We start from the raw sequence: 144,179 nt of genomic DNA, 5'->3' as shown, positions 1-144,179 counted from the left end.
TTCAAAATATTCATGTTCATTATTTGATACATAAAGGTAAAATTACATCTTGGATAGAGTGAGTCGTTATGGTACACCTTTCTCCTTACAGGAAAGACCTTCAAATTTTTGTGCAAGCCTTTTAGTTAAATATCTTTTCTTTTTGTTTTTGCACATTATTATGCATTGGCACTAATTTCTCATATCTTTCTTCCTACAAGTCAGGAAAAACTTGAATGTTTACGTTGGAAATTTCACTTCACTTAGACCAGACCTTCTAGCTAGGTAGAGTAGGATTAGGATTAGTTTCATTTTTATTTCCCTTTACATCTCCTTATCCTTGCATTTGCCTTTTCAGTTTAGTCTTTATATTTTCCTTGTTTCCTTTCTTCCTATCTTGCTTGTTGTGTCATGTCTCTTTTTTTTTTCGCTCTTGTTGAATAATATTTTGTGTGAAATTTTTCTCATTTGGCTCAAATGTAATGTAGAAAAAAACAAAAAGGGCATTGTGAGGACTGAAAATGCTTGGTTAACTTTTGGTCTCCTTCCTTATTTAGGCCTAAAATATCTTTAAGGTCAATGATGTCCAAATGTAAAATATGATTCATTCAAACATAAAATCTTTCAATAGAACTATGATGCCAATGTCTATTCTAGGATTTTGATTCAAAGACTCGGAATTTAAATTAAGTGGTGTTTTTCCTGCTGATCCAATCAATTAGAGGAAGGAAAGGAGAAAAATAAGAGCGAGCATATAAATTTCAAGGGTATATAAGAGTCTCTAAAGGAACAACCCCTTTGCTCTCAAATAAGTCAGGATCCCTCTACCACCTTAGTGATATAAATTTTGATAAAATGCAAATGAGCATATTGAAAATAAATAAAGGGTGAAAGAAGAGAAATGATTCCTGCACAGAGAGGTGAAGCAAGCAACTTTGTCAAGTACTGAACATGCTCACTGGAAGCAAAGCAATGCTTTTGTTTCTTGAAGTGACTCCATCGGGGCACTAAAAAGGCCTACTGCTAGCAGAGAAACACCAGAGATGAAACCAAAAAATATCTTATCAATCTAAACTCTTGAATACGTATTATCCTTCTCCCCAATCTAAACAATTGAGATATGGAAAGTTGTGTAAATGAGTTTGAATCAAGAAAGGGATAGGAGAGACTATAACTCTAATTATGATAACTAGGGAATCCAGAGTGATCTACATAATGAATCAATACTTTCGGAAGTCAAGACCTCATGCTTAATGTAAGACCTATATAGAGAACCTTGGGTTCTTTCAGTATGTCGCCAAGTGTTGTTGTTGTAACAAACACCCTCCAAATTTTGGAACCTCCTCATAATCATTCCATACCTCATCTTAAGCCATCAAGTTCATGCTTTGTCATGTTTCCTAATTATTTAAGTCTTCCTTTAGGAATATTGAGTGTTGAATTACTTGCCTTCACATGCCCAGCTTTGATGTCTTCACAAGCAAACTTCTTCCAAGCAGGTAAGCTAGCGCATCTCTTGTTGAGAGATACTAATTACATAGTCCCTAAAGACAGTGACTGCACAATCCTTTTCAATAATGATTGTGTAGTTTATAGTGATAGTCACTACGCAACCCTTGCTCATAGTGGTTGTGCAATCATTGTTCATAGTGGCTGCACAATCTGTTAGAGCCTAGATTTGCCTCAGGCTGAAAAGGCAAGGTTCTAGGTCCACAACAAACCACGCTCAACCTCGTAGCTAGCCCTACAAGGACAGGAGAGGGCTATCTCCAGGTCAATCTCAGCAAAAGATAATTGATGGGGCTTGAGATGACTGAAATACAAACTAATTTTAGGCTAGGTATGAAGTGCAAGGATTTAATTTGAGTTTTTGAGGGCTTTTTTGGAAAAAAGGGAAAGGAAAATTTGGGTCCAGGGATGAGGCCAAATTTTTGCAGAGTTCTGGTTGGGGCGAGGTAGGCAGTAGTTTTGATGCTTTGGATTAAATGAATGGATGGAAAAGACCGCTAAGGAGCTAAAGAGGGCAAGAGGGTACTAAGAATCCTCTTCAAACTGAAGAAAACATTGAAAATTAAACAAACTAACAGGTAGAGCACAACAAGCTAATGAATTCTACCTTTTGTCACTCATTTGTTTAATTTCAGAAGCAAAGAGAAGGGAAATGGCATACATGAAACATCAATGAACTTAAAATTGCATGAAGAAAAACACCATCAAAACACAGAGCCACAAGGATCCCAACAAGTGCTGCAAAACCCTGGTCTTTCCTTAGCCAAAAATGCAGAAATCAAATGTACAATGGAGTGCCAAGAAATCCCTAGTGTCCAACCCTGAAAATGACTCAGAAAATACATGATATAGACTAGCTCAACCCATTCCCATGCCTCTAGGGGTCGAGCTCATCATTCTAGGAGCTGTTTCAACCAATTCTAAACAAAGCACTGAAATCTAGGCAATAAAACAACTTGCCTCCATATGGTAGGAAACTAATTCATTCATTTAATTTTGACTTTTTAGTGAATGAATCCTTTAGAAAAAGTAAATATGTACCAAAATTACATCATTGTTATGAAATTACATCATGGTGGATCAAGAGTTACATGAAAAAGTGAAACTAGTCAAAATTGGGCGAATTTATGAGCTGTACAGTGAAAAATAAGCAAAAATCCTCTACGCGTCGTGCCTGATTCTCTATGCATCGCGCCACTTTGGAACTGAATTTGAGGCACTTCCTAGAGTCCAAATTGAGCCCAAGATAGCTTGTTGGAAAGCCCTGCCTGTCTACATTCCAACCCAAGTGAAATTTTTTAATTTGGTGTCCATTTGCCCCTCCAAAAATCAAATCTCCCAAGACTGCTTCCTGTGTGTCAAAATAGGGGCAGTGAGGTAATTTTTTGAGTGTTTTTGACCTCTTGAGGGCTCAAAACCTACCCAAATTTCTTGTCCATGCACAAGAAGCCATAATGTTTCATGCCAAATCCAAAAATGTAAAGTTTTTGAGATTTGGAGCCCTCTAGAAAAAGCGAGCACCACGTGGTGCAGCGCATAGGGAGGCAAAACCTGTTTTTTAGTGCAAAAAATTTCAAAATGCCAAAAATTGCTCCAAATTTCTTGAAATTTGGGCTGGACCTTCTCTATCAAGTGTCATGCTGGGGTAAAGAGGCTTCAGCCAATATCTAAAGACGATCATGCTCCTTTTTCCTCTTTTGCTTCCTTATTGCCTTCTTTAATTTTTCCTTTAGATTCCTTATTCGTGCCTTGCAAACCTTGTTCCATGCCATGTAGTGGAAAGCCATGTGTCTCAGCAATTCTTTGTCCCTATCAGCCTTGTCCAATAGCCTCTCTAAGTGGATGTTGACTCTTTTGAGCCAAGACTCCCGATCATCATTAATCTCTTGCTCCAATGAAGCGAATTCAATCCTCCTCCTTTGGGCAGCTTGACGATTCTCCCTGATGTTTTGTAATTCCATAATCACCTACTGATATTCAAGCTACTTATTCCTTTGCTCCAAGTATTTTATATTCCACTTAGCCCTCTCCAAGTTGAGGGACAAGGCTTTGATCTCTGTTTGCTACTCCTGGATGATATCTCTAAGGTTGGCACTTTGTGGGCCCATGTTTGTATCGTCATCCTGAATGAGAATGAAGTCAATCTCTCATTCACCTTAAGGCCCCTCATCCTACATTGGTAGCTTGCCTTTGTCCCGTACCTGTGGTGCTGATGTCGGAAGCGAGGCCCCTTCCACACCAGGTGGAGATAACACTCGCTTTGTTGCCGCAAACAACTGCCTGGTACCCTTCTGATAAGTAATGAAAACCAGTATAGTAGCAGTGTGTGGATCATGGCCTTCATGTTGATGAGAAGGTCCACCTATCTCATGCCCAGCTTCTGTAGGTCCTTGTGAAGCTTTGAAGAAATCACGAGAGATGAAATCATCCCAAGTGATGCCCTGTAATCCAAGCTGATGAACCACCAAAATCTTGATGAGAGCAAAATGGCAAATACTGTTGAACTGCTGCTGAGGGGTCTTGTGCTGCACAAGGGTGGTCATCCTCTCTATGTTTCGGCATATGAAATAAGGAATGTTCATCATCCGTACCCGGGTGAAATGCATGAGCAACCTGATGTGATAAGCATATAAACGAGAGAACCGGCCTTCACAACTGAAATACTTCATGATTAATTTCATTAGTGGAGCATATTCATCTTTAAGATATCGGAATGGAAACACTCTCTTGAGCTGCCTCAAGAAACCGGGTTTAATATATGGCTCATAATGCTGTCGGTCAATCTTCTGCCTCTTGTTCCATGGTTCTCCAATGTTTGGTATGCCGGTTTCTAATGAAATGGAATCTGGTGTTAGTGTGAAAGTGACACCAACTAAAGTGGCCTAATCACCATGTAAATGCAATACAAACAGACGAGCCAACTCATGATGAAATTGAACATTAGCAACCTTCTCACAAAACTCATAACATGACTGATGCTGAAAACAGGAGATGGCAAGAGGGCAGGCCTGTAATTCAGTAAGGGTGGTTGGTTCTTCTCTGATATGTCTGCCACCTCTATGAGGCCTCCTGGGTGCATGTCCCTCCATGGGTGAGTCACTTTGGGTCTCCACTCCATAATCAGATGAATGACCGGATGACATAACTGCTGCTATACAAATTGCCTTAGAGAAATAGATGCTGGTGTATGAAACTGTGTTGGACTGCTCTTTAGTGATGTGCTTAACCTCTGCCACCAAGGGGAAAACAGTGAAACAAGGGACTATTAGGAGAGAGGAAAATAGTGAGGGATTAGGGGCTATTGGGATAGATTTTGTTAGGGAAATATGGGAGGGTTTGGGGGTTTTATGTATGGGATTAGGGTTTAGGGTTTTACATTAGGAAATTTGGGAAAGGGAACTTGAGATAGGGGTTTAATGATTTTAGGGGGTAGGGAACAATGAAATCAGGGAAAAAATGGGATAAGGGAAATAAGGGAATGATGGAAAGAGGATAAACTTGGTGGCAAATAGTTGTTAAAACCCTCCGCAGTAACCTTTATGTGAGGACTTTGAGATGGTAGGGTTTGATCATTTGTTTAACCATTTCCACTCATCAATCATCTTACCATAGCACAAACTTGGATAAATCACAAAGATGAAGGCTCTACCTGTCAAATCCGTGCAAGTTCTTGGTGATTTGGAGCAAAGGTTAGCAATTTCAGGACTTTTAACTGTATGCACCGCACAGCATACCCAATGCGCCGCGCCTCCCCAGTGTGCCACGCCCGTGTAAAATAACACTGCGTGTTCGCTCCCAATGCGCCATGCCTCACCAATGCGCCGCGCCTCACCAGTGCGCTGCGCCTCCTGCTCAGTGCGCCGTGCCGGCAGTTTACAGTGATTTTTGCCCAATATCCTCACTTGTTCACAAAAATCGATTGGTGTTGCTTCCTCTTTGCTCTTGGCATGAAAATGAGCTTTCAAAACATGGAGGCACATTTTATACACTGGCTTTTCAAATTAATTTTGCCAAAGACCCACTTTCATAATGTTTTGGATTTGCTTTATCTTTCAACTCTGTTTTTGGACCTTTTCACTGCTTTTTCACTTTGCAATGAGCGAAATGACCTAAGCTTGGCTTATCTTTACAGGTGATGGAGCTTCTAGGCTAAGGAAAAAAACCAGGGTGCAGATGAAGAAATTTGCAGTGAAGAAATTTTTTTTTACATGATTTTAGTACAATAAAAGCTGAAACTCTGTTTTTTCCTCAAAACAGAGTTTTGAGGAAAAACACATTTTCGAACACTTGTCGATGAAATTTATTGATTTTGAAACATCCTCATGGCCTATTGGCAATTTTTGAACACTCAGACACATGTTTTTGACAAAACCCTAATACAACCCTAGACCTAAGTGACCATGAAACCCTAAAGACAACTTATGCAGCTTTCAAGATAAAAAGGTTGTATATGTTTTTTTTAAATGATGAGCCAGTAGGTAAATAACATGAGGGGAATGAGTGACAAGGCCCCTCTGTCAGAATATCGATGCTCCTAATGGAATGTAGATGATCGAGCTGAATGAGACACCTAAAAATGAAATGTAACAAAAGAGGTTTTGATCTCTGACAGAGGGCTGAACAGACCGACTCTAACGTTGGCTCCAATGGGGATGGTAGCTCCTTGGAGGTGCCAAGAATGGTAGATCTCTGGAAAAGATAGACAGTGCCTTCATCCATTGGGCTATGGAGTCCATTATTTTGACAAATTAACACAAGACTCTTGACTTATTTATTGACTGAAACTTGACTCAAACCGACTAAATTATGAAACCAAAATGACTAAAAAATTGACTCGACAAACTGAACTCAAAACCGAAATCTTTCTTCAGAATTATAGCCTTCACTTCGGGCCCCAGACTGAAGAAAAGATCACAGCACACACTTGCAATGAAACTGAAATAAAATGGTGTTTACAGTGACAATGTAAACAACAAAAACAACTCAGAAATGATACCGCTTGATCAGTTGACCATTGACCGGCCCTCCTAGACAATCTTCCCCATTCATCTCCTTCAGAAGAAAGGCATTCTAACCCCAATATGCTGCAATCTTAAAGGGACCTTTCTAGAGATTTTCAAACTTACCGTGCTTGCCCTTTTCCTCATTCCTTGCATCCCACTTTAGCACTACATCATCCAACTGAAATTTTTCCGCCTTTGCTTTTCTGTCATAAATTTTCTTAATTCTCTCCTGTAGCTTGAACGTGTTTTGAAAAACTTCTTCTCTGGTCTACTGTAAATGGATCATTTGATTTAGTCTTCTCTACATAGGATCGTCTTCACTACCAACCTCCTGAAGAAGTTTGACTACCGGAGCTGCGAGAGAGGTAGGAAACACTGTATCAACTCCATAAACTAGCTCAAAGGGGGACATACCAATGGATTTCTTCTGACTCATTCAATCTGCCCAAAGTGCATGGACCAACTTCTTATGCCAACTTTTCTTGTTTATTTCTAGCAACTTTTTAATGATATTAACCAAAGAATTGTTGGAAGACTCCGCCAATCCATTGCCTTGTGGATGATAGTGCCCCAAAGTAATGTGATATTTATGACAAAACTCAACCATCATTTTTTATTTGAACGCTGTTGCGTTATCAGTGATTAACTTATTCAGGCAACCAAAACAAGACAAAATGTTATTCTCAAGGAATGAAATTATTACCGCGTCCGTAGCTTATCTGGTGGGAATTGCTTCGATCCATTTCGTGTAATAATCTATCACCGTGAGGATCTATCTATGCTGACCTGAAGAAGCAGGATGAATTTCACCAATGAAATCCAACCCCCACTGCTGAAAAGGGGCACTCACCTCAATGGGCTTAAGCGGCAAAGGCTGTAATTTCTGCCTTCCTTCAAAAATCTGACATTTATGATATCTCTTGACAGTCTTAAATACATCAGCAAACAATGTCGGCCAATAGTATCCAGCTCTCAGAATTTTATTTGCTGTTGTTTTCCAAAAAAGGTGACCGCCACAATCTCCTTTATGGAAATCCTCCATGACCTGCTTCGCTTCTTCTTCCACCAAACAATTCAACAAAACACCACCGGGATCTTTCCAATAAAGTGCAGAATTCAAAATACAAAACTTAGCAGCCTTTAACTTGAGAGTTCTAGCTTTGTTTCTAGCCATACCAGGTGGTGGGGACAAATTCTGAAGCACATATATGATATCTAAATACCACGAAGAAAGAAAAAATATTTCAGATACCTGAAGTGACGAACCTTCCTCATTTTCATCGGACATAGCAGCAATCAGATTTATGTCTAAGACATGCAAATTCGATTCAGCCATTAACCTTGCCAATCCCTATCCTTTAACAAGCTTTGTGGGCTTTATCTCCACATCATACTCCAGCAAAGCTGCAATCCACTTGCCTCGTCTTCCTTCTGGATCTATTTGTACCAAAATATCTTTGACAGCAGTGTTAGGAACATAAGCCAAAATATGAGAATGCAGAATATATACCCAAAAATCTTTCAATGCTTTTACAAGTGCAAGGGCTTGCTTTTCAATGATGTTGTACTTCAAGGCAGCATCTCTTATAGTTCGGCTGAAGAAAGCAATTGGTCTTTCGTGCTCATCTTTTTTCTGCATTAACACAATTGCCATAGTATGTTCCGAAGCAAATGAAAACAGTATAAAATCCTGAGTATAATCTGGGCTGATTAGAACCAGAGCTAAAGAAAGAGCCAATTTTACTAGATTGAAAGATTTTACAGCCTCTTCAGTCCACTTCACTTGGTTGTCCTTCTTAAGAATGTTTGTAATCTCTCTTAGGTGTTCAGTAAGATTAGGCACAAAGCAACGTAAAAAATTCATCTTACCATTAAAAGATTGAATCTCCTTCTTGTTCCGGGGAAGGTCAATTTGCTGAATCGCTTCTACATGTGCTGGATCAATACGAATGCCATCTTTTGAGATAATGTGTCCAAGTAGTTTGCCCTCATCCATGGCAAACAAGCTCTTCTTCGGATTTAGTGACACACCATATTTTCTGCACTTTTGAAAGACAATTTTCAAATGATACATGTGTTCTTCATCTGAATTAGAAAACACTGTCAAATCATCAAGGTACACAACCAAGAAGACATCCTTCTCATTTGAAAAAGCCATATCCATTGCCCACTAAAATGTGTCACCTGTGTTCTTCAAACCGAAAGGAATTTTAGCGTAATGAAAAGTCCCCCACGGAGTGGTGAATGTTGTTTTGTCTCGGTTGTCTTCATGGACCAAAATTTGGTTATATCCAAAATAACCATCGAGTAGTGACATACGAGATGCTCCAACTACTCGCTGAAGTATGTGATCCATTTTTGGCAACGGATAATTGTCCTTCAATGAAAATTTATTGAGATTCCTAAAATCAATGCACAAACGAATCTCACCTGTCTTCTTTCGTATGGGCACCAAATTAGATATCCAATCGGAAAATCTAATGGGAACGATGATTCCTAATTTGTACAACCTGTTTACCTCCTTCTCAATTGATGGCAGCAGTTTTGGATTTAGCCTTCTCAACTTCTGTCTGAAAGGTTTCTGATTAGGCTTAATAGGAATAGTGTGTTGAATTATATTGGTATCATATGTCTTCAAGTCGGAATAGTCCCAAGAAAACACATCAGCAAAGGATGACAACAAACTGATATATTTGGCCTTTACCTTTTGTGGCAATGCTTTGGATAGCTTTACCATCTTCGGATGTTCAGCTGTTCCAATATTCACCTCTTCAACTCCCTTCTCTGTTGGCTATAATGTTGGTTTGCGGGCTACATCATCGTGATCAAAGAGTTCTTCTAAAGGTATCAAGCCTTTAGGAATAATATTATCCTTAAGCTGCAACACTTCCATTTGATTGATCTGTACATCATCTTTTCCATCATCATGTTCTACATCAATTGAGGTATCTTTAAACTTACTTTTGTTTTGCGAAAAATCATAAATCTCCTCGTCATCATGGAAACTATATGAATACAAAACAAAAGACTCTAAATCTGTATATACATAATTAATCGGATGATTAATTGGTTGCTCCTTGCTTGTAATCATGTATTTCATTTTTTGTTCCCGATACAGTTTTCTCATTTGGCCAAACACAAGAATTGTTGCATAGGAGAAATCTAGTTGTAATGTCCCTTGCAATTTTGCTCCCCAAGACCTGGAAAGAAGCATACCACACCTGGGAGGAATGTCTGCCACAACAACATCCATCAAGACATTCTTCGTGGGAATTTGATCCAAACTTACAACCAAGTCTTTAATAAGCCCAATACATCTCACCCTGCTATAATCAAATGAATAAAGATCATGGTATTTCCTAGTGATTTCCAAACCCAACTTCTGCATGATAGCCTTCGGCATAAGATTGTGGGAAGCGCCGGAATCAAACATAGCATTATGCAACACAAACTCATGCAATCTCACATTGATATAAAAAGGAGGCACATCACTGTCTAGAGACTCACCATTTAATGTTGGTCCAAAAATCAGTTCAGGTTGATCATCTTCCACACTCACCATATCAGACATTGGGTCAAAATTCAAAATTTTAGAGACTTGACCTCTATAACTGTTGTTCCTGATTGGTTCAATCAAGGGAATGGATACCTTCAATTTAGAAATTTCATTTTCTAAACTAAAAGCAGAAGTCTTTTCTACCCCTTTGGCTGGAACATCTTTCCTTTCCGCTTTATCTTTTGATACAATTGGCTGATTTACTCTTTCATTTGCTGGTGGAGACTTGCTAGTAGTAGGATCAGCAATTTCCTTTGCTTTATTTGGTACAACAAGTGGCTCATTCTTCGATTCTAGAACTTCCTTTCTCTTCTGGATTGGATTGATGGGGACATTTCTGTTTCTAAGTGAATACTGACATTGTTGGGTGGTCAAAGCATTCATATAACCTCTATGATACGCATCCGACTCCTCTTCAAGAGCTGTGTCATTTGCCAAGATAAAATATGCATCCTTCTGTACAGATGAATTTTCTGCATACTCATCATCTTCAGTGATAAAGGTGGGCATATCATCAGGAGTAAAGAAGTGATTTTCTTCTCCTATTACATTGTCTTCATCATCAGATTCGGGACCAACAAAATTCTACTGAAGAGGTGTCTTTACTTGCTGTTGTTATGTTGCTGGTTCTTGTGCTCACTGCACGTTGTTTGATCCTGAATTGAGGTTGCTGCTGGCCACGGAAATTAGGATTCCAAATCTATGGTTCAGGCTTATCAAGTGTTAACCTTTCAATCATCTTTTCTACCTTGCGGAGCACTTGGTCTGAGGTAGAAGCTTCTTCCTTTATTGAGACTCTCTTCTCGGCTTTCAATCTAGCTCTCTTGTCATTCAAATTTTCCTCAACACTAACGGCAATTTTCTGCATTTCTTCTAAGGTATTCGGATTTCTCTCTCTCAATTGATAAGCCATGTCCAGATCAAAACCATCCGGGAACTTAAGCAAAGCTGACTTTCTAGATGGCCTTAAATCATCAGGAATTGCATTATAAACTGCATTGAATCTAATACAATAGTCTTGCACGGACTCACCAACATTCCGCTTGATCTTGGTATATTCAGAAGTGATTTGAAGAGGATCTTTCTTTACTTCCCAGCGATCCAAGAACTGTCTTTGAAGCTCTTCTAATGTGGGAATACTTCTAGCTGCCAAAGCTCTGAACCATTTTCTTACCTCACCGCCAAAAGTTTGCACGAATAATCTCATGGTCACGTTTTCTGCATCAATCTCATGGAGATCGAAGAAATATGTCATTCTGTCCACATGTTGCTGAGCTGTGGTACCATGAGGAGTGCCATCAAACAAAGGAATTTTACTCTGATAATCTATGGGCATGTCATCCAAAACTTGAGGCAGCGCGAGAGGTGCAAAACGAGCAGCCATTGCTCTTGGTGGATTTGCAATCGGTCTTGGTGAAGTTGGGGGAGTGGGTGCAGCTGATGTGTGAGGTGTATGAGGAGGTGTATGCGGAGGTGAAACAATCTTGGGTATTTTAGGAGTAGAAGGAGTAGATGGAGGTGATACGACTGTAGATTTTTTATCAGAAATAGTAGGCTGCGGGGGAAGGGTAGGAATGAAAGGAGGTTCAGTGGGAATTCTTGAACTAGAATCAATTGCGGATGACCCAAGGGTTGCAGAAGCAGTCTCTAAGAAATCAACAATATTAGAATCCATAATTGAATTCTGGAGCTGGTTCAAAATGTAATCATCAATAGATTTATTAACCCTTTTAGTTTCAAGATTTCGAACAAACTTAGGATTTAAGACAGTGGAAGCGATAGCGCTTTCAGATTTGGTTTCAAACAAAGACAACTCAAACTGCTCATCAAATTCTTGATCCTCAAGATACTCAAAATCAACAGGACATGACTGAGCTTTGAACATAGGAATGATAGAACTTCCTTGGTGAACAATTCTTGGAATAAGGTTAGGATTTTCATAGACAGGAGGGGGATCAGGATCAAGATTTGCTCTGGCATGTCTTCTGGAAGCCAGTGTGTTTTTATTTCAAGAGATCAAAGGGACATAAACAACTTGTTTAGCCTATCAAATTCTAAACTTATCATCCAAAAGCTTAGAATTCTCAGATTTACTGGGGGTGATCTGTAAGTTAGATACTTCGTTTATAGACTAGACCGAAGATTGACTGAAGTAGTGTTTATCTACTTGCCCTAATGTAAAGCAAAAGCGTTTCGAAGGCTACCTGGCTAATCTTCAGGCTCCGTCTGTAGTTTATAAAATGAATAATACCAACAAACAAATAATTCCCCAGTATGGTCGCCACTATTTTAGAGCCTAGATTTGCCTCAGGCTGAAAATGCAAGGTTCTAGGTCCACATCAAACCACACTCAGCCTCGTAGCTAGCCCTACGAGAACATGAGAGGGCTATCTCCAGGTCAATCTCGGCAAAAGATAATCGATGGGGCTTGAGATGAATGAAATACAAACTAATTTTAGGCTAGGTATGAAGTGCAAGGATTTAATTTGAGTTTTTGAGGGTTTTGTTGGAAAAAAGGGAAAGGCAAATTTGGGTCCGGGGATGAGGCCAAATTTTTGCAGAGTTCTGGTTGGGGCGAGGTAGGTAGTAGTTTTGATGCTTTAGATTAAATGAATGGATGGAAAAGACCGCTGAGGAGCTGAAGAGGGCAAGAGGGTACTAAGAATCCTCTTCAAACAGAAGAAAACATCGAAAATTAAACAAACTAATAGGTAGAGCACAACAAGCTAATGAATTCTACCTTTTGTCACTCATTTGTTTAATTTCAGAAGCAAAGAGAAGGGAAATGGCATACATGAAACATTAATGAACTTACAATTGCATGAAGAAAAACACCATCAAAACACAGAGCCACAAGGATCCCAACAAGTGTTGCAAAACCCTGGTCTTTCCTTAGCCAAAAATGCGGAAATCAAATGTACAATGGAGTGCCAAGCAATCCCTAGTGTCCAACCCTGAAAATGACTCAGAAGATACATGATATAGACTAGCTAAACCCATTCCCATGCCTCTATGGGTTGAGCTCATCATTCTAGGAGCTGTTTCAACCAATTCTAAACAAAGCACTGAAATCTAGGCAATCAAACAACTTGCCACCATATGGTAGGAAACTGATTCATTCATTTAATTTTGACTTTTTAGTGAATGAATCCTCTAGAACAAGTAAATATGTACCAAAATTACATCATGGTTATGAAATTACATCAAGTTGGATCAAGAGTTACATGAAAAAGTGAAACTAGTCAAAACTAGGCGAATTTCTGAGCTGTACAGTGAAAAATAAGCAAAAATCCTCTATGCGTCGCGCCTGATTTGCTATGCATCGCGCCACTTTGGAGCTGAATTTGAGGCCCTTCCCAGAGTCCAAATTGAGCCTGAGATAGCTTGTTGGAAAGCCCTGCCTGTCTACGTTCCAACCCAAGTGAAATTTTTCAATTTGGTGTCCATTTTACCCTCCAAAAGTCAAATCTCCAAAGACTGCTTCCTGTGTGTCAAAATAGGGGCAGTGAGGTCATTTTTTGAGTGTTTTTGACCTCTTGAGGGCTCAAAACCTGCCAAAATTTCTTGGCCATGCACAAGCAACCATAATTTTTCATTCCAAATCCAAAAATGTAAAGTTTTTGAGATTTCAAGCCCTCTAGCAAAATCGAGCGCCACGTGGCGCGGCGCATAGGGAGGCAAAACCTGTTTTTTAGTGCAAAAATTTCAAAATGCCAAAAATTGCTGGACCTTCTCTATCAACTGTCATGCTGGGGTGAAGAGGCTTCAGCCAATATCTAAAGACGATCATGCTCCTTTTGCCTCTTTTGCTTCCTTATTGCCTTCTTTAACTTTTCCTTTAGATTCCTTATTTGTGCCTTGCAAACCTTGTTCCATGCCATGTAGTGGAAAGCCATGTGTCTCAGCAATGCTTTGTACCTATCGGCCTTGTCCAACAGCCTCTCTAAGTGGATGTTGACTCTTTCGAGCCAAGACTCCTGATCATCATTAATCTCTTGCTCCAACAAAGCGAATTCAATCCTCCTCCTTTGGGCAGCTTGACGATTCTCCCTGATGTTTTGTAATTCCATAATCACCTGCTGATCTTCAAGCTGTTTATTCCTTTGCTCCATGTATTTTATAGTCCACTTAGCCCTCTCCAAGTTGAGGGACAAGGCTTTGATCTTTGTCTGCTGCTCCTGGATGATATCTCTAAGGTTGGCACTTTGCGGGCCCATGTCTATATCGTCATCCTGAATGAGAATGAAGTCGGTCTCTCATTCACTTGAAGGCCCCTCATCCTGCATTGGACTCTTGCCTTTGTCCTGTACCTATGGTGCTGATGTCGGAAGCGAGGCCCCTTCCACACCAGGTGGAGATAACACTCGCTTTACTACCGCAAACAACTGCCTGGTACCCTTCTGATAAGTAATGAAAACTGGTATAGTAGCAGTGTGTGGATCATGGCCTTCATGCTAATGAGAAGGTCCACCTGTCTCATGCCCAGCCTCTGAAGGTCCCTGTGAAGCTCTGAAGAAGTCACGAGAGATGAAATCATCCCAAGTGATGCCCTGTAATCCAAGCTGATGAACCACCAAAATTTTGATGAGAGCAAAATGGCAAATACTGTTGAACTGCTGCTGAGGGGTCTTGTGCTACACAAGGGTGGTCATCCTCTCTATGTTTCGGCATATGAAATAAGGAATGTTCATCATCCGTACCCGAGTGAAATGCATGAGCAACCTGATGTGATAAGCATATAAATGAGAGAACTGGCCTTCACAACTGAAATACTTCATGATTAATTTCATTAGTGGAGCATATTCACCTTTAAGATATCGGAATGGAAACACTCTCTTGAGCTACCTCAAGAAACTGGGTTTAATATATGGCTCATAATGCTGCCGGTCAATCTTCTGCCTCTTGGCTCCTAGTTTCTCGACATGTGCAAAGAACACTCACAAACTCTAACTCTAATTGAATTTTTGTGCCCCCTATGTAAAGAGTCCATTCCATAGCTCATTTTCACATTCATCTTTCACTTTTGAGCATTGTGCACTTTTGGAGTACAAGGAGCATTCATGGTTACAAATGCACCATCTCCTAAGTGAGTTTCTGAATTGTGGCTTTTGCTTTTGTATGTGTCACTTTTGCTATCTTTTTCTCTTGCAAGTGTTTTTTCTTGCCCTGTCTTTTTAAGTGTCACCTTTTCTTTTGTTGCTTGTATTTTCTTTTTCTTTCATATGTGTCAATTCCACTCTTGCATGATTTGCATTCGCTTGTTTTCACACATATTAAGAGGACCTTGGAAGCACCTTCTAGAGGCATCCCTAGCATACTATCTTACACTAGTTAATCCTATCCGTCATTAAAATATGTGTTGGACACTTTCCCATGGCATTGCACACTTTCTCTTTACAGTGGACACTTGTGTCGTAAAAGGTTATATCTTAAGTGTCGCACTTGGAGACAAGTGTCGCTTTGCTTTTGTTTCACTATATACATGTTGATTTTGGGTATTGAACATATTTTAGTCGTGTTGGATTGTATAAGTGTGTATGACCATGTTTACAACTTGAAGTATTCTCTAACTCTCACTCTTTTGTCTCATTGATCCCACACTTAGTCAATTTTGGATTTTCCTTGGTCCTCTCAACTTGTGCAATTCATGATTGGTCCTTCAGCCTTTTCAGGTGTGAACTACACATTCCAAATCCACATATGTGATCTTCCTTCCTTTTAGAACTACACACTACAAATTCAAATGACAAACTTCTTCAATTGCGCATTGCATAATCCTAGACCTCAGTCACTCCATTATCATGACTACACTTGCTCAATGCACAGTCCTTGACCAACCTTTCCTAGTGTTGCACACTACGCACTTCTAGTGGATATTCGAGTCATTTTTGTACCCTTACCATGCTCAAATATGTAATCCTTAGGTATTCTCTTGCATGAATTATGCAATGTGCAATCACAATGCCTAAGCATGACACTCTTGTCTCCTCAACTTGCCCAATGTGCAATGCCTTGACTAGTCTTACCTTCACTGTGCACTGTGCAGTTTCAGTAAATATTCAAGCCATCCTTTAGCTCTTGTAGTGCTAAATTTACCAATTCTTTGACCATTCTCTTCAAGCACTTTGCATTGAAAAGTCAAAGTAATCAAGTCTCCCTTCCCTACCCGCTAGACCTCCATAATGCACAAAAGCATGCCTCCTCTTTCCTGACATTGCACACTACACACTCACAATGCCTAGACCATAACTCCCTACCTCCTGTCACTGCACACTATGCTCAATAATCCCTCTCTCCTCAACCCTTGCATACAGTCCCATCATAATCATTCTCACATGAGAAAATAAGGATATAATAGGTCAGTTTGGGAATGATGTTGTATTTTCATGAGTAAACATCGTTTGTAGGTGTTATCATCCTATCATGTGAAGATGATGATCAAATATGTCAGCAAGGATAGTCTCAATAAGGAAACTTGTGGATATGAGACACAAAGCTTCTATCATGTAGGAGTAGAGGAATCTTGGAACAAGACAAAGAGATGGCAACTCATGTTGACTTAGCAGGTTTCAACAATTATCTAGACCCTTTGGAGGGTAAAAATGAAGTACATGGAAATATCTATCATGAAGAAATCGAAGTCATAGTAGTAAGGAGAATAACTTGGCATTTATAAAATGAATTATTATGTCACTGTTGCCAAGTCATGGCTTCTCAAAGTGATACCGCAAGATTCATATGTTTTTAATGTATTTTTCCACAATTTGTGGAATGTAGTGATTGTATTTTTCAAAAATGAGAACATCAAAAATGTGCGGAAGCCCAAGAGTGCCACATGGAATGTGGAAAGTCCCTAGGAAATTCTAAAGTCATGTAGAAACTCATAGGTCGCATAGGAATTCAAAAAGTTAGATGGGAGCTCAAGAGTCACAAGGGAGGTGGAGAGTCACCTCATTTGTTATAAATACACCCTCATAGATCAAGAAAATGGAATTTTCACCTTGGATTCTCTAGCTTGGCATAGGGGAGAAGATCATTCTTTGGAGGAGAAAGTAGTGACTTAATGTTCCACTATTAGGGCTAGTGTTGCATCGATGTAATTGTGTATCTTAGAACTTCCACTTAATACTTGAAGCTCTCAGAGTTGGCACACTTTCATGCATGTATCATGCATGTTGTAAGACTATTCTTTTAATGTTTGTGGTATATGTTTTTTCTCATACATACAAGAGAAAATGAACTATTTCATTGACTTTAGTATATACCTTGTTGAATGTGTGTTGTTACTTGCTTTTATGATCGTTGTTTCCTTGTGAACTATTTTATAGGTTAACTAATGATTATTTCTATGCTCTTGTGTGTCTGCACTAGAATAGTACTATTAATCTTCTCTTAAAGGCTCACTCTTTCTACCTTATTCGCGGAATAATCTTATATACAATACAATTGTATGCTTCAAACTATCAACTTGCTTGTTTCAATGGTTGTGTGCACAATATCTTATGTTGATAATGGCAGCCAAGGTGAATCTCTAAGAATAATGGTGGTTGAGGCTATCGTCCGGATGTGGATCCTAGTCCAAATGGTGTGACGTATAATTAAGACTTCATACCGGGGAGACCCCCTATTGTTTGCGGCATCCAACACCGTCAACACACTGACACCTATCACACTTTCTAGAATCAAGGGATAAGTACCAAGGTGAGGAACAAGGAATCAACCTCTATAATTTTGTAATGGTCATGTTAAAGTGGATTAATGAGGGATTTAGAAACCATATTTTCTTCTTGGGAAGAATCCTATCCATGAAGTATAGTATCCCAAGGCATCTTTCTCCAAAGCCACTTTCAAGCATGTTTATTGAGAAAACAACTCCATTGATGAGTCAACTAAAACACCTATAGAATCACAGGAAGTCTTTCTATCCTAACAAGGCATCAAGGGAGGGGTCTTTCTCCTCCCATATAGGAATATAAAAATCTCAAAATACAGAGTTTGCTAGCATCATTTAAAATATATGGAGAGACTTGTATAAACATCATATGCTTGCAAAATGTTTTCTTTATTTGAAGATAGATTTCAAAAATATTGGAAAGGGTTGAAAATAAGGTAGGAGATTCATTGATAGAGAAATATTCACATATTTAAGTATTTTCATTGACATTTTGAAACCTCCAACCAAGTCCATCTTCAAGATTTGATGAAGCGTGAAGAGCATGAAGAGTAATAGATATAGGGAAGTAAAACCCTAAATGGTCGACCAACAAAAAATAAATAATTTAATATATATATTAGATGTATAGCAAAAAATTGCTTTACATCTAAAATATATATTAAATTAATTATTTTGTCCTTGTCGGCCATTTAGGGTTTTAATTCCATATATTTATTACTCTTCATTCTCTTTACACTTCATCAAGTCTTGAATATGCACCTGGCTAGAGGTTTCGAAATGTCGACTGCAATACTTAAATATATCGATATTCCTTTATCAATCAACAATTCCAACCACAAAATTCTAAAAACAATAAAGGTAGGATATTATTTGTTTAAATAATTTAAAAAACTCAATGTGAAATTGATTATTTATTTATATAATTGAAATAACTTTTCTTTTGTTGAAATATGTAGTATGGGGGACATAACTACGGTGATCCGGATTGGTTTGATGAGGATGACTTATTCATTTCTCCCAACCCAATCATAACAATCAACAAGCTTGTGGTTAGAATGAAAAAATAGATTGTTCGTTTAATTCACATTAGATATTAAAAACTTGATATTAAATATATGATCAACATATAAAAGGAATATCTTTAGAGATATCAAGTAATAGCCATTTTTTAAAGTGATTCTTTTGTTTCATAAGTTCAATTATGAAAGTTTGTTTTTTAACTTTTAAATTATCTAATAAAAAAACATTTTCTTTCTTATATATTATTTTTTGGTAGAGATACCATAGCATCCGGCCACCACGAGTCGGCTTTCAATGGTAGAGCATGTCATACATGAGGATCCTCTACCAAAAGAGGACCAAATGGAAACCATTCCAATAGTGTCGACTAGTGCATGACGTAAATAATTACATTGCAAAGGTATTTTTTAGTATTAATGAACTACTTCAACGATATTTCCTTTGAATAAGTTCTTTGAATCGTTGGGTAGCCTCACCTTTTCTTCATGTAGAGAGAGGATTACAATTAAAAATATTTAATTGTGCAAATGGTGTATTAGTTATAAGCTTTCTTTCTTCAACTCCATAGCATGTATAGGATGAGGCTACACAAGAAGAGGAACATATTGCCACATCTAAAAATACTCCTCTTACCTATGCTACTGAAGCAGGCAAAGAACACTTTAATGCTCTTTTTATTAATGAAATGGTTTCAATATCTATGAAGAACATGAAAATGGGGATCCTCTTCATCTTTGTTATAACTTGGTTTCAAAATCTATGAAGAACATGAAAATAAGGACCCTGGAAGAGGAGGAACGAACACAGGGTGCATTGATATGGGCATCGTAGAAGCAACAAATGAAATGGATGGCCTTCACATGGAAGGGTCGGTGGCCATTATGTGGACCATAGAAAATTTCTCTATACTGGCAGGAATGCCTCCAATGGATTTATCAGGAAACATTTGCAACTCACTGAGTGTTTATGTAAAGTGAAGGAAGCCATCATTGCCTTCTTAGATTATGGAGAATACAACTGTATGTCCAAAAATATCAGTTGTATGACCTTCTGCTCTGATTCTTTTGATTTCTGGCAATATGGACTTTGCTCCCGCTTTGCATAAGTTTTGACAACGGGGTTACACTATCGTGGTTGCGCTACCTATTCTACACTATCAAATGATAGGAGATTTATGTGGGATTGGAAACCCCCTTTCTCTCTCAATATCCCTGGTTCATTTAAACCCTAATAGATTAGAGAAGCGACTCTGCAACTCTGTACTTTGCTGGCAGTTTTTGAACTTGTTCGAGTTTTTTTTTTCCTCCTTCCAGTGATTTTCTAAACGAATATGGCTACCTATAATTTCTTCTCAAGGTTTTTTAAGCATTCGCCCAGTCTTGTTTACTACTTGATAGCACCATGCGAGCTACGACGAGGATTGTGGGTGATGTTCCATGCTTTTTCATCACGTATGCTTGCAACTAAATTCTTATTCACTTTGTATCACCATATTAATTTCCTATAATTATTTTTATTTCTTGTTCTCCTTGCAAAGGGTTCTAGAGACTTCAACCCTTATTTACCTCAAAATACGGGTAATCTTTCGGGTGCTTTTTTGTTGGAGAAATTACTGATTTTTCTTTTCTTCCTTCCATGATTTTTATTAACCCTAACCCTTGGACACTTTTAGGTTTGATTCCAAATCAAATTTTGTTTTAGATAATGGGCATTCTATGTTATCAGGCGCCTTAATAAATCCCCTCAATTGTTTCATTGCCACATGTTGCCTTTTTTGGCGACTGTACCCTGGCATGTTTCTCGACATTCTCCTAAATTGATTAATTGTGTTAGAGTTGGCGTAGATTTCTATACACGCCCTGTGGTTATTAAACATTATATAAAAATGCCTTTTATTATAAAAAAAATTATGAAGTCTCGAGACATAGTCCACTTTCCTTAAACTTAAGCTCAATTGGATACTCTTCGTTAAGATTGGATTTTTATGTTAGGGTTTCCTTTGAAAACCCTTGTTCGAAAAACTCCAATTTAGAATGTGATGATAGCAAATGTGAACCAAATATGCCAACTGTGAGCTTGAAATCTAGTAATAAACTCTTCGAAGGAATTGAATCTCAGTCAATGTAAAATGGTCTAGAAAAGTTGAATGTTGATGAAGCACCTGCCCTTGAAAAGGCCTCAGAAAAGTTAGATGTGGACCCTGTGCAGTTTGACAAGATTTAGCAAACTAAAAGGTGAAAGATGCACATGAAGCTGAAAAGCGTATGTCAAAGATAAATTATGCACATTCAAGGCCTTTCGAATAGCTTCAGCACCAGCCTTAAGAGGATCTTTTCCTAGCGCAACAAGGGCAATTCAAAAATGAGATAGGAGATGCCCATAAAGATAAAGAACATGGATCTAAAGACACTAAAGGGAAGTAGAAAAGCAGTTAGAAGGTTGATTTAGTATAAAATATTACCAAGAGGAGTATAATTGAATCTGAAAATGATGAAATCATGTCTTTGAGCAATAAAAATGAATAAATGATGGCTCAACTTGACACACTGACTCATGAATTGATAAATAAATCGTGATTAATATCTGTATCTTTTAATTAATTATCTCTAATGGATAGATTCTAGTGTTACGTGCTTTCATGGTAGATAGCCATGTGGTGTGTATGGTGTTGTAGCATCTTTGTAGAGACTTAGTAGGGTTCATGTTATTAGATAGTATACACCTGGTTGATTCAGACTAGAGGCTTGTTCTAGAGGAAGGTGTATGGGACTTTACTCATCCCTATGAGTGGATTAGACAGTATCTTGGTCTCGGATTTAGAAGCAAATTTCAGACAAAGAAGTTGGTATGGGTGTAATGCACAAAGAATGCAAGAATTTATCATTCTAAGCCAATAAGGGTAGTAGTATAGAGGTACATTGAAGGTCTCAAGACTGTATCTTTGTTCAAGATGGATTGTTAGAGACTACATTCATGTAAAACTCTACTGGTTGTTGTCTATATTTTGGTTCTTTTGATTTCAACAGGTAAGAACTCGATCTAAGAACTTCATTATCCATTACATATATATAAAGACTCTATCTTTTGAAGCATCAATGGTTGCATGTTGTGTTAATGTGGGCTATTGAAATTTTAAGGATTCCTGCATCCATTAAGGCAGAAAATTGGAGTAATGTGGGTTATGGTTGTATGTTGTTTGGTGTTGCACATTGCAGTGGCAAATGAACCGGAGGCATCACCACAGCTAAACCCTGGAATCAGTGTAAACTATGGAATAGAAGGGAACAATCTTTCATCACCGAATCAGGTAGCCAAGATGCTTGAAAGCACCATTGTCAATAGATTCAATATCTACAACTCAAGTCCCTCTATACTGCAATTGTTTTCCAACATAGGCATTATGGTTGTTGTGGGTCTTGAGAATGAGAAAGCGTAGAGGATAAGTGAAATCCCAACTACATGCCAAGCTTGGGTGGATAAGTAGATTGCTCCCTACCATCCTTCAACCTTAATAATTATGATCACCATAGGGAATAAGGTCCTTACAAATAGTGATGGGTCATTAGACTTTGCTCTAGTTCCTGCAATACAAAACATTCATTTTGGTTTGGTTGCTTTAGGCTTGGATGACAAGATTAAGGTATGTACTCCACATAGTATGGCTATCCTTTCAAGTTCACTTCCTCCTTCAGAATCCACATTTTCTACTGGTTTGCTACCAATTATGAAGCCTCTCCTCAAATTCTTGGATGATACAAGTGCTCCATTTATGGTGAATGCTTATCCTTATTTTGCATACAGAGATAATCCCAAAGAAGTTTCATTGGACTATGTGTTGTTTGGTAGTGTCCAAGGGTTTCAGATTCAAAAGGATTCACCTATAACAATGTGATAGATACTCAAATTGATTCCATTTACTCTACTATGACTACTTTGGTTCACAATAACACTATCCTTGTAATTGTCTCTGAGACCAATTGGCCTTCCAAAAGACACGCAGATGATATGGGAGTGAATCTTGAGAATTCTAGAAGGTATAACACCATATTCATCAAACATATTACTTCCAATCTAGGAAATCGAATGAGGCATAATAGAGTCATAGATACATTTATTTTTACACATTTTAATGAGAACAATAAGCCAGGGCCAACCAATAAGAGGAACTTTGGCTACTAAACCCGAGTGGTTCAAAAGTATATGATGTATATTTGATTTATGGTTGGTGTGCATCTCCTCCTCCACCATATTTTCCTCTTTCAAGCCCACTACCAAGCCCGATTTCTTTATTCTGAGGACCACCAAAAGGTTCAAGGGCAGGCCTTGGCAGTGTTGTTTATTGCATTTCCAAACCAAGTTATGATCCATATGTTCTTCAAGAGCCTTTGTATTTTTATTGTGGGTTGGGTGGTGCATATTGTGCTTCAATTTGTGAGGGTGGACCTTGCTATAATTCAAATACCATTCATGCCCATGCTTCATATGCAATGAATACTTACTATCAGAATCATGGAAAAACTACTAGAATTGTGAAAATTGAAGGGTTCATGCATCCATTAAGGCTAAAAATTGGGTTAATGTGGGATATGGTTATATGTTGTTTGGTGTTGCACATTGTAGGGAAAAATGAGCCAAAGGAATCACCATAGCCAAACCTTGGAATTGGTGTAAACTATGGAATGGAAGGGAACACTTTTCCATCACCGAAGCAGGTAGACAAGATGCTTCGAAACACCATTATCAATAGAGTCAAGATATACAACTCAGATCCCTCTATATTTCAAGCATTTTCCAACATCAGCATTGCAGTTGTTGTGGGTCTTGATAATGAGAAAGTGCAAAGGATAAGTGAAAGCCGAATTGTAGGCTAAGCTTGGGTGGCTCAGAGGATTTCTCCTTACCACCCTTCAACCTTAATAATTCTGATCACCGTAGGGAATGAGGTCCTTACAAATAGTGATGGGTCATTAGACTCTGCTCTATTTATAGGCTATTGTATAAAGACCTTTACTTCTAAGTAAATCCACAATGTAGGATAATGATTGGAAGTAGTTGGTGTTGTCAAGAATAATTAGGCACAAACTTTCCATTTTAAATGAAAACTAAGGTTTAGATGTTGAAACTAAGTGTTCTAATGGAAATATCTCAAAAAATTAGGCCGATTAAAAAAAACGGCTCTCAAAATGGCTTCCAGATGAAGAATTTATGGCTTTTTGAAGAAACGTTGTTGAAGATGTCGACAAACCACGTGAATGTTGAGAAGTGAATGATAATGTTATATTTAAAACCCCCCCTCGCCCCTTTTCAAACTTAATCGAATTAGCTCATTTTTAAAAAGATTAGTTTATATGACCAACTTTTATAAATAAGTGAAATTCACTTTTACAATGGTACTTTATGAACTATCCACTAAATTGTAACTTAAATAAAAGATAAAGTGACTTAAGAATTATAAATCACACACTTTTTATAATGGGTGAGAACACTTTTACATAAAGTAACTTTAAAACATAAGATACAAGTGTTTTTTGAAAAATTAACTTAACAAAAAGAAAGACTTGAACCCAAGACCTCTATTCTCATAAAGTAACTTTGGACCAAGTGAGCTACTTTAAAAGGTTAATAATTTTTGGAAAAGATGAAGGTTTTTTTTTTTAACTGAAGTTTTGGAGTGCATGCTTACTTGAAAAGCTATTTTTGCCTACAAAACAAAAAAAACCGCAAAAACCAAAATGAACACAGAAAATGAAATCTAAGCCTTACGGCTTAAAGTTAGATTTTTCCAAAAACTATATATTTTCCTCAATGTTTCTGGTTTTCTGAGATCGCACTAAGGCACAACGGAAAAGAGCATACGCATGAGGAAAATAATTTCTTTCTATTTCTGTTTTTCCCAGATCACATAGAGTCACAAACAAAGAGCATATGTAGAAATGAAACATATAGATCTGATAATAAAAATAGAGAGATAATGAAATTGAAATAAACAAAGAGATAAATAATTAAAACTGCAAATAAATACTATATACCTCCATATCGTAAAAATGACGTAGCTAGGGCTACCAGAAACCTTCTCGTGTGATACGAAAGGGGTTCCTCACTGAAACAAATGCTCATAACATAATAGAGTTGTCCTCTTGGCTTGAAAGTGGTCAGAAATAATAGATTTAGGAAATGATAGTCAAATGCATTTGTACCAGCTTCAGATTTTGATCACCAATAAATGCGACCCTCGAATAGCTCTGATAGTACCATGTAGGAATTTACAGGGTAAGTTCCTTAGATATAAAACCAATGGACACCGCTCATAAACAGATAACAGAGCAGTACACCAATATTACTAACATGCTTAAAACCATCAAATAGGGAAATAGTCCACAGCCTGAGCCAATGCAGCCACTTCAGGCAATTTATTAATGTAAAAGAAAGAACATTTACATAAGCTTCTCTCGTGAAAAGTCACCTAACAAATGACCCTCCATGCTCTTTAAATAGAGATCATGGACCAATCGGGTGTTAAGCCACAGATCAAGCATCAATAATACCGAGGAGAGAAGGAACCATTAGATCACTTCTTGTCTAGAACATATCGTGATCGTTGGATTGTAAATTACAAAAAGTACATACTAAAGAAACACACTTTACCTAACTATACACTAGACCAAGTTTTACTTAATTATTTCCTATGTGTCGGAATATCCTAACATTCTCTAGTGCCTACAATACAAAACATTCATTCTGGTTTGGCTGCTATAGGCTTGGACGACAACATTAAGCTATGTACTCCACATAGTATGGCTATACTTTCAAGTTCCTTTCCTCCTTCGACCGCCACATTTTCTACTAGTTTGTTACCAATTATGAAGCCTCTCCTCAAATTCTTGGATGATATAGGTGCCCCATTCATGGTGTATGCATATTCTTGTTTCTCAAACAGAGACAATCCTAAAGAAGTTCATTGGACTATGTGTTGTTTGGGAAGTCTCCAAGGGTTTGAGATCCACAATGTTTCTCCTATAACAATATTCTATGTGATAAAATTGATTACATTTACTCTATTATGGCTACTTTGGGTCACAATGACATTATACTTGTAACTACCTCTGAGACCAGTTGGCCTTCCAAAGGAGACCTAGTTGATATAGGAGTGAATCTTGATAATGTTATAAACTATAACACCATAGTAATCATACATGTTATTTCCAATGCATGAACTCCAATGAGGCCTAAGAGAGTCATAGAGACCATTATTTTTGCACTTTTTAATGAGAACCATAAGCCAGGGCCAACCATTGAAGAGGAACTTTGGGCTACTAAACTCGAATGGTTCAAAAGTATATGATGTATATTTGATTTATGGTTGGTGTGCATGTCATCCTCCACCATATTTTCCTCCTCCAATCACACTGCCTATCCCAATTTCTTTATTCTAATAACCACCAAAAGGTTCAAGGGTAGGCCTCAGTAGTATTGTTTATTGCATTTCCAAACTAAGTTTTGATCCATCTGTTCTTCAAGAGTCTTTGAATTTTTCTTATGGACTGGGTGGTGCATATTGCACTTCAATTCATCATGATTGATCTTGGTATAATCAAAATATCGTTCATTCCCATGCTTCATATGAAATGAATAGTTAATATTAGATTCACGGTATGAATTATTAGAATTGTGATTTTAAAGGAACTAGTTTGGTCACATTCACTGATCCAAGTAAGTTTTCTTCCACTCATTTTCTCTTTTAGGGAATGTCTTCCTTTACTTTTTCCTATTTTTTGGCTACTTGAAATGTATGATGCATTATTTGCTTATGTGCTTCATATTTAATCTAATTCAATACATCAAATTTCCATAGATTGGGAATTGGACATGGAATTATTCTTCTATATTCCAATTTATGCACTATAATCACTCTCATAATGTATAGTTCAAATTATTAAACCAAAATTTCCATGAAGATACCAGCTTGCAGGTCACTAAAATTTTCACTATAAACTAAATGAGGGTATGACTGGTTAGATCTCATGCTATTTTGGTTCAGGATATGGATATTTTCACTATCCTTAAGAATGAGCATCAAATAAAATTGTCAAGGTGATTTTAGTAACTCAATCTTATCCCTTCCTCTTTGATCTCAATGATTGTAAAAGCGAGTCCTTTTTCCATAAAAATGGATTGATTGTAATACTCATTACCTAAATCAGTTGGTAGTTGTGATGGTGTGCTTACAAACAATTTTTTAAGGAAGTTATCCAAAATTTGATTTAAACTTAATGTGCACATGTATTAATAGAACCACTGGGAGTTTATTCAGCATATGTATTTATAGTACCACTACCTAGATATGAAATTCATGCAACTTATTATGTATCTCCATTGAAGCTTAGTGTTTATAATTTTTGTACAATATAGGCTAAGCACTAGATATCACAACCCAGTGGATTGGATAATTTGTATTGGTTTGAATGTATGGAGTAGAATGCTTATATTCAATGAGGAATGAGAAGGAAATTTTGATGTGGTGTCAAATCTGTATATTTTAGAGAAAACGTGAATTTGTATATATGTGATGTCTGTAATTGCAAGATATATTTACTATACTGGATTATTTTTAACACATTATTCAAATGGGTAATACTACCTATATACAATTATAACCTTGATACATGGTAGGACTTCCCTTTTTTCTGGGAAACTAACTATTTAGTTTCACTTTGTTAAACATGGATTATACTTTAACTTCCTCTGTATTATCCTCGCTTTTTTATCAAATGAGTGCATCTACACTCAAAGAGTGCTTTAATTCTTCACTATATTTGTTTTAGGCATGTTGATTAGTTGGTTCATTTATTTTTATTGTCACCCTATCCGTAGTAAAGTCCATAAGCATTGGTTATAAGTCATAACCAAGTTATGTTTGAAAAATTCTTGCTTATGGAGTGAATATACAAGGAAGTTGCTTATAAGAATGAACACACATTAATAAAACAACCATATAAACATGGTGTCTTCTTTTATCTTCCTCTCATAGTGTATAGTTGTATTTCATTGGTGTTACAATGTGCAGTAGCTATAAAAAACAATGAGAGTGAGAATAGTGAATGAAAAGTCTTGAACTAAGGGAAAAGTAGTAAGAATGTTTTCCTAGCATATAAAGGGCTCAAAGGGGCTCAAAGAATGTTACAATGTACATTCCCTTAAAAAAACAATTGAGAGTAAGAATAGTGAAAAGCAAATCTTGAACTAAGAGCAAAGTAGTAATAATGTTTACCAAGCATACAAGGTGTTCAAACAAAGCCTTCTAGAAAACTATTAATACAACATACATAATTATACATGGAGAATGAGCAACATTCAATTGTATCTAGGTATCGATAATATATTGATCTCTAATTGTTGATGTTTGGCCTTCCTATTGGGATGTCATATTTTGAGTCGGTTTGGATGTTCTTCATCATTTTATTTTGTTGATCTAATGCCAAATTAATTAATAGATAGGGGTTGGAAAGTGTTTCATTTGGTTGACTTGAATATTCATTTTCATTGTCAATTCAAGTGTCTTCATTGAATTTGACTTAAACTTAAAAGTGCCAACGTGTGTTGAATCAAATCTTTGATTTTGAAAGAGCTATGGTTTGAGATAATAGAACATAGTTAATTAAATTTTAAAAATATTTGGTTAAACCAAACAAAACATGGTTAATTTTGATCAAAATTTGTTGATTTATAGTATGATCTTCCACCTGCTTGTATTCAATGAAAGTCTTCGTTGTTGAATCATTCTACATTGGTGAAAATTTTTACTTGATTTGTTATATATATTATCTATATTTGACCATATTGTTCCCCAGAATGTAAAATCTTGTGTTTGGTGGATTTGTTGATCAATGGTGGAAGCAAGGTCCAATATTGATTCAAGGTGATCTTGATCAATGTTGCCTAATTGTTTGAGCAAGATTGGAACATATGGTTTGAGTAATTTTTCATTAAATATTAGATGCAACCTATGTGATGGTTAATTGATAATAAATGCATATTACTACACTTTTTTCTAAATGAAAATGTAAGGTCCATACTAGGGTCACTAGATTTTCCAATTTGGGTCTCTGAATAATGAATTTTACAAGTTTAATTGAACAATACCTTTAAGGTTGAACTAATGTGTGAAGTTGTGGAAGTTCCATTACTATTTATACCTTTCTTATTATTAATTAGACTTATTGGTTGGTTGATGGGATCTATTGGATGAATTATTTATCATACTATGTTAATTATTATGCTAATGCTATGTCTTGATGATATTTTCCTTGTTTCAGTTGCTATTAGAGATGGTTTTTGAAAGACAATGTTAGTAATATTGGGATTAGAAACCCAAACATATTTGGAAAGAATTGAGCCATGGTGTGTTGTGGATAGCCCTTTATGTATTGGGGTGTGCATGGTTGTACATTTAGCATATGCATGGTTGTACATGTGTGATATATGGACAATTCTTGATCAATTTTGTTTTTCCCTATGATTGGGGATAGGATGTTGTCAATTCATTGAGTTGGGTGTTAAGCACATATGAGAATATTTCCATAAGTGATTCATTCTCGGATTTCCACCTAACCAACATTTATAACTAACTTGAATTCTAATAAATGCAACAATTATTAATTACATCATGCTATTCATTTAATTTTTTTTATCTATCATGTGCACTAGGTACAACCAAAAACCATTTGACGAACTCTTGCTTATAGTGTGATACACTTGTTTGGGAACAATGGTTTTCCCCCTTGTGAATTCCCTTTGATCAACCAACATTGATAACTAACTTGAATTATGATATGAAAAATCATAGTTCCCTTTTGTGATTTCTATTTTATTAACAAATGTTGATAGATAACATTAATTATTATGTGTACAATGGTTTCTATTGTATCATTCTATCAATTAAAGGTGTTTCCATCCATCATGAGCACTAGGTACAACCATGAAACCTTTGAAGAATTCTTACTTATGGAGTGAATGTTTGTGAAGGTGTTTATAGAATCATTATAGATATTTGTGAAGGTGTATACAATATGATTATAGATCTTTGTGAAAGAGATGTTACATTGACATAAAATCAAGTACAACAACCATATAAATTGGTGTCTTTATTTAAAACTACATAGTTGTATTTTATTTGTATGTTGCAATATACATTTTTATTTTCTTGGTCATATAATTATTATGTTTCATCTCTTCTATCTCTAAAACAAAATTACAGTTAGCGTGTTTTAAAGGCATATAAAGTTTAGTTGCAATGTATGGTATGTTCCATTATAACAAATGTTATAACATTCACATATATTATAGTACCATTATTATAGTGCTATAGTGCTACTCTTTTATGTGTATGTGTATTTATTAGCACAACACTCTTTTATTTAGTCTTATCCTATGTGTCACAAGCTAAAAGTGTAGTGTTGTGAGTCTTCTTTGATTTCCATGTTTGGATTTAAAATCAGTGATAATATTCTTGTTCATTTATTTTTTTCTTCAAGCCTCTGCTATTAGAACTAATGTTTCCAATACCATTTCCATTTATAAATAATTAAATACCTAAATGGAAAAGTATGTTGAATTTTGTCAACAAGTTTCCCCATTCAACAAAGTTAACAAATTACCATCACTCTTTAAAAAGCTTGTAAGAAGACATGATAGTGAAAAAATGTTCTTGAGAAGCCAGTGCATGCCACCCAAATAACGATAAGAATGTGGGAAAGTGCCTAATAAGAATGTGTTATGTTTGATCCCTGAGCATCATCAGCTCAAAATAAAAAAACAAATGCACCATACTGTGGAAGGCCAATATGATTGCAACACTATGAGATTTTATGAGACTGGGGGGGTCCTTTGCCAATGTGATATTATGTGTCCCTCAAAGGCATATCCTATAATTGATCATAAGCCTTGGAAAATTGGTCTGGCACAAATTTGTGTGAAATCCAAACACCTATGAAAGTGTCATTATAAATACCTATGCTCTGATTTCTTATAGGCATGATTTAAAGATTTATGCTTAATTCCTTCTTCTTTTGGTATAGTATGAGGTTGGTGAAACGACATTGTTGTCGTTTTGTGTATTTATTTAGCATGATCTTCTTCTACTTTTCTAAATAAGTAGACAAATAAAATACAATGAGTGGTTGTACCTTGAAAGAGGAGATGTCCATAGAAAATGACTTTGGGAATAGGTAACTTACTTCTAAATGTATCCAGAAAAGACGTTTCTTTGTCACAATGACAGGGAAATAAGAACCATTAAAAGTACAAGTGAGTCTTTATTATTAATTATTTTATTTTGACAACTTTCTTTCGTTGAGTTTTATCCTATGTGTTAGGAGATACAAGTTAGTGTTCTAAGTATTCTTTAGTTTCCATGTTTGGATTTAAAATCAGTGATAAGATTCTTGTTCATTTATTTTTTTCTTCAAGCCTCTACTATTACAGCTAATGTTTCCTACCATATCACCATTTCCAATACCATTTCCATTTCTACATAATTAAAGACCTATATAGACAAGTATTTTGACTACTGTCAACAAGTTTCCCCATTCAACGAAGTTAACAAATTCCCATCACTCTTTAAAAAACCTTGTAAGAAGCTATAACAATGAAAAAATGTTCTTGAGTGGCCACTGTAGTCCACCCAAGATGCATGTAATACCAACAAATTTTTTGATGGGTTCAAGCTTTATGGTGTGACTATTAACGTAAGAACATAGTGGCGACAATGACATGAGGACAAGGAGTTGTGGTTTAGCTTATAAACCATATCATATTGATTATTTGGATGGTGTGTGGAATGGGACTGAAGGAATGAAGATGGAATGATGACAAGGAATTGTTTTTTAACTTCTAGTGCATATCATATTTATATTAAACAAAATTTTCCTATAAAAAACTAATTTCTTGATCCAAACAATTCTCCAAATCTAAAATCGCATAACATATCACATCTTATTTATTTTATGCTACTCTTTCCTTTACTACCTCCTTACGACATTTCCTTTGCAACATGTGGTGAAATTGGTAGTTAAAACCATGGATTAACCTAAAGTCAAAGATGTGAGGCCATTTTATCACTCCTAAACAAATGAAATTTCATTTACGGTGTTACGCAGGAGTTGTTTGGTTCTTAAAATTTGATGTGACACTCTTTGAAAATATTTTCATGCTTCAAAAGTAGGTTGGTGATTAAGCTTTCCACTAAGTTTCATAAAAATCTTGTTTTTCCTTAATGATGATACTTTCCTAAAAAACTTTTTTTATTTTATTTTCTTGATAGGTGTTGTTATCTCAAAATCATACCCTGGAAGGCTACTGACTAGGAAGACCTTAAGTAACTATTCCAAACCTACTTTAGGCTAAGGCTTAGCCTCCCCAACCTGAGAGGGCTCTCTCAAAGGATTTATGATTTTTTTAATTATGATTAAGATGGCTAACTCTTGTACAACAAATGCAGAAATATAAGTGGTGGAAACACAACTAGAAGGTATCCATTGGGCTTATGGAGTCAAAATTGTTTCAGTATAACAATGATATCAACCTTACATAGAAGTCAGGGTATTCAGTATTCAACACATTTAGAACATACCAGCAACATATAGGACCACATAGTCTATGAATGTATAAAGGAAGTTAGAGCACCATGAGTGATTTCTAAGTAATTACACATTCATACTACTGCAAATATTGAGAAAAGAATAATACAACACATTCTGAGCATCGAATCCCTCTTGATTCCTGAGAAGCAAAGCCAATCTTGCATTACTAAACAGAGTCTTTACATAAAGCCAAATATCAGAGCTTTTTTGAATAATTTTCCAACCCTTGGTACATTGCCCTCTCTCCTATATATAGAATTCTTTTACAAGGCTGAGATTCCTCCTCCAACATGAGGGGAACTCGAATTCTACTTCTTATGACACCTATTCAAACTTTAACTACCTATTAAATGTAACAAACTGCTAACTAGACTTTTTAGAAACCTAAGGCAAATAGGAGTCTAACTCCATATCATGCTAATAATAGCATTAATTACAATCAATTCTCGTTCTTTGACAAGTGGTCTCTTTTAATTTAGCTGTGGTAGGCGTTTGTAGCTGCCTACTGGCCCTTAATGTCACATCTTCTCAATTGCTCCTGAAAATTAGGAAATTGCCCCTGTTTATCTGCTTTTGGTTTTCCTCAAAGATATTCAAAACCAATGAACCATGTCCTTCTTTTTTGATTATAGAAAAATGTGTTAGAGTTCCATGTTCTTTATGTGCTGTCGACCTTTGCCATGTGTGAAGACAAGACCTCCTCCAAGCTGTCTGATATATCATGAACTGTAGTAACTATGATCACTTTATAACAAAACGTTTAGAGTTCAAATATATGTTTCCTCCACCTGCTTTTGCCCTTGTTGAATGTTGACACCCTTTAAATGATCCTTTGAAGAGATTCCTTTTCAAAAATTTCCCCTCGGTCCCTCAAAATTGGTTGACTGGGTTTTAATTATGGATCTACAGTAGTTTCGTAGTGCGCTATGAAACTGTTGTGCATTAGGCATCATCTTCAGCAGTTTCGTAGCGCGTTACGAAACTGCTGTGTAATCACCGAAACACAGTTTAATACCAAAACTTTGCTATCTTGAGATTTCTTATATCTAAATATTCTTTTCAACTGCTCCAAAGCTTTTCAAAATTGAGTGGAGACATATCATTCTTCAAGAAAAAATGCAACAAGGAAAACCATCAAAATTTGGAACATAACCTTACTTGATGTGTGACTTCCTTAAGGAAATTTTTTCTATTGGCTTAGCTGCATCTTTAAATCCTCAATTTGCCTTTTCATAACTTTGATCCCAGCTCTCAGTTTCCTGTTAACCATTCTGATGTATCTCGCCTCCTTTTTCTTGAAATCAACCTAGCTTTGGCCTATCAAATACAGTTTCAACAAATAATGCTAAATAAAACAAACTGAGATACATTGACCAACTGTAACCTTGCATTGCCGATATAATGGTAAGTGAAGATGACATAAGATATAAGCTTCTATTCATGAGAAGCTATGCGACTGTCAATCTCATTACTTGGTATCTTCTTATCGTAGCTATCAACTACTACAATATGTTTCTAAATTAACTTATCCTGCTTTTCTTTCTCTTTATGAATCAACTCTTCTACCCTGGGAAAAATATGCAATGCTTGGGAGGAAGACTGCAAGAAATCAAGTATAGACTTTGACTCCTTTGCAGTACCTTTGTCAGGGGAAGGTAGTCAAATAGATCTGTAAAAGTACTGATCTAGGAGAATTGGCACATCATCTGGAGTAACATAGCCATACCAGTGACCAGTAACTTCACCATCAACATTTGGACCATATATTATAAGGTTCCCAGCATATTTGTGACCACCAACGTGTGAGCATGGACTCACAGCTACATGACCTTTAAGGCCTCGAGATTCTATATCTTCTTTTAATCTCTTGATAAGAGCAGGTCCACAAACACCACACCTTCGATCTCGACTAGTATGTGAACACACAAAGATATGTGATCCAGTGAGTATTTCAGGATTTCCTGAAAGCCATTCTGTATCTTTGACAATCACCTCTTCCACAAAGGTATCAACATCAAAGTGTGTCAACCCCTTGTATCTGATCATATCTGGAAATATCAAAACATCTCCGTTTGAAGTCTCTGTTCCATCCCGCCCCTCGCATATTGTAAAGCGTGTTTGCTTGAGCGAGTGGGATGACTTTCCACGCTACCTTCAATGTTTTTATTAGTTAGCTTCATATCCAACTCATCGCATTGAACATTTTCCTCCAGTGTTGAGTTCTGACAGCAATTAGTAGCACTGCTACCCTGGCAGCAACTTGCTACTTCATTCTGGATACCATTTATTATGTCACCATTCTCATTGCAGGACCCTACTTCTTTCTCAGCTTTTTCCAAACCTATTTCATTTTCAACTTTCTCCAACACAGTTTCCTCATTTGGTCTAAGCCTTTCTTGATGTGCTTTCTCCTGTTCCTCTTCCGTCAATCCCATCTGACCCCTCCAAAGTCGATCTACTATTTCCCCCTTTCCAATACTTCCACACATTTGCATTCCCATATTTTCTTAAGCACTCGTCATAAAATCCATACACTTGAGTAATCTACCTGCTTTCATGGTTTCCTCGTAATATGGTAATTCTATCCTTGTAGCGCACTTTCAAAGCAACCAGCAATGACACGGTCTCAACAGAGTAGTATCCATGATCAACATAGTCACCCATGAAGAGATAGTTGGTATCAAGAGCCTTGCCACCGATGCAAAAGAGCTCTATCAGATCATGGAACCAATGTAGCATCAGCTGCCTTCCGAACAACCTTGCAATCTTGTACATCTCCAGTCCGTGCAAGATCACGCAATGAGGTCTCAAGTTTTTCACTGAAAGTTAAGCACAGATTCATGACATTTTGTAGGTGCTGAATGGCATCTTGGACCTCTTCTCACTGTAGTTTAGCAAGGTATGAAACTGATGACTTTGAAATTGAAAAATCGGAATGTGAATACAATATGCAAGCCAAAAAGGAGCAGAAGAAACCGGTGACCAACATCAGTGGCTCTGCTAGCATTGAAATGGTACTAAATTTATAATAAACCTGAAGGAACACATTATGTTCAGGCACCACATTCTTTTGTTGGAATTCCGATTGCAGCAGTTTCCAATACCCTTCCATCTACACCGTTACAAACACGCACAATCTCAATTTAGCTTACCTTTATGCCCCAAGGTTCACTGTGTCATCTGTACGACCATGTGCTCGATAATATCCTCATGTAGTTCGCTCAAATTCATCCCCATGCATAAACACAAACATAATTAAGACTGTGATTACTTGGCTTCTTTTGAAACTTGCAATCTGAGCGTACCACGACACCTAATGACCTAATGATGAGGATAAGTGGTCGAATTGACAGGCAAAGGGTATGAGCTGATAAATGGTGATGTAGAAAGATAACGGATTTTGATAAATTTGACAGCTGGATAAGATTTGCTATGGATCAGCACGAATCCCTGACTTCGTCTTTGAAATAGGATTGACATATGGAGCTTAGGTGTGATGTTAGACCAATGATGGATAAAACAGAGAATTGACCCCTTTTGACATACTAACAAGACTCCTATTCAAACTGTTTAAACTCTAAAACCAGATGAAAAGACTAGACCCAAAACTAACACTAACCCTTTGACAAACAATCGAACTGATGTGAACAATTCAGAAATTTTTTCTTGAGTGATAACAGGTGTGATAAAGCTTAACCTCTCGGATGCCTTGCAATAATTGTTTGGCCTCAGTGAGAATCAATGTTACCCTGTAGTTAAGTGGGTTTGTTTTAAGAACCATGTGTTATATTACAATAAATGAATCTTCCATAGTGATCAACTTGGAGATTTGGAGAGAGACAATTCAAACCCCTTAAAGAATAGAGTAGGTTATTGCTTTATTGTTAAAAAGTGTTTCTAGGCTCCAAGAGTAGGTGATTTTAATTTTTCCTTCTAGATCTAAGAAAACCCTGCTCGCACTCACCACCCCATGTTGGGAGTAATGATTGTTATCATCCCAACTCAAGTTTAATTCCTGCAAGTGACATGTTAAGCTCTTAATGAATATATCAGTATAATGACTTGGAGCCTTGTTATTGGGGAGCACAAAAAAAATTACACATCTCCCTTATATTAAATTATAAGAAACACCTCTTAACATAAAAGTTTATATTAAAATATTTTATTTTAAAATGAGTAAAAAAAATTACAGACATCCTCATATAAAACTATAAAAAATGTTTATAAATATAAAAACACAAATTAAGTTATTTAGAATGTATGAATAGATTATACTACTATTATAAAAGATAAATTAAATGCAATTATATCATAAATGATTAAATTAGATGAGAATAAAATTATAATAAAATTATTTACATTTAATATGATATCAAAATTAAATTTATAAATAACAATAAGTATTTTTTTGTTTAACTTAAATTAAATAATAGGAAAATAAATAAATATTTTATTAATATTTATATTAATCAATTTCATATATGAAGTTGTGAGATTACGCACTATGGATTGCAATATGCTCATAATAAACCAAACAATAATAGTGTACTAACACATATATGATAATATAATCTTATATTAGGTAAAAAATAAGATACCAATGCTAAGAAAAGTTTGAATTTTATATTTAAAATTGGTTTTCTTAATCAAGGATTTATATTCTCTCATCTTTACATGGTGATAACTTGTTATAAAAAACCATCATGGTTAAACAATTTTCAATATTTTAGTGGCGAATTTGAAAATAATTATAAAAATAGTTTATGTTGAAATTTATAATTTTTTTAGGTGGATAAATATTTATGAGAATTTAAACTCTGAATATCATAATTTATATAATATTTCATAATACAAGATTATGAATTAAAATTTTCTCATGAGTTATTTAAGCTTAAAATTTTATTTATAATAATTTATTTGTTATTATTTCTTTTTAAATTATAGTTAAAAAAAACTTAAATTATTACAAAAATTCTATGTAATGGTTGTCAAAGAGAAGATGGGTATGGGATGGCATCACTATCACCCCACCAAGTGTAAATGTGGGTGATGTGGCACAACCCTCCTTCCATGTTAATTAATTAAGTGTTTGTATGTAATATCTGACTAATTTATTCGCATAGATTATAACATGGTATTTTAATCAATCTAGGTGTTCTTAAACTCAGAAGAACACGATTGTATGTGAGAATTATGCTTAGATTTATTCTCATGTTAAGAAATGAGAAATTATCATTTGTCCTAAAATATTATAGCTGATTTTCTAAAATCTAAAAAGGTAAATTGGCAAAATCAATAAAGCATGAAATAAAAATATGATTTAACAACTTAAACAACTGAAAGAAACTAATCATGCTTCTTGAAAGTAAAAGCACACAACTTAATTAAAATCTTTTGGAAGATCAAGCATGCACTAGTGTCCCATAAGTTGTAGTTTCTTTGGATTCAAAGACCTACAATAGTTGATTCCTTAGTCTTGCACTTAGCCTTCATAATTGATTTCAAGTATTAAAATAAAAGGACATACTAAAAAATGGAAAGAATACTTGAGTGATTCTATTTTTTTGGACTTTACATGCATTATGACCTTTTCCAAATGGATAGACTCTCATAATCCTTTCCCCAAACCATCAATAAGCTTATTTCTCAAAAAATTTACTAATCTATGGAAAGAAATACCTACAATGCTTTATTCCAGACTAGTTTCATAAGTTATGCATGCATTAGGGCCTTTTTTTGACAAAGATGATCTCTTAATCTTTTATCTAGTTTATCAACAAGCTTGGTTTCCATAACATTGACTAATCTGTAATAAAAGGACTTGATATGTTCATGAATAGTAGTAAAAATAAAATGACTAATAAAGTAACAAAGTTGATCATTCAAATCAAATAGTTATCCACAAGTATGGACAAGGAAAAATAATGATATGAACACAATGCTTGAAATTTCACAAAAATAAAGATTTCCTTTCATAATTATTTACAAACATAAATGGAAAACACATAGAAATATGTACAATCATCCATATTTATGAACAACAAAGAAAAGAACTTCACACACGGAGACAATTAGGCCACTTCATGGCTTAGCTTGCACACCAAATGCTACCAACTAGTAAAAAATCACAATGATTGCATACATTATTGATAATGAAGCTTAGATCAGAGCTCCAATCATGAAGCTTATGAAAATTAAGATCACAATAGAAATTCAAGAGTTTGAAATCTAAAAGTTATTGAGTAAGCTTCACTAGCTTTGTTTTTACACACAAAATTTGAAATAAACTACTAAAATTGATCTTTGTGTGTAATAAGAGACTAATTCAAGCCTTGTTATTGATAATATTCAACTTTCCCCATGGAAAAATATTGGGAAAATCACATTTTCTCATTTATGGGAAAAATTCTTCATAAATATGCATTTTAGCAAGATGAGTGGTTGCATTGACTGCATGTTTACTGGACCTCTACTCGATGTTTTTCATGAAACTATGAGAAACTCACCATCTCAAGATAATGGAAAACAAAAGCCATGTCCTCATGTTTTCCATAGACCCTACAGTTTGTTAATTTTTCTTAGGGCTATATTGTTCGTTGCTTTAATAATTGCATTTCTTCATTAACACATTAAATTCACCCCATAACATCATAACGTTATCCATATTTACATTATTATTCAGCAACATATCCAACTATGTAGAAAGAAAAATATCATCATCATCAATGCAGTGAAACATAAAGGAGAAATAGAAGAAAATAATCCAAACATACAGACACCAGGATTGGTTGGAGACCAAGGAAAAACCTGCTATGGGAAAAACCCACTATGGGAAAAACCATTTAAAATTCCTCTTCTTATTAGATTGTGAATGAATGATTTAGTAAATGAGAGTACAATATCCATATCTTCATCCATTAATTTATCCAGCAATAATTAACTAAACAATATCCATAAAATGAACCCATCAATGCTTATACTCAAAATCCTTGATTCAGAAGCCTGTAATGAACTGTCACTAACTACGGTCAACTGTCGAACCCTATAGTCAACGAGAGAGAACTTCAGACAACTAAAAGCCAACATTTAGGTCCCGATCGCATGGAGTAGGAGTCATGCATGCGATCAGAAAGGTCCAATCACTCCCTTGAGCTTGTAAGCCAACGACTGTGGTCGAATTCAAACTTTGGAGAGCCTACAAATATGATTCTTGAACCCTATATTCCATTCGCATGGAGGAAGAGTTTTGCGTCCTACTAAGATTCTTTGGTTGCACAGATGAGCCAGTTAGCAAGCGACTATGGTCGATTTCTTCCTGTTCCATGCTTGCGATTGAGGCCAAAAACCCTAAAATAAAGATTCAAGCTTTGGACCCTATAATTACATCTTTGAGTGAACCCATTCCTCCACGAGCGTGTCTCAGACCTGTGCGAGCCAAAACCAAGAAGGAGAATAGAATAATGTCTCATGATGATTTCCAAATGAGGTAAAGGTCACTTGTATTTATATCCTTCCAAGGGTGTACACTTTTCTTTGGGGCCGACCTAATCAAATATGTACATGTGGGCTCATAATTCAAAAATGCACTTTCCTTTGTCCAAATTAGATGATATTTAGGTTGATTTTGATCCTCTAGAAAAGAGGAATTTAATGCAATAATCATTCCCATCAAATGAGCTGTCCAAAGTGGAATTTGACCATAACTACCTATTTTAACACTCCCTCTCAACTAGGGAGAATTCCATGTTTCAATATCTAACCATCAATTAACATGCCATCCTATCAGCATATCATATCCAATATCGTCATTGTTCATCTCGATTCATCTCTTACATATTCTTTCTTATTTCTTGATTGTCCCTACTCATATGTTGAACATTATGGAATCTAACAGAAGAATAATTTGACATCAGAGGGGAGCCTAATCTACCACCCTTTATTCATTAGGGTGCCACTACTACCACCCAAAATCTATGCCAGCGAGGAGCCTAATGCTACCACCTGGGAAATATCAGCGGGGAGCCAAGTCTACGAACCACATCAACATCAGAGAGAACATCTCAAAATCACTTCAGGGAACACATCTCAACTCGGAATCTCATAGGGGAGATAAACATATAAAACCCCATATCAAGAAATAGGTGATATGGGGAGCACATCTCAACCCTTCCTATTCCATACCAATCTTCCCAACAATGACCCTCAAGAGTCATGTGGTAGAAAACCTGCATCATAATATGAGCTTGGGTGAGATACCCGACTTACCAAAAGGTAAGGATCACATGCCCCCAAGCCTCCTCAACCCATTGGACGGATGAGGAGGGACAATCGCAATAAGCTCGACTTGTGGATATGATGACAACTAGGGTATACTCTACAAATACCAAGATAGGGGAGAAACTGTTGGCATTATGACACAAGTTTGGCACTATGACACAGGTGTTGTCCTTGATGGCAACTCACTCAGATGGCATATCACTATTCAAGCTCTCAGAATGAAAGAAAAAGAGGTATACGTAGGTTTCCTTTGACTAAGTCGTGTATACACACGGGATTGTCAACCAAAAGTCACGTATGCGTATGCACGCACTTTCATGGATGAAAAAAAGCGTACGTGTGGGAAAACTTATTTTTGGTCCATGGTATTTAGTCCTTGGTATTTGGACCTATGGTTTTGGACCATGGTATCTCGTCTGAAGTGTTGAACCCAGGTATTTGGTCCAAGGTATTGATTCTTTATGGTTTTGGACCATGGTATTGTGTAAGGCAAAAGACTATAAAAGGGGAAGGAGATCATTAGACAAAGGCATTGACTCAAGCATCGAATATCTTATGAAGAGCTAGATCTAGAATACTGGTCATTGGGTTATGGTGTATAGCTGGATTTGAATCAAGGAGGAACCTGAGCGCAAGAAGAAGGATAAGTACTATTGATGGGTCAAGATCTTAAGGCTTGAATAGTAGTATCTCTGTGTGATTTTGATCTATTATTGTTGGCACATGACTTGATCTATAAATCTAACAATCTGGGTATAACTGATGTCTGAATAAGTGAAAAGGATAAATTATCTTTTATAGATCTCTATGTAGGTTCAGTGAAGCAAAGGCGCATATACACGCTAGCTCTGTAATTCAAAATCACGTATAAGCACGTTGGCCTTAATTCATCAATGTATGCACACAGGTTGTACACATTGAAGTAGCGTACGTCTCTTGAAATATGTTTTAGCTACTTCTATTTATTGCTGCAGTGTTCTGGGTTCAGAATTGGTGTCTGGTTACTGTTACTGTTTTCTGGGTACAACATTCAGAAAAGTGACTATTTGATTTAGTTTTGTTTGGTGCAAAGGAGATTGGTTGATGCAGATATACTTGATGTTTGATTGATGTTATTCATGGATCTAGTCTGAAAATTTATGAAACGTGGTCCCTGAAAGAAAAGAGAAGGTTGTAGCCTTCTATAGGTAGCAGCCTGTGTACTGGTATAAGACTACACCAATATAGAATCATTGTAAAAAGAAGTTTCTAATTAAAAGAATATAGAGATGAATTGCAGCAGGTGGTTTTCACCCACATTGGGTTTCCACCTTATATCTTGTGTTCTTATGTGTAACTGCTTGTTCTATTTTATTGTTCCTTGTTACTGTTTATATAGTTTGATGCACAGATTCATGATCAACATCTGAAGAATAATTAAAATTACAAGTCTGTTGGTTATACGCTGGTTTCCTTAACTGTAGTTGTGTACATACGCAGTTTTCACTAACTGAAGTAGCATATACAAATATGATTGTGAAATGAAAAATATTTGAACTGATAATACTGATTCACCCCCCCCCCTCTCAGTATTATTTCCAACAATTGGTATCAGAGCAGGTCCTTCAGAAGAGGTTTGATTGCTTGAAGGAAGATCTATCATCATGAGCAACTACGAAAAGGAGGCATCTATCAGGCCACCAATCCTTGATGGAAGCAACTTCGTCTATTGGAAGGTAAGAATCACAGCCTATCTTCAATCTTTTGGTACAGAAGTTTGGGATATCGTGGAAACAGGATACACATTTCCATCAGGAACTCCTACAGATACGATTGGTAAGAAGCAGTATGAAACAAATGCAAAGGCTGTCAATACTCTATTAGGGAGTTTATCTCAATCAAAATTCGTCAAGGTGATGCAGCTCAAAACCACAAAAGAAATATGGGACAAGATCGTTCTGAGCTATGAAGGAGATGATCAGGTAAATGTGCAAAACTGTAAACTCTCAAAATCCAATATGAAAATCTCAGAATGCACAATGATGAAAGTGTGGCTAATTATTTCTTATGTATAGATGAAATTGTTAATTGTATGAAAATTTTGGGATAAGAGATAAAAGAAGCTACTTTGGTTGAAAAGGTTCTAAGATCTTTGTCTTATAAGTTTGAATCAAAATTTTCGCCCATAGAAGAAAAGCAGAACCTTCAAAGCATTACCATGTCTCAGCTGCATGGAATCCTAACTACTTTCGAAATGAGAAAAGGGGGACCATCAGACATGAGAGAATCTGCATTCAAAGCCTCAGGAAAAGGAGAATACAATGAGTCAGGACATATATCAGAAGGAGAGAAGAATCAAACTTTTTCAAGAACCTTCAATGGGGTTCTGGAAGATTTAGAGGTAAGCTACCTTTTAAATGCTTTGCTTGTGGAAGAGTCGTTCACTATGCAACCAAGTGTCCTCATAAAGATAAGCTTGACAAAGGTAAGGGACTAGTTAGATGGAACAGAAAACAGAATGTAAGTAAGAGGAGCTATTATACACATGAGAACAATGATGGATTTTCAAATAGTGATGAAGATGAACAAGGTAATGATTATATACTTTTGATGGCATTTGAAGATGATGATTTCTTGGATGCTATAGATCAAGAAGGTCTTTATGAAGAAATTTCTAAACTTAAAGTTTGTTTAGAAGAAAAGAATATGATTATAGATACTCTGACATTCCAACTTGCTGAAAGGGAAAAACACAATGAAAAGTTAGAATGTGAAGTTGTGGGACTTAGAAAAGATATTGAGAAAACAAAAGCTCTTAATCTTAGATTTGCTAATGGATCTGAAACTTTAGACGAGATTATAAAAGTGCAATGTTCTCCTCTAATCAAGACAGGTCTTGGGTATACTGAAGAAGCATCTCAAGCACAGAAGGCATCTACCTCCAAAAACTATCTTGAAGAAACAAGGAGAAGTGAACAGGTTGACAATTGATAGCAAAGGCACAATGCAGATCATCAGGTAAATCAGGGACAACTTACTTCAAAGGTGAACAGAGATCACCAAGTAAATCGAGGGCAATCTACTTCAAGGATGAACAGAAGCTACAACCAACCACAGGTAAATAATTCTCAATTTGCCTTAAGAATGAATGGCTATGGAAATTACAATCACCTATACGGAAGGTTTGATAATCATAGGAATTTCTTCAATGGCCAATGTTTCTCTTGTCATAAATTTGGACACAAAGCAGCTCAATGTGTTGCCTACAAGACCATTATGTCCAGAGATCAAGGGAGTGTGACTGGAATCATGAAAATGACCTATAATAACTTTTTTGCTCTTGGAAATGAAATAGAATTTTCTATTTGTAACAACTTTGGTCATGAAGATTTTGAATGCAAGAGTAGGTTTCAGCAAACAATTCAGAAGGAGGAAGCTTCATTGAGTCCCAAAATATGGAGAAAGAAATAACCGAAACCAGAAATATGTGGTATAGCCTTATATGCGGAAGGACAAGAAAATCAGTGGTACATTGACAGTGGATGCTCGAAACATATGATAGGTGATAAAGAAAAACTTCAGTCATATAGTGCCTTAGAAAAGGAAAAGGAGGTCTCATTTGGAAATGACACCCATGCAATCATAAAAGGTAAAGGTTCTGTTCTTTTGAAAGAAAAGGTCAAAGCTGGAAATGTTATGTATGTTGATGGCTTAAAGCATAATCTATTGAGTGTCATTCAAATGTGTGATCAAGGAAATGAGGTAATATTTCGATCAAATGGATGTATTTTTCGTGAGCTTGATACAAGAGAAACAGTGATCAAAGGCATAAGAACTCCAAATAATCTATACATACTCAAGGGAGGACAACAACAATGCTATCTAAGGAAGAATTATGAACAATGACTATGGCACAGAAGATTGGGGCATCTAAGCTTCTCTCAGATAAGGAAAGCATGCAAATATCAGGCGGTTCGTGATCTCCCTGACATCAGAATTCCAGACAATACAATATGCAAATCATGTCAGTTTGGTAAGAAAACTAGAACTAATTTCCCTGAGAAGGAAGGATCAGCTAGTAGGCCACTTGAACTTGTCCATACTGATGTATGTGGTCCAACTAGGAAAAGGTCACCTCGAGGAGAAGAATACTTCATATTGTTCATTGACAACTTTTCCAGGATGTGTTGGATAGGACTTCTGAAGCATAATGACGAAGCTTTCGAAAAGTTCAAAGCATTCAAAGCCTTGGTGGAAAACAAATCAGATCACAGAATCAAATGCCTCGAGTCTGATCGAGGAGGGGAATTTACCTCGAATGAATTTTTCAATTTTTGTGAAGAACATGGAATAAGAAGGGAATTATCTACTGCAAGGACTCCTCAGCAAAAATGGAGTAGTCGAAAGGATGAATAGAACGGTTCAACAAATGGCTCGTGCTATGCATGATGAGTTTGGAACTCCCAAAACCTTCTAGGGTGAAGCTGCATTTGCTGCCATTACTATTCTCAACAAGACAAATTTCTGAGTAAACAACACTCAGACTCCTCATGAACTTTGGTATGGTAAGACTCCTACGGTAAAATACTCCAAAATTTTTGGAAGCAAATCTTATATCAAAAGGACTGATGAAACCTTGGCAAGTTTGAGCCTAGAGCAGATGAAGGCATTCTCCTTGGTTATTCTCCCCATAGCAAAGGATATAAGTGTTACAATAAAAGACTTGGAAAAATTGTTGAAAGTATTGATGTAGTGATTGATGAAGAAGGAAACACTCCTAGGCAGGTAAAATCCGAAGATCTCGAAAATGATGAGGACTATCCTTCAACATCAAATCATACTTATGACGAAGAAGAAACCCATGAGGCACCAGAAGAACAGATAAGGATAGAATAAAATACTCCATCCAAGTACGTTCAAAATAATCATCCAGAAACTCAAATTTTGGGGCAGAAAGAGGCGGGTGTACAAACAAGAAGAACTATTTTAGAAGCCTCAAACTATCCAGCATTGCTCTCCTCCACTGAACCACAAAATGTGAGAGAAGCATGCAAAGATGAATGCTGGGTCAAGGCCATGAATGAAGAACTTGAACAGATTGAAAAGAATAACACTTGGGAGTTGGTTCCTAGACCAAACGATAAGAATGTCATAGGGACAAAATGGATATTCAAAAACAAGCTGAATGAAAATGGAGATGTTATTAGAAACAAGGCCAGACTTGTTTGTAAAGGGTATGCTCAACAAGAAGGTATAGACTTTGAAGAAACTTTTGCACCAGTTGCTAGACTTGAAGCCATAAGAATGTTCCTTGCTCTTTCTAGCTTTCAGAAGTTCAAAGTATTTCAAATGGATGTGAAATCTGCCTTTTTAAATGGAGACTTAGAAGAAGAAGTGTATATTGAGCAACCAGATGGATTCATCCTTGGAAATGATCTAAAACTTGTATGCAGACTTAAGAAGGCACTCTATGGTCTTAAACAGGCTCCAAGGGCTTGGTATTATCGTCTAGACAAATATCTCCATCAACAAGGTTTCTCAAAAGGATCATATGATAGCAATCTATATGTAAAAATTGATAATGATAAATTGCTAATACTTGTCGTGTATGTTGATGATATCATCTTTGGTAGCAATGAAGAAGCCATGAGTCAAAATTTTGCTTTGATGATGCAGAAAGAATTTGAAATGTCCTTGCTTGGTGAGCTGACATATTTTCTTGGTTTACAAGTCCAACAAAATAAAGGCGGTATCTTTTTGTCACAAACCAAGTACCTCAAGGAGATCTTGAAGAAATATGGCATGGAAGATTCAAAACCAGTATGTACCCCTATGGTAACAGGATGCAGCCTCAGCACCAATGATAATTCAACAACAGTACATCAACCAACCTATAGGTCCATGATTGGTAGTCTATTTTATCTGACAGGTACCCGACCAGACATCATGCATGCAGTAGGAATAGTTGGAAGATTCCAGGAAAATCTGAAAGAAGCACACCTTTAGGCAGTTAAAAGAATTTTCAAATATCTTCAGGGGACACAAAACTATGGCTTATGATATCCTAGATATACAGATCTCACACTTCATGCATATAAATATGCAAATTGGGCAGGAAGCGTGGATGAAATAAAAAGCACTAGTGGTGGTGCATTCTTTATGGGTTCCAGATTAGTATCTTGGTTTAGCAAGAAATAAAGTTCAATTGCTTTATCTACAGCTGAAGCCGAATATGTGGCTGCTGCCTTGCTGCACACAACTCCTTTGGATGATGAAAATTTTGCAATATTTTCAAATCACTTGTACTCCACCTATCTCCATTTTATGTGATAATACAAGTACAATCAGTATTTCAAAAAATCCAGTCATGCATTCAAAAACCAAGCACATACCTATCAAATATCATTTTCTTCGAGAACAAGTGCTTGAACAAAAGGTCAAATTGGTGTATGTTCCCTCCAAGGAACAGGTTGCTGATATACTCACCAAACCACTACCCAAGGAGACATTTGAATACCTCAGATAGAAGCTTGGGGTAGGTGATGCATAATCTTGCTCTTGAAACTTGTCTGTTTCAGAGAAAAATGGTTGTACGCGATTTTAATGAGGATAATCCACGTACATACGCTGGTTTATGAGGATACAATCGCGTATATGTTGGTTTGAAGACAAACAGTGGTCCAGGCTCAGGATGAAAGGAGTCTGATATGGGTCTGATAGATACCATCTGGCACAGGTTCAAGGGGAGCATACATATTCTTCTAATAATGCATTGTTGGCATTATCCTAGAAGATCTTGGTTCAAGTTCAATGTGTTTTGGTTTCAGGGGGAACAGGTGCAGAAGGAGAACATGGTTGCTGGTCTGAATGATGATTGACAAATGATACTGATGATAGTTGTTGATAACTATCATAGTCTGGTTGTAGATATTTCATCTCTATGTCATGTATTTTTTTTCTTATCAAGGTCATGTAACGGTCTACCTTGATTTCCCCACTATGCCTGGGATGGATAATGTAATGTTCTTGTTTTATCTTGTGTAAACTTTTGGTGTATCCCCACTTGGTTGGGTGCATGAGTCAATCCCCACATGGTTGGGAGATGGATGTATGTATGAGTCTTTGGTGGTAGGAAGGTCATTTATGATGTATAAAGTTATGTATCTTCTTGTAGAACATTTTATTGCAGACCTTGCCTACAGTCAGGGGGAGCACGGACAGCACAATAGAGCAGAGATTTCAGCATGAACTCAGGGGGACCATAACCCTTTGCCCTTGATGTCAAAGGGGGAGAATGACTTTGAGTGACGTGGGGTTGCCATCAAGTCCAAAGGGGGGGGGATTCTTGGCATTGTGACACAGGTTTGGCACTATGACACAGGTGTTGTACTTGATGGCAACTCACTTAGATGGCCGATCACTGTTCAGGCTCTCAGAATGAAAGAAAAAGAGGTATACGCAGGTTTCCTTTGACTAAGTCGAGTATACACATGGGATTGTCGACCAAAAGTCGCGTATGCGTATGCATGGACTTTCATGGACGAAAAAGAGCGTACGTGTGGGAAAACTTATTTTTGGTCCATGGTATTTAGTCCTTGGTATTTGGACCTATGGTTTTGGACCATGGTATCTCGTCTGAAGTGTTGAACCCAGGTGTTTGGTCCAAGGTATTGATTCTTTATGGTTTTGGACCATGGTATTGTGTAAGGCCTAAAACTATAAAAGGGGAAGGAGATCATTAGACAAAGGCATTGACTCAAGCATTGAATATCTTATGAAGAGCTAGTTCTAGAATACTGGTCATTGAGTTATGGTGCATAGCTGGATCTGAATCAAGGAGGAACCTGAGCACAAGAAGAAGGATAAGTACTATTGATGGGTCAAGATCTTAAGGATTGAATAGTAGTATCTCTGTGTGATTTTGATATGTTATTGTTGGCGCATGACTTGATCTATAAATCTGACAATATGGGTATAACTGATGTCTAAATAAGTGAAAAGGATAAATTATCTTTTATAGATCTGTACGCAGGTTCAGTGAAGCAAAGGCGCGTATACACACTAGCTCTGTAATTCAAAATCGCGTATATGCACGTTGGCCATAATTCATCAACGTATGCATGCAGGTTGTACACATCGAAGTAGCATATATCTCTTGAAATATGTTTTAGCTACTTCTATTTATTGCTGCAGTGTTCTGGGTTTAGAATTGGTGTCTAGTTACTGTTACTCTTTTTTGGGTACAACATTCAGAAAAGTGACTATTTGATTCAGTTTTGTTTGGTGCAAAGGAGATTGGTTGATGCAGATATACTTGATGTTTGATTGATGTTATTCATGGATCTAGTCTAAAAATTTATTAAATGTGGTCCTTGAAAGAAAAGAGAAGGTTGTAGCCTTCTGTAGGTCAGCACCTACGTACTAGTACCTCTGCTAGTACAAGAGCTAATGGGGTTGTAGCTCCCTTCCAGGAGAAGCTGGAGAACGAGAGAAGGTTGTAGCCTTCTGCAGGTAGCAGTCTGCATATTGGTATAAGACTGCACCCGTATAGAATCATTGTAAAAAGAAGTTTCTAATTAAAAGAAGATAGAGACGAATTGCAGTAGGTGGTTTTCACCCACATTAGGTTTCCACCTTATATCTTGTGTTCTTATGTGTGACTGCCTGTTCTGTTTTATTGTTCCTGGTTATTGTTTATATAGTTTGATGCACAGATTAATGATCAACATCTAAAGAATAATTTAAATTACAAGTCCGTTGGTTATACGCTGGTTTCCTTAACTGTAGCTGTGTACATACGTGGTTTTCACTAACTGAAGTAGCATATACAAATCTGATTGTGAAATGAAAAATAATTGACCTGATAATACTAATTCACCCCCCCTCTCAGTATTATTTCCAACAGAAACATCTCCAACCATAAGAGTAACAGATAGGGGCGATACCCTATTGTCCAAAGATCCCTCAACCCCAGGAGCTGATCCAAGTGGATATTGGTGTCCACCTACCTATTCCACTTGGACCCCCACCATTGTTTCTTTCATTTTTTCAGTTTCCTTATTTGTAGCACAATTTACTATTTTTGGCAGTTTTTCGAGTCCTAAAATTCCTGAGCTACTTTGAGTCCCTAAACAACGTTTTTTGGGAAAAATGGGACTAAACACTATATTGGTCATTCAAAAGTTCTAGTCCTCTGATAGATCTTTCTAACGAGGTAGTGTGCACATCAAATGGAGATCGTATGCCAAAGTTACGACCCCGAAAAGTTGATGTACCAATTTACCCAAACGGGGCCCACAGTTTGGTGCTTCATCTCCTAGGGTTAGGTTTTTAGATGTTTATGGTTTCCCATTGTTTCTCAATAATAAATATGCCTTTGAACCTCATTGTAACAGAGTTCAGAGGCATGTATCCGCCACATCTCTTCTTAGAGATAAGCTACCATCACCCTAGCTAGTCTTATTTCCATTCTATTTGTAAGCATATTTCAGTGTTTGATATTAATGAAATGAAGTGTTATTTCTTCTGCATATTTATATTTATGGTTATATCTGTAATTTGTTGCATTCCTATTTAAATCTGAGTCAGTGGTATTAGAGCAATCTGCTCTTTCTCTATTTTTCTTTGCATGTCCCCAACAAGGTCGGGATATAAGGAGTTAGGGCTCGCTCTGGTTGAACCTTTGCAAGATCAGCCTCACAAACTCAAATGGCCACCCATGGGGAAATAAAAGAAAGATGAGGGGGAAAGAGATCCTAGCAAAATATTGTTTGAGGAAGCCCTCAAGAAACAAAGGAATGCTATGATGGATAACTTTGCCCAGATCCTTTAATGATTACCCACCAACGGCGCATCCACATCCAACAACCACTCTAGAGGCTCCACTCCATTAAAGATACAAGTAAACTTTGACATTCCCATATTTGAGGGCCAAATAGACGCAAATGCCATAGATAAATGTGTTACACAAAAATATCGTCACCATGATTATTTGCAGTCAGTATGGGTGTATCATCACTTGTACTATCCTCCTAAGCAAGTCTCAGACCTCAACTCTTCAAATCAAGCTTTGGAAATGAGAGAAAGATATTAAAAATCAGTGAAACTCTAGTTCCGCACTTTCTCTCATGGTCACCTGCGGTCACACACCTTCTGTGTACAAAAACTGCGGACCTGCCCGCTCTGTCCCTAACGGTGTAGGTGCGGACCCCTGTGAAAGTCAAAAGGCGCAAGTTTTATCTTAAAAAACTCACTTTGGGTTAATTCTAGAGGTTTATAGAAGGAATTTTGACGTGGATTGTTCGCTCTGAGGTGGTTCATGCATCCCAAAAGAGAAGGAGCTAATCCCTTGATGAGAGGAGCTATCCCTTTGAAAGAGGGCTTTATCCCTTTGAAGGAGGACCTAGTAACCTCCCTCCATGGCACTATAAATACAGGCATTGGGCTGGTTGCTAGGGAGGTTAGAAGCTGAACATTTTTGAGGGTAAATGCTGGTGAAATCAAGACTTCCTAGTTGAGCTTAAGAGGAGAGATCACACATCTTTTTGGCTTCATTAGGGAGTGAGTGAAACTTGTCAAAGTAGAGGAGACTTCTTGCTGGACCCTGGGAGGAGCTTGTACAACGTCAAGTCAAAGGTTGTAAAGTTCTTCTTCTTTTGAATTAATACAATCAAACTCATTTTTCTCAACAAGTATCTTATGTTATTTGTTTCATGGACTCCTTGACTTTCATGTTAAATATGTTTTATGCAATTGGCTTTTCAGGTGCTATTTAATTTGTTTGCCTTGTTTTTGTTTGCAGATTCGCAAAAAGGAGCTCATTTGGATCAAAGGAGCGAGGGCATCCACAAGCTTGCGTTGGACCTAAGGTAGGCCCTAAAAACACTTGTTTGCCATTGTTTATAAAAGCATATTTAGAGAAAGATAGTGTCTGGTTGGTTTTCTTGTCATTAGGTCTTCTTTAGATTCTAGGAAGGTCTATCTTGTCTGCAAGATCGACTTATTCCGTGTGACAAAATGGCGACTCCGCTGGGGACTTGCTTGTTTTCCTTGTTTATACTTTGACCTGAGAAACTTTATTTTTGTTTCTGTTTTTGGCTTGTTGTGTGTAAAATTGGGTAGAGTTTGTAGATCCAGGGTTATTTTTCGTTTTTCATAGTTTTGGGAGAGGACCGCACCCTAGCCGTTTGACACAGTGCATACCTACCCATAGCATGGCTTTTAGCACAGAGCGGGACCGCACCTGTGCCAACTGTGGACCTGCGGACCCTATCAAAATTTTGAAAACCCTAAGATTTCCTCTATTAGTCAGCTTAGTTTGTGTTTAGAAATTGTTATCCACTACCCAGACCTGCATATAACTTGTCAGAAGCTTTCCTTGGATTGAATTCGTTAGTGTTAGGGTTTTAGGTGAAATTCCTAGGAGTTTTGCTTGTTAGGTTTGTTTTTCATTGTGGTTGTGTAGTGGCTCTAAGCTTAGAAGCTGTAGGGACTTTAGATCACCTTAGTGTCTACTAGCCTTCTTATGAGTCTGACCATTGATGAAATCTCCCCTTGTTTGAGGAATCCGCTTTGAGTTTTCTCTTTACAAAACTTCGAAAAGCTTGTGTTTGAAAGTTTCGATTTTCATTTTCAAAAAGAAAACAAAATTGTTTGTTCTTGACTTATTTGTGATTCTGCATAAATTGGTCCTTAGCTTACATCTAGCTAAGTAAAACATCCTTAAAAAAGACTTTTAGTAGGGTTTGACTTCAAATAGGTTTTTATAATTTGTAGATCTCAAAGTTAGTCATTTTCATAGTTTTGAGTGTTTTATTAAAAAATATAAAAATATATTTTGGAAAAAAGTTTGTTTTGTAGTGTTTGAGTGCTTTGAAACGAAAAGGGAAATTTTTGTGAAATAACTAGTTGTCTCGTTTTGAGTGCTTTGGAAAGGAAAAAGCTCTTCTTTTAATTTGTTTAATTGAGAAAGATTTGTGTTTATAAAGTATTTGCATTCTCAAACTCTTTCTTAGTTTAGAAGTTCATCGAAGAGAAAAAGATTGTTTACATCATCTTAGGTGCATTTTTAGTGATTTTGAGTCGAGTCTTCATACCACGAGTTTCATCTCCGCACATTTGGACTTAAACAAAAACCACTAAAATTAATGCTTAAAGTAAAATTCACCTAGTAACATTTTTATTTCTAGGGCTCTGATACACCAATTTAGCTTAGGCTAGTGTCTTGGAGTAGGAAAGTAATTAACTCTCCAAGACAGTAAAAACAAACAAGTAGCTGTATCTTGTGGTAGGGAAGAAATCCAATTGTTGCATTTATGCTCTGGGAAAGCTCCTCTTAAAGGAGAAGCACGAGATCGTGTCCGAACCAGTGTGGGAATCAATCCTTCCTCATTGGGAACGACGCCAGATATTCACGTATTAAAAACGGTAAACCTCGGATTAACCATTGTCGAGGAGCCTAGGGTCACTTGTTGGTAAACCTTGGTTTATGTCAAGGAGCCTTCAAGGGGATTGAGCTTGCTACTCTGCCCTTGCGTGCGTATCAGATCGTAGACTGTTCCCCCAGGTGTATTTGTCTCAGTTGGTAACCTTAGTGGCCATATTCTTTAGGACTCTTCCTAAGGTAACAGTGGTGGGAAGATCCCACTGTACCTGGAGCAGACGTCGGCTAGACTCACTTGGATTTTCTGGGGGGTTCTCTTCACTCGAGACGGTTAAGTGGAGGAACTTGTGCCAGTCTATTCATTAAGCAGGTTGCCTGGGTAACTGTTCCAACCGCCATTTCTGTATTGAACTCTGCGACGTTCGATTTCATCACCAACTAGTGTTTTCGGTACGGAAAGTTACTGTTTGTGTGTGTTTGATCTCCTAGATTCTTTAGGCGTGTGATTCAAATTTGTTTGGTTCTTTAGAGACTTTAGGTGCTTTTCATTGAGATTTTACTTTGTTTGCATGTGAAGTAGTTAAAAGTTTTCAATTGTGGTTGAATTACCAAGACAGTCCCGTAGACTTCGGGGCCAGTCTCCTGAGTTTGTAAACGTGGCTGAGTTACTGGGAAGGCCCGTAGACTTCGGGGCCAACCTCCTGAGGAAGTACTGAGCCAACTTGAAGGCCTCAAAGTCCTCGTAACTCCTAGAGACAGTAGAGTTGGGTCACCTGAGGAAGGAGAATCTTCTTTGATAGTACATCCTGATTTTCAACCGTTAGTAGCAGAGTATAATCCACAGTCAGTGTCTGTTTCCGAAATTGCTGGTAGCTTTTCATCTACTAGTGATATAGGTGAAGAACCTGAAATATCCGAGCCTGAAAGTGAATTTGCTGCTACTCCGACATCGGGGTTTGTTTCTCCAACTTCTAGTGGTCCTGGTTCACCTAGGGTAGAAAGAGTAATCACCCAAGATCTTCCTTCTGGACTTATTGCTATAGAAGAACTTGCTCCGGAAGAAGAAGTAGGCATCCCTATCCCTGAAAATCAACCTGTTATTGAACTAAGGGAGCGTGAATCAATTTTTTACAGTCCACCTAGGAGTAGTTCTTGGTATCTTTCTTTGACTAATTTTCTAGAAAACTCAGGGTTAAGTTTTTCACCACCTCGTGCTCCTTATCACCCAACACCTAGAGGTTTTTATACTCCTGTCAATATGGCAGGACAGTCATCCAAGTTTACTCAATCGCCTGAATCTTTTTTGTACGACGGTCCTTCTGTTCCCTCCGGGTATCAGTCACTTTCCGGTACTTTTTCGGGAGCATCTCCTCAACCCATTGAGCAAGGGTTATTAACTGGAAACAATGGTACTAAGCCATTGAGCGTAGAAGACATTCTCATGATGTCAGGTTCTATTCCCAATCCTCAACCTCAAGGTGGTCAGTTACCGCCTGGGGGGCAGCTTCAATTAACGCCTGGGGGGCAACCTCAAGGTACACAATTTGCATCTGGGGGGCAACCTCAAGGACAGTACATACCTATGGGAAAGTACATTCCTCAAGGTCAACCCCAGACTCAATATGTACCCCAAGGTCAACCCCAGTATCAATTTATACCTCAAGGTCAACCCTAGTATCAGTATATGCCTCAAGGGTATCAACCCCAAGGTTAATACTCGAACCAAGGTTTCCAACCACCCCAAGGTCAAACGTATGTTCAAGGAACGGGAAATGTACCTTTCAATTATCAATCCTACCCTCAACCCGGTTATGGTCCTCAGTATTCTCAACCAATTATGGGTCAGTACCCCGGAATGAATATAGTGTGGGATCCATCGCAAACCCAACAGGTGTTGCAGCCAAGTGTACAGTTGTCATCTCAAACTGGACAACCCTTAGTTTCTGGTACATCCCAGCAACCAGTCCAGTCTAACATTCAAACTTCTGTACCTTCGGTAGTTTCTCAGCCTGGGCCTAGTACACCTCGTACTTCACCTCAAACGACTGCTACAATTGCCACAACATCTATTCAATCTACCCCACCTACTTCTGGAGTATCGACAGCTCCAATTTCTACTGTTCCTGTATCTACTCCTCAAACATCTTTACCACCGTCTGGATCTACGATTCAAACTTCGGTTCAGATGCCTGTAGGACAACCTGGTTAAAGTACGGTTGTCACAAGTCAACCATAATTCACCTATCAACCGTACCAGGGACAGTACCAATTCGGTCCTACTGTGCAGCAGCCAGTCTATCAGTATCAACCATATCCTGGGTACACTTATCAACAACCTCAACAACCCCAGTACGGTCCGGTTAATCCTGGTTTTCCGGGAGGATACAATATCCCAAACGCGATTCCTATTCCTAGTTATCCTGGATATCCTCCTCCTGGGGCTGGTCTCATGACCCAGAGTTTTAGGGATCCTAATCGGCAGTTACCGTTTATCGCAACTTTGGACTTACCTGACTTGTCATGCCTAACGAACGATCCCATTAATTATCTTCCGTTTTGGCTGCCAATGCCGAATAAGTTGCCCAGTGACATTCCCAAGTTCGAAGGTAAATCAGGAGAGGACCCATCGAACCATGTGATGACTTACCACCTCTGGTGCGCGTCTAACTCCATTTCAGATGATTCAATCCGTCTTAGACTTTTCCAGTGCACTCTAATTGGTCTCGCGGCCAAGTGGTACATTGAGCTACCGCAAGGCACTTTTTATAATTTTAGTCAGTTAGCTACCTCGTTTTTGACTCATTTTCAGTTGCCAGTCCGATATGACAATGGCATGGAATTGTTAACTTCGCTAAAACAATCGACATCCACTTACATTTCAGATCATATTCATGAGTGGAGACGTCGACGACGTTTAGTGAAGGTATTTATTCCGGATCAAATCTTGGCTAAGTGGTTTGTAAAATCTTTGTTGCCAAAGATCACTGAAGATGTTGCTAAAGCCAGAGTTGTTATTGAGGAGCAAGTAATTACTCAAGCACAGTACCTTGGCTTGGTCTATACTCAATCAGGTACGTTACATGAAAAAATCCCCGATCTTCCCAAGCAAAATCAAATCACTGCAGCTCCTTTGGGATCTCATGCCGCCGATGGTATGATTGGCACGGTTAACACTAAAAGTAAGAAGAAGTCTTCCAAGAATTCTTCCCCTATCATAACCTTGCCTGACTCCCCAATAGGAGATTCTTCTGCGGAGATCTCCGCCGATATTCACATTGTAGAGTCATCTACAGCCAAATCAAAATCCGGTGGGAAGAAGAAAGGAAAGAAGAAGAATAAAACGGACAAAAGTTCAAAGGAGAAACCTGAAAAGGCAGAATCCAATGATGAAAAGCGCAAACCTCGTTATCCTTGTCTCATTTGTGATGATGAACATTTTACAAGAGACTGCCCTCATCGTGTAGAGGTTGCGAAGATTGTTAAGGGTTCCCAAACTCCTGCTGTTTTGAAGGATCCTTTTCCGGCTCAAGACAGTAAGATGATAGGTTCATCCTCGAATGCCAATGAAGAACCCATACTGATGATGTCCCATGTTAGGATTGCGACTCGATCGCAAGATTATGGTAGTAAAAGTCCTGTTGATGGTAAAGAAGCAGAATCTTCTCATTCTAATCCATCAACCTCAGCTCTCGGTTCCGATCCACTACAGATCGAGAAACCTAATCCAGACTTGGTAATCAAACCGCCTGCCAAGGGTATACTTCGAAAGTCGGCTTTCAATCCACATGCGAGAGCGGCTCAGAATTATAACATTGTTGAGGATTTAGCTGTTTCACCCTCAGCAATGTCGGCTTTGGAAGTGCTGCAATCATGTCCAGCACAACATAAATTACTTTTGTCGGCTATAGGAGTTGTTGATGTTCATGACCCGAACCTAATAATCTTTGATCTAGAAAATAGTACACCGCGTTTGCCTCATCAAATGGCTTTCTAGATTCCAGTGATAGTCAAAAACAGGCCTATTCATCGGACTGTAATTGATGAGGGAGCCTCAACATGTATTATGTCGATACAGTGTTGGAGATCACTTGGTTCTCCTTCACTAAATCAATCCCCGATGATTCTAAAGGCCTTTGATGGCCGTGGGTTTCATCCTTTTGGCATTCTACAGGATTTGCCTATAGGGGTTGAAGGAAAAACCGTTAGTCTAGATGTGGAGGTGGTTGATGCCCCTCTAGATTACAACCTTCTCTTGGGTCGAAGTTGGTCTTACGCTATGACAGCAGTCGTTTCATCGGTCTTTCGAGTAATAAAGTTTCCACACAATGGGAAGATCGTAACAATAGACCAGCTGGCTTACTTTTCATCCGACCCAGCCTCTTCGGAGAATATTCAGCATGTTGGTAAAACGACTATCCCATATAGGGATGTTGGAGTAGGATTAGTTAAAGATGCCGGTTTACTGGGAACTTTTCCTTTTCCTCCAATCAACGCATCATCTTCATTTGCAGCCATTCATATGATTACATCAGACACCATTATTTATGATGATCCTTGGATTGTCCCTTCTGAATCTGAGATAGACTCATTTGATAATGCCATGCCTTTGAGTCCATATGAAATTGCCTATGAAGCCGTGCAGTCATTTGCGGACCCATGTTCAACCAAAAATGACTTAATGAATGTGGTCCGTGAGGAATCACTTTTCACATCAACCTCAGATTTAACCACGTTTTCTGAACTTGTTCACTCTGATGAGAAAATTCGTGAAATCCTATGTGTAGATGATTTACCATGGGAAGATCTCCATCACAGATCTTCGTTTTTAACTGAGGATGATCGTTTTGAAAATGATTTCTCATCAATTTTTACCACTGAATATGTCAAGGAACCTCAGAATCCAATGAAACATCCTGATTCAGAGTTAAATTTGGGAAACATCTCTCGAACTATTCCTATTGACATTTCAGCTAAGCTTGGAATTATTGAGAACATTCATATAGGTGCCTCATGTACAGATGACGAAATTCAATTATATAAGGCCCTATTTCAAGAATTCCGCGACGTGTTTGCCTGGTCCTATGAGGAAATGCCAGGAATTGATCCCACAATTGTTGTTCATGAGATCAAGACTTACCCGGACGCTAAACCCGTCCGACAACATTTGCGTCAGATTCACCCACGAAAAGCTGCTGCAATTAAAGCAGAAGTTGAAAAATTATTGAAAGCAGGTTTCATTTATCTGATCCCGTTAACGGATTGGGTATCGAATATTGTTCCGATTAACAAAAAACAGGGAACAATAAGAATATGCATCGATTATAGGTACATTAATCGAGCCTGTCCAAAGGACAATTACCCAACTCCCTATATCGATCAAATCATTGATGATTGTGCCGGTAGCAAAATATTCTCCTTCATGGATGGTTTTTCCGGATACAATCAAATCAATATTCTACCTGCCGATCAACCAAAAATAGCTTTCATTTGTCCATGGGGGACATTTGCTTATTGCAAGTTACCTTTTGGGCTTAAGAATTCCAGAGCAACTTTTCAAAGGGCGATGTCTTATGCGTTTCATGACATCAAACAAATTGTGCAACCGTATCTCGATGATTTGCCTACTCATTCCTTACATCGAGCTGATCACCTCGTCCATTTACGAGCAATTTTTATGAGGTGTAGGCATTATCAGATTCGGTTGAACCCACACAAATGTGTCTTCTGTATAGAAACGGGTCGATTACTGGGACTTGTAGTTTCGAAAGCCGGCATTTGCGTTGATCCCTTGAAGGTCGAAGCTATCATCAAATTGCCTCCTCCTTCGAGTCTTCGCCAACTCCAAAGTTTGCAGGGGAAAGCAAACTTTTTACGACGATTCATTCCTAACTACGCCGAGGTTACAAAGGGTTTTACCCAGTTGTTGAAGCGAAACACTCCATTCTATTGGGATGAGATAGCTTAGAAATATTTTGATGCACTCAAACACGCGTTGACCCATGCACCGTTGTTGCATCCTCCCAATTACAACCAGGATTACTTCTTGTATCTCGCCGCCTCTCATTCCACCATTGGAATGGTTTTAGTTCAGGAAGATGAATTCAGAAATGAACATGTGATATATTACCTTAGTCGAACTTTAAATCCAACTGAGCTAAAATACTCACATGTGGAGAAATTGGAATTGGCAGCTGTTCAAGCTGTCCAACGTTTTCGTCACTACATTCTACTACGCAAAACTACGGTAATTTCATATTGCAACCCTATGATCTACATTTTGACCAAGCAATTGCTAGGGGGCAAGTACTCTAAATGGATCGTTATCCTGCAGGAGTTCGACTTGGAATTTGAGAAATCTAAGTCTAAAAAATCTTTAGTTTTTGCGGAGTTAATGTGTGACTTCCCGCGTGCCGACACGGAAACTGTGGCGGAGGAGCCCATTGCGGACGAATCCTTATTTCTAATCAGCACTTTAGATCCGTGGTATGGGGACATCATCATTTATCTCCAGACCCAATCCTTTTAGCCAGAAATTTCAAGGTCAGAACGTCGAAATATTCGATTCCAGTCCCAACAATTCAGGATTATTAGAGATACTCTTTATCGTCATGGGGCGGACTCTATTTTTCGACGTCGCTTAACTCACGAGGAAGCTGAAAGGGTTCTAAATGACCGTCACTCTGGAGCATGTGGCGGTCATATGTCTGGGTTTGCCACAGCCCAAAAGATATTGCGCGCTGGCTACTTCTGGCCGTCTTTATTTAAAGATTGTATTACGACGGTCTGAAAATGCCACAACTGCCAAATTTTTTATCGTAAGATGCGCGCTCCACCTGCTCCTCTCCACCCTATAATTGTCGTTGGTCCTTTTTCCAAATGGGGTATCGATTTTATTACATGTAACCCTCACTCGGTCGGGGGGCATGCGTATATAATCCTTGCGGTAGATTATTTTACTAAGTGGGCCGAGGCGATGCCTACATTTGAGGAAGACGGCAAGACAACTGCAATTTTCATGTTCAATCATATAATTGCTAGGTTTGGTGTCCCGCAAGCGATAATCACTGATCATGGGCGTCATTTTCGAAACGTTATGATGACCGAACTTACAGGCCAGCTTGGTTTACGTCATGATAGTTCAACCCCTTATTATCCACAAGTGAATGGTCTGGTTGAATCCATCAACAAAGTTTTAGTTATCATGATCTGACGAATCATTGGGATTCATCGGTCGAATTGGAACAACATGCTATTTTCAGTGCTTTGGGCGTACCAAACTTCAGTAAAAACATCAACAGGGTTCACTCCTTTCCAACTAGTCTATGGTTTGGAAGCTGTGTTACCCATTGAATGCGAAATCCCATCACCGCAAATGGCCATCGAATTACTTCTAGCGACTTCCGAAGAGGAAAAGCATTTGTTATACTTGGCTCAATTAGATGAGAATCGACGTGATGCTGCATTGGCGATCGAGACTCACGCAAAACGAATGAAAGCTCAGTATGATCGAAATGTGACCCCTCGAAATTTTTCGGAAGGAGATCTAGTCTTAGTTTATGATCAAGCTAATGATAAATTAGGCGCTGGAAAATTTGTTCCTATGTGGCATGGTCCCTATGTTGTCAAGCGAAAGCTAGCCAAAGGGGCCTATGAATTGGTAGACTTTGACGGGGACTCTTTGGGTAAACCCAGAAATGGCCTTTACTTGAAGAGGTATTATGCTTAAAAGAATGGGTATGGAGATTTAGTTAGGATAGTTTTTCTTTCTAGCTAGTGTGTTTTAGTTCAAACAGTGTGCTTAGCTTAGAGAGTGTTTTTTCGTCATTATTCCTGCTTATCTTGGTTTTACTCTTGATATTGCAGATGTCGATGCCTCTCCAAACATACATTGGTTTCGCTAATGGTGCTTGTCGTAATACACAGAACATCTCTTCCGCAGCTTGGGTTATCTATTCGCCCTCTGATGAGTTAGTATCTATGCATGGGGTAAGCCTCGGTCAAACAATGAACAACATTGCCGAGTATAGTGCAGTGATTGAGTTATTATCTGAATCTATTTCATTTGGGATTCAGAGTTTGATAGTGAGGTTAGATTCTGAACTCGTTGTATTACAGCTTAATAGAGTGTATACCATTAGAAATCCAGTGTTGTTAAGATTATTTTTGAGAGTGCGTCTCTTGGAACGTGAATTTGATTATATTGAATATCATCATATTCCAAGGTCTTTAAATACATTAGCAAATGCAATTGCTTCTCGAATGTTAAATAGACATTTGCAATAATCATACATGTAAATTTAAAACCATTCCATAACATGATTTACAAGATAAGCCGGTAATAGTGATATATATATATATAGAAGTATGTCAAAAAAATACATCGTCCTCGATCATAGGTTGAAAAACACCTTATGGTCGACAAAAATGATAAGTACAAAAAACAAAAATGTCACATGTGCCCACAATAGGCGATCATCCTATCACTGGTGATGATCTCTATAAGAAACCACTACACGGGCCACCTTGCAAAGGAACCTCCTAAAAGGTCCCGGGACCCTAATCACATAGCGCTGAAGTCGACGAGGAATGTCGTCTATAGTGGTCTCAGGAATATCTCCTGTCAAGTGCTCGAGATGACCCTCCAACTCGACCAAAACCTCTGCTGATTCATCCTGTGGGGCTGGCGCGGGTGCAACTGGTTGCCTCCTCTCGTAAGGCCGGAGAGCGGCTGGTCGCTGTGGACCCACATCTGCATTTGAAATTTTTACTATCAGTTTTGAGACAATGAAAAAATAACAAAAAAAATTAAAATAGAAAAAATGTTGAAAAGGATTTTACCTGACACGTCCCACTGCTCTCCTGGTGGAAGAACCATGTCTGGGTCACCACGAAAATCTATCCCAGCGTAAGGGAAGTCCTTAATAGAAAAGACCTGGTTTTCCAGCCATTGGAAATACTCAGGTTTGAATCGAGCAACCTCTGTCCTCTCGTCCGGGTGACGGGCCATGACTGCGACCCATCGCATCGGTTTGGGCTCTCGAGGAAGCCCAGCTCCAACAGTAAGGTGTTGTGGGATTAGCATAGGAACCCTCTCCAGGCCAAAACTCACAACCAAAGCCCCATAACCAAAGGTCTTTAGTTGTCCGTTTTTGGCCCTGGTCAGTTGGCCTTTCAGATTGGCCAACACGACATCGCACCAGTTGAAGATGGTGCCTCGAAAGCAATCAACTGCCATACGCATCTGGGATCTGGTGGCAATATGTAATGCGGCAGCTCCACAAAGTTTGGTGACAGTGAACGCAATCACCATGAGCTCAGGACGGGATATGGTCTTTATGTCTATCCCTTTGTCTCTAGCCTGGCTGTTGCAGTACTCTAGCCTGAGGCTATCGACAAACTGGCCACCTGGCCTAGCCCCAAACAGAGTCAAGTCTTCACCTCTCTTAGGAAAACCAGTCAAGAAATATATGTCCGCCGGCTCGATTTCAAGCTGGTGGCCACCAATGAAGAAGCACTAGTCCTGTATGCTCCATCTGTCAACCAAACACTGTAAGAAATCCACCTGAGCCCTCATGCCAGGAATGGCCCAGTATTTGTACAATCCGCACGCCCTCAAAGCATCAAGTGAAGGCTGATGATTCCATGCGGCAACATCCACATCCTCATTCTCTCGTTCACGCCAATCTAACATGATGTACTCTCTGCATCAAGCATAAAGACAAATTAAATTGCTAGAAATTATTTTGTGTAGTCCATTTTTGAGAATTTTTGGGTTAAAAACCCTTGCGGCGGGGATCGGACCCTCCAGGTTAGACACAGTGCATGGGACCGCACTTTGTCCTCACAGAAGGTGCGGACCCCGAGCCTTTTCCCAATGGAGAAAAAGTCAGGGTCCGCAGGCCCGCAATGGTAAACTTGCGGGCCCCCGCGCGCGGGTTTTGTACCTAAAAACCCTCCCAAAAATGAAATAAATGACTAAAACAAAAAATTAAACGGTTAAAAATGAACAGTGGGATGATGTGGATTACCTGGAGAAGACGGCGTTCAATTCCGACAGTTGGATTTTCTGCAATCTTCACGGGAAGTTTTCTGAGCAAAAGCACTATTTTCTCACCCAAACTCAAACGGTAAAAATGAATTGACAAAACCCCTTTTTATAAGTTTTTTGAGTAAATAAATTGCAAATTTGTTTATGTTTCACTTTGAAAAGGTATTTTGCGACAATTTTATCCATTTCAAACAGGTATGAGTAATATTTGTGTTTTTGTGCAGAATAACGGATTATTTAGGTGAAATCTATCATTTTCGATGAAAAAACATGTAGAGTCACCTTTAAGCTCTTTTCTGACTCCTGAAACATGAAAAGATTGCCGAGTGTTTCTTTTAAACTCGTTAAAACGGAATTAAAAGACGGTCCACTTACAACTCTTTTCCAACCATAAAAACATGAAAAGATTGCCGGATTTTTATCGTTTCAAATTCGATATCGGTCATAAAACGACGTGTCATTGATCGCTTTTTTACTTTTTTGGGTCAAGGGCACTAATGACGAAAAGTACTCCTTGGTCGTAAAAGATCAAGCGGTTCTCTCAAGTATTATTTTATACTTTTTCGGGCTTAGGAGACACAAATTTACGAAAAACGTCAACCCTGGAGTCTTCTTAAGTTTTTCAGACTCTCTAAAATTGAAAAACGCCGAGTTTCTCCTATACTAGACTCGCTAAAATTTCACAGTAAAGGACCTGTTCAATTACAAACAGGAACGAACCACTCCTTCTTAGGGTTCGAATTTAAACTAAGTTGGACTCATCCGAAGGATGAGCTTATAATCAAGCAAATGTTATCCTCCTCAAGCTTGTCAAAAATAAAGAGGTACTCGCCAAAAATGGTGGGGGAAAGAGAGAAAAATGAGCCTGTTTGTCATACTTTGTAACCACTCTTGAACACGACACTTTCATTCACCTGGGTTGGGAAATCCTTTGCCTAACAGTTGATCAAACCACATTGAAAGTCTTCAGCTGGTTTCTAGGTATTAACTTTGGGTCAATTGTCACCAAGCCATCTGTCGTGTCGTTATGTGTTCAAGAGATCACTGCCAATAAGCCATTCATCTGCAAAATATTTGTCATCCATCTTAACCATCCCTGAGTCAGTTCTTGCAACTAAATTTCTTCAACTTGATCTATGATTTCGTGTTGTGGGCTTGCCTACGACGGATCACTTTCTATCAACATTAGCTCATTATCTAGAAAGATGATCTAGAAATCGTCAGTACCTTGAGATCTGCGTGCCTCAATGGCAGGTTTCTCGCCTTTGATGACAGTTTACATCATTGACTTTCGATCAAAGGATTCAGTGACATGTTCGACATCAATACATTTATTCGCATCTCATGGATTGTACTGGGTACTTTGAGAGCCATTGACATCACTGGTGGTTTCTCTCACACTTGTTAATAGTTTACATCATTGACTGGTAATCAAGTGGTTTCTACCATGTTCGACATCAACACATTCATTCGCATGGATAGAATCGTACCGTTTCGGGAAGTAGAAATGAAGACCCTGGATCTAGTTTCCACAATCCAGGCTGCGAGGAATTTTGTATTCATTACATAATGGACTATTCATAAACAGATGGCTGCGTCCATACTGTGTCCACATGAGTCTATGCTTGTGATGTTTTACAAGATCATTCATGTATCAGAGCAGTAGTTAGTTTTTCTAGTCAGTTTTGATCTGAGTATGGGAATGCCTACCTCATCGATGATATGATCTCATATATATATCTTGCATTGAATGTTTTTACAGGTTCCAACCAGGCTCTCCACAAGATGATCCTCGAAATGATAAAGTACTTCACTCTTCCTAAATGATAAGAAATCCTCATCTACCACAGACTTCGCACTTTATGGGGCAATCTGTTACACAAAAATATCGTCACCATGATTATTTGCAGTCAGTATGGGTCTATCATCACTTGTACTGTCCTCCTAAGCAAGTCTCAGACCTCAGCTCTTCAAATCAAGCTTTGGAAATGAGAGAAAGATATTAAAAATCAATGAAACTCTGGTTTCGCACTTTCTCTCATGGTCACCTGCGGTCCCGCACCTTCTGTGTACAAAAACTGTGGACCTACCCACTCTGTCCCTAACGGTGTAGGTGCAGACCCCTATGAAAGTCAAAAGGCGCAAGTTTTATCTTAAAAAACTCACTTTGGGTTAATTCTAGAGGTTTCTAGAAGGAATTTTGACATGGATTGTTCGCTCTGAGGTGGTTCATGCATCCCAAAAGAGAAGGAGCTAATCCCTTGATGAGAGGAGCTATCCCTTTGAAGGAGGACCTAGTAACCTCCCTCCATTGCACTATAAATACAGGCATTGGGCTGGTTGCTAGGGAGGTTAGAAGCTGAACATTTTTGAGGGTAAATGCTGGTGAAATCAAGACTTCCTAGTTGAGCTTAAGAGGAGAGATCACACATCTTTTTGGCTTCATTGGGGAGTGAGTGAAACTTGTCAAAGTAGAGGAGACTTCTTGCTGGACCCTGGGAGGAGCTTGTATAGCGTCAAGGCAAAGGTTGTAAAGTTCTTCTTCTTTTGAATTAATACAATCAAACTCATTTTTCTCAACAAGTATCTTATGTTATTTGTTTCATGGACTCCTTGACTTTCATGTTAAATATGTTTTATGCAATTGGCTTTTCAGGTGCTATTTAATTTGTTTGCCTTGTTTGTGTTTGCAGATTCGCGAAAAGGAGCTCATTTGGATCAAAGGAGCGAGGGCATCCACAAGCTTGCGTTGGACCTAAGGTAGGCCCTAAAAACACTTGTTTGTCATTGTTTATAAAAGCATATTTAGAGAAAGATAGTGTCTGGTTGGTTTGCTTGTCATTAGGACTTCTTTAGATTCTAGGAAGGTCTATCTTGTCCGCAAGAATGACTTATTCCGTGTGAAAAAATGGTTAAATATGCTAAATGGATTTTTTTGTTCATGATTTTTCCAGTTGAGAAAATATTACTTTTGCACTTCTCAAAGCCGCCCCACACGTCAAGGACTACTAGGAATCCTACTGTGGGCAAAGGGATGAAAGTACGACATCACAGTTTTCAGATGCACCCACTTGGAATTCATTCTAGGATGTCAACAAGGAGCAGTACTACCCTGTCGGGCACTATGAGGATAAATACATAAAGTGGGCAACGTTGTAGCATGGAAGGGACCAATACGTGCCGGAGTTTACCAATGTTGTTCATACCCTTCGCATGAAGTTGGGTATCAAGGATTATGAGAAACATTTGGTACTCAAGTACTGTGGATGCCTACACAGGTACATCCAGGAAGAGATGGAGTTCCTGATCAACATCTCCTTGCTCGGCATGGCATATCGATACGTTGTCAATATCAAGCAGAAGTTTAAACAGAAGAAGTGAGACTTTGGATATGCGAATCTAAAGCAAGGGAAAGGTGACCCCAAACCATAAAAAAAAGGCCAAAGCCAAGGCGAGGTGTCCCAGGACAACCTGCCAAAGGTGCAAGAAAATAACAACACCGTGAAGCCGAAGAAGGACACGGGAAAGTGGTGTGAGTTCCATAAGAGCTCCACTCATAACACAGGTGAGTGTCAGGCCAAGTAATCACTGGTGGCCAATCTAAAGGCTTCGGAATAAGATGCATGTTATGACTCTAAGCTAAAAACCAACAAGGGGAACGACAAAGCGAAGCAGATTATCAATGTGGAGCCCAACACCATGGTTACCACCACGAAGATTCAGAAGAAGGAACCTGAAGATCTAGAGGAGGAGGAGCAACTCTTCCAATCCAAGATATGGGTAAAGCGTTCCCTGCTACAGTTCATTTTCGATAGTGGGAGACAAAAGAACATCATTTTGGTAGAGGACGTGAAGCGGCTGGGCCTACTAACCACAACACACCCACAACTGTACACCATTAGGTGGCTTCACCAAGGAGGGGATCTTCGCATGAGCCATCAATGTTGCCTTCCATACAACATCAAGCCCTTCATGGATGAGGTATTATGTGACGTTTCTCTCCTTGATGTTTGTGATGTATTATTAGACCAACAATACTTGTGGAAGCGACATCTTGTGTATGAGTCAAGGCCTCACATTGTTATTGTTACTTTGGGAAATAAGTTGTACAGGATACCAGAGGAAGCACCGACTATCACCATCTCTTTGGTTACTGCAAAACAATGCAGTAAGCTCATTTCCAAAACTAGGAAATTTGTTTTCCTGATGATACACCCTGTTATAGACATTTTTTGGCACTGCAACCCCAATCATATATGTCCATAAACTAAGGGATTCTGAGTCCCTAAAAGTGTTGTTTCATGCCCTAAAGGAACAAGGTCAACTGATTACATCATCTCCCATAAGTTCTCCACAGAAAAGAGCTCAGAACTGGTCAAAACTGGACCATACAGGTTGCTCAGTGCTAAGGGTACGATGCATCTCACCAACCCAGTGTAAAAGGTGCGATGCATATTGGAAAGCCCTTCTGTAGGGTGCGATGGGCGAGAATGGACAAATGGAAGAGACAGTTTGTGAGGTGGATGATCATGGAATCTTCCAGAAACTTCTCCTGTGACACTTGCCTCTCTGAATTCGCCCAGGGATGAGTAAGAGATCATCAATCTCCAAGTGGAATCAAGAACTATCAGAGAGAAGACACTAATCAAAATCCCAGAAGCTGACTCACCTCCCTGCAATCATCTATATATGGATCCCTCATCCCAGAGATCTAGAGGCTGGAATTTTGTATCTTGTAAGGAAGTGTTGTTGGTTTCCTGGTGGAATATCATAGTGTTGGGTGATCTAAGCTTTTCATGAGGTGAAGAAGGGCTTTCATGCTGGGAGGATGACGCTGGGTCAGATCAATGGGTTGTAATCCTCTCTTCTAATCTTTACATCAATAAAGCTATTCAAGTTTTCCTCCACATTCTTGTATGTCTGATAGTATATGCATTTGTGTGGTCAATATATATCTAGTCCTATATTGTTTATGATTGTAGATCTCTGCACTTTGAAGGTATTATGCTTCTTTGACTTTACATGTACTCTTTGAAGCAAAGTGGTTAAGGGAGAAGCGGCAAAGACTTTTCGTTGAGAAGAAGGAACAAGCAAAGAACCGAGCGAAAGATTGAGGTTGGTATTCTTTGATCCTCTCCTATCTACTTCTCATAAAGGAAAATGAAAGTAACTTTAATCTGTTTGTTTCTAAGATAGCTACCTGTCTTAGTGGGACTAGCAGCTCTGCATAGACACTATATTTCCCGATAACAAAATGGCGACTCCACTGGGGAGCGAATAGCTTGTTTGGTTTTTTATACTTGTTTGCTTTATAAACTTATAGACGGAGCATGAAGTTAAGCCAACTAGCCTTCAAACTGCATTTGCTATGCAAGTGCAAAGTAGATCAATGTTGCTTCAGTCTATCTCCAGGTTTTGTTTATAAACTAAACAATCATTTTGCAAACATCCTAATTGCCCTAGTGGTGGCTCTAGTAACCTCATTAGATCAGCCCCTGTGATTTCTATTTACTGACTATCATTAGCTCGGCCTAAATCCCTGAACTAAGTTGCAAACTGTGACCAAGAACCAAGTTGAAGTCTTGTCCCTGGACCATCACACTTTCTCCTCTTGGGAATCTGGATGCATCGCACCTCTCATGTGCAGTAGGTGCGCTACATCGCACTTTCCCTGTGTTGCAGGTGCGCTGATCAAATAAGACCTCTTCTGCTTCCAGATTTTGGTTTCTTTGTTCACTCCCTTCAGCTTTATTCAGGAGTTTTGTTATCTGTGATCAGTATACCACTGTGGAAACTCCATTCCTTTACATGTTTCCGCCTCCATAGTACAAAGAATTGTGAATTTTTTTATGTATTGTGTGCCATTTACAGTTCTCTTTTACAAAAGTAGCATAATCAAACTATCATATTTTGATTTGGAAGTGTCGCAAGTGTCGTTTTCAGTCAAAGAAAAGAATCCTATCATTCTTGATGGTCGATTATACAGTTACTCTTGTATTTGATTTGAATTAGTAGTTTTTGAAGTGTCGAAAGCAGTTGTCAATTCAAAGTCGCAAAGTGTCGTCATTATCTTCCTTTCGTTTTTGAAGAGAAATTTGTTAGTACTGTCGCTTTGAAAATATAATTCAGATTTGTACTCAACATTCTTTATGTCATTCACACATTAAGAAAGTGGAAAACAAATATATGCATGTGCATTTGCAATTAGACTGCTTGTTGGTTTGATTTAGGACAGTGCATCTAGTGTGTGCTCTCCACTCTATGTTGAAAGAATATCATCTCTCTTTCTTTAGTAGCTAGGATTTTCATTACAAAAATAAGATTAAATGATTGTTTATCATCTTAGATTGCATTTTAGGAATTATATATCTACATCACGCGGTGAACCTGAAAGGAAAATTTCTTGAGAAAGATCAACTGTAAAATAAATTCAATGAACATAAAAACGCTTTGGAACCTAACACACAACATCTAGAAGTCTAGGCTAGAGACATATTCCGACGTCGTAAAGCCTGGTAACTATCGCTTTCATCGTAGTTGGGTGATTCCTCCTCTTTGAGACAACAAGTGCCAATACGGACTTGTACTCCCACGTACCATCGAGTATATATTGGGGGACCACAATAGGCTATATCCTTTATCCTTAGGAAGCCGTGACTGCCGCCCTATCAATCGCAATGCACTGAACACAGCATTCAGGAAGATTGACTGCTGTACCATAAAAAGTATTCTACAGTTTTGCGATTGGTTTCGTAATCCCTCTGTCTAGATTTCCAGAGTAGTCTCTTTCGTTCCTTTTGAGACTCCTTAAAGGGAAAGGTCCATCTAAGCACTTGTCACTTCAGGCTCATTAAAAATCGAAGGCGAATAGAGTCATATTTTGTTTTTTCTCGACTCTTAAAAATTGAAAAAGCAGGTTGTGTCAAAGCGTCTAAAATTTATTTTAATCGAAATAATGTCACTGTTCCCTCATTGGTCTTAGGTTGAGAAAATGGAGTCCACCAACCAAGGATTTCCCCTTGGAGGAAATACTGGTCCTTTCTCCTCTTGGGGAGATGTTGGTGCACCTCATATGGCCACATTGTCACTTCCAGGATTGACGATTGGCTTGCCAATATGGCTCTTCTCAACCTCCGTCGTTCAGAATACCATGATTCCTGAATAATCAAGTCAGCAACTAGATGATACTAGAGTTACCCCCCAACCTTCTACTCCGTCTGTTTCTTCCTCTCCTCCTTCCTCTTCACTTGATGAAGCTGGTAAAGCAAAAAATCAAGTAACTAAGAAGGAGAAGAAGGGGAAGGAGAAGAAGGAAAAGAAGAAGAAGGAGCCAAAGGCAAAAATGGGTAACCATGCATCATCTAGCGAAAATCCACACACTGCACCATCCAGACATAAATCTCCATGTGTCATTTGCAAAGGGGACCACTATCATCGAGATTGTCCTTGTATCCCCTGGATCTTAAGGGACTGGTCTCCTCATTTGCACAATCTGGTGTCATCAACCTCTGACAATCATGTTGAAAGCACACCATCAACTAGTGAAAACAAAGTCTCTGGACAGAAAGGAAGATGTAAATTTCCTTGCAAACTGTGTGAAGGAAATCATGTTGTCCACCATTGTCCCTTCCTGGACGAAGCTAAAAGAGTCTTGGATAACTGTCCCGCTTCACCGCTGCGGCTTCCTCCTGGATACAAGAAACTCTTGCCGAGTCCATCGCTAGTTGAAAATCCGACCGACACAACTTTTTGGTCGATCGAAGCATCTATCATTGAAGATAAACCTGCTGAATCCATACCAGATGAAAGTCAAAAGGTTGAGGCAGCAGTCGACCGGTCTTGTCTTCGGAAGGTCCATCTTCAGATGATACAATCACCGAAGAGAATGAGAATGACACCATTCAAATTCTTTTCGTAAACACAGACTCCGATGAACATGGGGGCAATCTACCCATTCCTTTACCACAAGAAGGAAGTTCGTTAGAGTCATACCCGATTGTTTATTCGGTCCCACCTCCGAGCAACCTAGTCATTTCCTTCAATTGGAATCTACTAGGCAAACCCCGTTTACTGGCTAGTGTACCATTCTGAATCATTGTTCAAACCTACAAAATAGTCATGGTCGGTACCATCATAGATGAGGGGGCTTCTGTGAGTATCCTTTCCTCAACTGCTTGGAAAGCGCTTGGTTCACCATCGCTTCTGCCTGAGATGCAGAATCTAACAGGCTTTGATAAAGGAACTAGTCGACCGTTAGGGATCCTTCCAAGTTTTCCTATAACCTTGAGAGGGAAAACCGTGTATCTGAATGTAATGGTAGTCCAAGGACCTTTAGATTATAATCTGCTCCTTGGGTGCAACTATATTTATAGCATGGGAGCCATTGTCTCCTCACTCTTTCGAGTAATGTGTTTTCCGCATGAAGGCCGAGTGGTCCAGCTCGTAGACCAACTTTCGTTCCCCAGCTCACACATAGCTAATAGTCAAATACCATCCCTAAATGGTCTTTTCATGCAAGGAATGTCTCATCAATCTCCAGTCCGTCCACTTGAAGAACGCGAGTAATTCGGTGGCCATGACTAAAACCCAGGGGGCATGCACCCTGGTCTGCTTCAATAGAAAAAATTTAGGTATAGGGTAGGTTTCCGTGGAGTATATATGACTAGTCTGACACACCCATCCATATAGGAAAATGGGATTAGACTGGAATAAGGTACCTCTGTTAGAAGGTAGGCCTTTCCCGATAGAACGAATGTTTTGTCTGCAAATTGAAGGGTAGCCTAGAAAAGGTAGGCCTTCCCCGATAGAACAATTGTTTTGTCTGCAAATTGAGGGGTAACCTAGGAATATCTACTGCGCTATACCTAGGGGCATGCAAACCTTTTTTGCGCAAGTGAAAAGTGACCAGCGTAACGCTAACTCCATAGTTTCACTAACTTCAACTACTTAAGTTGGGTGAGTGGTCAAATCGACCATTCGCCTTCGCAGGGGCCAAATGGCACCGGCGAAATAAAGGAAAAATTTTCCTACCCGACCTTAGTAGTTAACTAACCCCTAGGACAATAGTTGGTCATTCCTATCTTGCATGTAAGAGGAAGTGGAGCAAAGTTTCGAATGGTGCAAGCTCCTTAAAAATTGAACCTATCGATGAGACATCCTTATTATACGACTAGCACGAGCAGTTTTTATGTGAAGTTCAAGCTCGTTAAAAATTAAACCTAAGCAATGAGAAAAAATTCCCCCCAGAGTTTAATCTCATTAAAAAATGAACCAACCTCCGGTAAATAACCATTGCGAATGCATTATCATTAGCGTTTTGAGCCCTGGTCGTGTTCTTACCATCACCTCCACTCTGCTTTAGCCGATCATTCGCCTCCATTTGATTGTTTACCCCTTTTGAGGAACAACTACGAAGAGTGATTCTGTTAGCCATCCTTGTGACACTGTCGTGATTGGAAAATTCCAAACCTTACCTGGAATTAACTGCTACCTGAAAATATCACTCGTTCCTCAAGAAGCGAGTCTCCTTTAAGCTCTTTTCATCTGACTCGTAAAATATGAAAAGATTGTTGAGCAGTTGGCCTCTCCAGCTCGTTAAAGCTACCGGGAGTGCTATCCCTCCTCTAGATTTTAATCTTTTTGGACCTGAGGGATTATTACACAAAAAGATCGAGCGCTTGTCTTGTTCGGCTCATTAAAACTATCGAAAATTCATCCCTTTCGTATTATTTTATACTTTTTCAGACTTAAGGGATTACATGACGAAAAAGGATCACTGGAGTTTCCTTTTTGTCCCTTTTTAGACTCTCCAAAATTGGAAAAGGATCGAGTTGTCTTTATCATTAAACTCATTAAAACCAATAGCGACAAACTTTTCCATGCAGACAAGAATGAGTTTCACTGTCACTAGGCTCGTTAAAACATAGCGACGGGTTTGCCCAAAGGGAAAATTATAGAACAAGCATATGTTGTCCTCCTCAAGCTTGATAAAAATAAAGAGGCATTGGTCAGTAATGACTGGGGAAAAATTGGGAAGAAAACTTGAAGAAACGTTATTGGTAGTGAGTCACTCTTGAACATGACACTTTCACTCCATCACCATGATTGAGTCAGGTTGGGTTATTCTGTTCACTGGTCATATTACCATTGGTCCACTGTACCATCCATCTTTGGGGTTAACACTACCAATCCATTTCAGTGTCGCCGATATGCTCAAGAGAAGTCGATCAGAGAATTCACCAACCCATCTTGTGTCTCATCTGCTGCAATACCTTTATGCTTCATTCTTTCATGACCGCCACCCTGAACCTTGTATCATCATATCGTTTTCACCTCCAAAAGCCATTTGCTCCGTTTCGTGTCATAGATGTGGGATTCATTAAGTCCCTCCTACAACGGGTCACTTCTTGTCGACATCAGCTCATTATCCAAGAAGGCGACCTAGGAACAACCCTATCAGTACTTTGAAGCTTGCATGCCTTAATGGCAAGTTTCTTACTTTCGGTGACAGGTTTACATCAATGGCCTTCGATCGAGATATTTTGCGTGGTGTTTGACGCCAAGTCCCATTTTCACACCACATGAATTGTACTGTCGTACCTTGAGGGTCATCATTATTATTAGTGATTCCTCTTGTGCCTGTTAACAGCTTACATCATTGGCTGGTAATCAGGCGATGTCTTTCCATGTTTGACTCCAGAACATTTTTCACATGGATCAACTTGTAATTCAGGCGAAGATTGGACGAGTTTGAAGACCCCGGATCTAGTTTCATCCATCCGGGCTGTGATATATTTAGGAAAATAAAGACATCAAATGTACATCATTGCTGCACAGATGATCATCCAAATCAAAGGATGATGGCTCTATCAGAATCATCAGTATGCCACACAGACGGTTGTCTGTCCTATGTACATAAAAATGAGTTTATAAAGTTGAGCATGGGAATGCTTGCCTCAGCTAGATCATGAAAATGTTATGAAGATAATGTATTGTATTGTATCTTATTACAGGTCACCTTCCAGTTCAAAAAACCTCGGATCTTCATGATAAAGCATTTCACCTGACATCAAAAGATTAATGACCTCATGCTTTAGGGGGCAACTGTTATAGACATTTTTGGGCACTGTAACCCCAATCATATATGTTCATAAACCAAGGGCTTCTGAGTCCCTAAAAGTGTTGTTTCATGCCCTAAAGGAACAAGGTCAGCTGATTACATCATCTCCTAGAATTTCTCCATACAAAACTGCTCAGAACTGGTCAAAACTGGACCATATAGGTTGCTCAGTGCTAAGGGTGCGATGCATCTCACCTACCCAGTGTAAAAGGTGTGATGCATACTGGAAAGCCCTTCTGTAGTGTGCGATTGGTGAGAATGGACAAATGGCAGAGACAGTTTGCGAGGTGGATGATCATGGAATCTTCCAGAAACTTCCCCTACGACACTTGCCTCTCTGAATTCACCCAGGGATGAGTAAGAGATCATCAATCTCCAAGTGGAATCAAGAACTATCAGAGAGAAGACACTAATCAAAATCCCAGAAGCTGACTCACCTCCCTGCAATCATCTATATATGGATCCCTCATCCCAGAGATCCAGAGGCTGGAATTTTGTATCTTGTAATGAAGTGTTGTTGGTTTCCTGGTGGAATATCATAGTGTTGGGTGATCTAAGCTTTTCATGAGGTGAATAAGGGCTTTCATGCTGGGAGGATGACACTGGGTCAGATCAATGGGTTGTAATCCTCTCTTCTAATCTTTACATCAATAATGCTATTCAAGTTTTCCTCCACATTCTTGTATTTCTGATAGTATATGTATTTGTGTGGTTAATATATATCTAGTCCTATATTGTTTTTGATTGTAGATCTCTGCACTTTGAAGGTATTATGTTGCTTTGACTTTATAGGTACTCTTTGAAGTGGAGTGGTCAAGGGAGAAGCAGCAAAGACCTGTCGGTGAGGAAAAGGAATAAGCAAAGAACCGAGAGAAAGATCGAGGTTGGTATTCTTTGATCCTCTCCTATCTACTTCTCATAAAGGAAAACGAAAGTAACTTTAATTTGTTTGTTTCTAATATCTACCCGTCTTAGTGGGACTAGCAGCTCTGCATAGACACTAGATTTCATGGTAACACATCCTCCGGAAAAGAAGAAGACGGTGGCCACGACCTCTAGACAGGGCCCCTCTGCATGACAACAACAGATGGACAAGGTCGTGGAGGAGTATGAGGACATCTTCACCTCCCCCACAAGGGTGCCTTTACACTTTCAGGTCAAGCACTCCATTGATATGACCCCAAGTGCGTCGTTGCCCAATGGACCAATCTATCGGCACTCCGTCCTAGAAAACGACAAAATCAAGAGGTAGAGTCAGGAACTACTGTGGAAAGATCACATCTGGCCAAGTTCATTGCCAAATGGGAGCATGATCGTGTTGGTACAGAAGAAGGATGGGACTTGGAGACTCTGTATTGACTATTGGGTGTTGAACAAGATCACTGTTCAGAATAGGTACTCAATCCCACAAATTGATGACCTTTTGGACCAACTCAAGGGGCCAAAATATTTCCACAAGATCAACTTGAAGGCTGAACATCACCAGTTACCAACCAAACCCTCTGATGTCTGGAATACTTCCTTCAAAGCCAAGGAGGGCCTTTTCGAATGGTTTGTTATGCCTTTCGGGTTGACGAATGCTCCTGTAACCTTCATGAGGCTGATGGATGAAATCTTTTGACCATTCACCAACTCAATTATAGTGGTATACTTGGATGAAATCTTGATCTTTAGGTAGAGTTGGGAAGAGCACCTCCACCACATCCGATAGGTTCTCCATACACTACAGCAACATAAGTTGTGTGCCAATTTGGAGAAATGCACTTTTAGTATGACCCAGGTTTAGTATCTGGGGTACATTATTGATGAACGGGGGTGCATGTGGATCCAACCACAAGTCATTCAGGATTGGCCAACCCCAACCACTCTGATAGAGCTCTCCAGCTTTCTGGGCCTTGCCAATTTCTACCATAGTTTCATGTTGGGGTTCTCTCATATCACTTGGCCCTTGAGTCAAGTCACCAAGGGAGGAGCGAAATAAAGATTATTTCGGTTTGAATCTCAACAGAAGGCATTCGTAGAGTTGAAATAGCGCCTCTGCTCTGCACCACTACTGTTATAGACATTTTTGGGCACTGTGACCCCAATCATATATGTCCATAAACCAAGGGCTCCTAAGTCCCTAAAAGTGTTGTTTCACACCCTAAAAGAACAAGGTCAGCTGATTACATCATCTCCTAGAAGTTCTCCATGAAAAACTGCTCAGAACTGGTCAAAACTGGACCATCTCACCTGCTCCATGGTCAAAGTGCAATGCATCCCACCTAATGCACACGGGAGGTGCGATGCATACTGAAAATCCCTTCTATGGGGTGCGATGGGCGAGAGTGGACAAATGGCAGAGTCAATTTGCGAGGTGGATGATCATGGAATCTTCCAGAAACTTCTCCTGTGACACTTGCCTCTCTGAATTCGCCCAGGGATGAGTAAGAGATCATCAATCTCCAAGTGGAATCAAGAACTATCAGAGAGAGGACACTAATCAAATCTCAGAAGCTGACTCACCTCCCTGCAATCATCTATATATGGATCCCTCATCCCAGAGATCCAAGGGCTGGAATTTTGTATCTTGTAAGGAAGTGCTACTGGTTTCTTGGTGTAACATCATAGTGTTGGGTGATCTAAGCTTTTCATGAGGTGAAGAAGGGCTTTCTTGCTGAGAGGATGACACTGGGTCAGAACAATTGGTTGTAATCCTCTTTGATATTCTTGATATTAATAAAGCTATTCAAGTTTTCCTCCACATTCTTGTATGATTGATGATATATGCATTTGTGTGGTCAATATATATCTAGTCTTATATTGTTTGTGATAGTAGATCTCTGTTCTTGGATAGTGTTATGCTGCTTTGATTCCACAGGTGCTCTTTGAAGTTGGGTAGACGAGGAAGCGAGTGGCAAAGATCTATCAGAAGGGAGAGGAATCAAGCAAGGAACCAAGCGCAAGACAGAGGTTGGTCTCCTTTGTTCCCCTCTTATCTACTTCTCATAAAGGAAAACGAAAGTAGTTTTAGTTTGTTTGTTTCTAAGATAGCTACCAGTCTTAGTGGGACTAGTAGCTCTGCATGGACACTAGATTTCCCGATAACAAAATGGTGACTCCACTGGGGAGCGAATAGCTTGTTTGCTTTTCTATACTTGTTTGTTTTATAAACTTACAGACGGAGCCTGAAGTCAAGCCAGCTAGCCTTCGAACTGCATTTGCTATGCAAGTGCAAAGTAGATCAATGCTGCTTCAGTCTATCTTCGGGTTTTGTTTATAAACTGAACAATTGATTTGTAAACATCCTAATTTCCCTTGTGGTGGCTCTAGTAACCTCCTTAGATCTACCCCTGTGATTTATTTACTGATTATCACTTGCTCAGCCTAAATCCCTGAACTGTGCTGCAAACTGTGATCAAGAACTGGATCAAAAGTCTCGCACTGTACCATCGCACCCTCTCTTCAAGGATATCAGTATGCATCGCACTTCCTGTGTGCTGTAGGTGGGATGCATACTGGAATCCCTGTGTAACAGGTGCGATGGTCATAGAAGGCTAATTTTGCCTCCAAACTTTGGTTTTTCTTCACTCTTTTCAGCTCTATTCAAGAGTTTTTCTGTCTGTAGTCAGTATACCTCTAAGGAAACCCCCTTCCTTGCCATTATTCTGCCTCCATCGTGCAAAGAACTATAAATGTTTTTATGTATTGCGAGCCATTTTCAGTTCTCTTTTACAAAGAAGTAGCGTAATTGAACTGTCGTTTCTTGATTTGGAAGTGTCGCAAGTGTCGTTTTCAGTCGTAGAAGAGAATCTGATTGTTCTTGATAGTCGATTGCACTGTTACTCTTGTATTTGATTTGAATTAGTTAGTTTTTCAAGTGTCGAAAGCAAGTTTTCAATTCCAAATCACAAAGTGTCGTCATTGTCTTCATTTTGTCTTGAAAAGAAGCTTGTTAGTAATGTCGCTTTGAAAAATAATTCAGATTTGTGCTTAGCTTTGTTTTTATCATTCACACATTAAGAAGGCTGAAAAACAAATACATGTATGTGCATTTGCATTTAGACTATTTGTTGGTTTGATTTAGGATAGTGCATATAGTGTGTGCTCTCTGCTCTATGTTGAAAGAATATCATCTCTCTTTCTTTAGTAGCTAGGATTTTCATTGCAAAAAATATATTAAATGATTGTTTATCATCTTAGATTGAATTTTAGGAATTGTATATCTACATCACGTGGTGAACCTGAAAGGCAAATTTCTTAAACAAGATCAACTGTAAAATAAATTTAATGAATCTAAAAATGCTTTGGAACCTAATGCACAACATTTAGAAGTCTAGGCTAGAGACGTATTCCGGCGTCGTAAAGCCTGGTAACTGTTGTTTTCATTGCTGGTTGGGTGATTCCTCCACTTTGAGACGACAAGTGCCAGTACAGACTTGTGCTCCCACGTACCGTCGAGTATATATTGGGAGACCACAATAGGCTATATCCTTTATCCATAGGAAGCCGTGTCTGCCGCCCTATCGATCGCAATGCACTGAACACAGCATTTGGGAAGATTGGCTGCCATACCGTAAAAATTATTCTGCAGTTTTTCGATTGGTTTGGTAATCCCTCTGTCTAGACTTCCAGAGTAGTCTCTTTCATTCCTTTTTAGACTCCTTAAAGGAAAAGGTCCATCTGAGCACTTGTCACTTCAAGCTCATTAAAAATCGAAGGCGACTAGAGTCATCTTTTGTTTTTTCTCGACTCTTAAAAATTGAAAAAACAAGTTGTGTCAAAGCGTCTAAAATTCATTTAATTTGGAAACATATTTCCCCTTGATTTTTAGTTGATCGAGTAATCTGTAATCATGGAAGAAAGTCAATTGAAACCCCGTCGTTCGCGGAGGCTTACGAGTCAACCGTCTTTGTCTCCAAAATCAAAACTATTATGGACGAAGTGAACTCGTTTAACCGGTTCAAAATCCCCTGGTAAAGTTGGAACAAGTGTTCCGACACCATCGAAGGCTCCGGTTACTCCAAATATTTCTGGTATCCCTGCCTTTACAGAAGAAGTTCCGCAGCCACCAAAGGACAGTAGAGCTGATCCTAGTGTGAAGGTAAACACTTGTATTACTAAACCAGCTCCATCTACAGCTGATTCGGAAGGTGTTATTCCCCAAACATCTGTCGCTGTAGAATCTATACCTTCTTCGACACCAGAAATATTTTATGGACCTGACGGTCTACCTCTTCCACCTGGTCTGATTGCTATAGAAGAGATTGTGGAGGATCCTCCATCTAGTACTCCATCGCAATTTGGAGTCGGGATCACCCTATATCCTTCTTCATCAAAAATTAGTCTACCGTTATCGGAAGCTCCTGTAGAATCACTAGGAAATCTTTTGGATAGACTAGAAATGTCTGAACAACCATCGACATCTAGGACTGTGTCATCTAACACAGCGACGGCAGAACTTCCTGCTGTCACTCCAATAATGTTTGCTGGCATACCATCTGTCCCAACTAGCTCTCAATCGCTAGATGGGGCCCACTCAGGGGCTATTTCGACAGTATGGTCTGTTCCCATTTGTTCATCCGGAATAATATCTGGGAGCTCTTATGTTGAGTCTCAGCAAATTGATCCTTCACGGTGTCAATTTGGGTAGTCCGGTCCTCAAGGGAAAATCATTCCTTTGAGTACCGGATTACCGCCGTATGGGGGGCAATATACCCTTTCATTGTCTCCTCTGGGAGAACAACCATACGAGAGTTCACAACAAAATTCAGGTTATGCTGGAATTACATCTGGCGGTTGGGTGTCGATACTGCCTCAAAAACCAAGAGTTGTATACTCGATGCAACAATTTTTACCTATGTCAAATATACCAACTACGTCGGCTATTGTGACGGTGTCGCAAGTACAAGCGTTGCCTATTGTATGCCCACCTCAGGTTTCTCATGTCATAATGCAACAGCCTCTTATCCCTGGGACTTAACCACAATCGCCAGCTAGTGGAATGACAAAGGCCCAAACGGGTATAATTACCCCTCATCTTGGTCAAACAGCTAGTATTGGATAACAACACATGGCTTCACAACCATGCCGGTGCAATATCAACAACCGCAATTCCAACAAGTTTACCAAGGATCTGAGCAACAAATATTTGCAAATAATGGGCAGCCGTATATTAAAAATGGTCAAAATCAACCATTCTATAATGGTTATGCCCATCAACCTTACCAAAGTTACCAGCATCAAATGCATTATGCTGGTATGCAAAGACAAACTGCTCAGGCAATTCCATCTTATCCTGGGTATGCTTCACCAAATCTGAATCAACAATTACCCTTCATGGCGACTTTAGAGTTACCAGATCTAAATCGGCTAACGAACGATCCAATTGCTTACGCCCCTTGGTGGCCAGCGATTCCGCATAAACTTCCGACAAATATTCCCAAATTTAATGGAAATCAAGGTGAAGACCCGTCGAATCATGTGATGACCTTTCATCTGTGGTGTTCATCAAACACCCTAAACGATGATTCGATTAGTCTTCGCCTTTTTCAGAGAACATTAACTGGTCTGGCAGCAAAGTGGTATATCGAATTACCTAGAGCTTCGTTTGATAACTTCAGTACCCTAGCCACAACCTTTTTAACCCATTTTCAGTTACCCATAAGGTACAAAACAGGAACAAAACTTCTTACCAATTTCAAACAAACAACGGCCACTCACATATTTGATCATATTCATGAGTGGTGACGTCATCGTAGAATGGTAAAAACGTACATTCCTGATCAGCTTTTAGCTAAATGGTTTGTTAAGTCATTATTACCTTCCATTACAAAAGATGTGGCAAAGGGAGGAGTCATCACTGAAGAGTAAGTTATTGCTCGTGCGCAATATTTAGACTTGATTTATACTCAGCCTGGCATGCTCTATGATAAAATCCGTGATGCTCCCAGACCAGAATTTTCCATTCCTCCTCCTCCTAAATTGAACAATGACTCTCATGCCGGCGATGGCGTGATTGGTACAACAGACACGAAATCAACAAAGGCTACATCTAAAAAGGCCCGTAAGATTTCTAGTCAAAATGCAAATGAGGAACTTCTCGCCTCGGAAGTAAATGCCGTCTCAACTGACAAAGGCAAAGAAACCAAGCAACCAGGAGGCAAGAAGAAAAACAAAGGGAAGAAGAAGAAACAGGAGGAACCATCACCTGAAAAATCTTCTGCAAACCCTTCTGGAGATAAGAAACCAAATCGTCCATGTCTTATATGTGATGAGGATCATTGGATAAGAGATTTTCCATATAAATCTGATCTTAAAAAATTCTTCAAGAATTCAAAAACCTCGGTGGTATTAACTGATCCATTTCCAAATCCAGGAAAAAATTTGGTTGCCAGTGACAATTCTTCCCCATCCCAAGTGCTGATGTTGTCAGTTTTGAAGCAGCAAAATGATGCTTTGATAACGACAAGGAATACAGATTACGGGAATCCACAGCTGTCGAACAATAAGGATAAAGATCAACCTAGTAGTTCGACAAAAACTTCAACAGAAGTTGTGCCACCCATCATTCCAGAGCTAACCATAAAACCGCCAAAGGGAGTAGTACACAAGTTGACGTTTAATCCTCGTGCCAGAGCAGCACAACATTATAATATAGTGGAAGATCTAGCCCAATCGCCATTCGCTATGTCGACACTTGAGGTACTGCAAAATTGCCCCTCCCAAAAGCAGGCTTTATTATCAGCAATAGGTGGGATTGACCCAAAGGATTCTAATCTTGTGTCCTTTAATCACAAAGGATATGATCCTCAGTTACCATCTCAACTAGCTTTCCTCATTCAAGTGAAAGCCCTCAACAAAACTGTTCATCGAACAATTATTGATGAGGGGGCATCTACATGTATTATGTCAATGAGTTGCTGTAAAACTTTAGGATCTCCAACCTTGTCACGATCTTCTACAACACTAAAAGCATTTGATGGACGAACATATACCCCGTATGGGATTTTAAGTAACTTGCAAGTTGAACTGGGGGGGGAAACAGTAGAAATAGATGTTGAAGTAATCGACGGAAACCTCGATTACAACATCCTACTGGGAAGGCCCTGGATATATGCTATGGCTGCGGTTGTGTCAACCTACTTCAGGAAGATTGCATTCCCTTTCAAGGGGGAATTACAATTGTTGACCAACAAACATTTATCCCCAATAGTTCCCAAGTTACGGGAAGCATTCCGATGATCCATGGAAGCCCCCATTTGCTTCAAAATATCAGAGTAGGCCTACTAAAAGACCCTATATTAATGGGGACTTTTTCCCTCCCACCTCCAATCAATCTGGCGGAAGTGGCGATGGTAGGAACCTGCAATATGATATCTTCTATTCAAAAGATCTCAGAAAACGATATTAGCATGGATCATCTGCAGGTATTGCCTCCAAGCCCAATAGAAATATTGTAGCAATCAATGTTTTTGGCATGGGAGGCAAACCCAAATCAACACTCATCAAGCGTTTGGATAGATAGGTCTAAGGAATATGGCACCCCTTCAGACCCTTGGTCGCAAATACATTACACAGACGAAGGAATTGTTCAGTCAATGATGATTGACGGGGTGCCATGGGAAGATTACCGCCATCGTTCCCATCTTCTGGATTGTCAAGAAGATACTCCTGATGACCTTCATCATCCTTCAGTTTTTGATTTCCTATCAAATACTGTAAACATGGTGGATTCCGAGCGAAAATTGTCCAATATCAAAGAGACTATCACCATAAATATCTTGACCAAAACAGATGTTGTAGAGAATATTTATGTTGGCAAATGTTGTTCTCCTTCAGAACTGGAAATATATGAAGTTCTTTTTCGCGAATTCAGAGATGTCTTTGCTTGGTCATATGATGAAATGCCAGGCATTGACTCGAGTATAGTTGAACATGAAATAAAGATGTATCCAGATGTCAAACTAGTACGACAACGGCTACGGCAGGTGCACCCCAAGAAAGCCGCTGCCATCAAGGCAGAAGTTGAAAAACTTCTCCATGCTGGTTTTATTTACCCGGTTCCTCTAACCGATTGGGTATCGAACATTGTTCCTATAATGAAAAAACAAGGAACGATTAGAGTGTGTGTCGATTATAGGGATGTAAATCAAGCTTGTCCAAAAGACAACTACCCTACACCCTTTATTGACCAGATAATTGATGAATGCGCCAGATGTGAAATCTTTTCATTTATGGATGGATTCTCCGGGTATAATCAAATAAATATCCGCCCACAGGACCAGTCAAAGACTGCATTTATTTGTCCGTGGGGCACATTTGCATATCGCAAGTTACCCTTTGGTTTAAAGAACGCAGGGGAAACATTTTAGAGGGCAATGAATTATGCCTTCCATGACATCAAAAACATCGTTCAACCATATCTCGACGATCTTCTGGCTCATTCGCGAAAGCGGACCGATCATCCGCAGCATTTGAGAGCGATATTTCTACGTTGCCGACACTACAAGATACGACTCAATCCACACAAATGTGTGTTCTGTGTCAGTTCTGGTCATTTTCTTGGCTTTGTAGTCTCAAAGGACGGGATTCGTCTCGACCCATGTAAGGTTCAGGAAATCATAAATTTGCCTCCACCTTCAAATTTGCTTCAGATTCAGAAACTCCAAGGGAAAGCAAACTTTCTGAGGAGGTTCATTCCAAATTACGCCGAACTTGCTAAAGGTTATACACGTCTATTGAAAAAATAAGTACCCTTCGTCTGGGATCAGGTCGCGCAAGCTTCCTTTGATGCTTTAAATGAATCCCTAATAAAAGCATCATTAATGTACGCTCCTGATTATCAAAAAGACTTTAACCTGTATCTGGCTACAGCGGATACAACCATCGCAATGGTTTTAGTTCAAGAAGACAATGGAATTGAACATCCTATATATTATTTGAGTAGAAACTTAAATGATACAGAAAGCAAGTATTCCTACGTTGAAAAGCTGGCTCTCGCAGTTGTTCAAGCGATACAGAGATTTCGACACTATGTCCTCTTTCAAAAAACGACCATTTTGTCAGATTGCAACCCCATGACTTATATATTATCGCGACAGTTGCTGGGGGGAATATATTCAAAATGGATAGCAATTCTTCAAGAGTTTGATCTAGAATTTGTAAAATCCAAATCGAAGAAATCCCTGGTTTTCGCAGAATTACTATGCGATCTCCCATCGTCGTGCAATGATGAAACATCCGGAGAAACCATCGTGGATGAATCTTTGTTTCTGATATCTTCAAGCAATCCATGGTATGGGGATATAATCATCTATCTCCAAACCCAAAAATATAGGTCTAATACCTCTCGCTCAGAACAAAGACATATTCAATACCAATCAAAAGACTACATGATCGTCGGTGATACGCTTTACCATCATGGTCTTGATACAGTTCTGAGGAGGTACCTCACCCATGAGGAGGCTAAAAATGTCCTGAATGATTGCCATTCAGGCGTGTGTGGGGGGCATCAATCTGGTTATGCTATGGTGCAAAAAATTTTACGAGTAGGATACTTCTGGCCAACAATGTTCAAAGATTGCATAACCGCAGTCAGAAGTTGCCATGCGTGTCAAATTTTCGATAGCAAAACCAGAAGACCACCCACACCCCTGCAACCAGTAGTTACTGTTGGGCCATTCACCAAATGGGGCATAGATTTCATGACATGTAACCCCACCTTGACCAGGGGGCATGGGTATATCATAGTCGTGGTAGACTATTTTACCAAATGGGCCAAGGCGATGCCTACATTAAACAACACCGGCGAAACGGCTGCCCTTTTCTTTTTCAATCATGTAGTCGCCAGATTCGGCATTCCACAGGCCATAGTCACAGATCATGGATCGCATTTTCACAATCACATGATGGTTGAATTGGCTGCCAAATTGGGGTTGTCCCACGACAGCTCTACTCCATATTACCCGCAGGCCAACGGACAAGTTGAAGCAATCAACAAGGTCCTAAAGCGGATGCTGCAAAGGATGATTGGAGTCCACAAAAGGAGTTGGCACCTGATCCTGTACTCAGCCTTGTGGGCATACCGAACATCGGTAAGGAATGCAACTAGGTTTACCCCCTTTCAACTACTGTATTGCCTAGAAGCAATCTTACCAGTTCAATGTGAAATCTCGTCCCTCAAACTCGTAGTCGACCTTCTCCCCAGAACTTCAAAAGAGGAGGCTTGTTTCTTGGAACTAATCCAATTGGGCGAAACCCGTCGTGATGCCGCTTTGGCTAACGAAGCCCATAAGAAGCGAGTCAAGGCGCAGTTCGACAAGAATGTCAAACCCCGTGTCTTCTCAGAAGGTGACTTGGTCTTACTTTATGACCAGGAATCCGATAAATTGGGAGTAGGTAAATTCAAGTCTTTGTGGATGGGCCCCTATATTGTTAAACGTGTATTAGCAAAAGGGGCCTACGAGTTAATGGATTATGATGGGATTCCACTGGCGCAACCCCGTAACGGGTTGTACCTTAAGCGTTACTACGCATGATTCAGTGTAGTAACCCCTATGCTTTTGTTACATTTTTGTTTTCGCTAGTGGTAGTTGTTTTGGTCAAGTAATCCACTTTTTACATTTGTTGCAGATGTCAAACCTATTGCAATCATTTGTTGGATATGCCGACGGAGCGAGTCGTAGTTCGCAGAACCTATCTTTTGCGGCCTGGGCCATTTTTGATCCAAACGGCAAGTTAGTAAGTTTCAGAGGGGTATGTATTGGTCGGGCAACAAATAACATCGCTGAATATAGCGCGTTGATATAACTCCTCTCTGATGCCATCACACATGGCATATGCCGACTTGTCATCAGACTAGACTCACAACTCGTCATCCTATAGCTCACTGGTATCTACTCCGTCCAAAATCCAACTATCTATCGCATGTTCCTAAGGGTCAAGATTTTGGAAAGGCAGTTTGATTCTATTCAATATCAGCATATTTCCAGAAACTTAAACACATTAACAGACTCATTGACAAATTATGTGTTAGATAGACATTTGCAACATTTATAAAAAGAAGCATTTCATCAATATTTGCATCGGGATCATGTAACTTAACCAAAATAAAGCTCTGAAAATCAAAAATATATATATATAACTGTTTGTGGCTTACACATAATGTTCTGTAACCAAGAAAAAATTGGTCAGATGACCCAAAACTCAAAATTCTAGGGGGCACCCTAGTCTAATGGTTTTGATGATAACAATTCACCGCCTGTGAAATCATGCGTAAAAGCCAAGTCCATCGACTTGGCACGCCAGTAGTATGTTGCTGTAGCCTAAGAGGTAGCTCATCGGTCCTCACATCCGGAATACCAAGAGTGAGACCCTTGACCTGATCCTGCAATGCTAAAAGAGTCTCGGCCACATCAAGGTCGCGAAGGATAGCCCTCCCCACAGCCTCTCCTACCGGAGTGACAGCTGGCACTCTTAGACGTACTGCTGGTCGAACTGGTCCAATGTCTGCATGAGCGCATGAGTTTTGATTAGTCTTGAGTAAAGAAAATATAAGAACATTATGAAAAGCAATAAACAGGAATATGGTCAGAGAATTTACCTATGACACCCCACTGCTCACCAGCCGGCAGTGCCAAATCCGGATCACCCCGGAAATCCATACCAGCATATGGACACTCGGCAAAAACCATCTGCTGACAGTTGAACCACTCAAAGAAGGTATCAGAGAAAGAAATCTGGGACTGACCCGCATGTCGGGCCATGAAGTCAACCCATCTCTGCATCCGTGGCTCAGTCGGTGGAGGTAAACCAAGTGGAATATACTGTGGCTGCATCAGTGGGATCTTTTCCAAGGCGAAAGCGGTCAAAATAGAACCATAACCAAAGTTCTTCAATCTTCCGTTTTTTACCTTGGTCAGTTGTTCTTTCATCACAGAGAGTACTGCATCACACCAGTTGAACACCTTTGGTTCAAGGCATTCCAAGGCATACTGCATATAAGACCTCTTGGTAACATGAAGAGCTGCACTACCAGCCAGTCTAGCAAAAGTGAACAAAATGGTCCTCAAGGACCTGTCAGTGACATCTCGGATATTGATCTTGTCGTCTTTACTCGGCTGAGATCCCTCTCTGCAATACCAGAAAATGTAATCTCTCACGGATTCACCCCCACGGGCCGAACCTGATAATGAGATAGGGGCACCACGCCTCGATAAATAGGTCAAAAAATAGATGTCCATGCCAGTCAAGAGGATGGATTTGCCCCTAATCTGGAACACCTGGTCGGTAGGATCCCATGCATCAAGAAAATATTGCAACAAGTTGATTTGTTGCCTCATGCTAGAGATGCGAAAAAAATTCAGTACGCCATAGTTCCACAGTGCATTTACCGTACCCGAATCATGTAAAGAAAGCATGTCCTCTTCTTCATGCTCACGTTCTCGCCATGTAACAGGCATTTTTCTCCGATGAATCTCTGAAAACAAACAAGAGAAGAGTCAGGATCCTGATTTGGTGAAAAACAGGCAAAAAATTCCATGAAAAAACTGTGCACAAGTTTCCCTCCTTATGCCCATCGCACCCCCAGCAGTGTACTGGGTGGGATGCATGCTGACTAGCCAATGGCTAGGCTAGTATGCATTGCACTTTTCGATGTAGGAAAGGTGAGATGGAGCCAGGGCGAATTTTTCAAACCCCAGGGGCTCAGAAAAACCAGGAAACATGCTCAGAATTCAAAAACGAAAGAATGAAACTGAAGAGCTCAGGTTTAGCTCTTACCCTGTCCAGACGGCACCAAGAATCGTCTAGAGAATCTCCCAGAATCAGCTAATGAAAATCAAGGGGGAAAGCACCTCCAAAGCTCCAACAAACCAAAGTTAAAATGAAATGGTAAAATGAGAGGTAAAAAACCACTTTTAAATTACTTTTCACGTAATTCAAGTAAAATATTAGTGTTTTGACTCATTTTTCAAGCATATATTATTTGTTTCTAACTAGTTTGATGAAGCAATTGAATAGGCAGTACAACCTTTGAAAGACCAAAGTTGTCAATGGTAAAATCAAGGTAATCAATGACCATTGTATTGAGCAGTTTTTATGTGGAGTTCAAGCTCGTTAAAAATTAAACATAGGCAATGAGAAAATGTTTCCCCCAGAGTTTAAGCTCATTCATTAAAAAATGAACCAATTTCCGATAAATAACCATCGTGAATGTATTATCATCAAACTTTGAGCCTTGGTCGTGTTCTCATCATCACCTCCACTCTGTTTTTTGGCCGATCATTCACCTCCATTTGATTGTTTACCCTTTTTGAGTAATAGCTGCGAAGAGTGATCCTATTAGCCATCCTTGTGACACTGCCGTGATTGGAAAATTCCAAACCTTACCTGGAATCAGATGTTACCCGAATTTATCACTCGTTCCTCGAAAAATGAGTCTCCTTTAAGCTCTTTTCATCTGACTCGTAAAATACGAAAAGATTTCCGAGCAATTAGCCTCTCTAGCTCGTTAAAGTGACCAGAAGTGCTATCCCTCCTCTATATTTTAATCTTTTTGGACCTAAGGGATTATTACACAAAAATATCGAGTGCTTATTTTGTTCAGCTCATTAAAATTACCGAAAATTCATCCCTTTTGTATTATTTTATACTTTTTCAGACTTAAGGGATTATGAGACGAAAAAGGATAATTGGAGTTTTCTTTACGTCCCTTTCAGACTCTCTAAAATTGAAAAGGACGGAGTTATCTTTGTCGTTAAACTCGTTAAAACCGAATAGCAACAAAATTGTCCATACAGACAAGAACGAGTTTCCCTATCGCTAGGCTCGTTAAAAAATAGCGATGGGTTTGCCCGAAGGGCAAATTATAGAACAAGCATATGTTATCCTCCTCAAGCTTGACAAAAATAAAGAGGTACTGGTCAGCAATGACTGGGGAAAAAATGGGAAGAAAACTTGAAGAAACTTTATTGGTAGCAAGTCGCTCTTGAACATGACACTTTCACTCCGCATCCGAGTCAGGTTGGGTTGTTTCGTTCACTGGTCATATCACCATTGGTCCATCACACCATCCACATTTTGGTTTAACGCTACCAATCCATCATGTCAGTGTCGCCGATATGTTGAAGAGAAGTCGCTCAGAGAATTCACCTATGTCTCATCCACTATAATACATTTACGCTCCATTATTTCATGACCGCCACCCTGAACCTTATATCATCAGATCATTTTCACTTCCATTAAAATCATTTGCTCCATTCCGTGTCGTAGATGTGGGATTCATTAAGGCCCTCCTACGACGGATCGCTTCTTGTCGACATCAACTCATTATCGAATAAAGTTGATCTAGGAACAACCCTTTCAGTACTTTGAAGCTTGCATGCCTCAATGGCAAGTTTCTCACTTCCAGTGACAGGTTTACATCAATGGCCTTCGACCGAAAGATTTTACATGGTGTTCGACACCAAGTCCCTTTTTCACACCACGTGAATTGTACTGTCGTACCTTGAGGGTCATCATCATTATCAGTTATTCCTCTTGCGCCTGTTAACAACTTACATCAATGGCTAGTAATCAGGCGATGTCTTTCCATGTTCAACTCCAGAACATCTCTCACATGGATCGACTTGTACTTTGAGTGAAGATCGAACGAGATTGAAGACCCCAGATCTAGTTTCATCCATCCGGGCTGCAATATATATTTAGGAAAATAAAGACATCAAATGTACATCATTGCTGCACAGATAATCATCCAATCTGAGGGATGATGGCTCTACCAGAATCATCAGTCTGCACACAGACGATTGTCTGTCTTATGTACATGAAAATGAATTTATAAAGTTGAGCATGGGAATGCCTGCCTCAGCTAGATCATGAAAAATATTATGAAGATAATGTATTGTATTGTATCTTATTACAGGTCGCCTTGCAGCTCGAAAAAACTTCGGATCCTCATGATAAAGCATTTCACCCGACATCAAAAGATTAACGACCTCATGCTTTAGGGGGCAACTGTTATAGACATTTTTGGGCACTACAACCCCAATCATATATGTCCATAAACCAAGGGCTCCTAAGTCCCTAAAAGTGTTGTTTCACACCCTATAAGAACAAGGTCAGCTGATTACATCATCTCCCAGAAGTTCTCCATGAAAAACTGCTCAGAACTGGTCAAAACTGGACCATCTCACCTGCTCCATGGTCAAAGTGCGATGCATCCCACCTAATGCACACAGGAGGTGCGATGCATACTGAAAAGCCCTTCCATGGGGTGTGATGGGCGAGAGTCGACAAATGGCAGAGTCAATTTGTGAGGTGGATGATCATGGAATCTTCCAGAAACTTCTCCTGTGACACTTGCCTCTCTGAATTCGCCCAGGGATGAGTAAGAGATCATCAATCTCCAAGTGGAATCAAGAACTATCAGAGAGAGGACGCTAATCAAATCTTAGAAGATGACTCACCTCCCTGCAATAATCTATTTATGGATCCCTCATCCCATAGATCCAGGGGCTGGAATTTTGTATCTTGTAAGGAAGTGCTACTGGTTTCTTGGTGTAGCATCATAGTGTTGGGTGATCTAAGCTTTTCATGAGGTGAAGAAGGGATTTCTTGCTGAGAGGATGACACTGGGTCAGAACAATTGGTTGTAATCCTCTTTGCTATTCTTGATATTAATAAAGCTATTCAAGTTTTCCTCCACATTCTTGTATGATTGACGATATATGCATTTGTGTGGTCAATATATATCTGGTCCTATATTGTTTGTGATAGTAGATCTCTATTCTTGGATAGTGTTATGCTGCTTTGATTCCACAGGTGCTCTTTGAAGCTGGTTAGACGAGGAAGCGAGTGGCAAAGATCTATCAGAAGGGAGAGGAATCAAGCAAGGAACCAAGCACAAGACAAAGGTTGGTCTCTTTTGTTCCTCTCTTATCTACCTCTCATAAAGGAAAATGAAAGTAGTTTTAGTTTGTTTGTTTCTAAGATAGCTACCAGTCTTAGTGGGACTAGCATCTTTGCATGGACACTAGATTTCCCGATAACAACTGCTCACATTACCAGACTTGCAACAACCATTTGAGATAGAGACAGATGCCTCTAACTATGTTATTAGGGCAATCCTTACTCAACAGGGACATCCAATGGCATATCACAGTGAGACACTTTCAGACATAGTCTGGAAGTATACCGCTTATAACAAAGAGATGTATTACATTGTGCAGGCCTACCGACAATGGAAGAAATACATTTTGGGGAAGAAAACAATCCTCCACACAGACCACCAACCCCTATAGTTCATATAGACGCGAGGGAAGTTGCAGAATGATTGCCATCAGAAGTGGTCCACATACCTCCAATAGTTCCATTTGAATATCAAGTATAAGAAGGGTAGCACAAATAATGTTGTAGACTGCCTCAACTGACCACCGATCATGGCATTAACCACCATGCTCAACTCTTGTGGGTACGAGATTTCTGATTGGCCAATTCTCTACAAAAGCGACCCAGAATTAAGCCCCACAAACCAGACGCTATTGGAGGGTCAACGAGTTCAATATTTTCACCTCCAGGATGCCCTATTATGCCACCTCGGACACCTTTGTGTTCCTTCAAGAAGGCGTGCCAAGATGATTTAGGAAGCACACTACAGTCAACCCACTGGGTATTTCGGGGTTGAGAAAACAATGGAAGTACTGTAGAATTATTTCTATTGGTCGAATCTTTGACAGGATGTCAGGAAGTACATCAGATCCTGCACTGCCTGTGCCATTGCAAAACCAACCATTAAGAATAAAGGCCTATATACTTCGTTTCCTACCCCTAGTTGACCTTGGGAATCCATCTCCATGGATTACATGTCGAGACATCCTTCTACTAAGAATGGCAATGACTGTGGTTTTGTGGTCATCGACAAATTCTCGAAGATGGCCATTATGATGGCCTGCAAGAAGAATAACACAACAGAAGCCACTGTTAAACTCTTCTTTGAACGAGTGTGGATACACTTTGGGATCCCATAGTCTATCATCTTAGATTAGCGAAACATGTTTCTCAATACATTTTGGTCCAGTCTTTGGTTGATGCTGGACACCAAGCTTACTACGTCCACAACTTTCCATCCCCAAAGTGATGGCCAGACAGAGGTCGTCAACAGGATCATCGTACACATTATGCGCATGTACAACTCAACGCATCCACGCACATGGGATGAGAGCCTCCCCTATGTCAAACACAATTATAACCAGGCTCTCCATAGCTCGACTGGCCACATCCCTTTTCAGGTGGGCTTGGGATTCCAGCCACTATGTCCCATTGATGTGGCCATACCATTTGCAACTACTCAGGCAGATTCGACTCATGTCTAGTCTGAAATTGATAAGGCAAACAACTCCATTGAGACAATCCAACATATCAGCCAACAGGTCCATGACATTCTGGAGAAATCAAATGCCAAGAACAAGTAGCGACATGATCAACATAGGGTGCCACACAAGTTTCAGGTGGGCGACAAAGTCTGGTTTCATTTGCAAAAGGAATGCCTTACCAGAGACTATCAGAAACTCAGACCACTCCGATATGGTCCTTACACCATTACCAAGGTTGTGGGAGATAATGCATTTGAGCTCAACATTCCTCCATTCCTTGGAATGCACCTAGTGTTCAATGTGTACTGCCTTCGATCATACTACCCACCATTGCTAGACACATCAGACATTGCAGAACAATTCACACCTACGGAGTTAAATCCAGATTGCATAGAACAAGCCACAACTGATTGGATCATGGACATGCAGATCAAGAACACATGACAACAAAGGATCCAACTATATCGAGTTGTCAAAGCATGCCAACTCCTTCACCAAGGCAAGTGGCTCACTAGGGACCAAGTTTAGTAAAAATTTCCTCATCTCATGGAGGAACTCAACACAATGGGGACCATTGCTTCCTAAGGGGAGAGGAATGATCCAGGTGAATATTGGTGGCCACCTGCCTATTCCACTTGGACCCCCACCATTATTTCTTTCAGTTTCATTATTTGTAGCACAATTTACTATTTTGGTAGGTTTTCAGGTCCTGAACTTTCGGATCTGTTTTGAGGCCCTAAAATATGTTTTTTGGGAAAACCATGACCAACACATTTGTTGGTGATTCAAAAGTTGTAGTCATCATATAGATATTTATAGCGAGGTATTTTGTGTGTCAAATAGAGATCGTATGCCAAAGTTACGACCTCAGAAATTTGATGTACTAATTTACCCAAATGGGGCCCTTAGTTTGGTGCTTCATCTCCTAGGGTTAGGTTTTTGGATGTTTAGGGTTTTCTATTGTTTCTTAATAATAAATAGGCCTTTGAGCCTCATTTTAATACATTTCAGAGGCATGTAGTCACCACATCTCTTCTCAGAGATAAGCTACCATCACCCAAGCTAGTATTATTTCCATTCTGTTTGTAAGCATACTTCAGTATTTGATATTAATGAAATGAAGTTTTATTTCTAGTGCATCTTTGTATTTATGGTTATATCTGTAATTTGTTGCGTTGTTGTTTAAATCTGGATTAGGAGCCCTCTATCTCAATTCCACACCCTAGGAGCTCAAACAGGGGGGGAAGAGTTGGCTCAGTGTCCTCGATAAACAATGTTCTTCGTAGATAAGCAACATATTATCATGCTCATATATGGTAATCATTATCTCTTAATAAAATTTGTCTCATGTTCATACAGGACATCAAATCAAATATCATATAAGAACAAATTATACCTATCACAAAAATGATACCATTGTCATCCTCCCTCTCGAGGAGGTGTCAACTACAAGCCTAAGCTTGTTTCATACAACAACATTATCTCAATAAAGGTATCTCATTCCCAACTATATACGAGATTATTTGCCAATCGGTTCCCATTATTTGTCATCATAATGTATCCATGTCATATCCAAAACCTGCTCAAACATATCTCCAAAAAGCTTCTTCATCCTACCTCATAGCTAGTCATGCTAGAAACCAATTGTACTCAACCTTAGTCATGCTTAAAGCTACAGACTTCTCATTCAAAACATCATGGCAGATCTCATACTAAGGCAGCACCCAAATGTGCTCGTTAATAATGATCCAAACATCATCAGTACATCCATGCAATCACATATCATAGGAAGAATGTCAAAGATAGATCATCCCATGCAAATATCTTGAAGGGTGCTTGGCAGCAACTCAATGTGTATGAAGCAGCTCAATCATGAATTCACTCAGGTTATGCACACAATATATATCAATATATATATATATATATATATATATATATATATATATATATATATATATATATATATATATATATGAGTGTTGGAACATCAATGCTTCAATCAACTGTAAGTTGTCAAGTCAAGTTTAACAATAACTCTTCACAACTTCTTGAAATTCAATCACCATTTTCCAAAAACCCTTCAATAACTTTGCAATTCAAATTTTATTTTCCAAGCTTCAGGATGTAATACATCGTGCCATGACTCTTCATTTGGAACTTTAGAGGCCATCTCCCTCTTACTTTGATCATTAGAGACTCATTACCTATCAAGAATATACCATCAGTATATAAAACCAAAATCAAAGCCATACCTTGTACCACTTTTTGAAGTAGAGGTTTGGATTGACCCATCATCCTGGCTTCATCAAATCAATGCAGGCATATCAGGCTCATAGATCTTTCTCTATAGAATTCTTTATGTAACATAGCACTTGAGTGTTGGAACATCAATGCTTCAATCAACTGTAAGTTGCCAAGTCAAGTTCAATAATATATCTTCACAACTTCTTGAAATTCAATCAAAGTGTCTAAGGATTTGCATTTCCATTTTCCAAAAACCCTTCAATAACTTTGAAATACAAATTTTATTTTCCAAACTTCAAGATGCAATACATCGTGCCATGATTCTTCATTTCGAACTTCAGAGACCATCTCCCTCTTACTTTGATCATTAGAGGCTCATTACCTATCAAGAATATACCATCAATATATAAAACCAAAATCAAAGCCATACCTTGGACCACTTTTTGAAGTAGAGGTTTGGATCGACACATCATCCTGGCTTCATCAAATCAATGCAGACACTTCAGGCTCATAGATCTTTCTCTATACAATTCTTTTTGTAACATAGCACTTGACCAAACCAATATGCTTAGCCTTACACAAATCAACATTGTGCAATCAAATCAACTAAGTCAGCTTATCAAGCCTTAGATGTTAGATCAAAATCATTAATATTACTGTAACAAATTCTCAGGTGACAGGTAGATTTCACATCAAATATCAAGTTACAACAACCTTTTATTTACCAAGCACTATCAAGCCATCCTCATGATCATAGCATGAACCATTTCTGCTACTAAATATGAAAGGATACATCAGGGACAAATCATATAAGTTTCATGCATATACCAAGAATGAGTCATACAAGTTTCATCCATTCATAGTGAGATTGTTGCATACTGAATCACAACTGTTTATACTTCAACCAATGTGCCAAAGATAATGAGACCAATGCAAAATCAATGCCAACATTAATCACAAAATGTTACTATGAATTGATATTAAGGAAAATCACTAGTCGTCAAATCAAATCATTAGTCATCAAGTCAAATCCCAAATTTTCTATCACAATGATATATATGGCCCAAAATATATCTCAATCATCAAGTCAAATTTCTAAATCATTATCATGTCAAAACTCCAAACACTGCTTATCTATATAGATCATCCAAATGAAGTCAAACTCTTGCAACTATTATCAAATATTGTCATACACAAGCCTCAATGGTTAAATCATAATGACACATTGATATTCATATCCAGGTCACCCACAAACACAATTTTAGTCAACATATTCTAATTATAGTAAGTCAAATTTTCAAACTTCCTTCTCATAGAAATTATTATCTGCTCCATGTCTGTAGGTCTGACATCCTTCAGGTGAACTTTTGATTTTATGCACAAAGCTTCACTTTTGTGTCCTATAGGCATAGTCGCACCCATAGGCCTTCCTTCGTGCAGTTGGGAGGCTACAGTCACACCCTTAGGCTTTCTTCCATGTGATTGAGGCTTAGAGTAAGGGAAAACTCTCTCTTCTCAGATCAAAATTTTGTTGCAGACCAACAATATCAAATATTTGTTTATTCATGCCCATAAATCATACTTCAATAGTAAAGAATATTATATATATAATGCAAATGATAATAGGAGTAGGTATCTTATGGAGAGATTCTCCCTCTGAATGGGAAGCCACTTCAGTCAACATCATTCAAGTCATTAACTTGCCTATAATACTGTCATGCATCAATAGATCTTTTAGATCATAAATTCAGGCTATATCACATATTTTTCAAGATCATATGTTAGCATCAGTTACTTATCATTACACCATGACATCAATATTTCATCAAGGGTTAGTGTTTAATATTTAATAGGAGCATACTTCAAGAATCATGATCACAACATTCCATAACTCAATCCATCAAATCAGGGCATTCAATTTCACCATATTCCATTATTACTAAGCTCATCAAACTTAACCAAGAAGATCATGAATATCAATCTCATTTTTACACTTCTATCACCATCACACTCATTAATAATCAAATCATGTTACCTTATATAAGAATCAATGAACTAGCCTTCCATATGAAATCCATCATGTCTATAATGAGAGATGCATGCCAAATATCAAGTATACCAATATATCAAAAATCAATGTAGCATTACCATGACTAGATTGTAAGATACTTTTCCAATACCAAGTGCACCATCTCATCATAAGTACCATGAATAAAACTTACTTTCATGATCCATTTGTAAAGGGGAGATTCTCAAAAAATCTTAGGGCTTACCTTGCCATCAATATTACAGCTAAAACATAATATTGAAACAATATACCATGCATACCTTCTAGTATTAAATACTTGTGCGCCTTCTTATTTTGCATAGGAAACTTGTAGCACTTTTTTACCTTTACTAGATCCTCGCTTCCTGCATTAGTCATGATCCTCAAGAAGGATCCACTTATCACAACTCATCAAGAGGTCAGAAGCATACAAATACTCAAATATACATGCAGGAAGTATAGGTAATAATCAAAACAATAATCAAATCTATAAGTATAAACACAAGTAAAGACATAAAGGAAAATCATAAATCAAGAAATACTTATCTTCAATAAGAGGTAACCATCTCCCATCATTGTTCATAGGCCACTTGTCACCTTCAATATATATTCATCGACTTCATCATCAACCAAGCCTATTAGAAGTTATCCCATATAGGGCTTCATCAAATCTCTCACATTGACCATGTTAGGGTTTGTAGATTTCATATCTCGCACCTTTTCCAAAAGCCAGGGTTTCTCTCAAACCCTAACCTCATAATATCAATCAAACCTTAATACAAAACTTTCCTAGGGTTTCCTTCAAACCCTTGAATTATTTTAGGTCTCTTCCATCCTCTTTTTCTTCCATCAATGGTGTCATCATAGGGGTGATCTCCATGAATTTTCTTCAACCCAACTCTGATACCATGTTAATTTTTCTTAGGGATTTATTGTTCTTTTCTTTGATAATTGCATCTCTTCATTAACACATTAAATTAACCCCATAACATCATAACATTTTTTAGATTTACATCATTATTCAGAAACATATGAAATTATGTAGAAAGAATAATATCATCATCATCAATGCAGCGGAACATAAAGGAACAATAGAAGAAAAGAATTCACACATTGAGACACCAAGATCGGTCGGAGACCAAGGCAAACCCCACTATGGGAAAAACCCTTTCAAATTCTTCTTCTTATTAGATCAACATTGAATGATTCAATAAATGAGAGTACAATAATCCATATCTTCAACCATAAACCTATCCAACAATAATCAACTAAATAATATCCATAAAATGAACCCATCAATGCTTATACTCAAAAAACCTGATTCAGAAGCCTGTAATGAACTATCATTGTTTGGGGTCAACTTATGAACCCTGCGGTCAAGGAGCGAGAGCTTCGGACAACTAAAAAACAAACATTTAGGTCCTAGGAATATGGAGAAAGAGTCATGCTTGCGACTGTAAAGTTCCAGTCACTCCCTTAAGCCTGTAAGCCAGTGACTGTGGTCGAATTCAACCTTGCGAGAGCCTAGGGCTGTAATTCTAGAACCCTAGATGCCAATCACGTGAAGAACAAGTTGTACATGCGACTGAGATGATTTGATCACATAGATGAGCCGATTAATGAGTGAATGTGGTTGATTTCTTCTTGTTTCGTTCCTGTGATTGAGGCCCAAAACCCTAAAACAGGGATGCGAGCTTTAGACCTTGCAATTTTATCTTTGAGCAAACGCATTCCTCCACAGACATGCCTTAGACATATGTAAGCCAAAACTAAGAAGGAGAATAGAATAATGTCTCATGATGATGTTCAAATGAGGTAGAGGTCAGTTGTATTTATAGCCTTCGAACAGTGTCCACTTTTCTTTAGGGGCAACCTAATCAAATATGCACATGTGGGCTCATAATTCGAAAAATACACTTTCCCTTGTCCAAATTAGATTACCTTTAGGTCGATTTTGGTCCTCTCAAAAAGAGGAATTTAATGCAATCATCATCTCCATCAAATGATCTATACAAAGTGTAATTTTTCTATAATTTCCTATTTTAACATAACTATTAAAATAAATGTGCATTTATTTTTATTTTTTTGTAAGCTTGGTAGGACTCTTTGATTTTCATGTCCATTACACACCCCGCTACAGGGGAAGGGTAGCCGAAGATTTGAACCTAAGACTTCCGGTTCAGTGAGACTTCATTTCCATGGCCAGTGCCACTTGAGCTACCCCATGTGGAAAATAAATGTGCATTTATGAAAGCTACTATTTTCTTGTAAAAAATTGATATAGTAGACTTACAATACATACATTTTCATGAAATTTCAAAAATTAAAAATTAATAATAAAAAAATACCTTAGGGAGTGGTTTATTGATGAAAATGAGTCGAAAATGTAACAAAACTGATATGAAATAGGTTTATTAGTGTTGATATGCGTACTTTATCATAACAAAATATCATCAAAATAAAGAACTAATACATAGGACCTAGCGCATGTTCACAAAACATTCCATGCAAATGAAATATGGTATATACCATTGGTTTTTAATGTATGAGGAATTATACTCATTTCAAAGTGTGGAATTGTAAGTGGAAACATCCAAACTCTGCTTTGGTTATTATTATCAGCTTGGTGCATCATGTGAATTCATCATACTATGAGGTGGAGCACATTCGATCTACGTACTATCTAATTCTGTCATGAGCAACGATATAAGATACAATTTAGGTTCAATTATAGTTGTAAATCAATGATATTCATGGGACTGGGTTCTTGCATGGGGATTTCATTGCAAGGTAGCTAGAAATTCTAGTTTATATTGTAAGCTTAGAGGTATAATTCATTATTAATATGTTGTTTCTATTTGGAGCCAAGCTCCACTTCAGGTTTCCAGTCTATCCTTTAGTGTCTTCACCCCAAGTTGAGCATCTGTTAGCTCTTTATTAATTTCCATTTATTGATTTTTTTCCTTCACTGAGCCATAAACTATTATCAATATTCCACTAGATAGTTTGTCACAATAGATAAGATAAAACTGTACTTAAAAATCCAAAATCGACATGATTAGGGTTTATTCCTTCTTAGATTTTTGAACACGTAGATTCATGTTTATTGTGTATACATGAAAATTAAAGCATTGTTCTAAACATAGAGAGAAACAGAATAAAAAACTTATAAACCATGATTTAACACAAAATATAACTTGAGAAACCCTTTTGGAAGAAACCCAACTGGAAGGTGAGGCATTTCTACTCTCTTTCTTTGAATATAAAATAGTTGCAAGTACAAAAAAGTAAGGCCTATGGCCCATGGCCTATTACAACACAAAAATACTCTATATTTTCTCTCTCCCTATCCCTCTCAAGTACTCTGCTCATCTATAGAACAAGATACACTAAAAAATAATGGAACCCCTTTTCCTCTTAGTGGCTAAGTTATAATACAACCTAATATCCTACAAGTGGTTATGTTTGACTCTCTCAAATCTTAACCAGACTTAAAATATCGACGCTTCTAAAGTCTTCTTCATCATGATCATGTGGCTAGCCCCTTTTCCATGAATAATGAATGTTGAGGTGACATCCTATCGAATTATGGTGACTAAAATAGAAGGGTCAACTTCTGAGTGGCATTAAATTTTGCATACAGACTCTGGTTGAGTTGATTATTACCCCATTGGAAAGGTATCTATGTATAGAATAGGAAAAAAGTGTGGCACTAAAGTAGCATATTTTTAGCCCAAAAAAATGGCATTCCATTCCTCAAAATGCTCTGAGAAATTTTCCAACCCCAATTTACCAAACTGCATCCTACTTGTACAAATGGTTGAAGAGTTGATTCCTCCACTTTTCCACTCTAAAAGTATTTATATAGATGAAAAATAATTTAATGATCTAATTTGGATCAACCACCCTTCTCTTATTCGTCGCCTTCCTTCTAGGCGTGACATATGTCTATTTGAGAGGGAGAGTCTTAGGTCTCTTCTATTTGATGTCTTCCCTGGTTGGCTCCAAAAGAATATATACTCTTATACCTCCCTAGCCCAACCCTCAATGCACTCCCTATCTCTCTAGGTCACATTTTGAATCGCGCACCGCCCCAACCCCCCAACCTTTCTCATGGATTTACCCTTCCTTGTCTAAATTTCAATATTGATATATACTTGTTGGTAATCATTCCTAGATAATGATTTAGTTCCAAAAGATTAATGACTTACTTACTACCGCAATATGGGTTCCTAAGCTCAACTATGTGAAAAAGACTCAACAAGATATGAAAAATATCATACTCCACCTCCACTTCAAGGGGAAATAATTAAGGTAGAAAGGGGAGTAATACTGGAACATTATTGTTTGTTGAATGTGGAAATTGCAGATGACTTCGTTGATTGGACCCTGAATATTGGGCATACAAGGGGAAGACTTAATTAGTATATGTACACCATAGATATTTACTAGCACCTAAAAATGATGGTCAATAGAGTCCTTTTGGATAGAAACGAAGCTTGAGAGGAAAATATTTTGATGTTAGATGAGTTGCAACCTACAGTTAAAAGAATGAATTAGTGTCTACAAAGGATTGAAGGCCAGTTGGGGCTCCCTTCATATCCAAGTTACTCACCAAGGAGTAGTAAGTATCCCATTACTGTCAAAGACTTAGACTCTAACAATACAGGTTGATGAATTTTGTTCACTCTATTATTGTTTACTTTTTTTTATGGTTTTCTAGTTTTTCGGTATGTTAGCTCAGGTAGACTACAAGCCTTATAGTATTTATGTAATTTTGAACAATTAAAACAATGTTAAATTTTGAAAAATCATATTTTTTTTTTGTTATTCTACTAGTCTAGTTTCTCTAGTAAGAGATCAACTCAAACTAACTTGTATGTTTTATTTTATTTTTAATAAAATGAACCAATTTTATTTATATATATAAAATTAAAATATATATAATATATTTAAGAAAACAATTAAAAATAAAAAATATAATTATATATATAATTATAATTTAATTATATATATAATTATAATTTGTTTTGTTTTTAAATATAATAAAGGATAACTTGGGATGGAATAGATAACATTATTGAGATATAAATAAATAAAGATAGAAACAAAAGAGAAGAACACCATAGTATTAATGAGAAGGGGATAAAAGAGATGTATTTAATATAAGAGATGGAAGAAAAGTAAAAGAAAACAACATATATAATGGTGGGGAGTTTGGATAATTTTTAAATTATATATTTATAAAGTTTAAGATTGTATTGATTGGAAATTTATATATAGAGAGAGTATTTTTATAGTGTTTAGAGATTTATGATTACTATAGAATTTGATTTTTGATATTTTAATTAAAAATATTTTTAGCAATGGAAATTTAACTGATTGAACTGGACTTTATATATATCAACTTATTAATATATTATTCTATTTTGATATTTTGATATAATATTAGTTCAATGAATATTAAAATATTTATTTGTAATATTTAAAAATTGGAAGTGAAGATTTTTTTATTTACTTATTTTTGTCAAAGTGAACCAATCTAATCATGTTATAATAGGGGCAAAGTCTACAATTCTCTAATTCATTAAAAAAAACTCTAATTTGTTAAAAAAAAATTGTTTCTTCATGTGAAAATTGGTTTCTTTTCTATCATTGAAATAGAAATTATTAAATTTATTTTCTATCATTGAAATATAACTAGTTTAAAATGAGTGGTAGCAAATTAATAAAAAAATGTATATTTATGGCTAGATTCTCTGATCTATATTTATATTAAAAAAGGAGCTCTGCACGTTTTTGTTGAAGAATTTTCTCATTTAGATTTCAATAGTGTAGAAATTACTACAAATCTGGCTCTGATACCATGTAAAAATTGCTTGTAGATTCAAACTACAAATCATAATATGTTAAAAGAATTGACTTGAATCTACTCTACTCATCAGCGGAAAGAATAAATGATCAATGAAAGCACAAAGCATATAAGACAAAGAATTCAATTACACATAACACAATAATTTTCTAGGGAAAACCACAACTAAAAAACCCTATTATCTGTATATTGCATTAGTCAACGAATCTAGATAAATACAATATGCTCTACTCAACCTGTACAAGTATTTTCTATCCTCTACCTGAGTGACTGCCTTTGGCCAATACTTAGCCAAATTTCCAAGCCTCCAAGCTCCTAATTCGTTGCTCTCACAAGTTCCACACATAAACTTGCTTCCCATTGCTTGGTCTCACCAACTCGTGCTCACTAAAACAATGGTTAAACTTGTGCCTTCATTCCTCCTTTTAAAGACAACTCAAATGGTTAAAATTAGTGAGTTTTGTAATTAACGAAGGATGAATTTTAGGTCTTCTTCTGACTGCATGCACCATATGTTTAATTTATATGATTTTACAACTAATACTACATTGTCCCTAAACTCTATCAACTGGGTCTTTCTCTAATCTGACATGCATGTGTTAATTATGAGTGAATATTCAGTTTATTTGTTGATCACTGCAGGTTACACCCCACTACCACAGGTCACATCCCACTACCGCATGTTACACCTCGCTACAGTAAGTTACACTACACTATAGTAAGTTACACCCCACTACTGCAGGTTACACCCCACTACTGGATCTCCCACTAATTCCTCCATCAGTTGAAACTAGTTTAACCAACTTTAACTCACTTAGACTGAATTAAATAATTTCAACTCAAAATAAACTCAATTAGTGCTCCGAATTGTAGGAGACACTCTACATGTCTCTAGTTAGACCCTTAACTCGAATTAAGTGAGTCAACTAAGTCAAACTAACTTAGTTAATTATTACGAGTTGTCATGAGATGTGAAATTACAATTTTTTTCCTAATTTAATTCAAACACAAATTAAATTAGGATTTTTCTTGGTGCTATTTTTAACATTTCTTGTTGGTATTTTCAACAAACGGAGATGTTATAGTATTACTTTTGAAGTCAAGATTACTTACAGATTCATTAAATTGACTTGAAAAGTAGTCAATTAAGCCATATTTAATATTAACATATGATACATATTATTGGTATATCTTTTTTCTCATAATTAACTTCACTTGAAGTTAGAGTTAGCTTTAATGTTAAATGGAATAACAATCTACCAAGGAAAATTTTAGGGGCTAATATTTGAGGTGGGCTAATTTTCCATGTTTTTTCCAAAAAAAATTGCCAATTTCCATTTTTTTTAAAATGATTTGCCCACATTTTATAGTATATAATTATTTTACTTTAAAAATCGGCAAAATTTTATATAGACTAATATAAAAGCATTTGAAATCAAAATATTTTTACAAAAATATTGCCAAACATTTTACAATTTGCATATTAGGGACTAATAAGATCAGCCAAAATTTCTAAACTTTAAGATAAACTTCTATCCTTAAAATTTTCTTTACAATCTGCCAATAATAATTGTTCTTAAAATTATAAGAAATTATAAAAGTACTCACTTCTTTCAAAATAATTTAATATAAATAAACAGAAAAAACTTAATTACTGTTATAATAATGACAATTTCATAAAATTATGAACAAAAACATCACCTCTTTTATATATATATATATATATATATATATATAATCAAATCTTCTTTATGTTTAACTATATCAATAATTAGGATTGGCTATCAAAATTACGATGGTCAAAATTTCTTGTCATGTTGTTTATATATATATACATTCAATGAAAAAGAAGGTTTCACATTGTTAATGTGGTGAAATATCATAATTATTGTAAGCATAATTTGAGAAGACTATTGACCATAATGACTTTTAGATTTTTAATGAATTCATTTTAATTCATTTATATCATATCATAGTCACTTTAGCATCAAGATTAATGGAAAGAGAACCTTTTAATTAATTGAAAGGTTAGTTTTGTTATGGTATATATGACTACATGTTTTAATAAGGAACTATTAGGAGTTTACTTTTATTTTAACAAGGGAGGTTGTATGGTAGTTAGTCCCTGCCTTGAGCGGGAAGTGGGGCTTGAGTGTTGAACTAGTCATAATCTAACTAGCCAGCTATAAAGAACGATAAGCAGCTAGCCAACGAAGTAGCTTCTATACCTCGTACAGCTCTCCTAGCTCGTACAGGTAGGTCCTATAGCTCAGACAGGTAGGGGCGAGGGTCTCACAGCACAGAACCATATCAATCAGGAGTGGATCAAATTCCATGAGGAGTACAAGGCCTTAATCTAACAATAGAAGAACAACCAACTGAACCCTTCATGAATGGTCCCTTGCAAATACCATGCTTTAGTGGCAACCATGCACCTATGTAAAAACCAGTTGATCTAGCACCAGTCTGATATGATCCAATCAATTCAAGCAGAACCAGTAGATTAAGCGGTTGATTCAGTAGATTATTCAGTTGACTAAGCATCAGTAATCACCACCTATAGCAGTTTACACAGTCGACTAAGCAGCTTAAGAGCCAGTTGGATAACCACCAGTAGTAGCATAAGTATGAGCAGCTCTATACCCAGATTCATATCCTGCACCAACAACAGTGGTTTAAATATACCCACCAGCATAAGCATATACATTAGCCGAACCAGTTGTTTACCTTGTTGAACCAGTTGACCCAGCAGTGGTTTAAGCAGGTGAACCAGCAGCGACATAGGTAGCGTAGGCATAAGAAGCTAGGGCTAAGGCAATAGAGCCAGTTGTTTTTCCAATAGCATAGGTCAAAATGCCCTACTATTATTATTTAAGCAACATTCAAATTCATAAGCAGTTACTTATTTATAAATCTAGAAACCATCAATTGATTGGGCAACATAAGCAACCTATCCCTAAGATCCAGAGCTAGTTTACTTCGTTGCTCAACAAGCAAAAGCAGCATCATCAAAGGAAGAAGCAGATCCAGTAGCATATCCCATTAGAAACCCAAAAGCATAGGTGGTTTATATAATATATATAATAAGCAGTGTACGATTTAGCGGTGTGGATGAGCAGCATGTGAATTTCTCTCCTCTGATGAGTAATAAATGACTCGGTGGTTAGTAGCATGAGAGTGAACCAGCAGTGTAATGGGTGAATCCTGGTGATTGGGTAAGCAAGTGGAGCCATTCTGACTCTGCTAAAATTTTGATTGCAGCGGATTTTACACCCATCTGTACTACTGAGTTGGCAAAGATCGCTGACTACGCTGATGAATTTGAAAGGCGTGGGGTAAAACTTCTTGGGCTCTCATGTGATGATGTTGCAACACATCAAGCTTGGGTGAAAGACATCGAAGCCTTAGCGGTTAGTTAATTCTAACTCATGTATCTTTCTCTTCTATTCTGGTAATGATGATCTGGAATTGAAAATGATATATCTGATAATGATGATCTGGAATTGAAAATGATGTACCTATATGGTGGTCATTTGTGATTTTGACAAGATGGGAAAAAAGTGAGGTATCCCATAGTGGGAGATTCTCTTGTAGATGAACATGTTGGATCCTGATGAGAAACATGTCAAGGGGAATCCATTGCCCTCCAGACCCCTTCATATTATTGGTATAGATAAAAGGGTGTGTGAAAATTAAGCTATTATCTATCTATTTCAGATTCATATTCATGTTTTGAGTATTAATGTTTCAATGGTGGTGACATGTTTTGAAGCAGTTGAAGTTGAGTTTCCTGTACCCGGGCACAACAGGAAGAAATTTTGATGAAGTGCTATGTGTATTGGATTCTCTTCAATTGGCAGCTAAGCATCCTATTGCCACCCCTGCAAATTGGAAAGTGGGTGAACGTGTGATGATATCAGCCTCTGTCAAAAACAAGGTGGAAAAACAGAAGTTCCCACAGGGATATGAGACGATCAGCCTCCCATCTGGCAAAGATTATGTTCAGCTTGTACATGTTTGAAGTGGCAGCTTCCTTCGTTTTTTCTTTCACTAGTTTAGTGCTCTTACCAGATGTAATATCTCATCCTTTAGTAATATAAGCAGAGTGTAAATAGTTAATTTGATTATTTTTTTCCCATGGGTGTGAAACTTGTGAATCCGTGTTCATATTGTACATAAATTGAAGTTGAATGTCTATGTTGCAAAAGACACTATGGATTTTAATATTGCTCACAATCAATGTTTATATATGTTGTAATAGGAAATATATTATTATTATAATTTTGTATCTAATTCAATTATCGTTATAGCTCTAGCTTTGTAGATTTTATAATAGTCTAGTGGGCTTCTCACACTGAGAAAGGTATAAACTTATTCTACAAAGTCCGGGCCCGTAACTACACTGTCTTCACCGAACTTGTTGCAGTTAGCTATGCATTCTTAGTGAAGGCGAAGGAATGATCTTGGTAAATCATCTCGTGGCTATATATACGTAAAAGGGTTCATCAAGCAGAATACCCGACCTGTGTCCGCGGAAAGGTTGTTTTGTCACCTCTATAGTAGTGGCCACCTCAAATTATCATGTTTTTCCAGAGCATAACACCTGTGCACATAATTTATTGGCTGCATGTTTTTCTAGAGCATAACACTTGTGCACATAAATCATTGGTTGCATGCACGGATAGTGTAACATGTCAAATCCGCTTTAACTTCGTGATTGCTATGCCTAGGTATCAGCTTCAGCAAGACCACAACAATACCAACGAGTTGTCTGTCACATTGCCATTATCGCCTTTGTTGTAAGTTGTTCGTCGCATTGCCATTATCGCCTTCGCTGTAAGTTGTCCGTCGCATTGCCATTGTCGCCTTCGCTGTAAGCAACCTAATCTACTTATCTCCTTATGAACTAAGGAGAGCCAAAACAAAGCCTATTGTAGTGCTTTGAGTTTAATCAACATCATTATCATCGAATATGGAGGCTGAGGGACACAACTCTGCCTTCAGGTTGCTCGCAGGTCTCAGCTTATCATGGAATATGCAGGTCGAGGACACAACTTTGCCTTCAGGTTGCTCGTAGGTCCCTGGTAGTGTATACATATCCATAGCTCCATGAGGAACTGTCTATTTCAAAGACATCCAAGAAAAGGTAGCACCAGTACTTACTCGCTCAATTGGAACAATTTCTTAACAATTTCTTTTAAACTTGAATTAGTTTTGTTTTAGGGTTGTCTCTCCTCTTATTCAGTTGCTAATTCAGGCCTAACACTGGCATTACCTGAACCTTGGGGCTTTCATACGCAAGTCTGCAAATTACCATTTTTCACCATTTGGAAGCTCATAAGGATCTCACCTCAAGAGAACTGGAGGAATCATGGCATAACGTAGACTGAAAATGTACAAAATTCAGAATTCACATTCATTAACTTCTAGGCAATGAATATAGTCTACTCACATTCACATTAGTTATCTTCTAGGCAATGAATATAGTGTACTCAAAGGTACTCAAATGTTATCCTGTATGTTGTATGTTTTCATTGTGATCCTGTATGTTTTCATGCATTTTAATTTCTTGTAACACAACAATCTTTGCAAGAAGAAATAGAAGCATTTTTTTCAAAATTGCAGAAATAGAAGCTTTCTTGCTTGAAAGCATAAATGAAATTCAAACCCTAAGCTTCCCTTTGAATTAACGCTTTGAACAAAACATTTGTGTTGGTTGAAGTTTGTTCACAAAGCAAACAAAATAGTTTTTGCAGAGGCACAGTTCAGACAAAAGAACCGTCATACGCTGCTATAGAGAGGAGCGACAAGAGAGGCATTCCAGAAGTCGTAGAGGCCGACGCAGAGGAACTTGCAGAGGCAGAGGTCAGATAGGTTCTTGCTCTTGTTCCACTCGCAGAGGCATAGGTTCTTTCATCGTTCCATAACTCGCAAAGGCAGAGGGCAGACAAGTTCTTGCTCCTATTCCACTCGCAGAGGCACGAGTTCTTTCATCATTTTTTCATCTTAACAGATGCTTTTGATTTCATTTTAAGCCTAAGGCAAGCGAGTAAAGACATTTGCTCTCATGCAAACTGCAAACTACAATTTTGACACGCAGGGCAATTTTGACATGGCAGGGCAGGGATGGTTTGATATGGCATGGATGACTTGTCTCAAAACTTATACTAATACCCAGTAGAGCGGTTGTTTATGAGCTAGCATTTACTGTTATCAACTAATGTAAGCACTAGTTCACCGGTTTCAAAATGCCAAGCAACCGGTTTTAAAATGTAGATCAAACTGAATAAATATATGATATGGTTTTGCCTCCCCGCCTCGGGATGAGGCCAAATAAGACTGCAAAATAGAATGTAGTGTAAAATATGTAAAATATGCTGTGTCGACCTAAAAACTTTGCCTAAAAACAATTGAACTAATACTAACTCCAAAATTTCGATTATTATAGTCCCTTGTCATTGCCAAAGGGCAATTTAAATTAATTAAATTAAAAGTAACCCATTTTTAAGAAAGTTTTGATTTTTTTTTACACTATTTTTTTATATCTATTAATATTTTAATATGGTAGTTTTTTTTGTTTTTCAAATTTATTAATATTTTAATATAGTAATTTTGCTTAAAATTTATAGTAATTTTAAGGAAATTTTGTATTTTAAATTGTTTGTTTTTTTATTGTATATTAATACATAGGGACACATTGAGCAATATCTTGTAGTCATTTTTGTATGTGATTTGTATGGGTCTTGGATTTTGGTGACTGTTGTTATGAATTAGTGGGTTTGGTGTTTTGCTTGTAACTTGGAATCCTTGACTTGAAGATTGGGCCTTTGGCGAATGTTGTTATCAATTACCGGGCTCGGTGTTTTGCTTGTAACCAAGAATGGGTCTTTGTGTTTAACAATTTTATAAAAATAATGATTTTACGTTTAAAAAACAAGAACCAAAAACGGCTTTTAAAGAGCCAAATTTTCCTTAACTTATTTTTTTAAACAAAAATAGTCAAAATCTATCATGTGAAAATATGAGCTCGAATGAAATTGTTATGGTACATTAATATATAAAAGTAACTATGTTTTTAATGGAGGAAAAACTAATTTTTTAAATAAAATATGATACCGTACATAACTTTTGATTTTAAAATTACTTATTATAAAATATTTTTGAATTTACTCTATATTCATATACAATTATCTAAGATTTCGCAGTCTCAAACTTGAAAACCATATTGAATAAGTGATGAGACTTTCAAAAAAGAGTTTCTTCATATTCTGTAATAAGCATTTCACCCTAACTTATCTCTTTTTCCCATAAACATTTCACCCTAAATTATCTTTGTTTTCAATAATATTATTCCAAAACCATATTGAATAAGTGATGAGACTTTCACAAAAGAGTTTCTTCATATTCTGTAATAAGCATTTCACCCTAACTTATCTCTTTTTCCCATAAACATTTCACCCTAAATTATCTTTGTTTTCAATAATATTATTCCAATTATATGTATAGTAAAAATAAATTATAAAATATTTATTTGAAATTACTTCCGCCAATCCTAATAAATAATCCTTTTAATTTAATTATAATAACCTTTAATTTATAAGTGTTAATAAATATATCTTAACATGCGATGGATTTAGCCCGTTATATTTTTAATGTTAAATAAAAAAAGGAGACACAAGATTGTGTAAGCAGCCCAATAAATATTTTAATCCCATAAATGGCCTCATATCCACATAAAGCACACAAAGCATAGAATAATCAATTTATGTAAGATTTAATCTGCCCATTACAGATTCAAATTCACATAATACTTATAAGGGTATAATTAGTTAGATGTGAAAGTGATTCTTCTGCGGCTCTTCTGTGGCATCGAGGCACTTTGCGGCACTCTACGGCTCGATCTTCTGTGGCTCTAGTGGGATCGATCTTCTGCGGCACTCTATGGCTCGATCTCCTGCGGCTCTAGTGGGATCGATCTTCTGCGGCTCTTCTACGGCATCGATCTTTTGTGGTTCTGTGGTTCGTATCGGCAGGAGAAAGTCGTCTTCTTACCCTTCGTATATTAAAGATCTTCTGCGGCATTATCGTCTGCAGATCGATCTTCTGCAGCTCTTCTGCGGCTCCAGTGACTCTGCGGCTCGATCTTCTGCGGCATTATCTTTGATCGATCTTTTATGCGGTTCTTCGGAAATGTCCTGTGAATTCCAAATTTGCGGCTCTCTTTATAGATCTGTGGTTTCTTACTTTTTTTCAGCAATCTTCTGTGGCCTTCTCTTCAACAATCTTTATACTTAGCAGGAGATCATTTATCTTTTATACTTAGCGGGAGATCATTTTCCAGATGGCTCCCAGCTTCGCAAAAATAGCTAATGGCGTCTCTGGGGAGAAAGCTCCTGCCCATATTGTTAGTGAAGCCCCAGCTCCCACTGTGCAAGTGGTCCAGGCCTCACTCGATGAGGCTTTGAAGTTCTCTGAAAGTGCACTAATCTGCCGATTCAATGGTTTGTGGCCGCGGCTGACAGATCTCCACGGTTGGATCTCGGAGGTATGGAAGCCTCTAATTCCTTACGCAATTTATATCTACCCTTGTGTTAGGGGTTTCTTTATAATAGATTTTGAAAACCGTGAAAGCAGACAATGTATTCTAGATTCTGGCCCTTGGTTTTGGGAAAAATCAGGCCTATTCATGAGGCCATGGAACTCATCATTCAATCCCTCAACAACAGTGATAACCTCAGCAGCAATTTGGGTGAGATTGCCAAACCTACCCTTGCATCTCTGGAATTTCTCTTCGCTAGAAGCCATTGGAAATGCAATTGGGAAATTTTACTGCAGGTGCCAAGAAACAGAGGAATATGCCAGAACCACCTATGAACGCATCTGTGTGGAAATGGAATTCAGCGCCGGATTCCCAGCGGAAATACACTTAACAAGTAAATACTACGTGTGGAACCAAAAACTCGATTATGAAAGTGTCCTCTTCAGATGTCGATCTTGCTTTAAGATAGGCCACCTATCCAAAAATTGCCCAAAAGCCTCCCAGATAAAGTCTACTAGGAAAAATCACCACAGATCTACATGGTGGGAAGGAGCACAAAAAGAACATTACACTGTCATCAAAGAAGAATACTCTCGAGAAAATTTTGAATCAAAAGAAATCGGGCAAGAAAGAAACAACTCTCAAGACATGCAGGGGGAGAACCCCGCCCAACAACAAAAGACCGAACTCGACAACCCCTCAAACATCAACAGTTATGAGGATTCGAATACCGCACAAAAGAAATCTTCATTTAATAGCAAAGCAGATCTCCTAGACCAAACTTCTCTGAATATCTTCAAGAGGACGAACACAACAGACCGAGAAGCTAAGACACCAATATCCGATGAACCAGAAAAGATGAAGGAGATGCAAGATAAAGAAAGTTGGAAGACCGTGGAGAAAAAAAAGAAAGCTACAGCACTAATCTCGCCAAGAAAGACGAGGAACCAGACAGTTAGAAACTAAGAAAATTATAGGTCCGATAAACCAATTTGGTCTCAGTGGACGTTAACCATCATCATCATCATCATATAAAGAAGAGCATCATAAATGGGACAACTAAAGAAAACATAATAAAGCACACAAAGCATAGAATAATCAATTTATGTAAGATTTAATCTCCCCATTACGAATTCAAATTGACATAATACTTATAAAGAAGAGCATCATAAATGGGATAACTAAAGAAAACATAATCCATCGGTAGTGATACTTAATATGAAATGCTAGTGGAGATTACAAGTTACGGTACATTGTTACAAGTTACGTTACAGAATGTGCCATTCATGTGGAAACTGAAACTAGTGGATGAGGACATTGAATTCCTTCATGACACTTACAGGGATTCATATGGAAATAGACACTGAAGATGGAAGACTCTGCTATACTTACTTTGAATTCACATTATTATAGTACAACAAATTTTAGATGGTTAGTGTGAGTCCATAACAACATAATAACAGTTAGCAAGTTTAGGTAAGAAATAATGATAGTCATAATTTTTATGGTTCAATGTATGTATAAATTGAAGTGTGTGGAATACAATTGATAAACTTTATGTGTGAGTTTTCACTTTTGATATGGTATTAGAGTCAGAGTCGTGAAGGCTTAGTGGCGAAAATCATGAGGCTCGGTCGTGTGAAGCACACGTGGACCCAATTGTTGGCGCTATTGGAGAGCATGGTTTAAGAGCTATGAGAGAGCCTGTTGTTCAGAGAGTGTGAGCTATGGGGTAGATGTTGTTGTGGGAAAGCAGCATAGATGCTAGTGTGAAGTTGTGAGACTGCAACGACGATGCATGTAGCTACGTGGATGTGCGTGAGGTTTGTTGCCTAACCTGTGTAAAGTCTGAACCTGTGAAATGTTAAATTTCCATAAGGAAATATATATTCCATTAATCAAATATGATATTAGATATATACAGAAAGTGTTCTCTTAAGATAGGAAAACTATCTTGGATACAAAATCTGTTGCTTGAGAGAATATCTCAACTACACACAAATCTAGGAAACAAAATAGGAACAAACTTCTCTAGATAGAAAGAATCACAACTGAGACAAGTAGGAATTACATATTCCAACACACCCTCTTAATGAGTACTTGTCTCGATATCAATCTGCAAAGTCTAGTTGTGGTCAAACATAACAAGAGAATATGTTGATGTCCATATAAAAGAGCAAGCATCCACTGGAATGCATGTGTGCCAACCGTTGCAACCACTAGTCTACTAAGATGCCCTTCACATACATGGTTCTGTCAACCATTATCACTGCATAAATGTACCTTTACCTGTAAATCCCCCTCCAATATCATCATCATGGGTTTTATCGAATTACCCGTAACCATGCTTTCGGTTTTATCAGATCACCCTTAACATGCCACCAAGGGATTTCAACCACCACGACTCAACACAGCCACCAAGGCCCAACACAGCCACCAAGGCTCTCCAGCTGCTCTAGCCACAAATCTACCACTAAGGCACTCTAGTCACTCTGGGCCACAAACCTGCCACTAGGGCACTCCAGCCACTCTAGGCTACAAACCTACCGCTAGGGCACTCCAGCCACTAAGGCTCACCAAAGACCCAACTCAACTAGGCCGAGGGTTTTCTCAGCTAACCCTAAACCATGCCTATAGGAGTCCATGTCCACTTCACTCTCACATGTGGTTTCTGGCTTACCAAAAACCGAAACTGCAAATAAGAAGTGGTTTTAAGATTACCACAAACTTTATGAGGGTACACATGCCTTACAAGACTTACAACACAGCTCCAACTTTTGGAGTTACAAGGTAAATACATTACAAAGACCACTACAAAACATCCTAGACTTGCTTACTAATAAAATGTGTGACTCATAATACAACATGCTAGTGAGTCTATCCTGCAAATTCATACTAACTCACACAAACATTCAACTAGTTGTCCATGATCCCAATTTTGCATTTGCTTTGCACAAAATCAATATTTGTTGCACTTCAACCTTGACCACCGAGCACCTTTGGTATCTTTTTTCTATTTTTTGTTTAATTGTCTTGGATTCACCTGCGCAATTTGTTAGAGTAACTAATTCTAACAAAACTACTTCATTGAGTTAGCCAAAATCAATGCTTTTAATTCCAAAACATTTATAAATACTACATTAATTTGATTCTCATTGGAATTTTTTTTAAGTCTACGATTCTAACAAATTGCACTTTTATATTGAGTTGATCAAACTCAATGTGTTTACCTTTCGAAACTCCAATTCTGTTAGGTTGACCTGAAGATAAAGAAGAAAAAAGAGAGAGCAGTAAACTTCCAATTACGTGAGAAAGACACTATCCTAGACACTAGAAGCGTTCACCTCCACAAGCATCGCCACCTGGCAGTAGATGCCACATGTACTGTGTATATGTTGAGTCATTGTGGAAGAACACTGGAATGCACCTGGGTATGATGGTATCGAATGTCCATCAGTGCGTCGGTGTGTCACCAGGGGCAGCAAGCAGAAGACCAACTCCATAAATGCCTGCATCAGTGGCTATAAGCTCGATGCTTCACAACTCCTGTGATTTTATTAAAATATGTGCAGCAATGAATGAATGCATTGTCCTTTTTTATGGCTAGTCACTAGATCGAACATACCTATGTCGAAGGTTCCCAATTTTCTCAATTGCGTATGCATTGGAGACCAAAAATGGTAAAAAACCCATGTTTAGATTGCATGCTAGAGCTAAGGTGACAAAAATAATAAGTATGCAGGTCCTCTGTGGTGAACACTGAGCACTCTCATGTACTCGTAGCACAATGTATGTACAAAACAACCTTTTGATTCCGCTCAACAACATTTCCAAATAGCACCGATTTCTCCACACGTATGATAGACTGCAGTGCTTTCCAACGACCCTTCCACTTGATCGGCCAATAAATCTTCCAAGTCGATGGCCTCTCTTAACCATAAATTAAGGAATTTCACATGATCAATTGGTCTTGGAGGTCCTGAGGCCAACTCCCATCGGTGTCGATCAAGATATTAAATTTTTTTATTAACTTGACTCTTTGTCCCCTCTGCAAAACATTTCACGTAGGCAACACATCCAGAAATCCTAGTTGGAGAGAAAAAGTAAATTAAAACAATGCATCACTACGCCTCCCTTTCAAATCTACACGCAATAGTGCACACTCACTAAACACAGCAATAGTGCGCTCGCCTTTCGAATCTATAGCTATAGCAGTCAACATCGATTGTATCACTATAATGGTTGACATAATGTTAATCTCATTGACCCCTCACAGGTCTCACACGCACCATATATCACAAGGTTGTCAAAATATCTTCACAAGCTTATCAGATATTCTTCAATTTTAAAAACATCATGGTGCACAAAACCAAAAATAGAATTGTTAACGGACAAACTAGTGTCTGCCTCAGCACAATTCGATGCACCATCAAGCCGCCAATTAAACTCCACAAAACAGTCACTTTCCGGCCGACGCAGTTCATGCTGGACAACCTTCTCCACATGGGATGTGCACGCTTCACAGTCACGTCACGACTCTTCACTGCTCCTGACACATGGCTGCTCCCGAATGCTCCCAATGCTTGGAAACTCGATCCTACTTACCACGCTCTTTCCACTTCCATCTACATAGGAGCAACAAAATGATGGGCAAACCAGCAGTGGAAAAACAAACAAAACACTCATCAAACCCTTTATTTCTTTCAACCCTAGAGGGGCCAAGGCCGAGGCCCATACGGGCTCTGATACCATGTTAAATTTCCATAAGGAAATCTATATTCCATTAATCAAATATGATATTACGTATATACAGGAAATGTTTTCTTAAGATAGGAAAATTATCTTGGACACACAATTTGTTGATTGAGAGAATATCTCAACCACACACAAATCTAGGAAACAAAATAGGAACAGACTCCTCTAGACAGAAAGAATCACAACTCAGACAAGTAGGAATTACATATTCCAACATGAAACACTTATAGAGTGCGTGTAATGGTGTGACACCATTATTGGTGAAAATCTATAGATTGATGTGGTAGTCATTGTGGTGAGTCTACAGGAAGGCGTTGTTTAGTTCTTTGAGCACTTTCCCTACATACTGGTACATATTGGTGCGGTGAGTGTGAGTATTCATCACTGTGAACGTGTTGAGTTTCTCATGGAGTCTTGCAAGGCAAATCAGGCCATATTTCCAGTAGTGGGAACCTTGGAGGGTCATGTGATCAAGTATGATGCCTCTGGAGATCTGAGTGAAGTGCGAGAGCTTGAGGGTCATTGTGTGTAATCCTGGAGCTGGCGTGGAAGAGCGACCACCGTGGATGGATACCTAATCCATGTGTGTGTGGAGTGAGCATGGAAAGTCATTGCCCGCAGTCTCTATGTGTGTGGAAAGTCATTGGACTATTGAAGAGCACTGTTTGAATTACACACTACATGTAGTGACCGGTCTAGTGTGAAAAGGAGTGCAAAATGGCCATTCTGTTGTTGGAAAGCATTGTGTGAAAGTTTTTTGTGTGATTGTAAGTTATGAGAAGTGCACCATACTTAAAGGTCGATGGGAGAAGCACATCATACTATTGAAATCTTGTGAACTTAGCATATTCAAGGCTAACTATGCGAAGTTCAAAGCCATGATGTGCATATTCAAGGCCGACTGTTGTTTACATCTTGGAGATGAAGGTAGAACATCGCCAAATCATTGAATTCACATAAAGAAGACTAGGTCATCTGTAGGGAAGTTAAGAGTGGGTACCTGCAATATGGCTATGATAAAGGTGTCAACCATTTGGTCTCCACTTGGAGGAGACTTACTGTATTTGTGGGTGGTGAACTTGACCCTACTTGAGTGTTATTCTTTGATAAGTGTTTGTTTTGTAAGTTATTTTTTGACAGAGTGCGGGGGTCAAGCGGTGTGGTGCATGAGTGTGGAAGAGGCCTGAACTCACGACCTCGATAGAAGCTTGCCATGGTGTTATTTGAAGAGGTTCGACATATGCCAACATAGAGATTGGTTGTGATCTGTGAAGGGGTCGTTGTTGGATGCATTTATGCCTTGGTGGCTAAGATCAATTATATCTGTGAGAATATTTGTGTGTGGTTGAGATCTGAAGCTTTATGACATCCTCCGTGTATATTTGTGGAGCGTGTGGTGTATTCTTCTCAGTCGAGGGTTGGTGTGTCTATTGTGAATGATGTGCTAGGGCTTCACGGGTGTGTTTGGTGTAAAAGTGCTCGCTGTCTATGAAATCTTTGGTATGAAAGTGCTAGCTACCTGTCATTTCTATTTGTGTTCTGCTAGTTGTCTGCCATTTCTTTTTGTGTTCTGATTGCACCTACTATTATTTATTTGATTGGTGTGGATCAAATAGGCCAATAAGAATATTCTTGGTGCCATAGTTAAATCATATCAAGCATTGGTCATGAAGCACAAACTTACAGCCGAAAGAATCCAGATCTACATTGTGAGGTGTGAGGTTTGTGGTGTTGTGTATTGAAATCTTGTGGAGTGACTGCAAGGCCATGGTAAGATTTGTGTGGGAAAGTGGTTAGAACTCCAAAGTGTCTTTGTTTGTTGCATATTTTTTCTATGGCAGAGATAAAGTGGTGCACGGTGGTTATGTTTATCTTTTTAGACTTATTTAACAATCACCCTTTGGATGATCATTTTTTCATGAGTCCATTTGAAAGCATTTTTGGGTCCGGAGGTGTTTTTGAGTTGGAAGAAATCTCTGACAAACAATGTGATGTTATTGATGATCAAGAGCCAAAGTCTACTCCACAAATCCTATGATTGAAGAGCTTCCAGTGGTTCATGAGGCAGGGTGTAAACAATTAATATGGGAATATATTTTTGAAGATCTAACTGATGGCCACAACAATGCAACCAAAAGGATTTGGAGTAAGAAGAAGAAGAAATATGTTTGGAGCAACAAATTCAAAAAAATGTTTTATTAATATACTGTAGCAAAGAAAGTCAAAATGAAATATTTGAGTCATGTTTGTAAGCCTAATTGAGACTTAAACTAGGAAAGTTAACATTTAGGTAGTGATTAATGGAAGGTGTTAGAAATAATCACAATGAGTACAAATTCTAAATTGTTGGTGTCAATCAGTAGCAATAGTCAGCAAGTTTAGGTAAGAAATAATGATAGTCAATGATGTTAAAATAAGCTAATTACTCCCGCATGAGGAGTTTACTAAAATTATAGAGTCAGTTAAATGAGTGTTGAGTGTTGAGTGTTGAAGCGTTGAGTCAATTCGAGTTAAGTCATAGTCAAATTAAGTGTGTGGTTGCATGTCAAGATATTTTAGGCAAGTCACTAGTTGGAAAAGGTTAAATACCCTTCATTGGGTCCATTGTAATTATGAAGTTTTGTGTGATCAATAGAGAAGCCATAGCTAGTGTGTTTTGTGTGTGAATTTTTGTTTAAGCTCTTCTGCCTTTCCAACAAATTGGTATTAGAGCAAGATGAGAAGTCTGAAAGATATTTATGATGATTTGGATGTTAGTTAAAATTTTGCATTGCTGTCATTCCAACCTTTTTCGTTTGAATAAGTAATGAGAGATGAAAATTGGGTGATAGGAAGTTGAATAGATGATGGGATCACTTCTATCACATGAGGCAAGGATAGAAAGAAATAAGGATTCCACTTTAGAAAGCGCTTTCAAAATTCAAGTTTCTATTTCAAGAGACAGAGGTTGAGGCAGAAGTAGATCGAGAGGCAGTAGATGAGGAAAAAGAAATGGTGGTCAGAGAGATGGCCGAGAAGAGCATGAACATGAAAGTGGAAGCACTAGCAGAAGATTAAGCAATAGTCAAAGAGTTGACAAATCAAAGGTGAGATGTTATTATTGCAAAAAAGTTAGTCATTATGCCCATGATTGCAGGAAGAGGATAGTTGATCAAGGGAACTAAAGAGTTAATGTCACCACAGAGAGTACTAACTCCATGTTCCTAGCTTGCAATACCATGCATGAACCTTCTGATAATGTGTGGCTATTGGATAGTGGTTGCAGTGACCACATGATAAGAAACAAGAATTTGATTGCAAATTTGGATCAATATGTGAAAAAAAAGGTAAATTTGGGGACTGACAAGACTGTCGATGTAGATGGAAAAGGAGTGGTCAACATTATGAGCAAGCAGGGGGATTCGAAAAAAATCTCAAAGGTATATTATGTTCCCAGTCTCAAACATAACTTGATAAGTGTTGGTTAATTGATAAAGAAATGATACAAAGTTATTTTTCAAGGTCAAGAATGTGTTATATATGACAAGTCTCCAAACAAGCAGTGAATAGCGAAGGTGCAGATGACGAAGAACGAACTCTTTCCTATAATTATGAATTACAATGATTAGGTCAGTTGTTTTACAGTTGCATGTTCTAATGATTATTGGTTATGGAACTTTCGATTTAGACACTTGCACTTTTCTGGTTTAAGATTGTTGCAGCTGAAATTGATGGTCAGAGGATTACCTCCAATCAAAGAACCTGCTAGTACTTGTGAGTGTTTCATCTTGGGAAAGCAACACCGTGAATTTTTCCAAAGGGAGTTGCATACCAAGCAAAGAAACATCTTGAGCTAGTTCATACAGACTTGTGTGGATCTATAAGGACACAGCCGATTGGTGGAAATAGTTACTTCCTCGCTTTCATTGATGACTATAACAGAAAGACTTGGGTTTATTTCTTGAAGCAGAGGTTTGAAACTTTTCCAAGGTTTAAAGAATTCAAAGCCTTAGCAGAGAACCAAAGTGATCGACCGATCAAGGTATTGAGGTCAGATCATGGTGGAGAATATGATTCAAAGGCAATCCATGATTACTGCAAACAACATGGAATCAGAAGACAATTTACAACTAGGTACACACCACAACATAATGGTGTAGCAGAGAAAAAGAATAGGACAATTATGAACATGGCAAGAAGCATGTTGAAAGGCAGAAACTTGTCTATGAGTATTGGGTAGAAGTAGTTGCATGTGCTATTTATGTGATCAACAGATCTCCTACAAAGCATGTGATGAACAAAGTACCAGAACAAGCATGCTCAGGAATGTCTTGCAGTATATCTCATCTCAGAGTATTTGGATGTGTAGCTTATACATAGATAGTGATTTTGCAGAAACTTTGGATGATAGGAAAAACACTTCTGGTTTTGTGTTCCATCTTGGTTCAGGGGTGATTTCATGGGCATCTAAAAAGTAGTCCATTGTGACACTTTCATCAGCGGAAGAAGAATATGTAGCAGTAACATCAACAGCATGTCAAGGAGTGTGGTTAAGAAGAGTATTTGATAGACTCAAACAGAAACAACAAGGATCAACGACACTATATTGTGACGACACCTCAACGATTGCACTATCGAAGAATAGAGTGTTTCATCAAAAGAGCAAGAATATTGATACTAGATATCACTTTATTAGAGAATTTGTGAACAATGGAGAAGTTCACTTGAAGTCTTGTAAATATAGTGATCAATTGGCTAATATATTTAGTAAGTCATTAGTAAAAGATGTGCTTCAATTTCACAAAAAAAACTAGGGTGTTGTAAGCCTAGCTAAGAAATAGACCAACAGAGATGTTTGAATTGTCATGAGTCATGTTTTAGTTTAGCGGTCATAATTAAGGAGGACTGTTAAAATAGCTAATTCACTCCCGCATGGATAATAATCTAAAATTAAAGAGTGCATTGAGTCAAGTTGAGTTAAGTCATAGTTGAATTTAGTGTGTGGCTGCATGTCAAGTTATTTTAGGCGAGTGCTAATTGGAAACCCATAAATATCCTTCACCGGGTTCATTGTAATAATCAAGTTTTTGTGTGATTAATAGAAAAGCTGCAAATCACATGTTAAACCTATAAATATATTTCCCTGGGTTCATTGTAATAATCACTTTTTTGTGTGATCATTAGAAAACGGTAAATCGTGTGTTTTATGTGTGAAATTTGTGTTTTGACTCCTCTCCTTTTCCAACGGGCCGTCTAAATTATACAACCCTTTTTCCTCAATATCATCATGCGGGTGGCATGCTTAATACCCATCATCACCCCTCTTACGTTCACATTCATAACTCGGTCAAATTGTTCCATCTCGTACTCTGCTACGCCCTTCACCATAGTGGAATAGCTGATTCCTGCATTGTTTTTTTTCAGAGAGAAAATCATCATAGATTATATTAAGAAAATATAATATTCTGAATACATTACAAAGAGACCATCCAAATCCTGAAACAGAGTTCAGGAAAGTCCAAGCGGCAGATAAACAGAAACCCCATAAAGGAGAAAACTTTGTCAGTCCAAATTACTTACAGATTTTTAATTTTGGAAACCAAAAAAAAACATATTCCATAATGCATAGAGATAATATCAAAAATGTTGACTCCCACAAAAAGCAGAGATCATGAAGGCCAGATAACCGATTTAAAGAAACCATAGACCAAAGTCATCCAGAAAGGTCGAGATATGCCGATATGTGAAACAGAATGGAGGCAAGGGGCGCCCTGGAATCTTGAAAGATTTGAGCGTTCCTCCATTTCCATAAAAACCAGCAGGCAAGGATAAATAAGGTTCGCCAAGATGAACACTGTTCACTCCACCATTTGAAACCATCCTGTACAGAGGAGAAAACCCGGTAAGGAAAACCATAAGACAAAGACAGTTCATACCAGATATGAGTAGTTGAAGCGCATTGGAAGAACATATGAGCGTTAGTTTCAGCCGCAAACTGACACATGGAACATCTGCCCGGACCCTGCCAACCCTTCTTTTGAAGGACCTCCCATGTAAGATTCCTGTTTGAAAAAACCAGCCATGAAAATAGAATCATTTTGAGAGGACATGTCGCCTTCCAAAGCCTGGGTGGAAAGATCGGATCGGAGTAAGACGTAAGGCCTGTTGACATTGCTGTATATAAATCCTTAACACGTAAAGGCTGAGAAGAATTCTGTAGAGACCATGCCAGAACGTCCTTTGAACCAGATCGATGGATCCCCTTGCCGATAAGGTTCTGAGCAACAGACAACCATAAGGGCCGCAAAGATAGAGGCAAAGATAAATCCTCCCCGTCCTTCCATACTGGAGATGAGAAGGACCAAGATTTTATCAGCTTGTCCCACGTAAATATGCCCTTTGAGTGGAAAAAGGAGATCAGTCTAGGGGAGAGCAATGAATCCAAACCATTTACAATTGAATCGAAATCGATGAAGATGCTTGAGCCCGAGAAAATTCTCCATCGTAAATTTCCCATGAAGAAAGACTGAATTTTCCTGAAACTTTGCCAGATAGCTGATCCTCTTTTAATGCCCAGAGATTTCCTCCTGTACCAGAATACCATGCTTCTACCTTTTAGATATTTTCTATTGATGACTTTGCTCCACGGACCCTCACCATAAATGCCTCTATGAAGAGATTTACATAGGAGGGCTTTCCCAAAAGTCCTCATGTGCATAAGACCCCAGCCTCCCGCCTTCTTCGATTTTGTGATAAAATCCATCTTTACTAAGTGAATCTTGGTCTGATAAGATCTTCCTCCCCATAAAAAATTGGCAGCTAAAGAACACATTTTGTTTATAACAGGAGCAGGGAGAAGATATAGGTGGGCCCAATAAACCACCAATTGAGATAGAACCGCCTGTACCAAGATGTACCTCCCCGCCAAAGATAGGAATCTCGTCTCCCATCCTGATATTTTTTTGTAGAAGCGATCTATCAACCATTGCCAATCCTGTTTGTGATTTCCTTTTGCTTTCAGGATAAAACCCAAATATTTAAAGCCTTCCTTAATCGATGCCTGGTTAATGCCGAACAGGGCTGCAATCCATTGAACTGTCTCCAGATTAGACTCATTGTGATACAACAAAGATTTGTCCCTGTTGATGACCAGGCCGGATGCTGACTGAAACTTTTGAAGGATATCATTTAGGCAATACCAGGTTGCCCTGCAGAGCATGGCGAAAATGAGAACATCATCAACAAAAAGATTATGGGATAGGAATATATCCTTGCAAATCTTTATCGGCCTGCATCTTCGATCAGTCACAGCTTTGTTGATCTGAGTGCTGAGAGAATTCATCACTAGGATAAAGAGCAGAGGGGAGAGGGGACAACCCTGACGAAGTCCCCTTTCCGCTTGGAAAAAAGATGATGGAATACCATTTATAATAACTGAATATTTAATGTTTTCGACACACGCCATTATCCAGTTAATACCTTGTGGTCTCAAACCAATTTTGGCCAGCAAGATTCTAAGGAACCCCCAATCCACACAATCATACGCTTTTTTCAAATCTATCTTTAGAATAGCCGCGTCAATATTATTTGACAAAATTGAAAATAAACATTCCTGAGTCATAGCAACCGCATCCAGTATGTTCCTATCTTTTAGAAATGCATGCTGGTCACTTGTGATAAAAGAGTTTAGAACAGGCTTCATCCTTTCCGCTATAATTTTAGAGATGATTTTAAACAGAATATTGCATAAGGCAATAGGCCTGTAGTCCTGAAATGAGTCTGTTCGGTCCTTTTTCGGAATAAGTGCTATGAACGTGGAAGTTAAAGCATTGTTGATGTTTCCAGACATACGGGAAGCCTCCACCATCCCCAGCATGTCAGCTTTGAACATATCGTAAAAATGAGAAAAGAATTCAATTGGCCAACCATCTGGCCCGGGACTTTTGTCCTTTTTGAAGGCCTTGATAGCAGCTTGGAGTTCCTCTTCCGTAATAGGCTTAAGAAAATCATCATTTGCAGCCTCGTCGTACATTTCTGGTACCAGATCCACAGCCCATAAGATGTCATTTATGTTACCCTGTTGCCTCATATATTGTTTCTGAAAGAACCTTGTAGCTTCAGCAGATATGTCATGCTGAGAGTAAAAAAACCCCCCATTACCATCTTCAATCTTCCAGATAGAGTTTTTTCTCCTTCTAGCATTTGCAAAATTATGAAAAACTTCGAGTTCCGATCCCCCTCCCTGAGCCAGGTCGCTCTGCTTTTTAGCCTCCAGGAAGCTTCTTCCTTTTGCAGCAACATTTGTTTCTTTTTTTCCAAATTTCTGATAAAATTCTTTTGCTCAAAATTCTTTTGCTCAAAATTCGAGTTGACCGTGTTTCTCCATGGCCAAATCCATGGCAGCGCTAATATTTGCTCTCTGCTCACATCGCTGTGCACAAAAATTGCAGGAGGAGAAAGGGATTCAGGAACTTTTCTCCCAGCTTGATCTGCAATTATGACTTTGGCTCCGTACTTTGTGAAGAGCCGAACAATGGCTTCTCTGATGCCAGATGCTCCGCCCATTATTATTGCGACCTTGCCCTTCAATCTGCAATCAAAGATCGTTGGTCGGAATTTTTTTTATTAGGGGTCTGCAAAACCTTTAAAAAATATTTAGCTCAATTGACTGTTATCAGTGGCCTAGACAATAACAATAAATAGAGTAACTTCAATAAACTCCATTGCTGCAACATTGCATAAATTTGGAAAATTAAATTCTGTAACAACAGACGAGTTTAAAGTCAGATTCAGCATTTATGGTGTACTATAAGTACCGTTGCTCTGATGTAGCGATCAGTGAGTGTTGTTGCAAAGCAGGCCTCACGATGCTTGTTATGTATCCGGTAGCTATAAAAAGTATACTAGAGTGAAAATAGTCAAAAATACTATTTAGCTGGAAAGTTTACCAGGTCCCAGGATAAAAGTTGATGTGATACATGGCTGGAGGCTGGGCAACTTCAATTGGGGAAATCAATACAGGGAAAAATCGGCTGAGTAAAATTATTTTCATAAAAATTAAAATGGTGTGAAATGATTTATTACATATTGATATTGATATATAAGTTTTGGGTTAAAATATATATTATTTTAATTATATTGATAGAAAATTGGTTGAGAGAATATCTCAACCACACACTAATTTAAGAATTAATTTATTGGAGAAAATCTGTACATATTAAATTTAAGTCTATACATATCAAATTTTATTTTAAATTTAAAAATATTTTAATGGTTAATATGATAACAGACTCACAATAAACACACAAGAGATTGTATATCTATCTAATAAAAAAATTGTTATAAAATAAAGTAAAAATAAAATATTTTAATTTTGAAATGAATTATACAAATTTCCTATATATTTTCTTTCTCTTTGATCACTTCTTTTTTATATTCTATTTTCATTTATAAACTACTATATTTAATTTAATTTCTAAACAGTTTTTAGTTTTTAATTTCTATATATTTTCTCTCTTTGATCACTTTTTTTTATATTCTATTTTCATTTATAAACTACTATATTTAATTTAATTTCTAAACAGTTTTTATTTTTTAATTTTTTTGGGATGCAGAAAAATTATTTTTAAAGACAAATTTTTTTCATGGATGAAAAATGAAAATTGCAGAACATCTCTCATTTCTCTCATTTTCAATGGACTTTTTTCATCATAACAATGAGATAAAATCAAAATTTAATATATAAAACTACATATTTTATTAAACTAGTCTAACCCTTTATAATTTCTAATAATATCTCCAGCCTTTAAACTTCAACCTTATTTCTAAGCTTGTTATTATTTATTTATTGCTTGGTAACCTATATAATTATATCGGCCAAACCTATAAAGCAATAATGAAAAAATTTACTTATACTATGAAATTATAGCAATAGTTTCATGTCTTAATTCTTTGAATAAATTAGAAATTAATTGCAAAATTATATGTTAGATTTAAGATTTTTGTGATTTATAATGTTGAAATATGTCTTTCAGATTAATCGCATTATTAAGATTTGGTCAAGTTTTCGAACCAACTAATGTGGTTCATCCTCACATTGTCCTAAGGATGAACCACATTAGTTGGTTCGAAATATCGACCAAAGCTTAATAATGTGGTTAATCCGAAAAACATATTTCTAAAAAAATATAATTAGGAAAAGGAAAAAAAATTACATGATTTTCTTTGTATACTTTAATATTTACTAAAGTTTAAAAAATAAATATTATTTGTATTCATTATTCACTGAGGTAAGATAAAATGTAACAAGTTTGAGCCCTCTACGGTAGTGGCACAAGAATTAAAAGGAACGGATTTTATCCTACCTCTGTTGAGATTTTCTGTTTTGCATAAGATAGGCAAAATCTCAGTAGATGACAACAATAGGAATCAGTTCCTAGATTAGCTCCAGTTTGTTGGGAGGGAGTTAATGCATCCTAAATTTGAGTTGAGAGGATTTATGAGGCAGTTAGATTCTCTTTGCTATATAACAGGTATCTATATGGATTGTTGGGTATGAGGGTGTGAGAGTTTGTGAGAATTTAATTTTGTAATCCCCTGTTTGATTAATAAGATTGCCGATGCCTATGTTTGGTGGACGCAGCCTAGATTGGTTGGGTGAACCACGTTAATTCCTGTGTCTCCTGTGCTTGAATTATTTGCTGTGTATATGTTTTATAATCTGTTGTGCCTCTGATCTCCAACAAGTGGTATCAAAGCAGTTGGAGGCGTGGCACGTCTGCTGGAGGTGGAGCCGGATGTGTTGAAGCGTGTTGGAGCGTATAATCATTGCTGGTGCGTGGATCGTATTATAGTGCAGCTGTGTATGACTGTGTGTGGAGGTCGTTTACCACTGCTGCGTGGAAGACCATTAGACCAAACCTGCGTACCCGCTGGAGCATTGAAAAAGCTGCGTGGAACGTAGATCAGGCAGCGTATGTCCACTGCGTTGGAGGTCGTGGTAGATCAGGCGGCGTATGTCAATCAGCGTGGAGGCAACCTGCGTGTTTGTTGGTTTATTCATTGCGTGAGGGTGCTGGAACCTGTCCAACCTGCGTATAGATTGCTGTGTATATTGATTCAGGCGGATTGTTGGCCCGACGTAGAGGTAGGTGATCTGTTCCACACTAATCGATGGGTTAGTTTGTGTCGGCTTTTATGTCTTGCATAAGTCTACATACGCCATTGTTTTAATAGTTTTCTCATTATGAAAGCTCATGGAGTGGGGGTTGTGAAGTTATATGTCGAAACAAAAAACTCTTGTACAGTAAAGAAAATAGCGTGAAACTTTATGACGTTATATCAGCTTTGCCAAAGGATATTTTCAGTTGTGGCAGGAGTAGGCATCTATGCTAGTGAATGACATTCGTATTTTAAAGTGTATGTTTTTTGTGGTGCGGTGTTGAACACTGTGCGCTGAAAACCGAAAGGGTATTTCTCCATGAAACCATGCTATGTTTCGACTGCCACAAATTGCAGAATTTGATACACAGTTTTTTGTATTGTAATTCAGTTTTTTGTTTTTTAAAGCAAAGGCATATGGCAGAAATTTGTATGTGAAGTACAAGGGCAGATATTTGCTTGTTTTTTAAAGGCAAAGGCATTTTTTAAAGAACAAACTTCATTTATTTAAAGCTGGTTTTTTGGAGATTATTGTGTTTTTTGTTGATACAAAATGGCGAAAACTCAAAGTGCCCGGTTTGAAATTGAGAAGTTTAATGGCAAGAATAATTTCGAGATTTGGAAGGTGAAAATGTACGATTTGCTTGTCCAACATGGTGTGGCAAAGGCGTTGTTGGGCAAATCCAAACAGCCTTACAACATCACAGATAATGAGTGGGCCGAGATGGATGAAAGAGCGATAAGTGCTATTCGACTGTGTCTAGCTGATGATGTCCTGTTTAATATCGTGTCGGAGACAACAGTTGCTGGTTTGTGGATGAAACTGGAGAAACTGTACATGACCAAATCCTTAACCAATAGGATTCTCCTGAAGCGACAGTTGTACAGTTTGCGAATGAAGGAAGGTACATTGATTGCTGATCATTTAAATGCTTTTAATACTCTTCTTGTGCAATTACAAAGTATAGAGGTAACTATTCAATCCGAGGATAAAGCTATTACTTTATTGTGCTCATTGCCCGAATCATGGGATCATTTTGTTACTTCTATAAGTCTTAGTTCATCAGAAACTATTGAGTTTGATGATGTAGTTGCATCCTTATTATCGGAAGAAACAAGGAGAAGGTCGCATTCTGAAACCTCTACATCAGAAGCTATGATGGTTAGAGGTCGTTCGAAAGAAAGACACTCCAGGAGGCCGAGCGACTCACGTTCAAAGTCGAAAGGGAAGAAGAGTAAGCTAAAGTGTTGGTTTTGTGGCAAATCAGGGCATTTAAAGAAGGACTGCTGGAAGCGACAGCAACAAACTTCAAAAGCAGATTCTTCGACAGAGAAGAAGGAGGCAAATGCGACAGATACAGGTTCGACATCTGGTTCAGGTATGAGTGATGAAGTATTATCAGTTAATGTGTCAAATCATGGTCAACATTGGTTGTTAGATTCCGGTGCATCAAACCACATGTGTATCCATAAAGAATGGTTTAAGGAATATAAATCAATTAATGATGGAGTTGTGTACATGGGTAATGATGTAACATGTAATATTGTGGGGATTGGGAGCATACAACTACAAATGTTTGATGGGACAACTAGAATATTAACTGATGTGAGGCATGTACCAGATTTAAGAAAAAATTTGATTTCATTAGGAGCACTTGATTCAAATGGATATAAAACTGTAATTCAAGGTGGAGTAATGAAAATTTACAAAGGCATTTTACTAGTTATAAAAGCTAAGAAGGTGGGAAATCTATTTTAGTTAGAAGGAAGTACAGGGTCAGATTTTGTGTCTACAGTGTCTGAACATGACAGTAGTTCCATTCACTTATGGCATCAAAGATTGGGGCATATGAGTGAAAGAGGGTTGAAAATTTTGGCTGATCGAAAGTTACTTCCAAATCTAAAGTCTGGAAAGTTAGATTTCTGTAAGCATTGTCTATTTGGAAAACAAAGTAAACAAAAGTTTAAAACAGGCAAACATACTAGTAAAGGCATACTTGATTATATCCATTCAGATGTTTGGGGACCAGCCCCTACAACCTCATATGGTGGTTCGTCTTATTTTGTATCATTCATTAATGACTTTTCTAGGAAAGTGTGGGTCTACATGTTGAAAAAGAAGTCTGATGTGTTTTCAGTTTTCAAGCAGTTTAGAGCATTGGTAGAAAACAACACTGGTAGAACAATAAAATGTTTAAGAACTGACAATGGTGGTGACTTTACTTCTAAGGAGTTTGACAGCTATTGCAAGGATGCAGGGATCGAGAGGCATAAGACCACGGTTTATACTCCTCAGCAAAATGGAGTTGTTGAACGCATGAACAAGACTCTTCTAGAGAGAGCAAGGAGTATGCTAAGTAACGCTAGGTTGCAAAAGGAGTTGTGGACGGAAGCAGTGGCAACAACTTGTTATGTGATAAATCGATCTCCATCGACGGCGATAGACTGCAAGATTCCGCAAGAGGTATGGAAAGGACACCCTTGTGACTATTCTAAACTCAGAGTGTTTGGTTGTGATGCATATGCTCTAGTGCCTAAACATCAATGAACTAAATTAGATCCAAAGTCTAAAAGGTATATCTTTGTTGGGTATGGTGTTGGAACAAGGGGATATAGATTGTGGGATCCTACTACCCGCAAAATCATCATCAATAGAGATGTAAAGTTTAATGAATCCTCTCTTGTACAGTTAGATGTAGATAGTAGATTGAAACAGGATGATGTATCTGACTTTCAACACATTCAGTTTGATAGCATTTCTAATGATAGTCATGATGACCATAGTTCAGATACTAGTCATGAACAGGTTTCAGAATCAGAACATGAACAGGGTTCAGGTTTAGATCATGAATAGGTCTCAGATACTGATCGGCAAGAAGTTCCTACAGATGGTAGTCAGCCAATCGAGGAAGCACCAGAAACATCCTTAAGGAGGTCGACAAGAATCAAACGGCCACCGAGAAGGTATGATGATTATGTTACTTCAGTTGCATTTACTGCTAATGACGATGAACCTCTGTGCTATCTGGAAGTAATAGAAGGTTCGAAAAGTGACAAGTGGAAAGCAGCCATGAAGGATGAAATGATGGCCTTGAGTAAAAATGGCACATGGGATCTGGTTGAGCTTCCGGAAGGCAGGAAAACTGTGGGGTGTAAATGGGTTTTCAAGCTGAAATGGGGTGTGAATGATACAGAAGACAGGCGGCTGGTTGCAAAAGGGTTTTCTCAGAAAGCCGGTATTGACTTTCATGAGATTTTTTCACCAGTGGTTAAAATTGTTTCAATTAGAATTGTGTTAGCATTAGTGGCTTTGCTTGATTTAGAGTTGCAGCAATTAGATGTTAAGACTGCATTTCTACATGGAGACTTAGATGAGGAAATTTATATGGAACAACCGGAAGGGTTTGTTCATCATCACAATGAGAAATTTGTCTGCAGGCTTAAGAAGTCATTATATGGCCTGAAGCAGTCGCCTCGACAGTGGTATAAGAAGTTTGATTCTTTCATGTTGAGTCAGAAATATGTTAGAAGTGAATATGATCATTGTGTTTATTTTAAGCAATTGAAAAATGGCATATTCATTATCTTAGTATTGTATGTTGACGATATGCTTTTAGCAAGCAAAAGCATAGAAGAAATCAACAGGTTGAAGGCTCAGATGGCAAGGACATTTGATATGAAAGATCTAGGAGCAGCAAGACAGATTTTGGGCATGGAAATTTTCAGAGACAGGAGCAATGGTAAGCTATGGCTATCACAACAGAAGTATATTGAGAAAATACTTTTGAGGTTTGGTATGAATAACGTGAAGCCTGTGTCAGTCCCTCTCGCTTCCCATTTCAAGCTTTCTTCGAGTTTATGTCCTAATTCAGATGAAGAAAAGGATTATATGTCTCGAATTCCATATGTTAATGTAGTAGGGTGTTTAATGTATGCGATGGTGTGTACGCAACTAGATATTTCACATGCAGTTGGGGTTGTCAGTAGGTACATGGAAAATCCGGGTAAAGAACACTGGTCAGCAGTGAAATGGGTGCTTTGGTATCTGAGAGGCACAAGTAGTTATTGTATCACTTACAATAAGAGTAGTGAATTTGTTTGCGGATATGTTGATTCCGATTTTGCAGGTGATTTGGATAAGAGAAGGTCAACTTCAGGGTATGTCTTTACTCTTGCAAGTGGAGCTATAAGTTGGATGTCAAAGCTACAGAACATTGTCGCTTTATCCACTACTGAAGCAGAATACATTGCTGCTTCGCATGCTTGCAAAGAGGCGGTTTGGTTGAAAGGTTTGCTTGGTGAGTTTGGTAGGTTACAGGACAACATCAGGTTACTTTGTGATAGTCAAAGTGCAATACATTTGGCTAAGAATCCGGCCTATCATAGTAAATCAAAGCATATTCCAATTAAGTATCATTTTGTAAGATAGGTTATCACTGAAAGGGGAGTCTCTCTTGAAAAGGTGCATACAAAGGAGAATTGTGCAGACATGTTCATGAAACCAGTTTTGTTAGAGAAGCTACGTTGGTGTTTGGCTTCTCTTGGCTTGCAGAAAAGATAAAATAATAATAACAGGGCATCAGGCTAATTGTTGTCAAGGTGGAGATTGTTGAGATTTTCTGTTTTGCATAAGATAGGCAAAATCTCAGTAGATGACAACAATAGGAATCAGTTCCTAGATTAGCTCCAGTTTGTTGGGAGGGAGTTAATGCATCCTAAATTTGAGTTGAGAGGATTTATGAGGCAGTTAGATTCTCTTTGCTATATAACAGGTATCCATACGGATTGTTTGGTATGAGGGTGTGAGAGTTTGTGAGAATTTAATTTTGTAATCTCTTGTTTGATTAATAAGATTGCCGATGCCTATGTTTGGTGGATGTAGCCCAGATTGGTTGGGTGAACCACGTTAATTCCTGTGTCTCCTATGCTTGAATTATTTGTTGTGTATATGTTTTATAATCTGCTGTGCCTCTGATCTCCAACAACCTCTACCGAAATTTCGACAGTTTTCCACATATCAATTCATCTACTGTCATGGAAACGTTTCATCTATTTTCGTGCGTTTCATGATATTAGTTCATCATTGCATGGCTTTTCTCGTTTATCGTTGTAATTAAGATATTAATTGGTTGAAGTTTGTTTAAAAGTTTAATGGTGAATGTTTAGATGTTGTAATTAAGATATTAATTGGTTGTAGTTTGTTTAAAAGTTTAATGGTGAATGTTTAGATGTAATAAATTTAATGGGAAAATCTATTTTCTTATTTTACATATATTATCATTTACAGAAGTAAAGCAGAATTGGTAATTGTTTAAGGTATTTTTTTATTATTATAGTATTTGTGTTTAATAATTTTTAAATTATAGAAATATAATAAATTTATTTTTGATTTATAGGGTGGGCTATGTATTTATATATGATATGTTTAATTAACTGAAATGATATTTAGTAATAAAAAAGAAGATAATAATTTAAATTAATAATAGTAATATTGTTTATTATGCATAAATGATATCAGAAATTTATATTTATTTTCTCTTATACATGTGAAAATGAAAATGATTTTAAATGATCTAAAATTTTTTCATACATTTTTTTATATAAGAAATCGTTACACTTTTGAAAATATAAAAATTCTATTTGCACATATCTTGATATAAGAAATCACCACATTTTTGAAAATAGAAAATCATATTCGCACATATCTTGATATAAGAAATCACCACACTTTTGAAAATAGAGAATTGTAGAAGATGTTTGGTCGTTTAACTAACCTTCTAGCATTCAACTCATATTTATAATATAATATTTCTTATAAATTTTCTAATATTTATTATAAGTTTTATAGTGAAATTGAAATTGTAAATTCCGAAATAATTAAAAATATATATATTTATTTTAAAAAATATATATATTTTTTAAATTTTATATCGTTAAATTTTTTAAGAGTGAAATTTTATATTATTTAAAAAAAATTTAACAGTGAAATTTTATATTATTTAAAAAAATTGATTTAGGTAAAATTTATATTTATATATATATATATAATTTTAAAATTTAAAAAAACTATTAATTTATAAAATATATATCTATATATATAAATAATTTGAAAATTAAAATTACCTTTACAATACACCTGATTACTATTTATTATTTTAAATAGGATAATATAAATATTATTTATATTGTAAATAAAATTTATTATAAAAATTAATTTACAAAATGTAAATTAACTTTATCTAAATATTATAGTTTAAGTTTTCCACAATGCATTAATTTAAATCTATAAATTTAAGTTTTCCATGTATTAATTTAAATCTATATGTTGATATTGTGTTAAATAAAACCAAAAAAAAATAAAAATGACATACACAAAGCTACTTTAGTACCAAAGACAAAATCTAAATTGCATTGCATGTATTTATATAATGCTTTACCTCAATTCTATTAATATAATTAATGGTTTAACCATTTTCAAACAAAAAAATAATTAATTACAATTTAATAAACTTTATATTTAACATCATACCATCATACTATTTAAGGGTTATATTCTAAAATTATACTGTTTATTACAATATAACACTTGTATATTAGAATATAATTAAATAAAATAGAAACAAAATTGTTAAGTTATAAAATATAAAGTATGTTTTGTTTTGTTTTATATATATATATAATTCCTAAATTTTAAATAAATAATTTTAAAACAAAAAATACATTTACCATATACCTAATTACCATTTATTATTTTAAACAATATAATATAAATATTATTTATATTATTGTAAATAAAAATTATTAAAAAAATAATTTATAAAATATGAACTAACTTTATCTAAATATCATAATTTAAGTTTTCTACATAGTGGATCAATTTAAATCTATATACTGATATTATGTTAAACAAAACCAAACGAATTTAAAATGACATACACAAAACTGCTTTACTATAAATGACAAAGTTTAAATTACATTACCTATATTTATATAATGTTTTACTTTAGTTTTATTAATATAATTAATGATTTAACTATTTTCAAAAGAAAAAATAATTAATTACAATTTAATAAATTTTATATTTAACATCATACTATTTAAGTGTAAATTATATTTTATATTTTATATTTATTTTAAAATTTAAATGAATTTATTTTATAATTTATTTTGTTGTTGATGATGACGACGATGGTGGTTAACATCCATTGAGACCAAATTTTGGTCTATCAGACCTAAAGAAATGGATTATTTAGTTTGATTTAAGATTTTATTCCTATGCTCAAAAAGCTTGGAGAGAAGTCTCCTGAGCTCATTGTAATTTTGACATCGTAAAAGGCTAGGAAGGTCAGTATTGCAATAAATATTTTGAAACTGAGATCTAATGTGGTTGTATGCGGGGCACTCTAAGAGGAAGTGATTTTCATCCTCGATGTTCTTATTCTCACAAAGATGGCAAAAACTTTCCATCCATGGTGTTCTAGGAACTGCCCAATGACCTGTTTCACGATGGAGCTCATAAGAGTTCGTTCTAATCTTGGCTATATTACTTTTCTTCTTTGAGCTAGTTAAAACAGAGAGATACTTTTGATCTTCTACGGTGGCGTTGATGACCTCCTTATAATATCTTAATTTTCTTTTAGCTGCTAAATCTTTCTCACACCACATTTTTTCTTTGAACTTAGAAGTAACACTATTTTTAATGTTATTAATGTTTTTCAATGCAACATTCTTGTTGATCTCCCAATGGTTTAACCAGACCCTGGTGTCTTTATACCAACCCCGTTTAAGCCTTAGGTGGTTTTGGCTGGAATTTAAAGCTAGCTTAGGAAGTCTATGGTCTCTTATGTTATTGAGTTTATGCTTGTACAACACAAGCCTAGTCATAGCTAGGCTCTCGATAGGGGAAAGACCCACTTCTATAAGGAGAATAGGATAGGGTGTGTTGCTTTTAATTTTGAGGTTATACATTATAAAACGCTTCTCGATTTGCTCAATATTTCTCCAGGATTCTCTAGAGATGCTACAACCCCAAACCTCACATCCATATAAGATAATCGGAGTGACTAAAGTTTCAAAGAGGAACTTCTTTCTATCCCATATTATGAGGTTTGCCATTTTACAATTATTTTCAAGACCAAAATAAGCTTTATATCCCCCATTAATCCTTTTCTCAATGCTATAGTTCCAGTTGAGCTTGTGTTGAATATCAATTCCTAGGTACTTGTAGGAAGACACTTCCTCCAAGTTACTATTGTCATACATAAAATTAGCGTGAGTTTCCTTCTTGGATTTGATAATCATAACTTTTGTTTTGCCAGTGTTAACAATCATACCCATGGTAGAGAAAAAATCCTTAAGTATAAGTTGCTTATCAAGATCATATGGGCACCTTGCGAGAAGAACAATATCGTCAGTGTAGCGAAGAAGGATGATGACTATCCCAGCTAAGATCGTGTTAGCACATCCTGCTTCCTCTAAACAACCTTCTAGCTTGTCAATGTAAATGCCAAATAGGGTAGGGGAGAGGGGGCAACCTTGCTTAACTCCGATATTACACTTAATATCTTTCAACCACCCCTCATTGCTCTTTAACTTGGCAATTACATTCTCGTATAACCTTATAGCGGCAACTCTCAACTCAAAAGGAATCTTTAGCTCTTCTAATCTATTCCAAAGGTTGTTTCTAGGAACCGAATTGAAAGACTTTCTAAAGTCCACAAATCAACAAAAGAGATTGGATTTATCATTGCGGCATTCCTCCACAATGATCCTAAGCATAATGAGGTGGTCTTTTGTTGAGTGCTTCTTTCTAAAACCTGCTTGGCCTTTAGCCTGCTTACCTTCACTTTCAAGCCATATGCTCAACTTCCTTTCCAAAATAATATCATATAATTTGGCTAGGAGAGGGCTGATCATAATTTTCCGATAATTAGAGGAGTTATTTGTATCCCCACTTTTAAAAATAGGGATAATGAGGCTTTGAGTCCATTGTTTAGGGAACCATTGCTTGACCGCTTGATTGAAAAGCTTGTGAATGTGGGGGATGAGGACAGGACCTCCAATTTTTAAGATTTCCGCTTAGTAACCTTCAATGTCCTTAGCTTTCCCATTAGCCAAGCGATTAACCCCAAAATCAATGTCTTCTAATGAGAAAACTTCTTTCGTTGTGAGCAGGGTTTCAAATTTATCCATGACATTTTGAGATTCATAAAGCTTTTTAAGATAGGAATTCCAGTCGTGTAAAGAAATTTTATTATTATCTTTAGTTTTCCTAGTTAGAATCTACCTCCAGAATTTCTTAGGAACTACCTTAGAGAGGTGTAAGAGATTCTCTTGTCTTTTACGAATATACTTCCTTTTTTTTCTTTTAGTTAGGGCTTTGTATATTTTTATCTTGCCAATTTTAAGAGATTCATCAACAACTTCCTTAATTTCTCTCCTCACACTTGTACAATCTTTGTCATACCATGGGTTGGTTTTGCTATTTCTTTTATTACTTGAAACTTCAATTAAGAACTTGTTAATAGAATATGAGAGGGTTGTAGTAAAATTATCATAGAGATCTTCTATGCTGTCTATACTAGATAAAGGAAACAAATTAGTTTTTAATTCATTTAGAAAGAGATCTTTTTTATTTCTATCAAAGATTAACTTCTTTTGGCTATAAGGATTATCTTCTATGGGATCTCTATGCACGAAAAAATTGAGAGTTATAAGTAAAGGCCTATGATCAGAATTAGGCTCGTGGTCATTTAAGATGTCAAAATTTGTTATTTTGTTGTATAGAGGGAGATCGGAGATAACATAGTCTACCACGCTGCTACCAAGCCCATGGATGCAGGTCATCTGGCTAGAATTAGGCCATTTCTTTAGACCGTTGCAAATTATGAGATCCTAAGCACAACAGAGCTTGACTAGCTCCGACCCAAACAAATTCTCCCCAAGGTCTTTAGAGCTCCTTTTGTACCATCTAGCCAGAGGAAGGTCTTCATCTAACCCAAGAGGATTAGGGTTGGAATGATTGCTTAGAAGAATAGCTTGGTTGCTTGAAGTTCGAGCATTAAAGTCACCCATTAAAAGGATATTGCCGTCATTTCTTAGGCTATAAATTATCATTCTCTAAACCATTGTAAGGACTATTTTTATCTAGATTCTTTTTCTTGTAGAAGTTAGAATTGATGGGGGGGAATAAGAGATTGCTATGTAGGTCTTTTTATCATAAATGTCAGTAATTTCTATCCAACTATATTGGTTGTAAGGGTCATTTTTATAAATCCTAGCATACAGAGATATGTTCTTCGTAATGTAACAAGCTATACCCCCGATGCCTCTATGGGAGGATCACTTATTCCAGGTAGACCATAATGTAAAGCCATCTATTTTAGGGACCTTAGATTATTCATGCTCCCAAGTTTGAACAAGCAAAATAATATCAACATCATTCGAGATCCAACTTAGTTTGGGGCCTTTGTTCCATGGAAAGCCTTGACAGTTCCAAGAAAGAATCCGTAGCATGTTGAATTTCTATTTATTATTATTTTTTTTTGGTTTCTATCTCGAATAACGACTTTTCTATTTCTGATTATTGCCCATTTTCCTTCCTTCCTAGCTTCCTTTACCTTTTGAACATTATTTCTCAATTCTGCTTGATCTTCTGGAATGAGATCTTCATTTATAAATATTCTCGTTCCTTCTAGACTTGAGGTTTTACTAAGTATGTCATACTTATGATCAGTAGAGCTCACCTTTATTCAGATAAGCCTTCCTTTATTCTCAGTTAGTTTCCCCAACCTTGTTGCTTCCGTGAGACACGTTGTTTCAATTTGTAATCTGTTATGTAATTCTGTCTGGGCTATGGCTAAGGTATCCTCATCTACCTCCTCTTTCAAATCGAAGATTATAAGGTTCAAGGCCCTTTTGTTACACTAATGGTCTAATTATATCAATTTTTTCATTTCATCTTTAATTGGTTTAATTGGTTTGATATCTAATTTACCTGCCACACTATTTAGGGTGAGGCAGCTATTAAATTTTTCTTCTAGCTCTTTAATCATGTCCTTCATTTTAAGACTTTCTAAAGTATCAGCATCCACTTCTGGGATGTTTTGTTCATATGTTGGTTTTGTTTTTCTATCACGTGCAACCTAGTCTCTATTGCCTCCATCTTATTCTCCAATAGTTCTATTTTATTTTCTATTTGTTTTTGGATCTTGTCTTCAAGAGATGTGAATTTATTTTCCAGCATAGCTACTAACTCTGTTTGTAGCTTGACTTCTCTTTCTTCTCTACGTTTCTCTAAAGACTCTATATACTTATAGAGGCTCTGTAGAGTAACTGTGCTAGGTCTACCTTTGGTAATCTTTGGTAATTGTGGTGAATTATTCATACTTGAATATATATGAGTAGATATGTATTAGAAAACTATAAGAAGTGTGTGCACTTGATATCAGCAAGCCATACCGCAGATGCACGTGCCCCATATTGTTTTCTATTACCGCAGAGATTGTGAATTATTACCGCAGAGAGATCATAAATTATGACCGCAGAGATCGTAAATTATTACCGCAGAGATCGTAAATTATTACCGCAGAGAAATCGTAAATACATCACCCTAAATTATTAGCGTAGAAAGATCGTGAATTATTTATATATATAATTATTACTATATATAAATATTATTTATATATATACTTATTACTATATATAAATAAATAATCACAGTTTAAAATATAAATACGAATTCTATTAAAATAAAAATTTATAACTTTAATTTTTTTTTTATAAAGATTAACTACATGTTTATTTAAAAGTTTAATATAAAAATAAATGTATTGGGCACAATTTTATTAAATATAAAGATTAATAAATATCACCACATGTGTATTTAAAGTTTGAGATGAAAATAAATATAATGGGGACAATTTAATTAGCTATAACCATGTTAAGAAATATTGTGTAAATTTTAAAATTCAAAGTTGAAATCTAGATTCTTTCGAATGCAACAAAGACTACCTTGTAAAAAGTTGATCTGCCATAGATCTGCCATAGTTGGCCATGCCTTAGCCATACCCAATATTGTTAGAATTTTACCATAGTTGGCCATGCCTTAGCCATACCCAATATTGTTAGAATTTTGTGGATAGATTAAATTTATGTGAAATTATTTTGAGTTGAGTATATAAATTATGGATTTTAAAAATTGTTTCTCTTTATTTTACATATTTTTAAATAAATAAAATAAAAATTTAGAATATTAACTTTATTATTTATAAAAATAAATAAATAACACATCATATTTATTAAAAATTTAATATAAAAGGGACAATTTAATCATAGCTATAATTATATTACGAAGTACAATGTAAATCTTAAAATTCAATGTTGAAATCCTAGTTTTATTGAGCTTCTTCCGAGTGCAACAAAGACTACCATTATAGAAAGTTGATCCAACATAGTTGGCCATGTCTTAGCCATACCTAATATTAGAAACTTGTGAATAGTTTATATTTATGTGAAATTATTTTGAGTTGAGTATATAAATTATGAATTTTTAAAGATCTTATTTCTTATTTTTATTCTTCAAATTAAACATTTTCAAATAAAAATAAATACGTACTTTGATAATAAAAAAAATTTGGAATTATTTAATTTAATTTATATAACTAAATATATTGTTAATATTGATTTACATTATATGTAAAATTATATTTTCCATTATTTTTTTTTCAAGTTTTTGATGATGATGGTTAACGTCCATTTAAACAATGTTTATTTACAAAAAAAATATTGAACATTGGAAATTAGATTGGCCCGCAACAAAAACAACACAATTAAATAAATAAATTCATAATGCATACTAAAAGCTACCATTTTTATCTCATTTTTACTCTCTTATATATTGATATTTAACTAGCAAGGATCGCATTGAATCCAACAACACTTGTTGCAATAGGAGTTGTCTTTAGTGTGATTTTTGGGATTTTGAGGTGAAATCTTGATTTGTGTTATTTAAACTGGTTTTTTGATTGTATACACCCTCAAAAACTCTTGGAGCATTTAGATTGTGCGTGGTTACCGACCAAAGTTGTGATTTCAATAAATTCCTGCAAAATTAAAAAAAAATTAAACCAATAAACTTCAAAAAAAATTACACTAAAAACAACTCAATTGTAATATAAGAATATATTGCATACTAAAAGTGACCATTTTTATGTCACCTTTATTGCATACTAAAAGTGACCATTTTTATCTTACTTTCCTTGTATACTGATATTTAACTCGCAAGGACCGCACTGAATCCAACAACACTTTTGTAAGATAAGACTATATTGCATACTAAAAGTGGGCAACCAATAAATCCTATGCTATTGATTTAATGTCTCTAAGACAATATCTGACAAGACCGAATGCCATGATAACCATACATAAAAACCTCAAACTGCTATGCATCCGGAGGCGCATCTGAGATGTGACGAGCTGAGCATGCATGACACACCATGTTTTCCGATGGTTCCATTTTTCCGAGCGGGCAGAACCTGGAATTAATGATGCAATAAATATTTCTTGCCTAAAAACCACTGCATCCAATACAATACGGACGACAGACCATCTGATGCAGGAGCATCTAGACCTAGCCAGCAATGTGACGGAATGGTCACATGTTGTGGCTAATACAAGTTTGAAGGAAGATTTGGTTGTTAATCTTGTATTAATTTCAATTAAATGTAATTAGTTAAGAGTGGCTTGATTCTGAATTAAAATTAGATAAATGGCAAGTGGTCTTCCCTGCGTGGAGATCAAGCCAAGTAATCCAGTTTTTTTTAGAATAGGATAAGGTAGGAATTCTAAATATATATTTTAGATCTCCAAATATGGAGGAGATGGTTAAGTGAGTATATACGCAATCTCTTTTGTGTTAAAAAAGGGGAGAGCAAGAAGCATTATAGAGGGAATTAGTTAGGATTGAGTGTGAAGTGTTAGTGTGTGAGGAGGTGGAGCAAAAGCTCATATTAGAGAACTGTGTAGATTAAAAATAGAGACAGATCTCATTATTTGTAGGATTGACATGGTGAAACCCTGTCTCTTACTCTGTTTTGAATAAAAATTCGGGTGTTTATTTTGTGTGATGCGCATGGGTATTGGGGAAATGGAGGTTTTCGCAGATATAGCCATAGAATACATATGAATGACGTATTGTCACGATACATGACAGATCGGATTCAGTCTCCCACTTTGCTCACCTGCGACCATCCAATGGTGTTATCTGTTGTGAAATTACGTGATCGAGACGGCTCTTAGTATATGGTTACTGTAGCTTTCTTTCAGTATTTATTAATTTGCCATTGCTTTTGTGAAAGTCAAGGTATGATTGCGAGGTTGTTTTAGAATTCTTTGCTTTTGTTTGAGAACCCTTGAATGTCTAGATCTCTACTGAGGAATAAGAATCTTTGGAGTACCCTGTTCCTGCTCCTATTCAGATGGCGAATAAAACTGTGATGGTAGTGGATTTGTATTGCGATAAATGCAAGAAGATTGCCTTGCATTCTGTCACTAAAATTGAAGGAAAACAATTTGAAACGACCTTGTGGACCTTTTGAAGTGCATCGGATCGCTCTGACACTCCGGAAGATTGGTAAACATCATATTGCAACGCGATTTCCAGGATCCGATTGAACGGATCGGGTTGCTGGGTTCTTGACAACTTGGCATTTAATTCATGGCGAATTCTGATATCGGTCTTATCGGATTGGTGTAACGAAGTTTGTGTGGAATTTGAATGTGACGGAGTAGGGGAGAAATATCGCATCGACGCTCAATAATGGTTGACAGTTTGGATGATTTCGGCAATGTGTGACTTCCGATGGTGTCATAGAAGTGTCAAAACACTGTAATGTTTGTAGTAATGATTCCAAAGGACCACCGATTGTTATTAGATCGGTCAGATTGAACTCAGAGCAGTTAAACTTCAGTTTAATTGCGCAAAGGCAATGATATCGAGTCAGAGCAGTTAGATTGATAGCATATCGAACTATCCGATTTGCTAAGCGTTTTAAATTGTCAGGTCAACCATAATTGGAACGTTTTTGAACAGTGAAAGGGAAATCGATCCGAATCATTGGATCTGGGATTTAGTTTTGTGGATTGATGTTTTGACAGTGCCGCAGTGATTCATGGACAAGAACTTTGAAGACATGGATCTGAGCGCAAGAATCTTCATAACGCTCTATTTGTAAGAGCGTTCAACCGATTTAGGAATTAAGTTAAGGATCGATCAGATCTGTGGAGCGAGAGGATACATGGGTTGTATTGTTTGGTAAGGCGTTAATGCTGTTTGAATGTTTTTATCAAAAGGTGTTGATTCAGATGTTGGAAGAGTAAACCTACAAGCCCTGCATTATAAATTGAATAAGATCAAATACAAGGGCGTTGACAAAAGAGGAAATTCATATTTGGGTATTGGCAAATATGCTATGGCATTCGATTAAGGCGTGTTGATTGCGAGTTGCAGTTTGAATTTTAAGTTTTAAATAAAAACTTCTGCATGATAGAGACTGTGGGTGACTTTGTAATTTTGAAGCTGTGATGCAAGTGAATTTGCATGGTAGGTGAGGTTCTTTCCGTTGCAGGTTGACCCTGAACCGATATCACATCCTTCCAGTTATTGAAGTGTAATGCAATTGCCAGCAAAGAAAAGGAAATTTTATAGGGACAGTTTGGATGTATGCGTATGTACATTGAACAGCTTGAGATTTTGGGCATCGCAGGGGTTTTCCCTGCGTCATTTTTGGTATCAGAGATTGGCTCTGTTGAAATTGTATAAGTTTGTTTTCTGAATGAAGTTTAGTATCAGATTGCAGCAGTGAGGAAATCCATTCAAAACACGGTGACAGCATCAGAAGGAGTGAAGACTGCAACACAATAAATCAAGAGAAGCTGTGAAAGAAGAACCAGGTGCATTCTTAAAAGAAGAAGTGGCAGTGAACTTGAAGAATCCAACAAGAGGTTGGACAGAAAGGACAATTGAAGTGTTCTAGAAAGAGAGTGAGAGATTGCAGAAGCCTAGAGGGAGCAAAGGTGTGCTCAGGAGAAGATTCCAGATAGGGGATCGTGCTTACCAAAAGACTGAGTAAGGAGAGCTTAGTGAGGTAAGATTGCAGTAAGAAGGACTTACTGTTGCAGAGGCTTGTTGCAGAGGTGTAAGGAGCTCATGGAAAGAGAGGAGCAGAAAATGACTACAGATAGTCATAGCGGAAGTTCACAAGGAAGCCACAGCAGAAAGGAAGATGCCAAAGCAAGTGGCATGAAGATGAGTCAAGAAGAGTTTGACCGAGAGAAAGCTGAGATAGATTTCCAGATTGGAATATTGATGAAGATGCTGCAGAAAAGTGTTTGGACCATGAGGAAAAGAGTAAAGTGGCCAAGGCTACGAGAAAGGAGAAATCAACAAGTGAAGTTAGAAATAGCAGAAGAATTGAGAAAGATTGAGCAGATAATGAGTGCTCAAGAGGAATCAGAGAAACTCAGAGAAGCAAAGGTAGAATTGGAAGTCTCCATTTGCAAACCAGAACAAGGTGAAATGTTGGGAGAAGAAGATAATGAGAGGTTAGCTGAAGGTCTTCTGGACTACTGGCAGAATTCAGAACAATTTGAGGATATGTTGACAAAGGAAGCGGATGAGGCAATGAAGCCTTGTGATTTTGATTCTTATAGTTTGTGTATGTTTGCAGGAAGTGCAGAGGGTGATGGACAGCCTGATGAAGTTGTCACCAGGAATGTAGATCTTGAGGTAAAGTATGATGGTGAATCCCTTTTAGAGGAAGAAGGCGTTGATCTATTGAAACAGAAGGAGTTCATAGATGAAATCCTGTTTGGTATGAAACAGTCAGATGAGGTTGATATAGACCAGCAGTCTAAAGACAATTCCATAGTGGGACTACAAAAAGGTAAACCAATGAATTTGTTTAGTGGAATTAATGAAAGATACTTGCAATATGATGATGTAGAAAACAGGTCAACTCAGGGGGATTGCCAAGAAAAGAATGAAGCTGA

General features: G+C 37.6%; 1 pseudogene; it reads left to right on the top strand.

Annotated features, from left to right (window-relative positions):
• Positions 1-35,240: 35,240 nt before the first annotated feature.
• LOC149139763 (1-Cys peroxiredoxin A-like) lies at positions 35,241-106,718 on the top strand (annotated as a pseudogene).
• The last annotated feature ends 37,461 nt before the right edge of the window (positions 106,719-144,179 follow it).

The sequence above is a fragment of the Pinus tabuliformis genome, chromosome X (assembly GCF_031772625.1).
Source record: "Pinus tabuliformis cultivar Carrire ecotype Pingquan chromosome X, CPIR1, whole genome shotgun sequence".
In the NCBI taxonomy this organism is placed as follows: Eukaryota; Viridiplantae; Streptophyta; class Pinopsida; order Pinales; family Pinaceae; genus Pinus; species Pinus tabuliformis.
This window is presented reverse-complemented; position numbering and strand designations above follow the sequence as displayed.